General features: G+C 35.6%; 7 protein-coding genes across 7 annotated transcripts; 2 read left to right on the forward strand and 5 right to left on the reverse strand.

Annotated features, from left to right (window-relative positions):
* Nucleotides 1-8,126: 8,126 nt before the first annotated feature.
* LOC142169057 (secreted RxLR effector protein 161-like) lies at nt 8,127-8,883 on the reverse strand. The gene is made up of 2 exons (XM_075230257.1): nt 8,762-8,883; nt 8,127-8,634 (listed from the first exon to the last, which is right to left on the reverse strand). The coding sequence occupies exons 1-2, from the start codon at nt 8,881-8,883 to the stop codon at nt 8,127-8,129; spliced, it is 630 nt and encodes a 209-aa protein (XP_075086358.1).
* Nucleotides 8,884-19,650: 10,767 nt separating this feature from the next.
* Nucleotides 19,651-24,889, forward strand: LOC107825908 (uncharacterized). Its single transcript, XM_016652826.2, has 5 exons — nt 19,651-20,158; nt 21,484-21,562; nt 21,658-22,476; nt 23,561-23,812; nt 24,465-24,889. Exons 1-5 carry the CDS (start codon nt 19,744-19,746, stop codon nt 24,622-24,624), a joined length of 1,725 nt encoding a protein of 574 aa, XP_016508312.1. The 5' UTR covers nt 19,651-19,743; the 3' UTR covers nt 24,625-24,889.
* Nucleotides 24,890-37,975: 13,086 nt separating this feature from the next.
* Nucleotides 37,976-40,196, reverse strand: LOC107823597 (peroxidase 72-like). The gene is made up of 3 exons (XM_075230387.1): nt 39,951-40,196; nt 39,036-39,227; nt 37,976-38,711 (listed from the first exon to the last, which is right to left on the reverse strand). The coding sequence occupies exons 1-3, from the start codon at nt 40,176-40,178 to the stop codon at nt 38,517-38,519; spliced, it is 615 nt and encodes a 204-aa protein (XP_075086488.1). The 5' UTR covers nt 40,179-40,196; the 3' UTR covers nt 37,976-38,516.
* A 28,120-nt stretch (nt 40,197-68,316) lies between these two features.
* On the forward strand, nt 68,317-71,007 carry LOC107796640 (peroxidase 72-like). Its single transcript, XM_016619432.2, has 4 exons — nt 68,317-68,639; nt 69,376-69,567; nt 69,821-69,986; nt 70,425-71,007. Exons 1-4 carry the CDS (start codon nt 68,412-68,414, stop codon nt 70,835-70,837), a joined length of 999 nt encoding a protein of 332 aa, XP_016474918.1. The 5' UTR covers nt 68,317-68,411; the 3' UTR covers nt 70,838-71,007.
* Nucleotides 71,008-71,142: 135 nt separating this feature from the next.
* Nucleotides 71,143-79,594, reverse strand: LOC107796639 (putative ubiquitin-conjugating enzyme E2 18). The gene is made up of 6 exons (XM_075229786.1): nt 79,461-79,594; nt 79,268-79,371; nt 75,374-75,476; nt 75,186-75,249; nt 71,720-71,808; nt 71,143-71,542 (listed from the first exon to the last, which is right to left on the reverse strand). The coding sequence occupies exons 1-6, from the start codon at nt 79,509-79,511 to the stop codon at nt 71,447-71,449; spliced, it is 507 nt and encodes a 168-aa protein (XP_075085887.1). The 5' UTR covers nt 79,512-79,594; the 3' UTR covers nt 71,143-71,446.
* A 3,981-nt stretch (nt 79,595-83,575) lies between these two features.
* LOC107824358 (thioredoxin H-type 2-like) lies at nt 83,576-93,529 on the reverse strand. Its single transcript, XM_016651104.2, has 3 exons — nt 93,331-93,529; nt 84,077-84,199; nt 83,576-83,949 (listed from the first exon to the last, which is right to left on the reverse strand). Exons 1-3 carry the CDS (start codon nt 93,415-93,417, stop codon nt 83,806-83,808), a joined length of 354 nt encoding a protein of 117 aa, XP_016506590.1. The 5' UTR covers nt 93,418-93,529; the 3' UTR covers nt 83,576-83,805.
* Nucleotides 93,530-124,697: 31,168 nt separating this feature from the next.
* LOC107807266 (protein EXPRESSION OF TERPENOIDS 1-like) lies at nt 124,698-127,573 on the reverse strand. The gene is made up of 2 exons (XM_016631619.2): nt 126,269-127,573; nt 124,698-125,456 (listed from the first exon to the last, which is right to left on the reverse strand). Exons 1-2 carry the CDS (start codon nt 126,858-126,860, stop codon nt 125,044-125,046), a joined length of 1,005 nt encoding a protein of 334 aa, XP_016487105.2. The 5' UTR covers nt 126,861-127,573; the 3' UTR covers nt 124,698-125,043.
* Between the last annotated feature and the right edge of the window lie 16,606 nt (nt 127,574-144,179).

The following is a 144,179-nucleotide window of genomic DNA, read 5'->3' on the forward strand; positions in this document are numbered from 1 at the left end:
CAACATAATATGATGAAAATTCATACACAGGTGCTCCAATCTCCAATCTCCAATATATTATGTTGGAACTTTTCGTGTGCTGGAGTTCTAGCATAATGTGCTGGAGTTCCAGCATAATATGCTGAAAGTTCATACACAGGTACACCAATCTTCAGTATATTATGTTGCCACATATTCAGCTTATGCAGTAGAGAGATCCATAGAATTATGTTTCTTTATGCCCCATGAAATCAAGCATGACCCAAGAAAATATGACATCCCAGATATGCTCTTTTTATCCACCAGATAACTAGCATAATCAACATCAGCATACCTAATTAAGTCAAAATTATCTCCTAAGGGATAATAGAGTACCAAGTCCTGCGTTCCTTTGAGATACCTCATAATTCTTTTGGCAGCTTTCAAATGAGATTCTTTAGGACTTGATTAGAATCTAGCACACAACCCAATACTAAACACAATGTCACGTCTGCTAGCTATTAGGTACAAGAAATATTCAATGATACCCTAGATACATAGTTTCATTTATAGGGGAACCATGTTCGTCCATGTCTAGACGAGTGGCAGTAACAATGGGAGTATCAATGGTTTTTGAGCTTTCCATCTCAAACTTCTTCAGAAGCTCCTTAATTTATTTATGATGACTTATGTCACGATCCCAAATTTTCTCCGTAGGATGTCGTGATGGCACCTAGTCTCTAAGACTAGGTAAGCCTATCAATGCAGAATAATAATAAATATCTGAAATAAATAAACTACAATTCAAACAATTTCAACTCCCAACTCCCGATAGAAATAAGTCACAAGCTTCTAAGAATTTATTCTCTGTCTCTATACATCAGAGTCTAAAGCAAATAAGGAAGACAACATAGTAAGATAGAAGGGGACTCCGAAGTCTGCGGATGCTGGCAGATATACCTCGAAGTCTCCTCGTACAGCTAGTTTACCGATGCGTGGTCTGATAAGATGTACCTGGATCTGTACAAAAAGATGTGCAAAAGCGTAGTATGAGTACACTACAGTGGTACCCAGTAAGTGTCAAGCCTAACCTCGGTAGAGTAGTGACGAGGTCAGGTCAGGCCATACTGGAGAATAAATAATGGCATGGTAAAATGTTTAAATAATATTATAAGATAAAATGACAATGGAAATGAATCAAGTAGTATGTCACATTTAATTACATCAAATAATGGCAAATAAATACCTCGTGAAAACAAAAACAGAATTCTTTTCAACTTTAAGAAAATCACAACAATAATCAAAGGCAACTGCGGCCATAGATTAATATCAATAAGGGCACTCCCGAGGTACCGCATCGTAGTCCCAAATCATAAACAAATTCACAATATCTCATTTTCTTATCTCACCACGGGAGCCTTCACAATTTATTTGAAAGAAAATATTTTTTCCAAAATAGCATCCCGCATTTTAGCCATCCTTATCACACCGCATGACTTCTAGTAGTTCCCCCTACAAGCCACACGTATCAAGCCACCCTTATCTCACCGCATGCGTTTCAATACCTAGACCTTATACCACCGCATGCGTATTAATATCACAATATATCACAATTTGCACCTCAAGTGCTCAAATAATTTAACTTGCCAAAATAATTCAACAACAATATTTTTTCACAATAAAGAGCTCACGGCTCATGCCAAAATAAATCATCAATAATATTTTTTCACAATAAAGAGCTCACGGCTCATGTCAAAATAATTCAACAATAATATTTTTCCACAATAAAGAGCTCACGGCTCATGTCAAAATAATTCAACAATAATATTTTTCCAAAATAAAGAGCTCACTGCTCCATCACAATGAGTACGAAAATCTTATAAAAATATTCAGGAGTAAATAATTCAGGAAAATAATATTTTAAAATCTTTAATACGTTGCTTCAATATCAAGTTTAAAAATATCAAATACTACATATTAATAATATTTAATTTAAAAAAAATCATCCTTCAAATAATGCACAGAATAAAAGAAACCAAGTTCCAACTAAACAGATAAGACAATTAGCAGAAAAAGGTCAAGAAAATTTAAAAATATAAACATTAAATCAATAATGAAGAATATAACAAAATAAATTAATTTAATTAATGCGCAACAGTGATCTAAACAATTTAAAATATAATCTTTCACATTGAGCCCGTGTACACACTCGTCACCTCGTGTACACGACTTTCCACACATTACAATTATCAATCCTAGGGGAATTTCCCCCACACAATGCTAGACAAGTCATTTACCTCGACTTGCTCTAATTTAACCAAGTATTATGCTTTTTTCTCGATTTTTCCGACTCCGATTGACTCGTATCTAGTCATAATTAATTCGATATAGTCAACAAAAATTATAGTAATCAATTTCATAAGAAAATATTATATTTTTCAATAAAATCCGAAATTAGCTCAAAATTTGCTCGTGGGGCCCACATCTCGGAATCCGGCGAAACTTACAAAATCCGATAACCCATTCAATTATGAGTCCACCCATACCAATTTTATCAAATTCTGATAACAACTCGACCTCTAAATCTTAAATTTTCATTTTTAGAAGATTTTGCTAAAATCTTGATTTTTCTTCCATAAATTCACGGATTCATGATGTAAATGAGTATGGAATCATGAAATATAAACAATATAGGATAAGGAACACTTACCACAATGTTTTCCCGTGAAAATCGCCCAAAATCGCCCAAGAATCATGGTCCAAAAATCCAAAACGAAATGAAGGAAATGACCATTTTTGGTCCTTAACTTTCTGCCCATCCGTCACTAAAAGTCCATTTTCCGTCACTAAAAGTTCATTTTCCGTCACTAGAAGTCCACCAGAAACTGCTCTATCAGCCTTCCTTCAATCAAATATAACTTTATGTACAATTATCCAAATAATGAATGGTTTAATTTTCTGGAAACTAGAATCAAACAACTATAATTTTTATGTTTTGAAAATTTTCCAAATCCTTATGAATTACGAGATATAAGCTTCCAAAATCGGCTCCACGCATCAGAAATTTCTGGCGAAACTGTTCTACCAGCCTTTATTCAATCTGTCATAACTTTCTGTACAAATGTCCAAATAATGAATGGTTTAACTTTCTGGAAACTAGAATCAAACAACTACAACTTTCATGTTTTACAAATTTTTTGATTTCTTATGAAATGTGAGATATAAGCTTCTAATGTTGGCTCTATGCACCAGAAATTTCTGGCGAAATTTCTGCAACAGAAATTTCCAGCACTCTTTGTCCGAAATCCATTCCGTTTACCTTCCGAAATCCACCCGAGACCCTCGGGACCTTAATCAATTATTCCAACATATCCCAAAATACCATACGAACTTAGTCGAGGCTTCAAACCACATCAAACAACATCAAAACGACGAATCGCACCTCAAATCAAAATCTATGAACTTTGAACTTTTAAATTCTATATCTTGTGACGAAACACATCAAATAAATTCGGAATGACTTTAAATTTTGCACACAAGTCATAAATGACATAACAGACCTATTCCAATTTCCAGAATGGGATTCCGACCTCGATATCAAAAAGTCAATCCCCCGGTCAAACTTCCCAAAAAATCAACTTTTGGCATTTCAAGCCTAATTCCACTATATATTTTCAAATAAATTTCGATCACGCTCCTAAGTCTAAAATCACCATACGGAGCTGTTGGAATCATCAAAATTCTAATCCGGGGTCGTTTGTACATAATTTGATATCCGATCACTATTTGAACTTAAGCTTTTATTTTTTTTTATCAAAATTCCATATCTCGGGTTAGGGACCTCGGAATTTGATTTTGGGTATACGCCTAAGTCTCAAATCACGATATGGACCTACCGGAACTGTCAAAATACTGATCCGAGTCTGTTTGCTCAAAATATTGACCAAAATCAACTCAGTTGAGTTTTAAAGCTCTAATTCACATTTTAATCCATTTTTTACCTGAAAACTTTCCGGAAAATTTTACGGACTGCGCACTCAAGTTGAGGAATAATAAATAGTGTTTTTTGAGGTTTTAGAACAAAAAATTAATTATTAAATTTAAAGATTATATTTTGGGTCATCACAACTTATCATCGTTACCTTAGAGGTTTGCTTAACTTATAGTCCTAGGAAGAAGTTCCGTTCCCCCATCATACTTATATCAAACTTGCTTCCCATAAGCTTTGCAAACTCCTCACACAGAGAGTCATTTGTTGCACTAAAAATGATGTCATCGACATAAGTTTGCACAATCAGTAGGTTCTCCCTCTTTTCTTTAGAAAAAGAGTGTTGTCAATTTTCTCTCTAGTGAAGCCATTCTCCAGGAGGAACCTGTACAACCTTTCATACCATGCACGAGGGGCCTACTGCTTCAATCCATATAAAACCTTGTCAAGCTTGAAGACATATTCACGATGTTCATGGCATTCTAAATCGGGTAGTTATTTGACAAAAAATTCTTCCTTTAAATATTCATTTAGAAATGCACTCTTAACATCCATTTGAAACAATTTGAATTCCATATGAGATGCAAAAGCAATGAGAATTCTGATGGCTTCTGTTCTTGCAACTGGAGCAAAAGTTTCATCATAATCAATTCCTTCTTCTTGATTATAGCCTTGGACCACCAGCCTACCTTTATTTTTTGTTGTATTGCCAAACTCATCAATCTTGTTTCTGAACATCCACCTAGTTTCAATAATTATTCTATTTGAGGGTCGAGGAACCAGGTGCCACACGTTGTTCCTCTTAAATCATGTTTAGAGTTTGACAACAAAAACTTCTCTAAAAATCATAATGTGTTAGAGTTTCATGTTTTTATAATAGCGTAGATAGATAAATTTTTGAAAACATATTTTGCACTTGTTTCCCTTTTTCACTCATTTCGTAGCTTGCATACAAATTCTAAAATGTTTTGAGGTTAAAACAAAACTCGTAGTGTACAAAATAAAATTTGTGATTATATTTCTTCTATTAATATTTTATTAGGTACATAAATGCTATTGGTTGAATCCCATTTAATTATTTTTATACACTTTGTTATTAATTCATGAATTTAAAATGTGAAATCTAATCGCATTTATGAATAACTGTTATATTAATTTATGTTGCAACTTGCAAGTTTAGAATTAAGGCGTTTCGTTTGTAAATGAGCAAAAAGATTAGAAACAATTGAAAATGTCTTAAATGTTAAAGAAAAATGTAAGCTTCACTCAATTAGGTTGTCACTTTTACAATTTTAGAGTTTTATGATTAATTCTAGTTGAAATATAAGTCATTATTTTCTTATTAAAACCAGTGTATTATTGCTAGGAAGATTTTTAATCTTTTCGAATTAGCTATTTGTTCAAATAAGCAAAGGATATAAAAGGTAAAATTTGATTAACTTTAAAGTCCTAAATATTAGGACTTCCTACCTAATAATTCAAATAAAGAAAGATTTAAAGCAAAATTTTAGTTAATTTAAAAGTTATAATATTAGGAAAATAATTAAATGACTTTTTTTTCTAGTATGAACTCTACTTTTAAAGGATAAAAAAGCGAACAACATTTCGCTAAGGGCATATATATATATATATATATATATATATATATATATATATATATATATATATATAGAGAGAGAGAGAGAGAGAGAGAGAGAGAGAGAGAGAGAGAGAGAGAGAGAGAGAGAGAGAGAGAGAGAGAGAGAGAGAGAGAGAGAGAGAGAGAGATTTAGATATAGATTTATGGGTAGGATTCCTAATGGGCAGAGCAAGGATAATTTTTAGGGAAAAAATTTAGGAATACCTATGAAATCCAAATTATTTACCTACCAATACCCATTTCTTCTCATTTACAATTGTGCCCATCAAAATAATTACCCTTTATAACTATTTTAATCCTCAATGATAATATGTCACTTGATCCTTGTTTTTCCCTCTTCCTTTTCCTTTTCATTTATTTTTATTTTTATTTTTATTTCTTTTCTTTTCACTCCCTTTTCTATTTTTCTTCTTTCTATTTTTTTCCTTCTTTTTTCTCACTTTTTAATTTTATTCAAATATGTTTTTATTTATTTCTTTTTTCTTCATAATATGATTTATTCACTTTTTTATTTTTATTTTTATTTTTCTTCTTTTGTATAATTAAAAAAGATAACTGATATAGTAAAAAATTACTCTTTCTTTATTTTTTCTATATAACTGATAGGGTATACCTTATTTTTTCCCTCTATATTAGCTATTAGAAAATAACTTATACATTATACCTTTTTCTCTTTTTTTTTTATATTTTTAATATGTGTATTACTGCAAGTACTTTCGGTATACAGCATATCAAAATAGTATATTAGTATAACAAAAAAGATATATCAGTATAATAAAATGACATATTAGTATTTAATATTATTATAAAAATTTTACACAATAGTATACTAGAACGGCATATAAATATTATATTAAATCTGTATATTATTATTTTATGTCTATCCTTATACTTGCTTCTTATATAGTGAATAATATCTCCATAGAACTCCATTAAACACTTTATTTAAGAAAATATTTGAGAAAAACATAAGAGAACTTCGTCTAAAAATTGAAAAAGGATTTGAAAATTTCAAAAAACTAAAAAATTATCCAATTATAATAATATATTGTTGCAGTATGTTATATAATATTATAATATACTATTGCAGTTTATTGTATAATATCACAATATATTATTATAGTAAATTATATATTATTACATTATATTGTATCTACTATAGTATATCATTGAATTATATTGTAGTAAATTATATACCATAATAGTATACTTTTATAGTATATTATATATTGTAGCGATATACGGTAGGATAACTATGTTTCTTCTATAATTTTCAGTTGAAAATTTTGGTTTCAATCACCTCAAGTCTGCTCCAAATGCGGCCAACTTTCAATATGAACTTCATGAAGGAACTATAAGAAATATTTTGTAATTTTAAACACACAAAATTTCATATCTTAATTTTTTTTAAAACTCTTTAAACAAAAAATCTTTAAAATTTTAGTTTTAACAAACGAGAAAGAAAGTGAAAAATCTGAACAAACATAAGATTTGACAGAAAAGCTATGGGATTATATGAAAATAAAATAGATTACAAGCTCATATTTCCCAATCCCTAACAAACTCAAATCCCTATCCTGATGTGAATGTCTAATTCTTCCACATCAATCATTGCAGTTGTTATCAAAATGATCTAAACCCATCAGCCATCCACATCAAGATTTTCTTCTCCTTTGTTCGAATCTAAATCAATTTTCCTAATTCAGAGAATCAATAACCCAAATGTAGAAATCGAAACTCACAGTTAATAAGAGTGTTCAACTTCTTCACTATTCTTCAAGCCACCAAACATCTGAACGATTCGATTTTTGGAACTAGGAGTTAATTTCAAATTAGATTTTCAGTTAAAAAACCAACAAAAATTTCGACTTACACTGCACAATAAAATTTTCAGAAAACCAAATCAGATCACAAGTATAACGAACTAGTAATAAACCTAAAAAAATCCACTCCGAACTTTGAAAGCCAAAATGGGTTTTCGATGTTTTGCAACAATCCGCCCAAATCATGTGTTAAACCTCAAATCTAGACAAGATCTTAGGCAATGAAGCTAAAACTAGTCTGACATAGTGATACGAAGATATCAATAAAACAAAAACAACATAGGAAAGAAGAAATTACAGTCAAAGAAATTTAGGGAGAAATAAAAACACTGAAGAATGTTATTGCTTTCTCTGGAACTCTGGCTTACAGCATGATATGCAAAGCATATAAATAAGACTAAACCATTAACGTTCAACTCCTAAAAAATCTCTAACAACTAACACAGAATCCTATCCAAAATTAACAACTAAGCTGATATTATTCCTATAAAATAGAAACTAATTTATTTGACTTAGTAAACATAAGTAAAACAATAAATAAAACATGTAAGATGCACTAATTTTTAACACTCCCCCTTAGTGCAAGCTTACGATCAATAACTCCAAAAGCAGTTCTGAAATATTCAAACTTAGGCTTTACCAAGGACTTTGTAAGTATATCTGCTACTTGCTCATTTGTTGAAATTCCTTTCAAAACAACTTCTTGATCTAGCACTTTTTATCGAATGTAGTGATGACGAACATCAATATGCTTCGTCCGACCATGGAAAATGGGATTCGACACAAGCTTGACAACACTTTCATTATCACATCTAAGTTGAACAGCATAATCAACTTTGTGCAGCATCTCTCCTATTAATATTTTCAACCATATACATTCGTGCGCAGCCATAGTTGCTGCGACATACTCAACTTTGGTGCTAGATAATGCCACCACTGCTTGCTTTTTACTGCACCAAGATACCATGGCTGACCCGGTGCTGAAACAATATCCCGAAGTTGAATGTCTGTCATTCACATCTTCAGCCCAGTCCGCGTCGGTAAAGCCACTTAATACAAATTCTTCATGTCTTCCATACATCAGACCATGATCAAGTGAACTCTTCACATAACGAAGAATTCTTCTTGCTGCATCTAGGTGTGAACTTCTTGGACATTGCATGAACTGAGAAACAATTCCAACAGAATAAGCAATCTCATGTCTTATTATTGAGAGTATTGCATGACTGTGAGTTGTAGCTGTATTTATGTGTATAGCTATATGCATAGTTGAGGGTACTTTTGTAATTAGCTAACATAGTTGGTGAAATATTCTTTCCATGCGTGTATATGTATAACACAATATAGAAATACAGATCAGATTTCTCTTTACCAAATTCATTCTCTGTCCAGAAGCTTCCACTGGTCTCTCTTCTTCTCTCTCGTCTGTTCCTTGTAAGCTCAATCGCTACATCAATGGCAGCTTCTGCTTGCATCTAAACTCTTAATTTTGACATGGTATCAGAGCTAAGGCTCAGTGTTAACTCAATTCTCGTTCAGGCTCATCTATTTCATCACTAATCTCTGTTTGTTTTGAAGTTGCAAGTCAAAATTGGGAAACCCTAATTTTCACCCATAATTTTTCAGATTTGTCGATTAACTCATCTTATATCATGGCGGTAGATGGCGATACTTCGGATTCAACTAATTCACCAAATGTAAACAAAGATACATTGGATTCGACCAATCCTTTGTACATGCATCCTTCAGAGAGTGCCGGGTTGACACTAGTGCCAGTAGTATTTGACGGAACTGGTTATAGATCCTGGAGAAGAGGCGTCCTCAGAGCTCTCTCAGTGAAGAATAAGGTCGGTTTCATCACCGGAAAATGTAAGAAGCCAGATTCCGGCCATCCGACATTTGAGCAGTGGAAGAGATGCGACGACATGGTGACATCGTGGATTTTCAACTCACTTTCAAAAGATTTGGTAGATAACTTACAGTATATGGTCGATGCAAAAGAATTGTGACAGGAACTGGAGGATAGGTACGATCAGACGAATGGAGCGAAATTGTACCAGCTTGAAAGGGAAATTAACGACCTAAGTCAGGGAACACTAGACATTACGGGATATTATACAAAAATGAAGAAGCTTTGGGAAGAGTTAAACACATTAAATGAATTTTCTCAAAGTTATGGGCTGGATTATGAGGAGACTTCCAACCCAGTTACAAAAATGGTAACAATAAGAACCATTTTCTCTGTTGCAGCATCTAAGAATTGGAAGTTGTGGCAACTTAATGTAAAGAACGTTTTCTTTGCGGAGAATTAGATCGTGGTATTTTTATGGAACAACCTTAAGGTTATGTATCTACGCAATATCCTCATCATGTTTGCCGGTTAAAGAAGATGTTGTATGGTCTTAAACAAGAACCACGTGCTTGGTATGGTAAAGTTGCTCAATACTTTATCTTTTGTGGCTTTAAAGTTTATGAGGTAGATTCTAGTTTGTTTATTAAAATAGAATTAAATATGGACTTGACAGTCTTATTATATGTGGATGACATGATCATTACGGGAAATAATGAAGTTGGGATCTCTAAGTTGAAAAATAAACTCTCTGTTCGATTTGAGATGAAGAATTTGGGAGAAGTTAGCTGTTTTCTTGGTCTTGAAATTGAAAAAACAGATCAAGGATATTTTATTTCTCAAAAAGCATATGCAAGAAAGTTGCTACAGCGCTTTGGCATGAGAGAGTCAAAAAGAGAAATCCACTCCAATAGAGCCACATCTCAAATTGATTAAAGATGAAAGAACACTATTAAAAGATGCTAGAAGTTTTCAGCAGCTTGTTGGTAGTTTAATTATTTAACTATCATAAGTGTCAAAATTAAGAGTTTAGATGTAAGCAGAAGCTGCCATTGATGTAGCGATTGAGCTTACAAGGAACAGATGAGAGAGAAGAAGAGAGACCAGTGGAAGCTTCTGGAGAGAATGAATTTGGTAAAAAGAAATATGATTTGTATTTCTATATTGTGTTATACATATACACGTATGGAAAGAATACTTCACCAACTATGTTAGCTAATTATAAAAGTACCCTCAACTATGCATATAGCTATACACATAAATACAGCTACAACTCACTGCCATGCAATACTCGCAATACCCTCCCCCCTCCAAGTTGGAGGTGAGGAACTCACTGCCAACTTGCCAAGAATAGAAGTATGTTTGATCCCTGTTAAGGCCTTCGTAAATATGTCTGCTAGCTGAGCATCTGTGGGAATGTGATGCAAGGTGATGAGGCCATCATGTAACTTGTCTCGTACAAAATGACAATCAACCTCTATGTGCTTGGTACGCTCATGAAACACTGGGTTTCTTGCCATGTGTACTGCAGCTTGGCTGTCACAAAAAAATTGAGATAGATGTAAGCAAGGAACTGTCAGTTCTTCTAGCAATCTTTTAAGCCACACTAGTTCTCCAACCACTTTTCTTACTGATCTGTATTCTGCCTCTGCAGAGGAGAGGGAGACTATTTCCTGCTTCTTGGATTTCCAACTAATAGGACTATCACCTAACAAGACAATGTGTCCACTCACTGATCGTCGAGAATCAGGGCATGTAGCCCAGTCTGAGTCACAGAAAGCCTTCATAGTGCAATCTGGATTGTTGGAAAAGAAAATGCCTAAGGTTGGATCATTCTTAAGATACTTTAAGACATGGAGGGCAGCTTTAAGATGAGGTTCTCTTGGTGTTTGCATGAATTGACTTAAGTGTTGAACACTATAGGCAATGTCTAACCTTGTATTGATGAGGAAGTTAAGTTTCCCAACTAACTTTCTATAGTGAGTAGGATCTGCCAGCAGGGTTCCCTCTTCTGCCTTCAACTTGACAGTACAGTCAAGAGGAGAAGAGACTGTAGTATACTGATTGTCATACTCTCTCAACAGATCTGCAGTGAACTTCCTCTGTGAAATGAGGACCCCATCATCTTTGTAGAACACTTCCAGTCCCAGGAAATAGTGTAACTTCCCTAAATCCTTGATTTTGAACTGATCATGGAGGAAAAACTTTAGTGCCTTAATTTCTTCTACATCTGTACCTGTAAGAATCACATCATCAATATAGACAGCCACAAATACAATTGAAAAACCATCCTTTTTACAGAACAATGAGTGATCATTTTCTGAATGTCTAAAACCCCTGGTGCACAATGCTTCAGTCAGCTTAGCATACCACTATCTTCTTGCTTGTTTTAGTCCATACAAGGACTTGTTTAACTTGCAAACTAGACCAGGAACCTCAATCTGCAGTCCCTGTGGTACCTCCATATACACCTCTTCATGTAGATCTCCATGTAAGAATACGTTGTTCACATCTAGTTGGAATAGGTTCCAGCCCCTTTTAACTGCTATGCTAATCAGGGTCCTAACAGTTGTCATCTTGATAACTGGAGAAAATGTTTCAGTATAGTCTATTCATGCTTGTTGTGTGTATCCTTTCACCACAAGTCTTGCCTTGAATCTCTCAACAGTCCCATTTGCTTTGTGTTTGATTTTATACACCATCTGCATCCTATGGCTTTCTTACCTGCATGCAATGTCACTAAATCCCGTGTATGGTTAGCATACAAAGCCTCAAATTCGTGTGTCATGGCTGGTTGCCATGCAGGGTTTAAGGCTGCTTCCTCATAAGAACATGGCTTAGATTCATGAGTAATATTTCTCATCATATGCTGACTATCCTTGTTTAAAGCAGTAAAACAAGTATGTTGATGGTCTGAAAGGGGAAAATTGAGCAAGACAGTGTGTGAGGTATTGTTCTTTAGATTTGGAAGGGAATACACATATTCACTTAGGTAGCTTGGTGTTTTGACTGTTCTGGATGGTCTTGTAGGACTTGGGAATGAGGAAGTGTCAGTGGTATGTTGGTCTGAAGTATTTGAAAGGATAGGTGAATTTTCAGAAACACCTGCATCAACAGGTGAATGATTGCTTTGATCAACTAGTGAGGAAATATCTTGATCACCTGGTAAAGAAGTGTTGGTGACAGAATTTGGTGAAGTCCTAGTTAGTGACTGACTATTACTCAAAGCATCATTTCTATGACCTTCACACGCAAGATTATAATGAAAAGATGGCAAAACACAAGGAAGAGAAGTGTGATCAGAAGACACTACAAAAGGGAAAACATGTTCATGGAATTGTACATCTCTGGAAATGTGTATTTTTTTAGTGGCTAAGTTTAGTACCCTGTAACCTTTTATTCCAAAGGGGTAACCTACAAAAACATGAGGCTCAGTTCTGGGTTCAAATTTGTCTTTATGAGTTTTAAGAGTGGTAGGATAACATAGGCATCCAAAACTTTTAAGGTGTGAATAATTGGGTTTCTTCTTATAAAGCATTTCAAAAGGTGATTTGTTATTCAGGATTGTAGAGGGTAGTCTGTTAATCAAGTATGTGGCTATGAGGATGCATTCTCCCCAATATTTGATAGGTAACTTGGACTGATACAGTAAGGCTCTTGTAGTTTCCAATAAATATCTGTGTTTTCTTTCCACCACACCATTTTGTTGAGGTGTGTATGGACAGGTTTTCTGGTGTATAATTCCTTTGGAATGAAAAAATAATAAAGTTTCATTGTTGACAAACTCCAGTCCATTGTCAGACCTCATGGACTTAATGGAAGAATTAAACTGGTTTTCTATCATACACACAAAGGTTCTTAGAACTTGAAGTGTATTACTTTTACAACTCATAAAATATGTCCAGGTTGACCTACTAAAGTCATCAACTATGGTAAGAAAATATTTGTAATTGTCATGTGTGACTGTGTGGTATGGCCCCCAGAGGTCTATGTGTAATAGTTCAAAAACATTGGTAGATGATGTGTTTTTCTGTGGAAATGGTAGTCTTGTTTGTCTGGCCATAGGGAAAATTGAACATAAGAATGGTTGTTTGGGTGCAAAATTTACAGGTATGAATGATATTCCCCTCATTTTTACAAAAGGTACATGGCCCAATCTGTTGTGCCACAAATAGTCAACACAATTTTCATAAGACGAAGAATTAGAAAAGGATGCACACACATTAGTAGAACAAGAAGATGTACAAGAACCTTTCTTATTTCTTGAAAGTGGAACATTTACAGATGATGATAAAAGGCAATTAACAGGACAAGTTTCTAAGTTGTCATTATTTACAGTGAGTGATTTATGTGGTTGTGCATTGTTTGAATTGCTAGTAGAAGCAGAACATGAATTTGAAATGAGAGAAGTGGGGACAGTAGCTAAACCAAGGAACTGGCATTTTGAGCAGAGGAAGTACAGACCATTCCTTGCTCTACCAATCTCCTGAGGCCTCTTCATTGAAGAGGCCTATAAAATGCATGAAGTATCAGAAAATTGGACAGTTGACTTAAGGTATGATGTTAAACAATGAACTGAGATCAAATTGAACTTAAAACTAGGGACAAACAACACTTTGTGTAAAGTCAGCTTAGGGCTAAGGACTGCATCACCAATTTCTGTCACTCTAACTTTGTATCCATTTGGTAAGGTTATTAAGAAAGGATAAGGTAGAATTCTAATGTCGGTTAATAGGGCTTTGTTATAGGACATATGATTAGAAGCTCCGGAATCTAAAATCCAATATTCAACAGATGATTTGAAGCATTTACATGAAAGATTACCAATAATTTCTTTATGAGTAGAGCAAGCCAATATACCTGCAAAGTTTGCTGCCCCACTAGTGATGTTATTTGAGACTTCAATTGCATTTCCACCATGGAAGTTCTCCAGCAGATGCAGTAACCGATTATATTGCTCCTTTGTCAGGTTTTGAATCTCCACGCTTTGATTTCCAGCACCAACTTCACTGCATCCTCCAGGAACTATCCCTTCAGGTCCTCCGTACACACTTGCAGCAGATGCCCTACTTTTTCCTTTTTCTTGATTGCTTGTTTTCTCGGCAGAATAGTATGATGATACTTCATCAAACAAAACATCTCTGGAAGTGACAAACTTTTTTGTTTCAGGATCCATACACCTCCATCCTTTCCTATATGAATCATTGCCGACAAAGACACATTTTTTTTGGTTTCGGGTCAAGTTTAGTTTGGTTAGATGTTGGAATATGAACATAGCAAATTGAACCAAATACCCGAAAGTAATTTACATTTGGCTTTTCATCCTATAAAGTCTCAAAAGGAGATTTTTCTTTACCTGGCCATGGAGGTAAACGATTTATTACATGGCATGCACATTGAATAGCTTCAGCCTAAAGCTCTCGAGAAAGATTCTTATCGTGCAACTAGGAAAGGCTCATGGAAACAAGATGAGATAATTTCCTTTCCGAGACACTGTTCTGTTGGAGGGTACTTGGACATGTCATTTGTCTTGAAATACCGTTATCATCACAGTACTTAAAGAAATCATTTGACATATACTCGCCTCTGTTGTCGCTACGTAAACATTTAATCCTCATCCCAAATTCCTTTTTCACAGCAGTTTTAAGCTCAACAAATTTTGACAAATCTTCACTCTTCTCTTTCAAGAGCTTCACCCATGTATATCTTGAAAAGTCATCTACGAACACTATGGCGTAGCGAAAATCACTATAACTTGCTGTTTTTGTTGGTCCCATCAAGTCGGTATGAACCATCTCAAATATAGAGGATCTCCGATTCAATGATCTTTGAAATGGAAGATGATGTGATTTGCCAAATTGGCAGCCTTGACAAACTACATCTTCATGAATATTTTGTAGAGCTGGTATGTCATCCACTAATTTCTTTGAAGAAATTTGCAGCAACAATTGGTAGCCTAAGTGTACCAATCGAGCATGCCAAATTGCTGGACTATCTGTTTGACTTGTCTTCTTCATATAGGCTTCCCCTACTGCCATGACAAATAAGGAACCTTTCTTTTCACCAGCAAGAATAACATTAGCAGTTATATTCTTTACTTTATTAAGAACTTTTACATCATTTGGACCGAACAAAACATATTTTCCAGAATTAGTAATTTGAGAGACTGAAACTAAATTTCTCTTCAAACCTGGAACATGAAAGACATCGTTCAACTTGACATCACTTGTATCTCCAACATCAATCTTTAAAACTTCTTCTTTTGCTACTGGATATACCGAGTTATCGGCTGTAATAATAACTCATTCTCTGTTATGTTGACGCAGCTCTGAAAGTAGCGAATCATTGCCGGTTACATGATGAGAGCAACCAGAATCAATGATCCACTCTTGTCTGCAGCTATCGTGGTTGTAAAGAACTTGGGTTGGTACAGCACCATCGTTCCTCCCTTCAACTACTTCAACGGTGAAGCATTGCTCCCATTTGAGTTGCTCGTTTCCTTCATTTTCAGTGGTAACATTTGCCTTTCAGATCTTCACTCTACATGTTTTCTTGATGTGCCCGATTTTACCACATCTATGGCACTTTCTATTTTCTAAGTTGTCATCAGTAGCTTTTCCACTATTTGAGCCTTTCTCTTTGTTCTTGTTTCCTGTTGATGTGTTTTTCTTTTTATTTTTGTCCTTTGAGAAGAGAACGACATCAGATTCAAAACTTTTTGCCATTTGCTTTGCTAAAGCCTCTTAGTTGGAAAGCAAATTTTCTAATTCTTCAACTGAAGGTTGCTTTGACCAACCTTGAATGGAGGTGACGAAAGGATTGTACTCCTTCAATCCTCGAATAAGAAATCGTCGCAATCTTGCTTCGCCGATCTTCTCATCCGGATCTAATTCTGAAATTTCAGCACAAATGCTTTTAACTCATAAGAAATATTCAGAAATAGACATACCTCCCTGTGTTAGCACTGCCAATTCATTTTTCAACAGTTGTAATCTAACTGTATTCTTTTGAGAAAACAATCTCTCGACTGTCTCCTAAACTTCTTTTGTTGAACTAACATCACGTACATGATCGATGAATTCTTTTCCAATTGAAGTTCTTAAAGCAAAGAGAGCTTTACCACATTTGATCTTCCATTTCCTTCGTGGTTCCGCATTTTCTGGAGTATTTGTGGGAATATCTTCTTCGGCACCAACGATAAGATCCCACAGGTCTTGACCTTGAAGATAAGCCTCCATACACATTCTCTAGTACTTGTAGTTTGTCCCTACAATCTTTTCAACACCAAACTGTGCATTTGAACTACTTCCCCCATTTGCCAATTCCATACTGCACAAAGAATTTCTCCTCCAACAAGACAAAACGAACTTGATAGAAAAGAAGAAAGAAAGAACAACCAGAGGAAGGAAGAAATTGCAGTCAAAGAAATTGTAGGGAGAAATAAAAACACTAAAAAATGTTATTGCTTTCTCTGGAACTCTAGTTTACAGCAGGATATGCAAAGCATATAAATAAGACTAAACCACTAACGTTCAACTCCTAAAAAAGCTCTAACAACTAACAAAGAATCCTATCCAAAATTAACAACTAAGCTGATACTATTCGTATAAAATAGAAACTGAATTATTTTGATTCAGTAAACATAAGTAAAACAGCAAATAAAACATGTAAGATGCACTAATTTTTAACAATCAATTCTGGATCTTTGAAGGAGACGGACTTCTTCTTTGACGGGTTTACTGAAGCCGGCTAGAATTTTTAGGTCTATTTATATTGAATAAACGTTTAAGACTATGTAAGTGTAAGGCTGCATACAAACTCCACTTACGGGAGTTCATCGGGTTAATCAATAGCATATGGGCGGCTATTTATGTTTTTTCCCATTATCTTTTGTAGGCATACAATGTAGTTTTCTTTATTTTTTTTTAATTTCTATAGGTAGTTGTGTATTTATCCCTAATTTTAGGGACTTTTTCGTATATATACGAGATTTTAAACTACTTACCTGATTTGTATAAGTTTTCATATTTACAGAAAGTAACTAAAATTTTTTACAAAAATATATACAAATCTGGTCATAATCTACAATTTATATATAACTTAAATACAAATATTTTATACAAAATTCGGTCAAAAATCATAATTTAAATACAATTTATATACAACTTGTATACAATTATGTAAGTCATAAATATTTTGTATACCGTTTTTTACATTCGATATACAAAATATATACAATTTGTTTATGTCTTCTTTTTCGAGTTTCAATATGAAATCCAAACAAAACCTCGAATCTTTACCAAATTTTCTCAAAATTAAAATATAAACTTCAAAGGATATTCCCAATCAGTTGGACCAACACCCAATTCAAACAAAAAATAATTTACAAAATTCAATTTTCGAATTTAAAGTTTCTACGATTTCTAACGACTATCAATGGAGTTTAAGCTCATGTATACACAAAAAACTTTAGTTTAGTTTCAATTACATCGTCAATTAGTTTCAGTTTAGTTCCTAACACTAATTTTGTTGACAATTACTTGTTTATTTATCTAAAAAAAGTTATGGTAACCCATTTGTATTGGTGCTCCATGTGTGTATTCTATGGCTTTTAACCAGTTAAATCATTTTTCTTCACCATTCTTCAAAGCTTCGAGCATGTGTCATCTGCAAAATCCGAAGAGAAGAGGAACACAGAGAGAAATATCTATACGGAGAAGAAAAATAGAGAAGAACGATGCCTACAATGGGTAAGATTGGAGTTTAATATATTATTTTGTATATAAATGGCAAAATTATATATGCTAGTATAATTAAGTAATAACCTCTTTATGAAGGATAAATAAGTTTAGAGGAATTTTCAGAAACCAATATTATTTAGTGGCTATTAACTTTATATAGCTACCATATATATAATTACTTCATATAGCTACTATTAAGTTGTTACGGTACTGTATTCGTGTTGCTGTATTCATAAATGCAGCAGCAAAAAACGCCTAAAATCAGGGCAGTCTAACTGTACGCGCATGTATTCAAATGTATTCGTGCCATGTATTCATGATACAATAACGACAATCACCTTAAAAATTGGTATGTCCGGCTGTCTAATAACGGAAATAATATCAATTAGCATGATACACTCATAATATAACTCAACAAAATCAATTCTAACATGTCTCATTATCAACTCAATTAATTAGAATGATTTTTTAGTTGTATATAATTGTTGTATTTAACTTTTTTATTTAATGTGTTTCAATATTTTTTTTACTGTTGCATTCATTAGATTCAATATTTGTATTTACCGTATCCGTTATTTTATATTCAGTGTATTAAAATGTATTTGTATTAACAATATTTTGGTTATTCCTAATACATATTATTACTGATATATTCAGTATATTTCATTGGTTGTATTCACTGTATTTCTATTTGTATCTAGTGTATTTTTACTGTATTTTATTGTATTTTAAAATTAAATATATTCATTGTTTATATTATGTTCTATTTTAATATTTGTATTTAATGTATTTCAATGTTTATATCCTGTATTCATGCTTGAATATAGGTGTATTTAGCTGTATTAAAAAAAATACAAACCTTCGAAATATATAAATACAGACAAAAAATAATATGTTTATATAAAAATACAATGTATCTGAGCGAATTTGTACATAATACAATGTATTTGTATCATTGTATGTGACTAAAACTGGTAAAATTTGGCGCTTCTGAAACATAAAAACCGGAATTTTCTCTTGGAGTCATCGGAAAACCCTCAAAAGCTCAGTTCAGATGTGGTCCACTCCGTGCTTGATCGAAACAAATTGGTTGTTAACTCAAAACGCCTGATTGACATCTTCGACTAGTCAAATCACAAATTGGGTGTGACTCAACACATTGATTCTTTCTCTATTCTTGTTTGACTTTATGCAATTCAAAAAGTATTGCAGTATCCGTGTAGAGGAATCCATTATAATATCCAACATAGAAGAAAGCCGCAGTCTCTTTCTTTCTAATATAGCAGCAGTACAAACCCATTGTAAATATCCGGCATAGAAACTAAGCAGTGCAAATCCATTACAATATCTGGCGTAGTCGAAGAGAGAGAGAGAAAGAAGAAAATTTCTGTTGGGATTTTGAGAGAGAATTGTGTGTTAGTGAAAGAAAGAGAGAGAAAAAATATAAATTGCGTATTTCACGTCTCAATTGTAGTATATACCATAAATATCTATTTTGGTATAAAATATAAAAAGTAGCTATGGAAAATAATATTTTAAAATAATTTTGATTTATAATAAATATGGTGTATACCTTACTATAAGAAGTAAAATTTCCATAAGTTTATAATGTAGTCTAAGATGGGAAAAAATCCCCAATTTTTACGTTATTTATCCATTGGGCTAAATGAAATCCATACAAGACGGCCCAAAAAGACGCACAACAAAATTTCAATTTTCCGCCGAATCAAATCAATGTTCAAAGCATGTCTTCATCTGAACTCAACTTTCCCGCCTCTCAAAACCCTAGCAGCAAATGGCGATTCACATGGGAAGCTCAATCACACGTTTCAACTCTTCGATTAATCCTTTTCAATACCAAATTCAAGCCCTCTTCTCAATGCAACAATATCAGTATCAACTTATATGTGGAGCAATCTCTGCTCACTATCAGCTTTTTCGAACCGGAACAAAAACCCGCGACTTTAATTAGGGTTCCGCTTCCTCGGGTCTTAATTGACCCGGAATCTCCGGTTCATTCTAGAGCGTTTGATGATCATATTGAAGTTAAACTTTCTCTTCTTATTCCTGTTGATCATCCGCTCATGTCGGGCTTGGATTTATCTGAACCAGAAGGAAAACCGGCCTCAGATACGTTGTTTCCGTTCTCCGTGAATTATGGTTAGCCAGTTTTCTTTTTCCTTTAATTTTTATTTAAATTTGATTTGTTTAGTTTAATTTTGGTTTTATATGTGCGAATTTGGATGCTTAGTGGTGATTGGCTGATACATTGTGACGCATCTAAAGGTAGAGGCTTTTATCTTAAATGAAAATTTCGTCGATATTTAAAAGTCAAAAACAGCATATTTTGTCATATTTATGATATTGTATTCTCTTTATAGATTACTCTCTCGGTCCCAATTTATGTGATGGTGTTTGATTAGACACGAATTTTAAAAAAGAAAATTATCTCATTAAGGTAAAATATCATTTTTTAAGTTAAATTATTTCTAAACATAAAAAGTGCAATTCCTTTAGAATAGACTAATAGGCAAATATGCCACATAAGTTGGAAGCGAGGGGAGTATATGTACCATTTCTCTAAAAACATTGGGAGAGTGGGAGTACTCTTTATAATTAATATAATGTTTTTACGATGTACCAAGGATGTGGCCTAGTGGTATAGTTGGAATAACTACTAGGAGATCGAAGCATTGGGTGATTTCTTCTTGTACACCCATTCCTTGGTGGAAGGATAGAAGTGCTTAGTGGGACAATCCAGTTGCATGGAAGCTGCCCCCACAAAAAACAATTAGTTATATTTTTGTACTCTCACCATTTATATGATATTTTACACTCTTTTACATCTCTTAGCTACCGCTTTGATTTATTTCCAACATACTCGAGATAATACTAACAATTTATAGATTTTCTTACCTTCATGAAAATCCAGTCTATTTGTAGAAGAGGGAGCAGGAGTCTGCGTTGCGCCTTTGGATTAAATAGTATATTTTAGATGAATTTACTTTTTTATGTTTGTCAGGGATTTTAATAATTTGCAAGACTAAAATTTCAAAATTTGATCAATGTAATGTGTTAGTCTATTAAATCACTTTATGGAGTAGAAAATACAGCTTCAAAGTTCTAAAACATGTGCTAACCACTAGTTAAAATAATGTGAATGACTTAATTAGTTAATTCTCTTGGGATACCAAGACAAAAAGAAAAATGAATAGACAGTGATATTAGAGTAGTTTTATTATGGTTTATATATATTCTCTTTTACTGTGTTTATGTATACCTTCGTTGATGAACTTGCTGAATTGTCATGCTGAAACTGCCATATCAACTTGCTGTTGATTGGATGTTTTAGGCATATAAATGTGATCACTGCTTGACATACCCTATGATTACCCTATGACTACCACTATTTGCATTCTGGCACCTATTGAGCTTCTTTTCATTTATTTATCTTCCCTCTTAATAATTCTTCTTTGTTGGCTTAGAAATGAAGGAGTTATCTGCGATGGAGGAAGTCCACTTTTACTGCAGAAGTTGCTCGACTAAGTTAACCAGGGCTATCAGGTAGGACTCTTCTATCTCTCAGCCGGGCAGACAATTTCGTTACTTATTTTACTTGAATGCCGTTGCATGTCTCTAATATTTATTTCTTTAAGCAGATTATTTAATGAGATGCCATCAGTCGACTGGCAAGATGTTGCAGACAATTGGTTTGGGACATGTTGTTGCTCGTTTGGTGGTATAAGTGAAAAGCTGGTCAAGGAATTTGCAAAGTCATATTCTTGTACAACAGGTGTTTGCCTTATAACTGGCGCATCTGTTATTATATGCAAAGAGGACATTGTTGGATGTGAATTTCCTGAGCCGAATAGGGACCAAACTTATGATTCTCAGGTCAATTCAGCCGAGACGACTTGTTTAACCAGAGATGTACCCTGCAAAAGTGAACAATCAAGAAAGGTCTGCTTCAACTATCCAGGCGCAGGAGAGGTAGTTGATGAGATTAGCAGCGGTCGCCCTATAGAAGAAAATATTGGGGTGAAACAAAACAATGAAGTTGCTGAAATGGTGTTAAATGGTGATAGTTCAACATGCATGCCTTTAAAGTTGAAGGACGAAGACAATATGAAGTCATTGGCTGGAATTTCTTCAGAAGCAAACTGCCACACTAGAAACCAGAACGATGGCTGTTGTACAAGCAATATGTGTGAAATGGAGAAAGAATATGAATTGAATATTGAACTCCTAGATAAGCAGAAGATATTTCTTAAAGGCTGCCTTGGGGATGCTTTTATGTTGAGACCTTCCAATCTTTCCAATGATGTCAATTGGATTGAATTTCTCTGTCCTAAATGTTCATCTATTATAGGATCATATCCTTTCTCCAGTGATATTGCACCATTGGATGATGGAATTCGGCTATACAAATATAACATATCTACTTGTTTGCCTATTTGTGGGGTGAATGATCTGTTTAGGTAAGCCATCTTCCTTGTCCCTCTATATTTTGTTTATCTTGTAATTGGGGCACTCTTGTTTTCATCTGAACTCAAAGTTCTTTACCAACTAGTGGTTCCTGAAACCATGTGGATCCTGTAAAAGTGATGTGTCCTTTAGGCTATATGTTTCTTAACATTTTCTCCCATTATATTTCCCTGAAACCGTATGGATCCTGTAAAACCATACATGTCTTTTTCTCTTTCTTTGGAGAGCTGAAAAAGACATGAGAACAGTAACTTTGTCAATAATGTAGTAAATGCTAAATAGTTTTCTAGTTGTGCTATAAGTAAGATGTTGGTTTGTGTGAGAGACGACATAGGCTATACCCTGATAGAGAGACGTACTTAGGATAGAGCTTATTTCCTCTCTCTTTCATTTATATCCACTACTGATGTGCTATGTGTAAGGAGGATACCTAACAAGTGAAAGATAAGATCTATAGATTGAATGTTGGGCCTTTAAGGCTCAAAATATTCACAAGACGAGTGTGTAGAATTGTTGATGTTTAGAGCAATGCATGTAGTTTAAAATTGACAAGATTAAAAATGATCACATCCGACATAGGTGGAAGTAGGTAAAAGGAGTCTTGAGATGGTCTGGTCAGGTCAGGTCCTACTTTGACCTCCAAATGCATCAGTCTAAAGGCATGACATTGATGATTGAAGTTGTTATAGAGGACTAGTCAGACTTAAAATTACAGGGAGACTATTTCTGAGAAGCAAGATGAACTTAGCTAAGGACAGAATACAATGAATGCAAAAATCCATATAGGTGATGTAATTAGTTGGGATCGAGACTTCGTTGTGTTACATACTATGCATGGTGTTTATCATGAGTGTTTTTTAGTTTAGTTAGAGACCTTACGTTAAGACAACTCTTAGTTTTACTCAACCCCTGATTTACCTTAGAATAAGTATTATTTGTATTGGAATGGATTATGCCCAAATGGAGTGGATATAGAAAATTTTCGTATAGTCAATTCCAACTAGTTTGGAATTGAGGGACAATTGATTGATCGACTTTGATTTCGTGATGTATTAATACACTTGCTCTGGGAGACAGGAACTATACGTTGGAAAGGATGTTTACACGTCAACTGCTTGAAGCTGCACAAGATGAACTATCATTTCGGACTGTTGTCAGAGATATGCACACCAAAAGTCCACTTTCACAAATTGTTCTCCTAAACCCAAATGCATGGTGCTATAGTGGATGTTGCATGCATGACATGGAACCAGCTGCTAAGATCAATATGTACCCGATTGTCAAGCTATTATTCTCTGCGAACATTAAGGGCATGGAACTTGAACCCAGGTGATTGCTTCTCTACTCTAGCTGGTCTTTTCTTCTGCCTTTTCATGCCTTCTTGCATATATTTATATGTTATCTTCCCTCTATCTCTGCCTTTATGCTGGGCAGGGGAAGAAAAGGGGAAGTTGTTGGGGTGGGGAGGAGGTTGGTGTTCAAGCTTTTGGACCTTACAAGTTATATACTGTCATGTGCATCAACTGGGTTTCAGGAACTATATGATTAGTTGCCATATTTAAAGATAAGTTGGCATGAAATACTAAATTATTGACTTCCTGATGATTTTGGAAAAGATATACTATTGTCGAAAGTTTTAGATAGCATTAGATGTTGCTACCGATTTGAAAAGAAATTGTTTTTGAACACTCTCCAAGATGTTGTCGTGTTGCATATAAAAGGCAAAGTGGATCCTTAAGAAGCTAGGCACTGCATCTTATATTAGAAATCCAACTAAAGGTTATCTAGATAAATCTTGTAGGATTTACTGGAAATAAGACAATCATCGACAAGATTTGTTATTACTTCATCTGTTTTAACATTATCCTATTGCACATGTTCCTGTGGCTATTTTCTCTTCTTTCAGTTCACACACTCCTTACCAATGACTCCTGTTCCCATCCATTTCAAAGCTCCTTGGCTGAGATAAAACTTTTTGCAGGAAAGTAGAAGAATGGGTGACCAAGAATCAAACAGATGAAGTTTATATGTTGCCATCTCAAGTGACAGAACTAATTACAAACTTGGAGATGGCAAATAAAATGTGGCCACCGTCACATATGCTGTTGCAGGGTTTCTATATGTCATCCTTGAAGAGATAAACGGCAAGTCGTTTCAATTTCACTCTGACATTCCTTGTAATCGAGGAGGAACAACACTCTTCGTATGTAAAGTGCATGTTCCGTCATTACAAGCATTGGCCTGAAACAGTGATCTCACTAATTGAGCATGTTAACACCCTAGCCTTACTGGTAAGCTGTAAGTTTTGACAACCCCTCACCAAATTGTACCAATTTGTGTATTGTGATTGAATAATTAATAGATACTCCCTTGGTTTACATGAAGTAATAATTTTCGATTTTTAAATTACATACTTTCACATTGTTTAAAAATATTTCATAGTATGTTCTGTTTTGTCGAAAGCTATATGGGGAAATACTTAGCAAAGGACAAGAGGGCCTATCGTTCTCTCGTGGATCCACGTCCTCATAATTTTCCCAAATCAGCTTCCGCAGAAGAATTAAGGACAAAGCAACAATGTCGACTTTAAAGCAAGTTTCTTGGTTGGTATATGGATAGCTTAGATTTGTTTATAGTTGGAATTCTGGCTTGTCTGTCTATCTATCTATCCTATCTATCTATCTGTCTAGTAGAAAAATCAGCCAGCTGAAGGTGTATTGAGGGCAGTTCGCAGGGGAATGATCTTATTTAACTTATTGGTGCCTGAAATTCTTTCATCTATGACTAGCATAATTCAGTGAGTAATAGCAGGACGTGGATCATAATACTGAAGTTCCAAGCAAATAATATGTATTAGTGGAAGAGTCGTGAAAATCTGGTTGTGGAGGGAAGATGATGCTTCATTTTCGGAGTCGGGTATGGTATTTAAGTGGAAAAAGGTAGAGGGACGCATGTATAGAGGGACAAGCTTATTATCTAGAGTTTCGAATCTGTAATAGCCAATTTCCTTGTTATCAGAAAAAATAGAGGATGCTTCATTTAGTTCCAGACGCGGGTTGTCAATAATAATGAGAGTGTTGTATTAGCAATGGGGACAACTTGCTATTGTTGGATTCTTTCAGCTAAGTTTTGTTCCAGAAATAACGCCAAGCCTTTTTTCACAAGTCAAATATATCTGCCATGGATTTTATTCTGCCTTTTATGAGATCGAGGTCAAAGCCGAAAGGTACGATTTAAAAACTCTGGGAATATCACAAGCATTCCCTATCATTAGGGCCAGGTGTCGGCTTTTAAGTCCACTATTTAAAATATATTTACAATGTATTTAAAGATTAGCTAATTCATCCAAACTCTTGAATTTTTGAGCTGTTAATTTAAAATTCAGGACTAAGTGTCTTGAATTTCTGAATTACTAATTTAATATTCTGGACATAAAATTCAAACTTTAGGACATAATTTTCGAATTTTAGGATATATTTTAAACATGGCCCAAAAATGAGTAAGCCATCTTATCACAATCCTTGCACTATCCAGTGAAAAGATTTGAGAAAGCATGTAGTAATTGATTTGATCATTCAGAGAATTTGTGCCAATTCTTTTTAGTCTTTGACCCCAAGAAACATATAGTACAAATTGATAGACAAATTCTAAAATTGTTGTCGTCGTTGAAATTCTGTCTCCTTCAAATATCATAAAGCAAATAAGGCTGTGTCTTCATGTTCTCAAGATCCTGGGAACATATTCCCCTTTATGGCATAAAATAATTGACAGTTCATGCATGCATGCTGTAGTCTGATAATTAGGTTTCAAATAAATAAATAGAAGGGCAAAGTTACCTGAGGAGATTAGAGAAAAGTAGAATTAAAGAATCAGATTTCCATTCTCACTTTGGCTATAAATAGTATCTTGGAAATGGAGCTCTCACAGCTCATTAGTTTGAGCAAATTAGCATTAGTATAACATGCAGAAATATTGAGAAAAGAAGAGAGGTCTTACATGAAGGTAAGAATCCCTTTGATAGCCAAGGATGACTTGCCTGCTTCATTCTTACATGCTAATATTGTATTATGTGCCAATTATCAGCATTCTTGTTTGATCACCAGGCAGTCTCCTTGGCTAGTCTAATGGGTTCGTATCTTTCATGTTAGACTCTTCTCTTCTTCTTCAGCCACTAAAAGTCATAACTTATTTTGTCTCTCTATTTAGAGAGAGACTGACTGTTGTTTCTCTCGTTTTGGTCATCTTACTATCTGGTTGTTATATTTATGTTGCTTTACATGGCTTCTCGTTGTTGCGCTTCTTTTTTCTCTTCATTAATGTGATGCTTATGCTTCCCTGAGCCGAGAGTCTATTGGAAACACCCTCTCTATCTCAACAAGGTAGGGGTAAGGGTACACACTACCCTCCCCAGACCCCGCTATGTGGGATTATACTGGGTTTGTTGTTGTTGTTATTTAGAGGCAAATTCAAGATTTTAAATCAGTAGTTGTGAAGCAGCACTGCACCGATAATTCTTTCGATAATGGTTGAGGATATTTTTAAACAAAATTTCAAAATTATCGATCACCTTCTTAGTTAACTGTGTAATCTGCCCTTTAGCCATCTATCTTTAGATACGAAGGGCTAATGAGTCATAAAATTTTAAGCCCAAAAAATAAGGTAAGAAATGAGGGAAACAACAGCCTCACACCAAGATTTGCTTTATGCACTTGATGATGTGATGATATTATGATAATTCAGATGTCTTTTTTTTTTTGCAAATAAGAAGGGCCTCGTTCCTATCGGTAGAAAAACTTCTCTCGAGCAATTCAAGAATCACTTGGGTGGTAGTAATATAGTCTGCCAATATATATTCCTGTCTTTTTTTTTGACAAAAAATTCATATCTATTATTTTATACCAGTAAATTAGATGAAGCGAAAAAATTTACATTAACAATGAATGTGTGTGCAATGTCGTTGTTTGAAAATATGTTGTTAATAAGAAAGAGAAGGTAAAGCTTAGCAGAATGCTGATATTGCCATCATTTGTTAGGTATATGGTGGGCTATAGTTAGTTTTTACAAAATAATGATAGGTACTTCATACTTGAAAGATGAACATGAACTTAATATGTTGTGATAAAGTTTATGAAGCAAAATATTTGTTAGATTGTCTTATATCGGTTGAGAGAATAAGTTATTTTTTTTCGTTATATGATTTTGGACAATGTCTTTTTCTTTTCATTGTATTACAGTTAAACCCATCTCTAACCCAGTGTTAAACTCTCATGTTATGAATATCCACGCTCCAATAAACTTGATTGAAGAAGTTATCTTCTTATATAGTTTTGAATAATACTTACTTTGTGAGCTTGAATTGAGTTAGACACCCGTCCATTTCTAATCAAATCGAGAAAGAACTATGAAGAACAAGCTTTAGGAGGTTCATGTTGACCAATTAGAGTAGGTTTTCTATGTTTTATTTGGGTCTTATTTATTTTATGTGGTCCAAGAATATAAAATGTCGATGTGGATTGCCACGTCAGCTGAAAAAATTTAAAAAATCTCGTTGAGTGATTATCGGAGTGCAATAGGGATAGTTGAGTGTCTTTCTTGTTATAAATGAAAGAAAAGTGATTTTACTCCATAATTTGAGATAGTTTACTGAGTAATAGACTCTAGAGTTTGAAGTTAAATGTTACTGAGATAGCCTGTAGTTTTAACAACTTTGAGCCGAGTGTTTTTACACTTAAAAAGCATTTAAATACATAACGTAGAGGCACAATAATATATCAATTTCTCTTGCTGAGATATTAAATGTTGTAATTCTTAAGCATTCATCATCCTGCAATTCTTCCGAATCTCACCCCTGTATCACTACAACAAATTTGGTTATCGGTTACAAATTATTTCGTCGCTTAAAAATCATATTTCGTCACAACAAACCTTTTGTGACGAAAAATAAATTGTCAATCACTCGTCCTTAAAAGTGGGTCACTAAAAGTATACAAAGACAACTTAGTATTTTGTCGCTAAATAAAGATAGATTAACTACGAAACTCTTTTTTCGTCCCCAAATGCATAGTATTTACGACGAATTTGTTTGTCAGAAAAAGTATTGAAAATTTGTAGGTGATATTGTGTTTTCGTCACTAAAAAATTATTAATACCAACGAAACTACCTTGTCACTAATTATTTAGTTCAATTACTGACAATGTTAATTGTCTCTAAAGTTACATGTATTTAGTAGCTGAAAAAACGTGATTTCGTCACTAAAGATGACATTTTATATACAAAAAAATGTTACGTCCCTAAATGATTAAATTAGTGACGACTTTGCTTTTACAAAAATGATTTACAATTTTTGTAGTTAAAAACTATCATGTCGTCGCTAAAAGTATTGCTTTTACCGATAAAACAAAATTGTCACCATAAAGTGTCATAATTAGTGACACTTACAATTGTCATAAAATACAATGTTAATTCGTATTCAAATAATGAAATATATTATTAAAAGAAGGCTGTTCTACGACAAATATTATATTTAACAACTTTTTTATTGGCAATAAAAATGAATAAGGGACTTTCCCAATATTTCTAAAGCAGTTATGCCTATTTACATTCAAAAATAATACTAATACATTTCATTAAATGTATCAACAACAAAAAAATTAAACTATTCTGATCTAATAGTTACTAGTGTCACTTTGTGTCCAACAACTAATAATAGCTACTACGATACTAGACGATACATTACACATAATAGTTTCTCTAACTCTTTATCATAGTGAAGTCTTTCACAATGTCAAATTTCTGAACATCATAGCATATGACCTGAAATGACAATAAAATTGAATATCAACATGATATGAACTTTGTTTTAAAAAAAAGAAAGATGAATGAATCAAATAGAAAAAGAGTTTAGTTGTATTGAAGACAAATTCTATTAGTCTATCTTTTCACAGAAAAGAATATAAGGAATAATTGACTTACAATATAGGTGAATCACTGGCTATTTTTTTTTAACTGCCCATGAACTATGAAGGCATAAACCAGAGGTGGAACAAAGCGGGAATATGGGCCTCTCATACTAGTTGAATATTTTTCTTTTAACAAACTTGTAAAATCCTATCTATCTTGATTTCATTATATAAAATCCTCCAAGCACCCTCTTTATCTTGGAATGGAAAGACTTGCAATGGCAACATTAGCAGTAAGACCACCTCTGAATTTAACAAAGCTATAACTTGTAGCCTACTCTAGTATGAGAAATATGGCCTACAACCTAAGGATAAACTTCCTAGACCTTGTTGGTCCATAGAATCATCTGCATAGAATATCTCCTTTACAGTTGAGATTATGGAATGATGTTCCAACTAACTACCATGTCATTTTAATGTTCTACATTATTCGCACTCTAACTTCATCAGCCAAACCAACAAGCAAAAGATCACTCAAATTTTTCTCCAAATAGAGTACGTATGATTAACAGTAGTATAGGTGAGAAATTTTAATAAAACTGCTAAAAAGATCAATTGAGTCAAATAGAAGGAGAAGCTATAGAAAGAACTAGCAAAGAGGAGTATTGTAATAGAGGAAAGTGTATAAGCGAATATTGAAAAGGGAAAAGGAGTTACCCAACATGCTAGATGGAACAACAAGTCCACCTCAAGTTATTTATCCCTAGATTTAGATTTAGGATTATAGCTTAATGTTCTCCATTTGCTTGTTCCTACACACAACTTTAACAACAGATTTCACAACTTCGCTCTCCAGAAAGATATATAAGACCATATCTAAATTACAAGCCATATTAAAAAGATGACTTTTTCCACATTGTGGCTCAAAATCATAAGCCTAAATTTGGATATTCAAAGTCATACTAACTTCTGAACAAGCCGTCATTCCATCTAGTTAAGAAATGTCAGAAAATTTTAGTCATACTTGGTTGCTGGAAACTCAATTATTGAAAAGTAGATTTCAAATTGACATTAACTATCTTCAACAAATGTACTATAACAGAGAGCATGATCTAGTTCTAGGAAATCCTTTAGAATTTTTCTTGTTAAAGATATTCCATGAATCATTATATGTGAAGAATGAGAGTCATGTTACCTTACATGCCAAAGCAGGGTCGGAGCTCCGTAAAGCACCAAAAAGCTAAATTAAAGAGTCTAGCACAAGAAAAGTAAATGATATTTTATTATCTTATAGTGGTGAGCAGTAGTGGAGCTAAAGGGAGCCAAGGGCATTCAAATTAATCCCCTTTGCCGAAAAATTATAATACGTGAATAGGGTAAAAAAAGTTTAGGTATATATGAATTGCTGAATTCGCTTGATATAAGAAAAGATTCTAGTGTAGTGGTAATGAGATTATAGCAAAGAAAAGGAAAACAAAGAGGAAAAAAATTAAAATAATTCTGTGCATTCTAACAGAGAAATAAAGATGAAATTTCGGGAGAAAATCTAGAATACAAGTATAAGCACCCGTTGGAGAAACTACATCCAGATTTTACTTTATACAGGAAAAAAATGCCATTCAAAAAGATCTCGAAATAAACCCAAAATTATAAATTGAACTCATCTATAGAAATTATATCATCAAAGTAAACAAGTGTTGGAAATTTGCTTCACCTAGACAAATATAAGACCTATCTGTTTGCCACCATCTTGACCTGTGCAAGTGATAAGATACAAGAGATTCAACGATATTTTAAAATTAAGAATTAGGAATTATGAAATTGTATGTAAATGAAGTGAAACCCCTATAAACTTTTTCTAATAAGTAAAAAGGTTCTCAGCCTCAGACCTCGGGACTGTTCAATTATTGTATAATCGAAACCATAATCCATCTGTTCGTTGACAAATTGGAAACAAAACAGAACTGTTTCAGGATTTAGAACCAGATTAAGATGACGAATTAGTGTATGAAAATCTCTTTGTACCCAAACAAAACCAAGCATCATAAAAAAGGAAAGGGGAATGTATGATGAAGAACATACCTTTGTTGTTCGGATTGTGGCGACTTGCCCTGTAGAGAAGATGATGAAGAAAGGGCGTCCGCAACTTGCTCTACTGAAAGATTTCGTGAGTTAAGAGGCACGGGAATTGAGCCCTAATTGATATTCATAACTTCTGAACGTGGGTAAATAAACGGGGATCTGAAAAATTTAATCGAATTACCTAATTACTCCCTGGTGTGTGAAGTAAAGTTGGGGATGATGTGTCCAATATTGTCATTTAACTTTCTTTTATTTTTATTTATTTTTTACTATTTGAGAAATAGAACTAATTTACTTCAAATTGATAAAGTGATTTTTTTGGTCTTTTAAAATTGGGAATGAGAAGTTGGTCTTGTAGCTCCTAGAATAAAAATGATAAGTAACAACATAAAGTTCTAAAATGACTCATGTTGAAATAATTTAAACGAAGGCAAAAAGAAGTAAAAAGAAAACTGATTTACGATACGTTTTATTTTCTACTATTTCATCAATATTGCTTCATATTAGCACCATTATCAATATGTGTCGTAATATTATATTAAGAGTTCGTTAAGTTAAAAATAATCCTATTTATATGATGAATTTAGAAAAGAATCCAATTGAATTTTTTACCTAATAAGTTATTTCAAAGACTTAATTATTTGTTCTCAACATTATTTTTGTTGATTCAAATTTTTAGTATTATCTCATCCCAAGTTTTAAATATTAAGTAATTTTAATTATATGATAAATTTGAAAAACTGAATTGTATTCTTTTGCTAATTAGTTAATTTCTCAAGTTATAAAAAAAATCTTTGAAGGAGAAAATTACAAATTAAATTGCATTCATAATCAAGGATAATTAATATTGCTAATAAATAATAAATTTTAAGAGCTTTTGAGTTGGTGATTGTGAACTCTATTTTTCTGAAGAGGGAGGAGCATTTTATTACTTCCCGGAGTATGGTGGCTAAGACTCAGATTGATTATCTCCTCCTCAGAAGGTGTGATAAGGGTTTGTGCGAGGATTGTAAGGTAATCCCGAGGGAGAACCTCGCGACACAACGTAGACTCCTGGTGATGGACGTCGGTATCTTGATAAAGAGGAAATAGAGGTCTGTACGGGGTCAACCGAGGATTAGATGGGGAGTTTTGACTAAGGACAATGCGCAGGAGTTAGAGAGGCGGTTAACGGCTTTGGGGGCCCTGGAAGAGTGGTGAGGATGCTAGCGTTATATGGACGGCGATGACGGACTGTATAAGGGAGGTGTTAGAGATCTCGAAGGGCTACTCTGGCGGGCACCGAGGCAACTGGTGGTGGAATGACGTGGTCCAAGGTAAAGTGGAAGCAAAGAAAGCAGCATACCATAAGTTAGTGGAGAGCACCGACGAGGAGTAGAGGAGAGCGAACAGAGAGAGATATAAGGAAGCTAGGAGGGAGGCAAAATTAGCGGTGACGGAGGCTAAGACTGCTGCGTTTGATCGATTGTATGAGGAATTGGGGCCAAAGGTGGGGACAAAAAGCTATTTCGGCTAGCCAGAGCGAGAGAGAGGAAGGCTCGTGACCTGGAACAAGTTAGGTGCATCAAAGACGAAGAAGGTCATGTATTGATGGAAGAGGCCTAGATTAAGCAAAGATGGCAGGCGTACTTTCATAAACTGTTGAACAAAGAGGGGGACATAAACATCGTGTTAGGGGGATTGGGGTACTTTGAGAGTCACCGAGACTTTAGGTACTGTAGGCGTATTAAGGTTGAGGAGATCGTGGGAGCGATGCGTAAGATGAGTCGGGGCAAAGCGACCGGACTAGACGAGATCCCAGTAGAATTTTGGAGGTATGTGGATAGAGCAAGCTTAGCTTGGAGTGGCTGACTGGGTTGTTTAATATTATTTTTGGGACGAAGAGGATGCCAGATGAGTGGAGGTGGAGTACATGATTCCGCTGTACAAGAACAAAGGTGATATCCATAATTGTAACAACTATAGGGGTATCAAGTTACTGAGTCATACCATGAAAGTTTGGGAGAGGTTGGTGGAATGGAGGGTAAGGAGGGCGATGTCTATATCAGAGAATCAGTTCGGGTTCATGCCGGGTCGTTCTACTACGGAAGCTATCCACCTAATTAGGAGGTTGGTAGAACAGTATAGATATAGGAAGAGGGACTTGCACATGGTGTTTATTGACCTAGAGAAGACGTATGACAAGGTCCCTCGGGACGTTCTTTGGAGATGCCTGAAAGTGAAAGGTATACCAGTAGCTTATATTACGGTGATTAAAGATATGTATGATGGAGCTAAGACTCGGGTTAGGACTGTGGGAGGTGACTCCGAGCCTTTTTCGGTGGTTATGGGGTTACACTAAGGATCTGCGCTCAGCCCATTCTTATTTGCCCCTGGCGATAGACGCGCTGACACACCATATTCAAAGGGAGGTGCCTTAGTGTATGCTGTTCGCGGAAGATATAGTTTTGATTTATGAGACGCAAGTCGATGTTAACGAGAGACTGGAGGTTTTGAGGCAGGCCCTGGAGTCTAAAGGTTTCAAGTTGAGTATAACCAAAATGGAATATTTGGAGTGTAAGTCCATCGACGTGTCGGGGGAAGCGGATGTGGAAGTGAGGCTTGACTTACAAGTTATCCCTAAGAGAGAGAGTTTCAAGTACCTAGGGTCTATTATCCAGGGAGATGGGGAGATCGACGGAGATGTCACACACCGTATTGGGGTGGGGTGGATAAAATGAAGGTTAGCGTCTGGAGTCCTGTGTGATAAGAATGTGCCATCGAAACTTAAAGGTAGGTTCTATATGCGGTGGTTAGACCGTCAATATTGTATGGGGCTGAGTGTTGGCCAGTCAAGATTTCACATACCAGAAGATAAAAGTAGCAGAAATGAGGATGTTGAGATAGAAGTGCGGGCATACTAGGATGGATAAGATTAGGAATGAGGATATTCGGGAGAGGGTGGGCGTGACTCCCATGGATGACAAGATGCAGGAAGCGAGGCTTAGATTGTTCGGGCACGTGCGTAAGAGGAGCCTAGATGCTCCGGTTATGAGGTATGAGTGGTTGGCTTTGGCAGGTACGAGAAGAGGTAGAGGGCGTCCTAAGAAGTATTGGGGAGAGGTGATAAGGCAGGACATGGCGGGGCTTCAGATTTCTGAGGACATGACCTTTGATAGGAAGGTGTGGAGGTCGAGCATTAGGGTTGTAGGTTAGGGGTAGTCGAGCGTTTCTCCTCGCTGCGCCGGCTAGTCTCATAGTGTTTTGTCTAGGACTGTTAGCGGTTTTTATTGTGTTTCATATTTTTTTTCTATCTTTCACATTTTGGCCTTTTTATTTATTTGCTGTATTTTACGATGCTGATACTATTTTTTGGGTTTCTGTTGTTGTTACGGATCTATTGTCTCTGAGCCGAGGGTCTCCCGGAAACAGCCTTTGTAGGGGTAAGGTCTGTGTATACTTTATCCTCCTCATACCCCACTAGTGGATTCTATTAGGTTATTGTTATTATTGATAAATAATAAATTTTAAATAGATAATATTAAACAGAAAATTACTTGAATAAGTTTATCACGACTTATTATTAGAGTTAATCAATTCTTTAATTAGGTATTTAGTATTGCGTAATAATTTGGAATCACAATTTGTTAATGATCACATATCACAATTATTTAAATTTTGGTATATAAATTTAGTAAAAGTAGTGATTGACTAAAGGGTAATGTACATACTATTATATATACCAGAGGATCGAAATATTTTTTCACAAAAAAAATCTCTATTTTTTTTTGCTAAAATAATTAAATCATCTAGAATTAATTGCTTTTAGTTTTATGGCCGGTTATAAATCTACATTTTAGAATAAGGAGAATCAAGGAAGTGTTGGTCAATATTATCGATTTTAGTTATAATTTCGTACTTATTCTTTCTCTATATTTTTATTTTTATTTTTACTAAGATACTAAATTATAGGAATTAAAATATTAGCTCATTGAAAATTTAGAAAATCAATTGTAATATCTAGCATACGTTATAAAATAAATACTATAAAGTAAATAAAATGAAGACAAGTATAGAGAGAGATTGATATATTATTCAACTTCAAACTGATGTACATAATGAACTGAAAACTCCTCTATTTAGAGAAGAAAGGAAGCAGCTGCGAGGCTTTTCTTGAGTTGCTTGTAAGTTGCCTGCATGAGCTGCTTGCAACTTGCCTGTTTAATAAGAAGCTGCTGCAAATCATTTCATTGATTTGCTTGCAATCTGGCTGCATCGGCTGTTTGTAGATAAACTTCAATAGAGTACCAAATGGATAATCTTCTTCAGGAAGATTATCTATAGCGGAGCAATAAATAGACATCCACAATATAATTATTTTCATAACAACATATAAATTATTGATGGCAGTTTATATCTAACATAGAATGTTGCTGATATATTTGTTTCTCATAATTTTATAAATATTTACCAGTAATAAATTTATTCAAATCTAATTTAAATGATAAATTATATTTAAGGAAAAAATAAAAGAAATATACAAACCTAACGTGCACATATGGAGAAAATTTGAAAAGAAATTATCATCACTCTATTCCCAACATGTACCATAAATTGATATAGTAACATTATTTTTTTGTTAATTGAAAAGGTCATAAAATTTAGGAAAGGTTTAGGACTTTTTACCTATTCAAACAATGAACGATTTAATAAACAAAATTTGACTTGATTTTGAAGCCCTAAATATAGGAGAGTAATATAAATTATAATTTTATCCAATATAAAATAGATTTTTAAAGGGTAAAAAAGGCGAACGATATTTCATTAAAGACGTTCGTGCTTTTATATATATATATATATATATATATATATATATATATATATATATATATATATATATATATATATATATATATATATATATATATGAGAGAGAGAGAGAGAGAGAGAGAGAGAGAGAGAGAGAGAGAGAGAGAGAGAGATAAGAGACTCCTTAACCTCAATTGTATTACATTCTTGAGAATAATATCCTATAATTCTTGTTCTATATATCTTGTTCTCTTATCTATAATTATATGGTAGAAAATGTATTTTCCTTTTTAATGTATGTTAGATTTAGGAATTAAAGACAATTTGATTCCTTCTAGAATAGGTATTTTCCTCTTTTAGTTTGTGCTAGGAATATTAATAACTTATTATATATATTTTTATCTATGTTAGGAATTTCAGGACTTTTTTTTATAACTTTGAACACATTTTAATCTTTATTGAAAAGTGTCAAGTTCATTTAATTTCATATAGGAAATTAACTAGCATAAAAACTTTCTTCCATGAAATTGCCTCTAAATTTCAAATTAAATATAATCCCATCTTACTTGAATATCAATATTTTAGAACGATTGCACTTTTTTTTTAAATATACGAAACTAAGAATGTACATACATAGTAACTAGTTAAATTTATAAATTAGACCTGATTAACTAATCCAATTATAAACAATAATTGAACTTATGATGCAAAAGGAAAAGCATTCGCAGTGAAATTAATGAATATCCATGATACATTTATTGTCCCTACAAAAATTATACTTAATTACTGAATTACATGTGACTAGTGCATTTTTAAATATATAATGTGATTTGCCACTGAAAATTGAATAATTTGTGACGAATATATTTCGTAGCCTTTTTAAACATTGTATTATTTTAAGACAAAAACTTTGCGGTAGTTAAATTGCAGATTACATAGAGATAATTTAAAGATTGTCACTGATGTTTTAGATTATTAGTGACAAAAATAATGGTCACAGTTAAGTACAAAAATTCGTAGCCAAAGTTCACTTTATTTTACTACAAATTCAATTTGTCGTTATTTAATCATCTATTTTTGGTGGCGAAACATTTTCGTATCTAAATGTAACTATTGTTCAAGACGAATAATTTTTTGTCACTAATAATTTGGTGGATCAGTGACAAATATAATTCGTCTCTAATAATTTTACTTCGTAGCTAAAGATTGCCTAAAAAAATGGCGCCACCATATTTTTGGAGGGAAACTTTTGTAGACAAAACTTTGCTACAAAATTCACGTTTCGTCACTAAAACTATGTGGCTCGTGTATTTGTATACGAAATGTAACTTTTGTCACAGAAAATAAATAATTAGTGACGAATTTTTCGTCGTAGCTAATAATTTCGTGGATAAAAATCATATTTGTTGTAGTGTATCCAGTTAAAGGTGAGATATTTCCCATCTTAACTATAGACTTCGCGAACTGCTCGAAGAAAATCTCATTGTTTTCTGCATATAATTTCACCAATTTTAATGTTGCCTGATTTTTTGTCACAAGAACTTGATCTGAATTAAACAAGCCTCTTGAAGCCAACAAATTCTTGAAATAGTTGTTATCAAATTTTGTAGGGGAGACAAAGTCCATTACAAATAAGTTTTGGTCACCACCAGATTTTGGGCACCTAGTCCTCAATTGAGCAGCATATGATTGATCCAATGTATAGTCTGGTAAATTGTTGCCTGATTGATTGTAGAGCCTTTGCTTGAAGCTAGTACATCTTGCATTTCCAATTGTGTGGCTCCCTGTAGAAAAATTTCTTCTCGTATATTAACCACAGTCTTATCGAGAGGTGGCAAAATTAACCCATTTTTTAGTTATTTGTCCAACTTGTCTAACTTAACGAGTTGGATAATAACATGTTTGTTAACTTGACTTAACAATGGTTGAATCAGACATGAGTCATCTAATTATTGGTTCGAAAGATTCAAATTAGTGTAACTCGACAAGTCAAAATGCGATTCAAACTCAAACATACAAAATCAAAGTTGAAGACGGGGAATTTTGTAGATTGGGAAGAATTTAAAGTAATAATTTTAAAATACATTAACTTTTTTTCCCCACAAAAAAGGTAAAAAAGAAGAAGAAGAAGAATGAGAGGTTGTATCATATTGGACAGGTTCGATTATAAGTTACCTATTTTAATTCAACGATTTTGACTCAAGCAAATTTTGGCAAGTGGGGTCGTGAATTTGTCACCTCTACTCTTTTGTGTAATAAAAGTCTAGGTAAAAGTTGAGCAATGGTTTTTACCGGATAAAGCGACAAGGTCAACAAGATCAAGTCCTTTTAGCTTGAATTTTGTAAGAATGGTATTAAAAGTGTTATTTGGAGCAGGAATGTTATTGTTGGAGCCACTTAAACTAGCATCTCTTGAGTCTCTTCTTCCCAATGGAACCTCCCAATTTGGTCCACCAGCCTGTATAATAAACAAATAAATTTAGGTTTTACGCATCAACAATATAAAAATAAAAATAAATTATGCATCATGTTATTTGTAAGGTAATTATCGATAAATCCCCATGATAAATGTTACTAATTGTTAATCTTGTAAAGCGATAGCTAAACTACTATCAAGGTTTAACAACACTGATAGTGTAAAAAATTTGCTATGTCGATATATATAACTTAAACCCTAATTAAACAATAGTGGAGTATAAGATATATAACGTCAAAATGTATTAATATTCCTAGTAGGCTACTTTGATCAGACTTTACTTGTTAGGTTTGTGATTATACTTACTAAAACTGTAGAATCCCTTGCAGCAAGTGCCAAGATATCAGCACAAGAGACAGTTTGAGGGCACTCTTTTTCAAGTGCAGATTTAATCTCATCAATTACTTCAAATCCACGAGCTGAATTCCTGTTGGTGTTTGATATTTTTTCACTTATTAGGGTTCCACTGCTGTCCAGTAATAGTGATGCATCACACCCCTACATGATCATAGTATGAAATAGCAAAATAAATTAGCTTTATTTTAGATACACCGCGCCAACGTACAGAATATTGTCTTAACTATTCCCGCGCCCAAAGGTTTTGGCCTAGTGGTCAATGAGTTAGGTGAAAATTAAACCATCATAAATCAGGATTCAAATACCAATAGAGACTAAAAAAGTTAATTGATATCTTCTCGTATGTCTAAGTCTTGGTGAGTAGTAGAGTTACACTATGTGCTTCAATCGAGTCCAATATTTTCGACATAGAACATAGATGTAAATGTGTACAATCACTAAAATATCAATAAATATTAAATTTAGAACTAATTATTTCGAAAGTACTATAGCAAGTATAGCAAGTTCAATACTAAGAACTTTAAAGATTGAATTCATCAAGTTTACCAATTGAATAGACGAGGTGCGCGCAAGTTGACATGGATATCACCGTTATTAAAAAAAAGAACTCTTACGTGTTTGCTACTTAATAATATTCTACATGAACTCAATTTTACTTTTCTCCGAAAATGTCATCGGGTGCGTGTCAGATCCTTCAAAAGTAGTGTATTTTTGGAGGATTGACATGGATACTAACAACATTTTGGAGAGTCCGCGCAACATAGCTTAAATCCGGTTCAAATGTTAGCTTCATGGATTCACATGCTTACAATAAGCACCAAAAGTCATTAATCTTTAGTCTCAGGAATATATGAATATACGTACCTTAACAAAACAATCGTGGAAATGGAGCCTGAGCAAAGAGGCAGCCATTCGGGCTTCTCTGGCTACGGCTTTAGCAACAACAGACTTGACTATTTCTTTAGCTTGTGGGCATGACCAGTCGTAAAATTGTGGATATAAGTAACCATAATAATTGGACTTGCTACAGAAACATATTGGTGCAAAAGCAAGAAGAGATATGACCATAAAGAAGCTCACGGATTTGGCCATTTCTTGCCAAAATTATAGAAGAAATTTTAATATGTAAGAAGAATGGATTTTTTTGATGAAATATTTGAGATAGTATTCATGAGTATATATAGTGTTCAATGACAAATAGATGGAGTTGATAGCTTTTTAGTTAGGATTATCAATATTACCACTAGTGAAGCAAATAAACTTTGCACTATGAGTATATGGAGTACTATATAACTTGGTCTTTTAATTAAAGCATTAAACAAAGCATGAAAATATAAGTTGATTTGGTCAACCATACTATATTGCTTTTGGTTCAAGGGATGAAGCTACGACAAAAATAAAGAAAATTAAATAAAAATATGTATATGTAAAAAAGGGTCGTACCACCTGCTCTACTTTTGTCCTCCTTTTGGGTAAAAAGAGTTGAACTAGAACTCATTAATAAAAAAGAACTGGAAATAAAACAGCTTGCTAAGTAGCCAAAACCAATGCTGATTTATTTAATAGTGCAGAATTGCTCATTCAAGGCGACTGTTACGGTCAAGCTGAATGGGATAGAAGAATATTTTATCTCTCTCTCTATATATATATATATATATATATATATATATTTTTTTTACAGTTTGGTCTATGTTTAGTAAATAAGTTGTATAGTTATAAGTAAGCCCTTGAAGTCTAGAGTTTTACACCTGAGTCCAACACCTACATAGCATGTAGAGAGGAGTGAGAATGTTATCGAATACAACAATATCTTATTTTTCTTCTTTAGTTAGCTTGTTTCTTCTTCTTTTCCTTCTTAGCTAATTCACTCAATTACAACTCGTATCAGTGGTAACAGAGCTCGATTCTCCCACAGTGGGAATGGGTAATGGCATCAGAAATGCAGGAAGTACTGACGAGGTTGGACCGCATAGCCATTGATTTGGCCAACAACACCATACGACAGAATCAATTGGAATCGACCCATGAGAAATCGTTTAACGAAATTAAAGAACTGTTAGTGGCTGACCGGCGAATAGAGAAACTCAAGGGCGTAACAGTCATCGATGACACAGTTGGCGAAATCTACTCTCCCACAGAGGGGCCGACAAACTTAGCAGGTAATCCAAGCTTGAATTCACTACCCCAGAAATCATTACCCATATTCCTAAATCCCCTAAACCACCGGCTCAACCCAGTTAATACACAGAATTCCCCGTCCCTAATTCAAAACCCTAGCTAGTCAGCAATGCAAAATTTAGCTAACATGAGCTCAGCCCCTCAAAACCAAACGCCATATAACTCAGCTCCTTAATACCATAACCAAACTCATACCACTTATAATCCTGTCGCGCAATATCATAACCCATATAATTTCTCATATCATAGTTATCTACAATATAATCCCTTGCCTCAGTACCAAACACCATATAATCGGATGTCCTAAAATTCAGCTCCTCAAGTAATGATTATGCCAAATTCAACTCCTTATGGTGGTTGATCGCAACACTTGGGCCACCGTTTATTTACTCGTTATTCTAAACTCGAGTTCCCTCGGTTCAGTAGGTCAGGGTTTAAATATTGGTGGTATAAGGCAGACCAATATTTTTTAGCAGATGGAGTAGATACTTATCAGAAGGTGGTCATAACTGCCCTTCATTTAGATGATATAGCCATTCAATGGCAGCATGATTATATAAGAAGTTGGCAACACATTCCCTTCCCTACTTGGAAAGAGTATATTTATTCACTATCTGATAGTTTTGGGGCTATGTATGAGGATCCCATGGGTGAACTGGTGAACTTAAAGCAAACAGGATCTGTGATTGAATTTCAAGAGGATTTTAACAGGATTATGACTCAATTGAACTTATTAGTGGACAATGCTATCAGTGTATTTCTTGCCAAGTTGAAACTAGAACTCGGGGATGCAGTTAGGATTCATAAACCTTACTCACTATCCCAAGCTTACCACTTAGCTAGGCTATATGAGTCCATTTTTAAAAAACAATCCAAGGCCATGAAGAGTTCTTCCACTAGTTTTTTATACTCTTACCAGAAAACACACCTAAATTCACCACCTTATACCATTCCCAAAACCAATATCACACCTGCCATATGATGTCACCCAAACTTATACCACTAATTGGGATTGTGAGGCGGTCGATGCAATTATAAATACCCAACCGAGTCAGGGTCGATTCCACAGAGAGCTTTATATTGGATTAGGTATATATCTAGTCTAAGTATATGACGTGCCCAAGATTGTACTTCCACATATTCGGTTGTTTCTTTTCTACTCCTAAATATTATGCTAATGTTGTAATTGTAAAGCTAAGAGATAATGTTTTTTTGGTATTGTTGTTTTTCAGGTTATAAAAGATCTAGGGTTGTAACTTCCACCTAATTAGTTATCTTACGGATTGAGAGCTTTAGGGAATGTTTGGTTGGTCAGGATACAATATAGCAATCACACACGATTACTCACTCTATACCTCTCGGTAGTTTGAGTGATTTTTTCTAATTTGGCTTTCTTAAGTCCAAATGGGTATTTAACAAAACAAGTGATAGATGCTCAAGTTGGATCTTACTATCTCTAGATTCGACCCTTTAATTGGGGTTATCAATTTTCTTGAGTTTACCCCAATTTCCTGTTAGCCAAGTTTTTTTAGACTTAGTCTCTCTTTCTCAAGTAGAGACTAAGTCAATTAGGCATGAATCAATATTTGCAACCATCAATTTTTAAATTCAAGCAAGAACTAGGCTAAATATCATATACCCAATCATAAATAGGCACTAAATCAACCACCCATTAAGTACCCATACTAGGGTTGGGTCACAACCCTAGCTAAGGGTTTAGATACTCATAGAAAATGAAGAAATTAAAGAAGAAACTAAGATAAAACTCATAATAGATGATTAAGGGAAGCAAATCTAATGTTAAAATGATAAACTATTACAAAGTTATCCAAAACAGTAAAGAAAAATCGGCTATCTATTTTCAGGTGCTCTTCTTAACGTAAATTTGACAAAAAAACTATTTATACCTAGCTAAAATTATAGGACAAAATTGCCCCTGCAGAGATTCTGCGGCCGCACAATTATGTGTGTGGTCCGCACTTTGATATTAGCTTGACAAGATGGACTTTTGCGTCCGCACAATTCTGGGGTGCGGCCGCACTTCTTCAAATTCTGCGGTCCGCACATTTCTGAGTGCGGCCGCACTCTCGAATTTTAGCTTTGACATGCAAGACTTCTGTGGACCGCACATTTTTGAGTGCGACCGCACTTTTGATTCTGTGGCCGCACAATAATGGTGCGGTCCACACTTCTTCATGACCCTAGAATCTATCTCTCTGAACCTCATCTTCTGCAGCCTCACAATAATTGTGCGGTCCGCACTTTGCATAGAAATTTTGTCAGAGGCTTCCTCATGTTCTGCTGCCGCACTCAATATTGTGCGATCCACATTTTGCCCTTTTAGCTTTGTTTTGGTTCTTGTCCAAAATTACTCCTTCTTGAGTTGATTTTTATCTCTTTAACTCATATTCCAACACTCCTGCAAGAAAGCACATTTCATCAGTTTTCGAGAATACCTTTAAGCAGTTTTGAGCTAAAACGAAAGTAAAAGAGTACAAATAAGTAGCCAAAATCCCTACTTATCAACTCCCCCAAACTTAAGCTTTTGCTTGTCCTCAAGCAAATAAGGTAATTACCACCTCCACAAGAAAAGATCTATTTCATATGGCCTAAGGTGAATCAAACACACATCAATTGGGACCAACAATTACCCACAACACTTATGAATTATCAACAATGCAATGATTTGACTTTTTAAGTACAATAGTTCTAATGTGACACTAGAGCATCAAGAGTTGACTTTATTTATCAAAGAAGCTCGCTCTTTCATGTAGGTCATTGTGGATCCCAAACTCCTCCTCCTCTACTCTCCATTAGCATATCTTACTTTAGAATGTAACACTCAATTCAAGGATTGTGAAAAGTTCGTTCATCTCTCTCAAAAGAATGTCACAAGTACGGCTCTAAGTACCATATGCTTGCCCCTCATGTAAATCACCACTAATGTAAGCTCACTCGACTTGAAATCATGTAGGGATTTTTCGGGATGTAATGAAGGCTTTTGGACTAAGGTAGGATTTGTTGGAATATCATCTTTCCTTAAGCACTCCATTTTCTCTTTTTGGCTCATACTTTGTCGACTCTTTGAGTCGTTTTCTTTTTTTCTCGGGGGAACTAGAGGGACTTAACGTCACTCTTTCTTGGTCATGATATTCATTTTCTCCTTCTTTGTTTACTCCATGTCTTTCATCCTTGTTTTGTTTTCTTTGAATCCCTTCAACTCTTTACTTTATTCACTTTGTTTTTGGCATTCTTCATTTTGTTCTTTCCTTTTTTCTTTGCCTTCCCTTTTCTTCATTTCTTTCCTCTTCTTTGTACCTTTATATTACTTTCAAACTCCTCGTCTCTCCCCCAAAGTTATGTTTTAGCCAATTGTTTCTCAAGAATGCCAAGGAAAGATCGGGTGCCAAGAGAGGTTCATTACAAATGAGTACATGCTTATAACATAGTTATTAAATGAAAAAAGGATTAGGCTCAAATGGGTTGACTAGGGATATCACATTGGTAAGCTATGAAAGATTTCAATTTGGATCAAGGAGAGCCTACAATTATTTCTCAAGCCAAGCCAAACTTAGAATTTTGCCTAGAAAAACATTCGGGGCAAGGTCTAGACTATTAGCACGGGTACTTTGGACTTGCAACTAAATATCTCATCTCTCACGCTGCTGGATTGCTAAAGAGAACGGAATCAAGGGCCCACAATAACCCTATTTAAGATTGAAAATCACAAATGGCTTGACTGAACCACTCGATGAATGCTTAAGTTAACACAAGAGTCAAAATGTCATAACTAGAGCTATTTTCTGCCAAAAACTTGTTTTTAACCATAAGGCTGTAGGTAAATGTGTTGGTACCAAGTGAAGCATGCTTGAGACCCTTTTATTCATTACTATTGTTTTCACCTAAACATAAAAAAAACCGGACTCAATCCCTTAAGAAAACCAAAGTCTTATTGCTCACTTAAACATAACAAGAAGCTACCAAATCAAAAAGAAGCTATTAAAGTAAATAAAAGTTATACTACTAAGAAAAACAAACTACAGAAACTATAAAATAAACTAATAAAAGTAAGACAAATGAATATACAAACCGAGGGAAATGAATATATACATCAAGAGAAAGGGAGAAATATATACATAACGAAAGAGAGAATAAATATAAAAGAAAAAGAGTATTAAAGTTATTACAGGCCAATGTCAATGTCATAATAAACTATCCAAAATAGACCACCCCCTAAAAAAGCATTGTCCTCAATGCTTAACAAAAATAAGGATAGAGAGTGAAGAGAACTCCCTATATGGTCTCACTGTGCATGGCATCATCAGCACCCTCTGGATCCTCCAACTGGATTTCATCGTCCTCCGGTCGGGGAATAATGGGGTGGCTGAACATCTAGAGCATCTCCGCACCGGTGTGGGCAGTGGGGTCCGGCTCCTCAGACTGGCCAGCTGCTATCACTGATGCCTCAGGTACTGGTGGAACTGCTGGTGCTACTGGTGTTGTCTCTATCAGAAGGTCAAGGGGAATATCCCCAGCTAATACAAGCTTGGCCACCTCGGTGCTCAATCTTTCCACTGATTTCTTTGATTCCTGAGATTTCCACATTTTCTTCACCTGTTTTGCCCAACTCCTCAATAGCTCTCCCGTGTGCCACCACTGCATCCATGATAGTCTTATGATTTTCCAGGATCTTCTTCAAAGTTTCCTCCACTATCGGTAGTACCTGAGGTGCTGCTAGGGTAGAGGACTGTGATGCAACAACACTGGATATGTCAAACAGCTTTGAAGTAGTTGTTTACATCCAGTTGTTGAGACTCGCCAATGTCTGGGAGACTCGCAGCGCAGTGAGTGGATATGTGGAAGAGGCAGGCACTGACATTGATGTAGATGGTCTAGAAGGTGGAGGTGGTGGCATGTTAGCAGTCTCGGTGGAAGGACCGGCTGCTGTGGAAGGTGTCACACCTCCTTTTTCCCGAAGGGGGGGATAGGGGAGTTTTTCCAATTTAAGTGACATTAATCGAAATGGGATTATTTATTTATCAGAGTCGCCACTTGGAATAATTTATGGTGTCCCAAGTCACCGGTTTATTTTAAATCCCAAATCAAGGAAATTTAACTCTATTTATGGTCCGCGAGCACAGAAAATCGGGTAAGGAATTCTGTTAACCCGGGAGAAGGTGTGAGGCACTCCCGAGTTCCGTGGTTTTAGCACGGTCACTCAACTATTAATAATTTGGCCTAATTATCTGATTTATTACATATTTAAAACTTACGGTACATTGTTTATCTTCTAACCGCTTTTAATTATTTATGAAATTATTTTTGGAACAAGTCGCGATGTCGTACACTTGTCATTTTGGCACACATTGCAAACCGCGCCACATGAAATGTACCCGCGATTTACGACATGCTTGTTTTTATTATTGTTTGAAGTTGTGGTCGAGTCACGTGAAACGCACACTCGAATTGGGGTTACGTATCATAACTATGCCACGGGAACCGTACCCATAGTCACGATGATTTATTATTAATCGCGCCTAAAGCAAAACTATGCATATTCATGGTTTGATTATCCTAAAGTTCGAGATTGCATGTGAGGTACAAACGTTATGGAGATATACTGTAGGAGCCAGATCATTCTTTCCTGAGGGTTTTAGACTATTCAAGATGACATTTAATTTCCAGAAGCAAACATTATATGGAATTATAAACTAACATGTTATCAACTCAATTTAATTTATGAGATAATCGACAGCCAACCAAGAGAATGATCGAACTTGATTCAAATTTACAGCACAAGTACATTTTGAATTTGCAACACTAGTATAATAACACTTCGGCTACACCAGCTCTGAACAAATACACGATCAGGCCCTATTACTGGGCTCCATACCCCAGGCCCAACGGCCTAAGGTCCAGACTCGTTCAAAGGACTCCCAACTGGCCCAAGTTACAAGTCTGGCCCATTTATGAAGTCCCTGTTAAGACGAAATCTGGAGAAGAACATCATTCACCCAAATTTCGAAACCATGTGTAAAGCTAAATTAGAGGTTAAATTTACAAAGATAGCCTACTCCATAGCTACTGATTACAGTAGCTGAATTCATGAATTATTACAAACCTTTTCAAAACAAATCTTGTACAAATCATTCATCAGCAGGCAACCCTCAAACTTAATGTTACAGAAGACTTAACTATTGCTATCAAGGGCACTTTGCTTATGAAGCCCTTTATTACACAACATAATGCCTAACGTGACCCTGAGCTTCCTACCTGAGGACTTCTGCTTCCAATTACTCTCCCAAACTTATGAAGATATAGCCATTGGGCTATTCTTCATAAACTGTTTGGCGAATCAAATGGCCCACATGTTCAGGTTTGACTAAGGTACTGCTGGCAGTCTCATCCAAACAAAGTCATTTTTTCTTGAGAATGTATATTAACAGCAATAGGAAGAAAAGAAAAAGCAATACAAATAGTCAATCCAAGCAAAACAACTTAAACAACATTTAGAACTAACAAACCAGACATACAAGGCTGAAACACGCAACATGTCACTATGAACGAACTAAATCTGCCCTTAAAAAATATTAGCAATAAGAAACTATTTAAATACATTAGGATTTAAGTCAATATATCGAAAACACAGTGATAAGTCAACAAAGAGAAAATTAGCAATCCCTTTTGAAGCATAACCAATGTATAGAATTGTGATAAATACCTAACAACAGATAGACCAGCTGAAGAGCCAAATAAAGGCCAAGAGAGAAATAAACAACCAGCAGAACTGAGTAGCAACCAAGAAAACCAAGCAAAAATCCTAGCCTTAAAGCTGAGCCTCAAACACAGCTAGTCAACAACAGCAGCAAACCAGAGAAAAACAGCCTTAAATCTGGGAATTTCCAGTGTTCTCTAGAAGAAATCCATCTCAGAAAATGAGAAGAAGATTCAATTTCAAAGAATTCTCCCTAAAATATGTCTAGTCCCGATTGTATTTGAGAGGAATAAAACTCAGTCTAAAAAAAATTCACCCTTCGTCTCTGTGTAAAGGGTGTATATATAGGCTATCTAAAATCAGAGAAGGTCTGTTGGGAGGAAGGAATATGTCAGCGTGAATTCAGGGAAGAATAGACGAGGGGAGGGAATCTTTTTTCAACTGAAAAATGCCAACTGTCCCTTCTAGAAACAGACTATCTGCTTAGGCTTGTTCCAAATGTTGTGACCTAAATGGCCCAAAACCAAGCCCAGATTCGACCTTAAAGAAAAATAGCCTACAAATGAAATAACACATGCCATATTGAAATTTCAAATAAAATCAGAGATTTTACTAAATACTTAACTTTTGATTAATCTAAATCAGTTTATCAGTTGAACTAATTGAGCATGCGATTAACGGCGGAGTTTAATTAACCGACTGACAGAAAAGAAGAAAGAAGGAAAAACAACAAAACAAAAACAAACAAGAAAAACACAGAGCCGGAACAAATGAGGAAAAAGAATACTAATTTAAACGCTAAAGAAATGAGTAAACGAAACAACCCGATGAGCAGTGAAAATGATGAACTCTAACCGCGAATCGATGAAAGGACCGAATTCCAGTAACTTCGAAATGGGTCGAGACTAGCCTAAAATAAATGCTCTCAACAAGATTACTCGATGCATGTGAGTCTTGAACTAAAATAAACAGAAACACCAAAGTAATTTAGAAATAAACCAGACTAGGGTTTTTCTGGAATTTTAGATCTAAGACTCGCTAATTTTGGTGGGGTTTTTGATGAAATTGATGGGGGATTAGGGATTAGGAGGGTATGAGGGTTATAGGGTGCGAGTTTGAGAGGATTTGGAGTGGCGCCGCCGGCGTGGGGATTCTGGGCGGCTAGGGTTTGAGTGAGTTTGAGGGAGAGAGACGAGGGGTTTGGGGGGAGGCTAGGGTTTGGTGAGTAAAAGAGAAGGAGAGGAAAATGAGAGGGGTCTCTAGGGTTTGGGGGAGGGAATCCGACAGATATAAGGGTTAGAGAGGGGGAGTTACGGGCCGTTCGATCGAAGGAGATCAACGGCTGAGATCGCTGTTAACGAAACGACGTCGTTTCGGTTAAGTGACGAGGCTGGGCCGGGTGAGGGGGTTTGTAGGTGTTGGGTTGGGCGGATTTCGGGTAATTGTTGGGCCAAAATTGTTTTGGCCCAAATTTGAGACCAAAACGGGTTTTCTTTCTTTCTTTTCTTTTTTCTTGATTTTAAATCCTAATAAAATTAATTAAAACCTAAATTAAGTCTTAAATCAATCTAATTTATAGAAATAAACCTAGTTATCTATTTTACCATAATTAATTAATTTAGACTAATGAAGGAAGAATTACTAATTTGCAATTTAAAGCTAAAAATGTAAAAATGACTCATATGTATATATATTTTTTGATTTTCGTTTAATAATGCAATTAACTCATGCAATTAAATCCTAAATGCAACTAGACCTAAAATATTATGCACGAAATACTTTAGCCATTTTGATATTTTTCTTATGATTTTAGAATGTTAAATATGTAACTAAATGCAAGCAACAATTAACCAAAAATCCTACGAATTCTACAAAAACTAAAAACAATTAAGAAAAAATCTATTTGTGAATTTCTATAGGAATATTTTAGTCGGGCAAAAATCACGTGCTCACAGAAGGCATGGCAGCTGTAGAAGGCTCAACAGCTGAATCTGTAACCACCATTGTTGGCTCATCAGACTGGCCACCGGTGTACCCTTGAACTTTGGGTTTTCCGGACCTTGCAAAGAGTACCATGAGAAGGGCTGTTTAGCCCGCACCTTTTGATCAAAACTCCTCGGCCCCACCCTTGCATTCGTGAGGTATGTTGTGAGTGTGTTAGGATATGGATAGGAACTTTCATCTCTTTGGACCACTAACGACATATTGGCCGACATGATAACATTCACATTTATTGGGTACCCGGCCATGATGGATGCCACCAAAACTACTCGGGGGAGGGGAAGATTATTTTCATTCCGGCTCGGGTCTAAGTGGTTGCACACAAAGGTTTGCCACCCTTTTGCTTCAAAATTGAGGGTGGCCCAAGCAATGGGAACTCCCGCTGTGATACACAGTGGTGGTGATCCTGAAGCTGCCAATATCTATGCTAGCCAAGGGCGAACTGCATCACCCCTAGAGAGCTTTTCCAAGTATTGGACTGGTTCTAACTCCTCGAATCCCAAGTACTGGTTTAGAGTGCACTGATCGAATCTAACTTTTAAATTCCGCACTTTGGTAACTTTGGTACCCTTCTTGATGTGTGCCACATTGGCATAGAATTCTCGTACCAAGTGCTCCTTGGCATCCTTGACATTCTGGGTGAACCACATCCACCCCTGGCGCTCCCGGAACTGTCTAAGGACATTTGGATTGTGAATATCCAAATCCTTAATTAAGAATTGTCGCTCAAGTGTGAGCAATCTCTAGGGCCACCACTCTCTGAACCTTGAGAAGGCCTTCAAACTCACAAACCAATCCTCCCATGCTTCCTTCTTCTTCGACCTCTCTAGGACGCCCACTCGAGTGTCACCTCCTCTACCATCACCTAAGACATCATCATCATCATCATAATCTTTTGCCACTATTATCGGAGCAGTAGGTGTAGAGGAGGGCTCTGAACCCCGGCTACCAACATCGGAACCCTCAGAAGAACTTGCTGAGGTAGAGGGTTCGTCCCGGAGTTGGTATCTCCCTGGGAAGTGTGATGGTTGAGACTGGGCCTCAGGCTATTCTCCCATTGAGTGACCTTCGGAGGCTTCCCTATACGGGACATATGAGCTTGATTCAGAAGGCTCTGTAGCCCTGCCTCTCCCGGGGTTTTTTTTTGTCAAAGTTTTCTTTTGCACCCCTAAAGTTTGAGTGCCTTTGCCCCGGCCTCGGGAGGGTTTACCTCTCCCTTTAGATGTATCTCCTCTACCTCATGAACGAACCATTGTCTGCAATATGAGGTACATAAGTCAGTTAGAGCTCAAAACAGTGTACACAGATGCATAACAGTTGTAGGAAAACAGACTGCAGAAGAGGCAGTGCGGACTGCACAATTTTGAGTGCGGCCGCAGACTGCCATGTGCGGACCGCACAATTTTGAAGTACGGTCGGACATTCTAAAGTGCGGACCGCACAATTTCAAGTGCGGTCACACAATCCTAATTGCAGAACACTGGTTCTCTGAAGTTCCAAAGTGCGGTCGCACACATTTTTCTGCGGCCGCACAATTTTGAGTGCGGTCCGCACTTTTCATGCAACATTTTAGCCCTAAGTTTAAGATATGCGGACCTCACAAATTTGTGTACGGCCGCACAATTTGAAATTACGCGGCACTGACTCTGTGTTTTGCAAGTTTTGTACAATTTAGACATGGTCTTTACAATTAAACATGATTAATGATCTACCTAGGCCCCAATGAACATATATGAAATTACCCACATGATTTTAAGCACACATGACTAACAATTGACATTTTAGGTATAAAAATAACTCTACCACAAAAGAACAAAAACTAAAAGAAATTGAAAAATCTAAAGAAGTAATAAACATACCAGTTATGAAGGATGCATGTAAGAATCTACAATGATGAAATGAAGGAAGATTGTAAACTAATTAAACGTGCAGTATGTTTGCTTAGGGTTCAAGAACTCAGAGTTTGTAAACTGTAAATAGTGCGTTGAGGTTCTATTTATAGGTTGACCAAGTCACCCCAAACCTAAGGTGAGTGCGGCCGCATAATTTTGAGTGCAAACCGCACTCTTTACCTAGACCTTGATGCAACTCTGCGGTCCGCACAAAAGTGAGTGTGGCTACAGAATTTGTGCGGACCGCACAATTGTGTGCGCGACCGCAGATTGTCTATGAATTTTGATAGGCCAACTTCAGAGAACTTGCAATTTTGGTCTTCCAGTTGTGCGACCGCACACAGAATTGTGCGGCCGCATATTGATTTATATTGCTGCCATTAGAATTGTGCGGTCCGCACAATTAATGTGCGGTCCACACTTTTTCAACACTTAGCCAATTATGACACAGTCCCTGAAGTACACATCCATTCCTGTATAAATTTTAAAACTAGTTAGCACAAAATAAAGCCTATCTAATAAAAAAGAAAAAGAAAAAAGAAAAAGACACATGGGTTGCCTCCCAAGAAGCACCTGATTTAATGTCACGACACGATGCAGATTACCAATCATTTGACATGAAGAACCGCCACGATGTGGCCATCATCAATCTTGCCAAGATAATATTTTACCCGGTGCCCATTAACTCTAAATACCTCATCATTTTTTCTTTAAGTCCAAAGAACCACAGGGGGTTACATTCACCACTTCAAATGGGCCACTCCATTTAGACTTTAACTTGCCCAAAAACATCCATAATCGGGTATTGAACAATAACACAAGATCACCTTCTTTAAACTCCTTGTTTCGGATATACTTGTCATGGAGGTACTTCATCTTGTCCTTGTATAATGACGAACTTGAATATGCATGGTACCAGAATTCATCAAGCTCATTCAATTGTGCCATCCTTAAGTTGGCGGCGACATCCCATTCAAGATTAAGCTTCTTCAATGCCCACATAGCCTTGTGCTCAAGTTCCACCAGTAGGTGACAAGCTTTCTCGAACACTAACCGATACGGAGACATACCAATCGGTGTTTTATAAGGCCGTCCTATAAGCCCAAAGAGCACCATCAAGTTTCTTTGACCAATCCATCCGGTTGGCATTCACAGTCTTTGACAAAATACTCTTGATCTCCCAGTTGGAGACTTCAACTTGGACACTTGCTTGAGGATGATAGGGAGTAAACACTTTGTGACTGACACCATACTTCGTGAGTAAGGTATCAAAAGCTTTGTTATAAAAGTGCGATCCCCCATCACTAATAATGGCCCTTGGAGTACCAAATCTCGTGAAGATGTTCTTTTTTAAAAATGCTACCACACTTCGAGCTTCATTGTTAGGTAAAGCCACGGCTTCAACCCACTTTGACACATAATCCACAACTATCAATATGTAAGTATTCCCACAAGATCTCAGGAACGAACCCATGAAATCAATGCCCCACACATCAAAAATGTCAATCTCCAAGAAGGTAGTGAGGGGCATCTCATTCTTCTTAGAAATCCCACCGGCCCTTTGACATTCATCACAACGCTTGATGAGATCGCTAGCGTCCTTGTAAAGAGTAGGCCAATAGAATCCACAACTCAACACTTTTGTTGTCATTCTAGCTCCACCATGGTGACCACCATATGGTGAAGAGTGGCAAGCCTCAAGAATTTCCCTTTGTTCCTCCTCCGACACACATCGTCGAATCACACCATCGGTACAAATCCGGAAGAGATACGTCTCATCCCAATAATAGTCAAGGCAATCCCGTTTAAGATTCTTCCTTTGGTTTGAAGAGAACTCATTCGGTACAATACCACTCACAAGATAATTGGCTAAGTCGATGAACCATGGCATCCCAGTCATTGAAATGGCTAGAAGTTGCTCGTCAAAGAAGGAATCATTTATCTCAAGGCCGTTATGTGTCCTCCCCTCCTCCTCCAAACGAGACAAGTGGTCCGCCACTTGGTTTTCACTACCCTTGCGGTCTTGAATATCTATATCAAACTCTTGCAATAGAAACACCCACCGCATTAATCTTGCTTTAGAATCTTTCTTGCTCATCAACTATCAAAGCGCCATATGGTCGGTATGTACAATCACCTTTGTACCCATCAAACACGGGCAGAACTTCTCCATAGCAAAGGCAATAGGAAGGAGCTCTTTTTCGGTAACTATGTAGTTGACTTAGGCATCATTCATGGTCTTACTAGCATAGTAGACCGGATGGAAGATTTTGTTAATACGTTACCCCAAAACTGCTCTGACCGCCACATCACTTTCGTCACACATGAGCTCAAAAGGCAAGCTCCAATTTGGTGTGGTGATAATAGGAGTAGTAGTCAACTTGAATTTAAGCAATTCGAATGCCTTCATACAATCCTCGTTGAAATAGAACTTGGCATTCTTCTCCAAAAGTTTACACAAGGGGTTCACCACCTTAGAAAAGTCCTTGATGAACCGGCGATAGAATCCCGCATGACCCAAGAAGCTCCTCACTCCCTTCACGGATGTCGGGGGAGGGATTTTTGATATCACCTCAATTTTGGCCTTGCCGACCTCAATACCATGCTTTGAAATTTTGTGGCCGAGGACTATGCCTTCTTCGACCATGAAGTGATATTTCTCCCAATTCAAAACTAAGCTTGTCTCCTTACATCTTGCCAAGACCTTATCCAAGTTGTTCAAGCAATAATTGAAGGAATTCCCAACCACGGATAAATCATCCATAAAGACCTCAAGAAAATCCTCCACAATGTCGGTGAAGATGGCCATCATACACCGTTGAAAAGTCGCTGGTACATTGCATAACCCAAATGGCATCCGCAAGAATGCGAAAGTACCATAGGTACAAGTGAAAGTAGTCTTCTCTTGGTCCTCAGGAGCATTAAGAATTTGATTGTAGCCGGAATATCCATCAAGGAAATAATAAAAAGCTCGTCCGACCAACCTATCAAGCATTTGATCAAGAAATGGAAGCGGAAAATAAACTTTACGAGTGACTTTGTTGAGCTTCCTATAGTCAATAAAAACTCTCCACCCGGTGACCGTTCTTATGGGGATATACTCGTTCTTGTCATTTGTTACCACAGTCATGCCCCCTTTCTTTGGGACACATTGCACCGGAGAGTTCCACGAGCTATTGGAAATGGGGTAAACAACCCTGGCATCCAACCATTTTATGATCTCCTTCTTCACCACCTCTTGCATTGCTTCATTTAATCTTCTTTGATGTTCAATTGAGGTTTTGGCATCCTCCTCCAAAATAATCTTGTGCATACAAAAGGCAGGGCTTATACCCCGAATCCGCCAGTGTCCATCCTATAACTTTCTTCCTCTTTTGAAGCACCGCCAAAGTAGAATCTACCTGCACGTTAGTCAAGCAAGAGGAAAGAATAACAGGTAAAGTAGAATATGGGCCAAGAAACTCATACATGAGATGTGAAGGCAATGGCTTTAACTCCAAAGTGGGAGGCTCCTCGATTGAGGACTTTGTTGGAGGAGTCTTCCGGTTCTCAAGATCTAAGGACAATTTTCGGGGTTCATAAGTATACGACCCCATTCCTTGTAATGCATTTACACATTCCACAAAGCCTTCCTTCTCATCATCATCATCATGATTAAGCAATACGGCTTCCAAAGTGTCATCAACATTCATCATGGCACTAGCATCATCAACAATCACCTCGGTCACTAAGTCCACAAACGAACAAACTTCATTGCTATTCGGTTGCCTCATAGATTTGTATACATGGAAAACCATATTTTCATCACCCACCCAGAAGGTGAGCTCACCGGCTTCCACATCAACAAGAGCCTTCCCCGTAGCAAGAAAAGGTCTACCCAAGATAATAGGCACCTCATAGTCCACTTCGCAATCAAGAATCAAAAAGTCCGCCGGGAGGATGAACTTATCAACATGAACTAACACATCATCAATAATACCCAATGGTCTCTTCATAGTACGATTCGCCATTTGTAACCTCATAGATGTGGGTCTTGGTTGCTCAATTCCTAAAGTTTTAAACACCGAGTAGGGCATCAAGTTGATATTCGCCCCTAGATCACATAGAGCTTTGGCAAAGTTGGCGCTTCCAATAGTGCAAGAGATTGTGAAAGCGCCAGGATCTTCCAATTTCGGAGCCATTGAGTGCACAATAGCACACACTTGATGTGTCATCTTGATAGTCTCACAATTCATTGATCTTTTCTTTGTCACCAAATCCTTCATGAACTTTGCATAACCAGGTATTTGTTCCAACGCCTCAACCAATGGAACATTAATGGATAAGCTCTTCATCATGTCAATAAACTTATTGAATTAGTTCTCACTATTTTGCTTGGCGAGCCTTTGAGGGTATGAAGGAGGAGGCCTTGGCATTGGTGCCTTGGCCTTTGGTACTACCGGTTCTGGTATGTCAATCTCGTGTTCCCTAGACGGGTTCAGTTCTTCTTGGGTCTCCTCCACACTCTCATCAATATCAATTCTCACTTCTTCATTAGCTTGAACCACATTCCTTGGAATCCCATCTTCTTGAACCACTATATCATCATCTACAATTCATCTTTGATTTGAGGTAGCTGCATCTCCACCTTATCCACTCCTTGTTGTTACAGCCATGGAATGTCCCGTGTTATTCCCACCCTTCGGGTTCACCATCGTATCACTAGGTAGTGCCCCCTTAGGACGAGTGTTTAAAGCTTGCGATATTTTCCCCAATTGAACTTCCAAATTGCGGATTGAAGTGTTGTGAGAGGCTAATTGAGCATCAGAGTCGGCATTTTTCTCTATTATTTGTTTGAAAATATTTTCAAACCGTCCCATCTCATTGTTGGAAAAACTAGAACCTTGAGACGGATAAAGAGGCGGGTTGTTTGGTTGTTGATACATCAGGGGCCTTTGAAAGCCCGACCCCCGATTCCCTTGGTTGTTGCCTCTCCAATATCCTTGATTGTTGCCACCCCAATTGCCTTGGTTGCCTTGATTGTTCCAATTGCCTTGATTATTATTATTATTGTTCCAATTACCTTGATTGTTGGTACCACCACTCCAATTGCCTTGGTGGTTCTGATTGTTCTAATTTCCTTGATTTCCTTGAGATCGCCATTATTGTTGATTCGAGCCTTGAGAGTTGTTCCTTTGTCTTTTGTAGTTATTCACATATTGCACTTCTTCCTCTTGCTCATTGTATGATTCGTCTTGGTCAAACCCACTATCATCTTGCACAAATTGTTCCACACGATTTTGCACTTGTTGACCCTTTTGCCTTCGCTTGTTCACCATAATATTGATACCTTCCATTGCATTTACTTGCTTAGGACTTTGAACCTATTGAAGTTGAGCTTTGGCCAATTGATTCATTGTAGTGGTCAACTCGGCAATTGCTTGCCCATGATCATGCAATTCTTTATGTTGGTGAATCACATTTAGATCACCTTGAGGAACGTTTGCTCTACTTTGCCACGCCGATAAAGTATCCACCATTTCATCTAAGATTTCACAAGCTTCGGTATATGGTGTTGTCATGAAATTTCCACCGGCAAGTTAATTGAGCACGCATTGATTGGTAGTATTGATCCCCCTGTAGAAGGTTTGTTGAATCATAGCCTCAGTCATGTCATTATTCGGGCACTCTTTCACCATAGTGCGGTAACTCTCCCATATCTCGTGCAAAGGCTCATTGGATTCTTGTTTGAATGCTAGAATCTCGTCTCTAAGAGTAGCCATATGCCCAGGAGAAAAGAACTTGGGAATAAATTTCTCCGCCAATTCATCCCATGCATAGATAGAATGGTTTGGCAATCTTTCCAACCAGTCCAAGGCTTTCCCCCTTAGAGAGAAGGGAAATAGCCTCAACCTTAGAGCATCCTCGGAGACGTTGGTGTTTTTACTCTCCCAGAAAGTATCCACAAATCCTTTCAAGTGTTTGTACGCATTTTGGTTCGGAGCCCCGGTGAAAAATCCCTGTTTCTCAAGCAATGTGAGCATAACATTTGTGATTTGAAAGTTGCCCGCTCTAATACGGGGCAGGACTATGGCACTTGCGTACCCTTCATTCGGCAACACCCGGTGTGGAGCCGCTCTTGGTGGATTTGGGGGTGGAACGGGAATGTTATCTTGAGGCAGTTGGCCTCGTCTATTTGCTTGAGGCTCAATAGGAACCTCCTCAACTGGGTCATCTTCCACGTCCACATCCCCCAAAGGCATGTTTCCGAGAGGATTATTGTTGAGAGATATTTTTGTACCTACAATTGATTCACAAAAAGGTTAGTAACCGGAAGGAAAAGAAGACAAATCACACACAAAACCAAATATATAGCTAAATCCGTTTTTAGCTCCCCGACAACGGTGCCAAAAATTGATGTCGCCCAAACTCACACCACTAATTGGGATTGTGAGGCGGTCGATGCAATTATAAATACCCAACGCGAGTCAAGGTCGATTCCACGGAGAGCTTTATGTTGTATTAGGTATATATCTAGTCTAAGTCTATGACATGCCCAAGATTGTACTTTCACATATTCAGTTGTTTCTTTTCTACTCTTAAATCTTATGCTAATGTTGTAATTGTAAAGCTAAGAGACAATATTTTTTTGGTATTGTTATTTTTCAGGTTATAAAAGATCTAGGGTTGTAACTTTCACCTAGTTGGTTACCTAACAGATTGAGAGCTTTAGGGCATGTTTGGTTGGTCGGGATACAATATAGCAATCACACACGATTACTCACTCTATACCTCTCGTTAGTTTGAGTGATTTTGCCCAATTTGGATTTCTCAAGTCCAAATGGATATTTCACAAAACAAGTGATAGATGCTCAAGTCGGGTCTTACTATCTCTAGATTTGACCCTTTAACTGGGGCTATTAATTTTCTTAAGTTCACCCCAATTTCTTGTTAGACAAGTATTCCTTAGACTTAGTCTCTCTTTCTCAAGTAGAGATTAAGTCAACTAGGCATGAATAAATATTTGCAACCATCAATTCTCAAATTCAAGCAAGAACTAGGCTAAACATCATATACCCAATCATAAATAAGTCCTAAATCAGTCACCCATTAAGTACTCATACTAGGGTTGGGTCACAACCCTAGCTAAGGGTTTAGCTACTCATAGAAAATGAAGAAATTAAAGAAGAAACTAAGATAAAACTCATAATAGATGATTAAGGGAAGAAAATCTAATATTAAAATGATAAACTATTACAAAGTTACCCAAAACAATAAAGAAAAATTGGCTATATATTTTCAGGTGTTCTCTTCTTAACCTAAATTTGACAAAAAGAGCTATTTATACCCATCTGAAATTATCGGACAAACTTGCCCCTGCAGAGATCCTGCAGCCGTACAATTATGTGTGTGGTCCGCACTTTGATATTATCTTGACAAGATGGACTTCTGCGGCCGCACAATTCTGGGGTGTGGCCGCACTTCTTTAAATTCCGCGATCTGCACATTTCTGAGTGCGGCCGCACTCTTGAATTTTAACTTTGACATGCAAGACTTCTGCGGACCGCATATTTTTGAGTGCGGCCGCACTTTTGATTCTACGACCGCACAATAATGGTGCAGTCCACACTTCTTCATGACCCCAGAATCCATCTCTCTGAACTTCATCTTCTGCGGCCGCACAATAATTCTGCGGTCCTCACTTTGCATAGAAATATTGTCAGAGGCTTCCTCATGTTCTGTGGCTGCACTCAATATTGTGTTGTCCGTATTTTGCCCTTTTAGCTTTGTTTTGGTCCTTGTCCAAAATTATTCTTTCTTGAGTTAATTTTCATCTCTTTGACTCATATTCCAACACGCCCGCAAGAAAGCACATTTTATCAGTTTTCAGGAATACCTTTAAGCAATTTTGAGCTAAAACGAAAGTAAAAGAGTGCAAATAAGTAATCAAAATCCCTACTTATCACCATACATCTGCCAAAAGCCAATACAATTGTATTTGATGAAAAGCATAAAATAAGAAGGTTGACTCCAGCAGAATTAAGTGAGAAAAGAGCTAAATGATTGTGTTATTTGTGTAATGACAAATATTTGCCTGGGCATGTGCGCAAGGCCAAGATACAGTCGTTTCTACTGGAACTAGATGGGGATGAGGGAGTAGAACAAGAAGTGGTATGGTAAGGGAGGATTTTGGTGGAGTAGAACATTGTGAGATACCCTTACAGACCCTCAATGGCACTAAAGGTTATCACACCAGATATTGTCACAAAAGAGCACTTAACATTCTCATTGACACTGGATCCACACACAACTTTATTGATTGTGATGTGGTGGCTAAAATGGACTGGAAGGTTGATACCTCCAATCCACCATTAAGTGTGAAATTAGTTGATGGTAATGCGATGTTGGTGTACCAATACTATAAAGGATTAGATTGATTGTTACCAGGAACAATTTTCAAAGATGATTTTCTAATTCTTCCCTTAGGTACTAGTGACATGGTGTTAGGGGTTCAATGGTTGTGCACATTAGGGGGCAATACTGGAGATATTAAATTCAACTTTAGAAGATTAACTATGGAGTTTGAGTATGAGGACAAGATGATAATGTTACAGGGAATTGAGCCCAAGCTGAAGGTGATAGATGTTGCTCCATTACATATTGCTAGTAAAAAGAGTGCACATTTTTTTATGATCGCAATTAGCTCAGTGGATAGGGCAAAGAGCAGCTAACAGATAGAGGACTTAGAAAGGCAAGAGCCAGCTGAGATCTAGGCACTTCTTGGTGAATATAACAAGGTATTTGATTAACCAAAGGCGCTGCCTCCTTCCAGAGGCATATTTGACCACCACATTCCACTGCAATAGGGGTCTAAAGCAGTCAATACCAGACCTATAGACATTTCCCCTTACAAAAAGATATCATGGAGAAAATGGCTCAATAATTATTGGATCAAAGGTGGTGAAACCTAGTTGCAACCCTTTTGCTTCTCCAGTGGTGTTGGTAAGAAATAAGAACGGAAGTTGGAGAATGTGTGTACACTATAGAGCTTTGAACACGATCACAATTAAAGATAAGTTTCCAATTCCCATTATTGAGGAACTGCTAGAAGAATTGAGAGGCTCTCATGTGTATTTTAAGATTGACTTGAGGGCCGGTTACCATCATATTAGAATGGCTCATGTAAATATACACAAAATCGCATTCAGAACTCATTCTGGACAGTATGAGTATTTATTGATGCCATTTGGACTAACGAATGCTCCTTCTAACTTCCAAAGGTTTATGAATTCGATTTTTCATGAGTACCTTAGAAAGTTCATTTTAGTATTCTTCGATGATATTTTGTTTTATAGTAGAAATATGGGAGAGCATGTGCAACACATGAGGATCACATTTAAGTTACTGATTCAACATCAGTTATATGCCAAGAAAAGCAAATGTGTTTCTGCTGCTGCTAAGGTGGAGAATCTTGGTCATTATGTATCAGTACAAGGAGTGGCAACTGATCCAAAGAAGGTATAAGCAGTGCAAGAGTGGCTTGTTCCTGTTACCTTAACGCAATTAAGAGGGTTCCTAGGTCTAGTAGGGTATTACAAAAGATTCATCAGGGTATATGGTGTTATTAGCAGACCATTAACTGACTTGTTGGAGAAGGATAGTTTTAAATGGTCAGAAGTAGCTTCCATAACTTTTTACAAATTGAAGACAAACCTTACTACTACCCCTGTGTTAGCACTCCCTGACTTTTTACTACCTTTTTGTGGTTGAAACAAATGCTTGTAATGTAGGCATAGGAGATGTCTTGATGTAACATGGACAACATATACCTGAATAAAGGGTTATCCCTCCAGAACCAAGCTCTTTCAGTATACGACAAAGAATTGTTGGCTTTGGTAGTTGTAATTACCAAGTGGCGGCAGTATCTGCTAGGAAGGCATTTTATAGTAAGGACATATCAAAGGGCTCTTAAATTCCTACTTGAGCAAAAGTTACATACTGGTTCGCAGCTGAAGTGGATCACTAGACTAATGCAATTTGATTTTGATATCGAGTATAAAAAGGGGAAGGATAATAAGGCTGCAGATGCCTTATCAAGGGTTCCTGCAGCACAGTTGGCTGCCTTAACTCTGTCCATAGTTAAAACTGACTTGTTCCAAATTATTGTAAATAGCTGGGAAGAATGTCGAGAATTATAACAACTGATCCAACAATTACAAACACAGAAGGGAGATATTAAGGGGAATATCTATGTGAATCAGCATCTTAGGAAACATGGTAAATTAGTTATTGGGCCTAATATTAAACTTAGGAAGGAAATGTTGCAACTCTGGCACGAGTCCCTTACAGGTGGACATCCTGGCATTGACAACACCTATAGAAGAATGCCATCTCTATTCTATTATAAGGGACTCAAGGAAGATGTTACAACTCTTATTAAAAGTTGCAACATTTGTCAGAAGAAAAAGTATGATACTTCTGCTTATCCGGGATTGTTGCAGCCTCTAAATATACCTTCCACAGCTTGGAGTCATATTCGCATGTACTTCATTGAAGGCTTGCCTAAATCTTTGGGTAAAACTGTCATTTGGGTGGTAGTAGATAGGCTTAACAAGTATGCCCACTTCATAACATTGTCACATCCATACTCAGCTTTTGATATTGCCAAGTACTTTATGGAAAATATATTCAAACTACATGGGATGCTGGAGGACATAGTCAGTGATAGAGACCCAGTGTTTACTAGTAAGCTTTGGCAGGAGTTATTTTTTATGCATGGTGTGACCTTGAGTACCTCTACTGCTTACCACCCTCAACCGGATGGACAAACAGAGGTGCTTAATAGATGCTTGAAAACCAATTTGAGGTGCTTTTGTTCTGACTCACCAGCATATTGGGCCAACTATTTGGTGTTTGCGGAATGGTGGTATAGTACCACCTTCCATTCTTCTATTAACACTACTCCCTATGAAGCCCTCTATGGACAGCCCCTTCCGCTTCACTTGTGGTATATGGTTGGGGATTATGAGTTTCAAGAAGTGGAAAGAAGCCTAGTTGCTAGGGAGCTCCAATTACAACTCTTAAAGTACCACCTTGGAAGAGCACAACAGAGGATGATCTCGCAAACTAATAAGCATAGAACTGATAGGCAATAACAGGTGAGGGATTGGGTTTATCTTAAAATACAGCCTTACAGACAGCTCACCTTGTCCAATCATCACTTTTACAAGTTGTCCTCCAAATATTATGGCCCTTACGTGATCCTGGAGAGGGTGGGGTCAGTTGCATATAAGTTATCCCTTCCTCCTGAACTTTTATTGCATCCCAAGTTCCATGTCTCTTTGCTTATGCTATGCCACTCTATTCTAAAGAAGATAAGTCACACACATGTTTTGGACATTTCTAATCCTTATTGTCCTACGCCCTTGGAGATATTGCAACACAGAATAGTTCAGAAGGGGAACAGAGTCGTGGTGCAATGGTTAATCAAATGGGATCAGATACCTGTGGAGAATTCCACGTGGGAAGATGCAAATGTTTTGAAGACTCGATTTCCATATTTCAGTTCCTTTCCTTGAGGACAAGGAAAATTATGAGGTGGGAGTACTTTTACAATCAAGCTGAATGAGATAGAAGAATACCCTTATAGTCACCTATAATTCTCTTTTTGTTTTACAGTTTGGTCTATGTTTAGTAAATAAGTTGTATAGTTATAAGTAATCCCTTGAAGTCTAGAGTTTTACACTTGACTCGAGCTATACCTGTTAATCGGGCCGGACTGACCCGTTTACAGCCCGGTTCAGCCCGATTCAGCCTGGTACTGTAGCGTGGGGGGCGGACTGGGATGGGTTTGGCGGGGAACGGGTTTCAAACGAACAGTTTTTTGATACCGGTGCACCGGAACCCGCTAGACCCGTTAACCCGTTAACGGGTTATTAACGGGATACATCCCGGTTCAGCCCGTTAACCCGTTAACGGGTTATTAACGGGCTACAGCCCGGTTCAGCTCGTTTTTTAAATTTGTTTTTTTTTAATTTTTTTTAATGGACCAACTGAAACTCCTGATATTGACACTTGTATTTCTGATCTACACAAACATTTAGAAACATTATATAATTATTATGCTAATATTGTTGATGCTTCTTCTGCTGTAGATGCAAATATTCCTTCAAGTTTAATTTCAACATCTGGGACCAGTGCTTTGGATGATAATGATGGTGTTGAAGATTATTTGATTTGGTTTACACTAGGGGAGCATCAACAAACCAGTAGCAGAAATATTGATGAACTTCAATTCTACTTGCAAAAGTCAGCAGAGCCCCGCACAAAGAAATTTCTACCACTGGGTTGGTAGAGGAGCAACTCAAATAAATTTTCTGTTCTTTCGACCATGGCTTGAGACGTGTTAAATGTGCCGATTTCAATAGTCGCATCAGAGAGCGCATTTAGCCAAGCAAGGCACCAACTAGGAGATACCCGTCATTCATTGGGTAGCAAGGCTTTGAAAATTCTAGTGTGCTTCAGAGATTGGATAAGATCATAACGTCGAAATCAAGGGCGTGACGAGGTAGATGAAGCGGAGGACCAAGAAATTCGAGATATAATAGTTTATGTTGCTGATTCAACCAATGCCGGAAACCAAGAATCTCATGTTGACATGAATGAACTTACAAAAATGATGCAAAGCATGTGATGTACTATTTCTTTTCTTTTTTTTTTGTAATTGTTGTAAACTTTTAATTTGCAAGTTCAAAAATAACAAAATCAAAAAAGAACTTGCAACTTAATTTGAAGTATTATATATTATTCAATAAAAATATCAAATGAAAGTCTTCGGAACTTGATCCTTACATATTGCCTATTGGCCTTATTAAATAATTTTTTGTAGCCACTTACTTTCAAATTTTAATTTTAAAATTATAAAATTCAAATTTCAAATTTAAAACTTTAAACTTCAAAGTTTAATTCTAAGCCTTAAAGCTTTCAAACACTTAAGTATCAATAACATTGAATAAGAAAAATAAAATTTACTTAAAAAAAAAAAAAAATTCCACGGCCCGCTAACAACCCGCTAAGCCCGAACCCGGACGGAAAAAAAAAAACCCGAAAAAGTACAGCCCGCTAACTCAGCCCGCTAACAGCCCGCAACGTTAAACGGATGGGCTATTTTTTTTATGTCCAGCCCGTCCCAACCCGCTCATTAAACACCCATAACTCCAGCACCTATATAGCCTGTAGAGAGGAGTGAGAATGTTATCCAATACAACAATATCTTATTTTACTTTTTCAATTAGCTTGTTTCTTCTTCGTTTCCTTCTTAGCTAATTCAGTCAATTACAACTCGTATCAGACATTTACCTTTTGTAATTTACGATCACGAGAAGTAAATATTCGTTCAACTGATCGCCACATAAAGCTATTAGACATATTAAAGTTAGATCTTGCAAATTGATAATTTTAGTGTGGTTAATTCATGTGCGGTGATCTGAAGGGTATGTGTCGTATTGGAATGGTGATGTTGTCAATCACATCCGTCACCTCTTAACTAGGACCTGGGTAGTCTTTATCATGGGCGGATCTATGTAGAAGGTTTGGGGTGGTACGCCACCCGGACGCTCGGGTAAAATTTTGAGCGTGTATATATATATATATATTTTTTTTTTGGTATTTTACAAACAGGTCGTTATATATTATATGGATGGCACCCAGACTTGTATGTTGGCTCTAGGTGCCATGGTTGAAAGCCAACATTCCATATTCTACATTCAGGATAATCATATTGTTATTCCTTTTTCTTTCTTTACTTTCTGTTCTTTTTCTTAGTTTCTTGTATTTCTTCATCTTTTGATTTCCTTTCTTAGTACTACCACTTTGTTATTTATTCAATAATATATTTGCTTCTTTTTCTTTGCATAGATCTTCAATATTTTATTTGAATGTGATTTTAATATTTTCTCTTTTTATCCATATAATTTTATTATTTCTATGATTTCAAAAATCTTTTATAATGATGGCATCAATAGACATATAAGGAGTGCATTTGATAATTTAAAATTTTATTTGAATTTTGTGCATCTAATTGCATCATTCCATAGAGCCAGAGAATTAGATTGAATTGGACAAAATTTATTCGGTTTAATGATCATACATTTATTTATGTACCAAAAATCTTGTAAATCGAACAGAATTAATTCAAAATAGATCGAGCCAAATCGAAGTGAACCGAATTAGTTCAAAATGGATCAAACCAACAAAATGTACACCCTAATTCAATCTCTTTTCCTAATGGTAGGTTTGCATTAAAAAGTGGCACCCGTAGAAATCAAATCATGGATCCTCCTCTGATCTTTATTGCACATATCTATAGGGAGGCTAATTTCGGTAGCTGATGTTTTAACCAATTTGGCCTTTTTTCAAGAGTCTAGTATTGAACGGCGTGTGCTTGTGCCTTCTAGCATTTCTTTGTGTATTACGGGAGATGTTGAAATTTGATTCCCTTACTTGATTTCTAGCTAGTTTTGTTGCTTTGTTTCTCATTCGAAAGGAAAAAAAAAAAAAAAAGTTAGACCATAGATGAGCTAGTCAAAATAGCTGGTATAAGAAATTACACTATTTTTTTCTTTTTTTCTATTTTGTGATCAAGGATCAAATTTGCCTATGTATTATTCAAAATTGAGTGACTTTGTCAATCGTTAAATTTTTTTGTTAAATATTATCCTTCCGTTAAGAGAAGTGTCATTTTTTCCTTGATATATAACAGACCTCCAATCTTAGAGTGATTCTAAATCATAGTCAATAAAGCCAAAGGGTACATTGGAATATTTTTCCTTGAAGAATTTGAACATAGTTTGTTTTTTATAGTTTTCTTAAAAAAAAAATGAAAATTTTGTTTGTTAATGGAATTTGATCAGTTTATGAAAAAAAATTAAAGAAAATCTTCAAGTCCAAAAACAGGTTTGGGCTAGTTTTTGGGTGAAAATCTTTGTAGAAATAACACCAGGTACTAATCTTGAAATCGTATCCCTGAGAATAGTTATCTGTGCATTTGTCCCAAGAAATATTTTTCTTCCACTTACAAAACTTTAACTTTAAAAAAAAATGCATGTTTAAACACAACTTTAACTTCCAAATTTTATTTTTCAACACAACTTTTAATTTATTTTTTTTTAAGTTTCAACCAAATCTATGTCCAATAGCTAGCGAAATCCATCCATTTCATTTTGTAGCTGAATTAATGGCAAGAAAAAAATACAAAGGATTTGCTAAAAGAAAAAATATAAATGGGATGAAAAAGTGTAACAGAGGACAAAAGTGAGTAATTTCGAATAGTACTAGAATAATTTTGGTCCTTTTCTTTTCAATAAACTTCAAGCTTGAGAGGTTTCTTATCCAACAAAGAATAAAAGAGAAAGAGAGAAAAGAAGAAGCCAATCTGCTTTACCAAAATATAACCCTATAATTTGGTGTGTAATTAACTGATCTAATGCGTTAGCAAAGGAGAGAAAGGTGGTCGATAATGGATAACCAGAAAGGGAATATTAGGTGAATTTGATTGGTTGTCGTCTCCGACTCCCTTCAACCAAATGCAATATATTATGGTTATTTGGTTGACCAAATCAACTTAAATTCTCATGCTTTTTAAATATTTTAATTTAAAAAATTCCTAGGTATTATGATACAAAAGATCAAGAAAAAGAAAAAAAAAAAGATCAAGACAAGGCCTATTCATGCATATTATTATCTAATCGATCATTTAATCAAGAACTTTGCCATTTGTCTCCCATGAATCATTTGATTAAGAATTAAACCTCATTTCTTTTTATTCTTCTTTTCATATTTTCTGTCTAGAAGTGGACTTAGTAACATTGATCAACTCTCTATAGGCTAAAAAATTGCTAAGTTATCTCATACTAAGATAAGGAGTCATAATATATTAATCATTTGGGATGCATTAAAAAAAGAGTTTAATTATATGTGCTAAGTGTGTAAAAGAAATTTAACATTTCAGATCATCTAAACAATAGCTACAAGTAACTCTCCATATTCAGCGTGGAACTAATTATCTAGAAAATAGTAGAGACAACTTGCAATAAGTTAAAATTTTATTAATAGTATAAAAATTAGTTTACGCTATCAGTGTAAATAAGTTATATCTTTTGAAAAATGAGTTAATATTTGACAACTTGCAATAATATAGATTAAATTAAAAATTGATTACGCTATCAGGATACAAAAATTAAATCCTTTAAAAAATGAGTTAACGTTTGAGAATTAAATAGCTGAATAAAGACCGAATCAAACATCATTACTTGTAAAGCACAAGTTCTACTTCACTAGATCAAAAAAGGTAAAAATATTAATATTTATTATAATCCAAACTAAAAAGCTACCCACTCCATCTAGTTGCATTGAACACTATATATAAAAATGTACACCATCTCAAATATTTCATCAAAACAAAATCGATTCTTCTTACATATATTAAACTTTCTTCTATATAACAAGTCTTTAGAACTTGACTCACTTTACAGAATACTATAGCTAAAATTTTGGCAAGAAATGGCTAAAGCAGTGAGCTTTTTCATGGTCATATCTCTTATTGCTTTTGCACCAATATGTTTCTGTAGCAAGAGCAATTATTATGGTTACTTATATCCACAATTTTACGACTGGTCATGCCCACAAGCTAAAGAAATAGTCAAGTCTGTTGTTGCTAAAGCCGTAGCCAGAGAAGCCCGAATGGCTGCCTCTTTGCTCAGGCTCCATTTCCACGATTGTTTTGTTAAGGTACGTATATTCATATATTCCTGAGACTAAAGATTAATGACTTTTGGTGCTTATTGTAAGCATGTGAATCCATGAAGCTAACATTTGAACCGGATTTAAGCTATGTTGCGCGGACTTTCCAAAATATTGTTAGTATCCATGTCAATCCTCCAAAAATACACTACTTTTGAAGGATCTGACACGCGTCCGATGACATTTTCGGAGAGTCCGAGCAACATAGGATTTAAGTAGAATTGAGTTCATGTAGAATATTATTAAGTAGCAACCACGTAAGAGTTCTTTTTTTAATAACGGTGATATCCATGTCAACTTGCGCGCACCTCGTCTATTCAATTGGTAAACTTGATGAATTCAATATTTAAAGTTCTTAGTATTGAACTTGCTATAGTACTTTTGAAATAATTAGTTCTGAATTTAATATTTGTTGATATTTTAGTGATTGTACACATTTACATCTATGTTCCATGTCCAAAATATTGGACTCGATGGAAGCACATAGTCTTGGTAACTTTACTACTCACCAAGACTTAAACAGACAAAAAAATATCAATTAACTTTTTTAGTCTCTATTGGTTTTTGAATCCTGATTTATGATTGTTTAATTTTCACCTAACTCATTGACCACTAGGCTATAACCTTTGGGCGCGGGAATAGTTAAGACAATAATTTGTGCGTTGGCGCGGTGTATCTAAAATAAAGCTAATTTATTTTGCTATTTCATACTATGATCATGTAGGGGTGTGATGCATCACTATTACTGGACAGCAGTGGAACCCTAGTAAGTGAAAAAATATCAAACACCAACAGGAATTCAGCTCGTGGATTTGAAGTAATTGATGAGATTAAATCTGCACTTGAAAAAGAGTGCCCTCAAACCGTCTCTTGTGCTGATATCTTGGCACTTGCTGCAAGGGATTCTACAGTTTTAGTAAGTACAATACTCCACTATTGTCTAGGGTTTAATTAAATCATATACTAATATTGATATATTGCAAAAATACGTATACTGTCAGTGTAGTTAAACCTTATTTATAGGTCAGCTATCGTTTTTATAAGATTACCATTTAGCAATATTGTCATAGAGATTTATCGATAATTACCTTACAAATTACTTGATGCATAAATATTTTTTATATTATCAATGCATACAACTTAAATTTATTTATTTATTATTTATACAGGTTGGCGGACCAAATTGGGAGGTTCCATTGGGAAGAAGAGACTCAAGAGATGCTAGTTTAAGTGGCTCCAACAATAACATTCCTGCTCCAAACAACACATTTAATACCATTCTTACAAAATTCAAGCTAAAGGGACTTGATCTTGTTGACCTTGTTGCTTTATCCGGTAAAAAGACATTGCTTAACTTTTAACTAGATTATCTATTAACATAGAGGTAGCAAATGGGCAGGTTGGATCAAATTTGGACTAGTCAAAACGGTTCAAATTATTAAAGAGGTCATGACGGATTATAACACAACCTGCCCAACTTTATATTGCTTTTAGGAGGGAAAAAAGTAAAAATTAATGTATTTTTAAATAATTAGCTTAGTTTCTTCCAAATTTACATAATCCTCGATTTTCCAATTCTCATGTTGTATGTTTCATTTCAAATTGCATTTTGAAATGTTTGACCTAATAGTTTGATGAAACATTTAGAGTTCAACATGTCCGATCAACTCAACAAACGAGTCATAACCTAACCAATTTTTAAACTTAAAATCGATTGATTTTGCTACCTCTAAGTATCACATGAAGTTAATACTAGAAGAAATTTTTCTACAGGGAGCCACACAATTGGAAATGCAAGATGTACCAGCTTTAGGCAAAGGCTATACAATCAATCAGGCAACAATTTACCAGACTATACATTGGATCAATCATATGCTGCTCAATTGCGGACTAGGTGCCCAAAATCTGGTGGTGACCAAAACTTATTTGTAATGGACTTTGTCTCCCCTACAAAATTTGATAACAACTATTTCAAGAATTTGTTGGCTTCAAGAGGCTTGTTTAATTCAGATCAAGTTCTTGTGACCAAAAATCAGGCAACATTAGAATTGGTGAAATTATATGCAGAAAACAATGAGATTTTCTTCGAGCAGTTCGCGAAGTCTATAGTTAAGATGGGAAATATCTCACCTTTAACTGGATACAGGGGCGAGATTCGGAAGAATTGCAGGATGATGAACTATTAAATATCACAACATTCAACATCAGACTTGCTGTATTATTATGCTTTTCTTTTAACATTATTTCCAGATGTTCCTTTCTGTTTAGCTTGGATTGTCCTTTTAATGAATGGTTTCATATTTGTTTGAAACACTCACTATCTTTGCAATTTGTGAATAACATCAATTTTATCATTTATCAGCCATCACACTTCATCTTAATTATTGGATAAAAGTGAATCAAGACATGGAAAAGAGACTGCTGAAGATCATATTTAATATAGTTAGATGGACATAATAACTAGATAAGGTCAATAACAAAAAATAAGAAGGGAATAAATGAGGCAAACTTATTCCTCAGTACGTAAGAAAAACAACCAGAAACAATACATTATTCTGAGTGCTAACTTATTGCTGTTACCAGAAGGATTCTTGGTGAGGTATAATTGAGACTGCAGTATATGCAGTATAAGTCAGTTAGGTTCACTTACAACTAATGGACAGGAAAGGCCAATTTTGCACACATGTACATGTGCTGGCATTGATCCTGGATATTCAGAAAATGTTCTTCTATAGCATTTGATATCAAGTATGTAATCGAGTTATAATGTTGCCGTAAGTGTCGAATTACACTTGTTACACCTTATCATCATGGAACCACCACCTGGTTTCCTTTGGTGATCTGCCATTTCTACAGTTCTTTACATACCGATCATTATCGTCAGGGAGTTGCTGCACGAGTAATTGGAATGTTAAACTAGCAAGAGAAGCTCAAAGAAAGAATTCTGTGGATTACACAGTGTTTAAGTCTTTCAGAGAACAAAATATAAACAGGATCTGAATACTTGGTAAGGATAAGAGACCATTAAAAGAAGCTCAATTTGATTTAACAGACGCAACAAAAGGTACCTTCGCAGTTGAACTTGACAGCATGGAGAGAAGGCTAATGCATATAGAACTAACAGTCATGGCAGGCGACCACGAGTCATACAAAATATCTGCAAGATAGAAAGTAGTTATCAACTGCTGCTTTTACAGACACAACTGTAACTTAGTCCCAAACAAGGTGCGGTAGAATCCTCACTTGACCATGATTCTCTATTTAAATTCATCTCAGCCTCTTAGGCCAACATTATGCAGAATAAAAAGTACTAGAAGTTCCTACTACTAGTATAAGAATCTCTGATACGGCTAAAAGACTCCTAGAAAACATAGGACATAAAGTAAACAAACTAACGTGACTAAAATATATTCCCAACTAATTGATATCGCCTATGTAGATCTTTTTCTTTCATTATCCCTATCTTTCTGTAGATGATGCTTTTTGCAAAGGAAACACCTAGTCAACTGACCACGGCCTTTCTACTTTTACTTCCACAAATTAAAGAAAACAAGACTGCTATATAAAGGCATGAAACAAGATAACTCGAAAGATGGCATTCCTCTTCTATGTCTTATGAATCCAGAGGTCATGTATTGATAAAGTAGTCTGCTGACAACACCTGTGATGAGCCCAGTGTATCTCTCGCATCATCCAAAAATGAGGAAGCAAGTAAGAACTGGATCAAACATGACCCAGAAGACAATTAAACGACTCGATAGTACATTTCATTGCACCCCAACACCAACCCTGACTCTATCCCGTCAATGCTCATAAAACCTTCCAGATCTCGAATTCAATTTCTTAAATAATAATTTCATCCGCAGAACACCAGTAATCTTGAACTAATTGATTCATTTCAGTAAGCTCTCATAATAAATTCTGAAACCTAATTTGGTGCCATGTGATAATAAAAAATGCTGGAATTGGCTCACAAACCACTTAAAACAAAGTCCATCTGTAAAAGAAATATTTGGGACTGCGCTGAACCTAAGTTGTAGGATCAATATTAACTCTAATTTGCTACTTAGCATTATTAGAAATGAAAATTAGTAGAATAAGGTCTTTAAGAGATATTGTAGGATCTTAGTTAATAAAATAATATGTTGTAGGGAAGTTATTTGGGAGGCTGCATAATGCTAACATAACAAAATTCAGATATGGGAAGAATGAGTGAAGTAAATTTAGTTGTTTTCATCGGGATTCTGTTCCAGCCAAATGAGAAGTTAAAAGAGGACCAACTTTTGCCAGTCCTAAATGGAATATGTTTGTGACAGTTGGATAGAAAAAATTATCCTGGTCTTTTCTAATTTACAGAAACCGTTTGTCACAAATGACATTAGTCAGCTCCCAAATAGATTAAGAAGGCTATCAGTACTTCGTATGACTCTTCCAAGATACAATGATACAAGAAAGTAAAAGTAGATACATACCCCTACACAGTATCCTTGTATTATAGTCCGAAGGAAACAGTGACAAAATTTAACAACTCATTTCTCTCCATCAATCTGTAAATCTTATGCCATGCTTGATGCCAACAGTTATCTCTAAGTTTCACACACTTATTTAATTAACTTTTGACAATTGAAAGATGTATCTTACGGAAACTTATCATGTTGCTATATCACTAAATATCTTATGCCTAACGTCAACAACAACATACCCAGTATTAGACCCTCGGCTCAGGAAAGCATAAGTACCACATTAATGAAAATATAGACAAGAAGCGACAGTACCAAAAAGCCATATAAAAGCAGAATAAAAACAACAAGATAGTAAGGTGATCAACAATGAAAGAAAACAACGGTTAGTCATAAAAAACTACTACCAACAGAAAGCGAGACTGCGTGCCAATACTACTGTTGCTATATCACTAAATATCTTATGCCTAACGTTAACTACAATAGCGCCTTCGAAATTTGCACAGGAATGAATAGACTTACAAACCACAGCAAAAATGTTCCTTTCACAGGCCAAACAATAAGCTGGTCACTCATCTTGGAATGCAATTTAACCCAAGAGAAAACAAGGAAGGTGGGGGACAAACTAGCAGTCACATGGTAAATAAGAATTAACTAAAGTATTCTTTTAAACATCATTCCCACCCATTATTTCTGGTCTAATTGGTAGGCGTTTGGTTTTAATCTTAAAGGGTATACATCACAGTGACAACAACTTGAATAGCTGTCTTAGTATGAATATTTTTGTCTTTTTTAAATATACAGTACTAAAACATTATACAAGGATACAGACCTAGCTTTAAATTAATACTTGAATAGCTATCTTAGTATGAATATTGTTGTCTTTTTTAAATATACAGTACTTAAACATCATACAAAGATACAGACCTAGCGTTAAGTTAATACAGACCGCCCCAAGTTTATTGATCAAAGAATAAATTATAGCTGTCTTTCTCTCAACATGGTTATAGGGAAAAAAAGGCTACATGAGATAAAGATCACAGCTAACTTTAGATGCTAATCAGAAGATAAAAAAGAAAGAAGAAAATCAAGCTTATTCATGAACTTATAAGTGAACTTTGTCCTGTTGGTGGAGGCATGACTATAACATTGTTCCAAGGATAAAGCTCCTGGAGAACAACTTCCATGAGACAGGGAGTGATTAAAGGCAAAATCAAAGATTTCAACTAAATTATGCCTCCTAAAAGATAAGCACCAAGTGTATGGTGTAGCAGTTAATGATACTAGGTGATTTCTTCTCATATGTTTAAACCTTGGTGGTAAAGTCACTTGGTACCTATGTTGGTGGAAGACAGCAGGTACCTGATGAAATATTCAAGGCGTACACAAGTTGGGTCCGACACCACCATTATCCCAAAAAAAGGTGGAAAGTGGTAAGGTACATTTATTAAATTAAAGAGAACCTTATTTTGGAATATGAGAGGGATAGCTGCTACTAAGAGTTGGTGTTTTGTATTCGCCTTCTTAAGACAGATAACTCTAGAAAGTTAAAGAGATTAATAAGGCAAAGACGTAGAGCAAAAACCAATATTATGCCTGAAAAGAAACTATAGACTTCTCTGCAATTCTTAGTTGCTTATTCTACTTGGGCTAAGAGTCCTCTCAAAAAGTAAATAGGTCCATGTTTTTATTATCCGTCAAACATCATTAACTATTACTCTATAGCTGGAAATGAATCAACAAATATTACTGGGACATAAATGGGGAAGCGAACTCAATAACAAAAGCACCCAACCTAAGTAAAAACGCTGATTGACATTGCGCAACAATCTACCATTCGTACCAATATCCGCCAAGTTATTTTAGAGCATTGAGAAACCTATAATTCTTGGTGTCTATTCTTTAAGTTTCAACAGTCATATCAAGAATCATTCACTATATGATTGCCAAGGATTTTCATTAGAAGCTTCATCTCATGCATTCCAAATTAAGCCCTTAGGCTCGACCAGTGACCAAATCAATAAATTTCTTGGTGATAAGAAATAGAGGAGACTTGAGCCGAGTGAATAAATACCTAAACAAATGTGCCCGTTGCTATAGATATGAGGGTGCATGGGAGCTGGAGGCACAAATATCACCTGCATCAATGTAGTCGGCCATAATTAGTAGGATAGGAGTTCCAATCAAGCACATTAACAAGAAACAACATCTTTCATCCAATATGAGAATATCACTGAAATGTGTCGACCATTAAATATGCACCTGGGGAGCTTCCATAGGATAATGTTCTGGGAAATCAACTTGAAGCTGATAAATTTCATTAGCATACAGCGTTCCAGGAGCACCATTCACATCGATCACCCACCTTCTCACAAAGAACCGACATCAATCAAAAGTTATTGCAACCAAACGCCCTCATCTTCTAATAATAAAATTAAGAGCGAAACTTGGTATCTTTGGTATGATATAAAATTTTGTCCTTGATGAAATTAATGTTCCATTATTTTGTTAACCTGAATTGCAGAAAATGTTACTGATGAAGGAACTCGTTTTTTTGGTGATTCTCCACCAAAAAGGGAAAATAAATTTCGTCCCTTGTGGGTGAAAGTCATCTACTTTTAACAAATATCTCAACTGTTAATTCGACCAGCACAAATTCTTTGTTATTAATCTTTCATACTCAAAAATATCACCAAAACACTATGGGGTCTTTTTGTCTAGAAACAAGTTATGCAGGAATTATAATACATGGACTAGTAATACAGGAATGGTAATGCAGTATTTATTTTTTATCAGGCATTTGGTTCTTTATACTTAAAAAGGGATATATAGGGTGTTGAAACAAATGTTTTGAACATCACATACGATGTATCTCAAAGGATGTGTACTCTATTTTTATCTCTTGCTATATAATATGTTTCGCGCAGTACATATGATATAACGCGCATAATACGGTATCGCACATAAATATATACTGTTGTATATACTAATAGCTCCAAACTGGTGTAGTTAATAATTTTTATAATGTCTCTCGATTTATTTTAGTGTAAAGAATATCATTGTATGTGCAAAAGTTTTGCGACGATGCAAAATTTCCACGAGAAATAAATTTATTTTCCATATTACACTTAAAAAATCAGATTACGTGTTCCGCCTTAATACTATATGTTGAATCCCCTTAGCTTCTTCTTTACTTGTTTATATTTTGATACCTATGACGACCTGGCCGGTCGTCTTGAGAGTTATAACCCCGATCCCATATTAACTGTTTTCCCCGTATCCTTTTCTGCTATTGTGACTTGTCGGGAGGTTTCGTTTTGATTTTTGGAGTGTTTTGGGACACTTAGTCCCTAAACGGAAGCTTAAGTCTTAGGATTTGAACCGCAGTCGGAACTGTGAGAAGACGACTCCGGAATGGAGTTTCGTCGGTTCCGTTAGCTCCGTTAGGTGATTTTGGACTTAGGGACGTGTCCGGATTGTGTTTTGGAGGTCTGTAGCTCATTTAGGCTTGAAATGGCAAAAGTCGAAGTTTTGGAGATTTTGGCCGATAGTGAAATTTCTTATGTCGGGATCGGATCCCAATTTCGGAAGTTGGGGTATGTCGGTTGGGTTGAATATGACCTGTGTGCAAAATTTGGGGTCAATCGGACGTGGTTTGGTTGGTTTCGGCATCGGTTGTCGAATTTGGAAATTTCAAGCTCTTTAAGTTTGAATCGGAGGATTGATAAGTGATTTTAGCGTTGTTTGATGTGGTTTGAGGGCTCGACTAAGTCCGTATGGTGTTTTATGACTGGTTGGTATGTTTGGTTGAGGTCCCGGGGGCCTCGAGTGTGTTTCGAATGCTTAACGGATTGAGTTTGGGACTTATGCAATTGCTGAAGCTGCTGCACCTGGTGTAATCGCACCTGCGCACTATGGGCTGCAGGTGCGGCGCCGCAGAAGCGACCATGGAGCCGCAGAAGCGGTTTTGGCCCTGTCAAGCTGGGGCCGCAGGTGCGGCGATGGATCCGCAGAAGCGGACACGCAGAAGCGTAAGAGGAGCGCAGGTGCGGCCCTTGTTCGCAGATGCGGACCCAGTTCCCATTAAGTGATTTTCGCACCTGCGATGGTATTTTCGCAGATGCAGTTGAAGGCTCGCAGAAGCGAGATCTCTAGCAGAAAAAGGGCTAAGTGCGAGGGTTTGATTTCATTCTTCATTTTTGGACTTGAGAGCTCGAGATTTGGCGATTTTTCGAGGGATTTTCAGAGGAAGCTTTGGGGTAATGATTCCTAACTCGTTTTTGGTTGTATCCCGTTAATCTATAGTTGTCTTCTCCATTTAATTTTGGATTTGGGGTTGAAAATTTAGGGAAAAGTTGAGAAAAGTTCTTAGGCCGAATTTTGGGATTTTGATCGAGATTTTGGTATCGGATTTGAGTAATTTTGGTATGAGTGAACTCATGAGTGAATTGGTGTTCATATTTTTGTGACTTTTACCCGATTCCAAGACGTGGGCCCGGGGAAACATTTTAGGGCGATTTTCTAATTTCTTGCTTTAGCTTTGATTTCATTAATTAGATTGATTTCTTAAAGTTGTATTTATTGTATGTAATTGATTTTGGCTAGATTTGGGCCATTCGGAGCCGGATATTCGTGGAAAAGGCATTGTTACCTATTGATTGAGCTTGGTTCGAGGTAAGTGGTTTGCCTAACCTTGTGGGGGGGAAATCCCCTTAGGATTTGGTGTTGTTATGATATGTGAGTGTCGTGTACGCGAGGTGACGAGTGCGTACACGGGCTATTTTTGGAAAAAACTGATTTTTACCGAGTAATAGCATGTTTTCATCTTATCTTAGTATACTAGCATGTGTAGTTATCCTGTTTGCCTAGAATAGCATGTCTACGTGTCCTAATTGCCTATTCAAACTCTTTGCAGCATGTTTAGTAAATCCCACTTCTTTCTTGACTTGTACTTAGTCTAAATTATAGGTTTCTTAGTGTAACTGTTATATTTATTTGTTTGAGCAGCGTATTTACTTTGGGACTACGGGACGGTATCCCGGGAGATCCCCTGCATATTTACTTTTGAGACTACAAGGCAATTCCTCGGGAGTTCTCCCTGCATATTTACTTTTGAGACTACGAGGCGGTACCTCGGGAGATCTCCTTGCACTTTTATTTTGGGACTACGAGACGGTATCTCGGGAGATCCCCTGCTGTTTATCCTTGTGTTCTGCGTTGCTACTTTGCTATGTTCTCCTTGTTTAAATTCCAGTCTTTTATTATATTGTTATACTCTCCTGCTTATTTATTATAATACCAGTAGAGCTTTGACCTGACCTCGTCACTACTCGGCCTAGGTTAGGCTCGGCACTTACTGGGTACCGCTGTGGTGCACTCACGCCCTTTTCTGTACATGTTTTTCGTGTGCAGATCCAAATTCTTTTTTCCAGCCTCGTCCTTAGTTGCAGTTGTTGCTGTTTCGTAGAACTTCAAGGTACATCTGTCACCGCCCGTAGATCCTCGGAGTCCCCCATCTATCCCCCTATGTTGATTCTTCTCTTATTTCTATAGACACTGATGTATAGAACAGTTAGAACTTCGTAGAAGCTTGTGACTTACGGTGTTCCGGGTCTTGGGAGTGTCATGTATATTTCGAGAGTTGATTATTGTATATGTCGAGCGGCATCTCAATTGCTTATTAAAATATCTATTACTGTTTGTTAATTTTCATGTTTTTCATTTCATTTCCGAAGTATTAGGCTTACCTAGTCGTAGAGACTAGGTACCGTCACGACGATTCACGGAGAATTTGGGTCGTGACAATACCCCTTAGTGAAATTACTCGCTCCGCCACTAATATTAGGTATAAACTAATACATGAAGTGTTGTATTAAATTATAACAGGATTTCAAAAAATACAAGCCAAACACTGGAAAAAGCAATCCCAAATTTTACACCCTATCCTCCACCTTTACAAAATACCATATGTCAGCTAGCTTTATACAGAACTAGACACTGACAAAATCTGTGAATTCCAAAGTAAACCATTTCTCAAAATACTTAAAAAACAATAATGAATTAATTTAATCTTAAGTTCATCCAGTTCCATGGAAAAAAGAAATTTCAGTGACAAAGATTAGAAAATAGTAATAATAAACAGGAAAAAGGAAAGACCTTTGAAGATTATCGGAGGGTTTAAGGTTGAAACCAGCAGGGGGATTAACTTGCCACTCCACTAACTCTTTTTGGAGTCGATTGCATGCTATCTTGCTTAATGGCTGATAATTGAATTAATTAGTATAAATATCAAAATTACATGAAATAGAGAGAAATTATGAAAGAGAAAGAGAAGGAGAAGGAGAAGAACCTTGGGAGAGGAGTGGGAGGCGCTGGTCATGGCTTGCCGCGTTATGTCCATGAAACGAAAGAGAGGAATATGAATAGCTTGATTTTCAAGGTTCAAGAGTTGCTTTTGTAGTGTATTGTGTCTTTCAATTTGAATGTATTTTAAATTTTAAATATATTATAATATTTATTTAGTTATAAAGCATTTGGATTTTATAACCTTTAATATATCATATGTTAACTTTTAGCCCAAACTGTCCCTTATGTTTGGGATTAAGTTTAACTTTATTCTTTATCTATTGCCCTGAGCACTTATTGTCCTTTAAGTTTGCTAAATTTGAGCAGGTTTAGTTCACTTAAGAGTTTTTAGCCAAAATTGTCCCTTATGTTTGGGGGCAAGTCTAACTTTGTCCTTTATCTATTGTCATGAGCACTTATTGTACTTTAAGTTTGCTAAACTTGAGGAGGTTTAATCCACTTAGCAAAAGACTCAAACTGGTGGGTAAAAAAACTTTCAGTACTTAAATTTTGCAGAACCGATGTAGTGAACCTAAATCTGTTTAACGGGTCGGGTTGACCCGGTTTCGGACCGGCCGGTGGAAGGGGGCTGATAATTGAACTTAATATTTTATTCTTTCTTTATACGAAAAAAAAAAAGCATGTTAGATGGAGTAATTATTATAATTAAATGAATTTACTCCTTTTTATTACAAAATTGGAGGAAAAGAAATCTCTCTTTTGTCACATTTTATGTAAGAGTAAGTTTAAACATGTTTGATTGAGATTGAGTTTAAAGAAAAAACATGTCCCCTTTCTGGTTTTTTCTTTAAAAACAAATTGCTCGTATGTTGTAAAGTGCTTTTCTTTAATGTTTAATTAATTTTTAAATTCTTTAATGTTTAAAATATTCAAAAGCAGTTGTACTAAAGTAAGTTGTGCCGCCACCGCCAGCTCCTTTGACGCAGCAGCAAATGTTTTTTTAATCCAAATGAATACAAACTTAAATAATTCCAATTAGGGGTTTACATATTAAACCGACAAATCGCACAAATCCGATAATTCGAGTCAAACTGAGAAAAAAAACTGATTATGGTTTGATTTGATTTGGTTTGGTATTGGAAAAAAAAACCCGATCATATTTGGTTTGGTTTGGTTTTAACTAAAAAAAATAAACCGAAATCAAACCAACCCGACATGATATGTATAAAAGTTTTAAATATATTTAATACATAAAAACATTTATGGTAGTGTAGTTTATAAACATTTATTAAGTTTTTTCATAATTTTATCTTTTAACGTATTATTTCAAGCTTGGACTTATATTTTTTTGGATGTTCCAATAAGTTTTATAGTCCATAAATGTTAGTAACTCAAATAAATCCGAAACCAAAATCAAATCAATATTAATGCTAATAAAATATACTCAATTCAATTGTACTATGAATGAAAATAGTGTTGGATATCTATTTTTTAGTTTTTCATGATTTAGATAAAATGTATAACTTATTTTTCTTTTAGTGGTTAGTCATGTAAATAATAGTACTTATTAGTCATAATTTTAAATTATGTTTGTTTTCATTATGGCTTATTAATAATATTTATTTTATGCGATTTTATTATCTTTATTGTTGAATATTTTAGTACAATGCCATGACTCATCTCATATTTATGTTATTTTATTGAAAAAATACCTTATATAGTTCTGTCGTACTAGGATTAAAGAAATATTTGGAGAACAAATTTTATGTTTTGTGCTATGAAAATTTTATGGAAAAAAAAACCGAAAAAACTCGAAAATTCGAAAAACTCGAAAAAAAATCGAGATTAAAAAATCCGACTTTTATGTGGCCACACCAACCCTTTCGTTCTTATCGCTCCGGATTCCGATCTATATGACCTCCGGGCGGTACAAAGTAAACCTCTTCCGTAGAAGCGGGTTATTGGTTTGATTTAGTATTTAAATTTAATAACCCGATACAATTAATTTGATTTGGTAATTAAAAAATCCGAACCAATCCGACTCAAGCACACCCCTAATTCCAACTATAACATAGATGTCATAGACACCAAACCTAGCCAATAGGCAATGAATGAAGAAATCCCAACCAAATATTTTTCATTTACACACCCCTCTGCCCAACTTTGTTTTGCTAGTAAATTCGATCTTCTCTAGAAAGATCATCTTGTTGCAAATTCAAGATATTAGTAGTAATTTGTTCATTTACATGCAGTGGCGAATTCATAACATGGAGTCAATGGATTCTGCTCTTTATTTATTATGTCAATTAATTTCATAATCACATATGATATATGTAGTTTAAGACGGTATTTTAAAAGGTGTGGGCGTAAGTCGAAATGTTTTATATATGCCTCAAAGAGGCGTAAACCCCAAGGTACGGGGACAGATATTTAATTTTTAATATTTCATAAAAGAATATAATTACAGTAAATATTCTTAAATAGGTAAAATTGCATAAGAATTGCAGAAAATTATAAATAAGTAAAAATTATATATAGATGTGCTTCATCCCCAAAAAAAATAATAAAAACAATCCATTATACGCTTTTTACAAGTACAAGTAACTTGAGTTGAAAAAAATAAAATTTTCAACATGAAAAAACAAAAAGGATGACTAGCCTTCAATTCGAATTTTGAACTTGCTACTACGGAGGAGAATTGAGTTTTTTTGTATTTGCAAAAGAAAATTGACTTTTTAGGAGATAGTAGCAAACTAGCTGACAAGATAAAAATTTGGGAAAGAAATTTTGAGTAACTAGAAGCTGACTTTTGAGAGTTTGAGTATTATATTAAGGATTTACTCAGCAAATTTTATTTTAATTTGAAAAAGTCCCTTGGGCTTACGCCTCACTAGAAAAAACGTGCCTCAACGTCCGGACGTACGCACCGAATTGTTAGACGTACGCCTCTTGAGACTTTCGCCCCCACCATCGCCTCGGGCCATTTTCGGTACGCTTCGCCCCAGAGCTCGCCCCGAAAACATCTTTTAAAATACTGATTCAAGATAAAAATAGTAACTTTTTGTTGAACTAGCCCGTCTAGTCTAAAACCGTCACTCCTAGATATTCTTTTTATAAAGACCATTAATAGGAAAGGATGGTGTTGTTTGGCTGGGTACGTCATCAAGAGTGCTCAAAATTTAGGGCATCATCTTAACGTTCGGCTTTAGGCCACCAATTTCGTTGAGCCGCTCCTGTCTAGTATCAACTCAATTAAGGCACGAAAAGAACAGAAGTGAATGAAAGTAATGTACTGTTGGCTAGCTCAAATGGAAGGAAAGGAATCTGATTACCTGCAGATACTAAGATAAAAAAATTCAATTTTCAAATGATAGATTCTGCGAGTCTCTGTTCTTTTCTTTTTAGAACTGTGCCTCCCTTAGAAAAAAAAAAGAAGACATGTATCTTGAAACTAATCACTGTTTCACTTTGTTTGATACTATTTACTTATTAGATTGTTTTAAAAAGAATGATACACTTTCATATCTCCTTAATAAGAAGCTTACCACACAAACACAATGATATATTTATGATCACAAATTTTAAAAGTTTAATAGTCATACAAATGTTATAGCCACAAGTTTCAAAAGTCTTCTTTTATTTATTAAATTTCGTGTCAAATCAGACTATGTAAAATAGAGTGAAAAAGAGAGTATGTAAACAATAAAAAATTGGATACATAATTATGAAGCTTAAAATTGGAAATGCAACAATAGAACACATGAGAAAGCATGAGAATTGCAAGGGACTGAAGGATTCCTCCACGGGAGTACTTATTGTTGCACCAATAAGTACTTTAGAAGATTGTAATAAAAGTATTTACAATATTGAAATTTGGTTGTACAATACAAATAATCAGACAAACTTTAGTTGTCTTACTTTCACCATTGATGAATTATGGCAAACGTTTTCCCCCTCGAGATCTTTGTTTGCACAACAATATGTACTCATAGGAATGAGATTTACCTTGCAAAATTAACTGGATAAAACTACAACCTTGACTTCTTAAACAAAATCATTCCTTAGCAGCATAACCAATAATCCCTATGTCATTGGCTGATTTATTGGTTAGAAGGGCACAATGAACAGGATGCAAGAAATTGATTTTTGACAAAGAGAAACAAGCCAAATATCATACTTTATAACAAGAACTTGATAAATCCAAAGCCCATTACAACAACATAACCAATATAATCTGACATAGTAGGGTTTGGGGAGGATAGTATGTATGCAAATTTTACCAATTAGATCAGTTCTTGCTGATACACACAGATAAAACTGTCACAAGATATGTATATTAGGATGTACTATGCACGCGTACGTATACGTCTGTGTAGAAATAAAGCATATTAGACTGATGCACTACCAATGTGCTTGGCAATTGCCTGCTGCAGCTCCTCTTTTTTAGCTCCTACAACCTTATCGACGATATCACCCTCCTTGAGGAACATGAAAGTTGGCATTGCCTCCACAGCCCAATCAGTAGCAACCGACTGTAACAAGGAAATAAGACATAAACACAAGTTGTCACTCATCTCAATTGAATATCGTAATTCCTATAGGAATCATTAATAGGTTAAGCAACCCAAGCTTCTAACTATACTGTGACGTTAAATTTACCTTCAATTCATCCACATCCACCTTCAAGAAGGTAACATTGGGTAGTTTGTTGGCCAATTCTGACAAGAATGGGGCAATGAACCGACAGGGACCACACCAAGAAGCAGTGAAGTCCACGACTATCTGCGACAACAGTAATCTGAATAAATGAAGTGAAGAGACCGAAGGAAATAGCTAGAAAAGGACTATACATACTATCAGCTCTTAATTTGCATTCAAAATGGTAAATATCTTTATCACAATATACACGTCTATCTTCCTAATTTAGTAAAACTAATAGTGAAACAAACAAACAACAAACAACGATCTCAAGAATAATTGATGCTTTATGCTCATATCCATTAATTTGCTAGCGTCTATAACCAAGTGAGGGGTAGCCCTGCAGCCTCAAGGCAGCCTTTCCACTGATGTGGTATAGACGCTAGCAGCAATAAATCTGCAATTCATTCACTTGGTCCTCCATACTTTCAGAGTTTTTAAAATATATACATATAGAAACAGACAAATGAGATTCTCACGAACAACATAGTTTTTTTCCCTTTTTAATATCACCATGCCAAGAGGTTGTGAGTGGTAAGCACCCTCCACTTCCAACCAAGAGGTTGTAAGTTCGAGTCACCCCAAGAGCAAGGTGGGGAGTTCTTGGAGGGAAAGAGCTGAGGGTCTATCGGAAAAAGCCTCTCTACCCCAGGGTAGGGGTAAGATATGCGTACACACTACCCTCCCCAGACCCCACTAGTGGGATTATACTGGGTTGTTGTTGTTGTTGTTGTTCTTCTCCAGGTTTTTGCGGGTAATAACAATCTAGAGGATTTTTAGTCTTAGTCTTACCAGTAGATCTACAACTTGAAGACATTGTTTGTACCCTTCCCCGCTTTTGTAATTTTAATGGAAGCGACAAATCATCGTCACCTTCTTCTATTTCATCATCGTCATCATGCGGCAGAACATTAGGAGCATTTGAGTCTTTAACATTTTTTTTTTGCAAGTATGCTTTCATTTCTTCCTTCGCATGCGGCGGAACATTAGGATAAGATGCAACGTTTGAGTCACCACCGATGAGATGAAATTTTTGACGATAAATTCCCTCATTAGAAATCTTGTTACAGAAAAGACATCTAATTGCATGTTTGTTGGTCTCGCTAGCTTTTTCAGAATAAGCCTAAGCAGGATCTTTCTTATCCTTCTTTTTTGGTGCCATTTAAAATCTATTAAGAGCAAATGAACATCCAAAATTAGCTAATTATGAATAAAAAATTTGGCAACAAGCAGCATTTCGCTGCAATTTTAAGCACGGAAACGAAAAGAAGAAGGGGAAAGAAGAAATCATACCTGACCCTTTGAACTTGAAGAACCTTGAAGAGTGCTGAAAACCCTAGTCGTTATGTCGCAACTCTGCTGCTCTGCTGATTTTGTGATAAAAGAACTGTTTTTTTCCCCTCAAGTTGATTAAACACAAAAGTGAGCGCTTCTGTCGCTTCTCGCTTTTTTGGCAGAAGCGCTCACATCCAACTGCGTAATACGCTTCACATAATTGAAGCGCTACACTTGACGCCTCACTTCGTTTCGCGCTTAAAGCACTGAAGCGAGCGTTTTTCACAACATTGTTTCAAGGTAATTGAATTAAGTATTTTTTCAAGGCAATTGAATTAATCAATGTCATAATGGTTTCACATCTCTAATACTATCCCATCGTGTCTTATTGTAGCATAAATTTCATTTCATCTCTTATTGTAAATTTATTTTTCGAGACTATTCTCTCTTCTTTTTCCTAAGACTACACCACCCCCATCAAGAGCCAAGCTTCCCGCGTCCAAACCCCAGTGAAGTTCTCCGGCAACCGAGCCCTCACGCGCCCTCACGCGCGGCCATCTCGCATGCTTTCCGGTGAGATCTCAGCCACGCACCGGCGCGTGTGGCTTTTTCCGGCGACTTTTCAAACTTTTTTCTTCAGACAACCTCTTCTCGAGGCTTTTTCGAGCCATCCCGTTTCAGTTTCACCAAAATCCGACAACTTTTTCTTTTTTTGGCCATTAAACACCAGATTCCGGCGACTGCTTCCTTTATTTCATCTAATGTGATCTTCTTTAACACATCCGTTATTATGGGTAGCGACAGGATTTATTATAATGCAGGTTTTAAATCCTTTGACATCACAAAAAATTGTTCTAGGTCTGAAGTATGGTTCGAACGGGTTGAACGTAGCAGGAAACTGATGAGGACAGCAACTGTTAGTCTCAAAGTTATGAAATGGGTGACAGAAGTATTTAATGCGGTGTCAAAGGAACACAACAGGGCAATAAGGAGATGGAATATGAAAGACCACTATGCAGAATTTTATTGCAATCTTAAATACAATGAATATGGTAGGTACATCAGTTTCATTGTCGTACAAGGGGAGAACAAGTCTGTCATTATTACACCGGAAATCTCACTAAATGCAGGGTGGGGAGACATAGCTCAAAAAATACAAAGGCTCATAAATGTCCCAGAAAAAGAAAGGAATATTCAGATTGTGAGAAACCCCCAGCTAGAGTCATCCTATACTGAAGCAGTCAGAACTAACAGATAGTCATCAAAAGGAACGAAATCATCCCCAATCAAATTCAACAGGTCCAAAGTTATAATCCCTGGAGGCTCTGAATTATCGGACAAAGATGTGTTGCGTAGGTGCATAGTAGAAAAAGTTATGACTTCTATGAAGGAGACTCCAACTCTGAACTATATTATGACTTCTATTAAGGAGACGCCAACTCTGAACGATATCGGGAGATGGGCTTGCAACACATGGAAATCCACCATTAGTGTCAACGTGCATGAGATAAATGATTCTCAATTTTTGTTTGAACTTCCTTCAAGGAAGGATGCAGAACATGTTCTTATGGGAGAATGGCGTTGGAAGAAGTCCAAAGTAATCCTTGATTGGTGGAAACCTACTACTAGGTGCTGGTCAGGAGAGATGGAGCGTGATTGGGTTTGGATTAGGCTTTAGGCTTTAGGGACTTCCTGTTAATCTATGGTCTGAGAAAGTGTTCAAAGCAATAGGTAACTAATGTGGGGGATGGATCGAAACGGAGGAGGAGACAACACTCAAAAATCATCTACGATGGGCAAGAATTAAAGTGAAGGGAGATGGAAGCAAGGTACCAAGAGATATACAGGTGGAAGGCGATGGGTTTTTGTACAAAATTCCCATCTGGTGCGAAGTTCCGGCGACGGTGATGGCGGTCTTGCGGGATGACGATGAAGGAAGGCAAGGTCAGATGGCTAATAGGGGAAATCTTCTGGGAGATGGGACTTATTCGGCACAAAAGTCCTCTAGTCACGTGGGTACATCGAAGGAAGGGGAGAAGTTTAAAAAAATTGGCACGTGTGCCAGAGTCACGTGAGGTCATCACTGTTTCTTTTAATGAAGTTTTGGGCCACAAACAATTAATTAGTTTCGGCCCAAAATTGCCAGATCCCTCAGTTGATATTTGTTGCAAAGGCCCAACTCAAATAGCCCAATCTGAGGACCCTCTTTTAAAAGATCATCTGCTAATTGAGATACAGGCTATTGTAACGGACTCTTCAATGGAAAATCACGTTAATAAACTAACGCTGGCAACAGAGGTCGACCGTCTTGAGGGAACTAACAAGGAGAACCATCTGATCCAAGCTGACAAAGAAAAGGCCATGGTGATAATCACATAAAAGGAACACCTATCGACAGAGAACCAGGAAATTGACAACATGCAGATTGGGGAGGGGAGTACAATTGGGGATTGCGCCAAAGAGAAGCTCTACCTCTAAATTCACTAGCCAATGAAGAATAGAAGGATCCAGATTTTGATACACCAATTTGGGTGCATCAAAATATCATCAGATTAAGCAAAGAGTTTGGGGTGAAATTTCAAGGGTGTGAGAAAGAAGCACTTCAGTTATTTATGAAGATTGATGGTAAGAGGCGAGCTTCAATGGAGCCATCAATGACGACAATGTAGGCAGTCACCCCAAAAAAGAAAGAAAGCAAAGAAGTGAGAAACTTAGATATTGGGAGCAAGTTCAAAAGCAATGGTACTAGAAGCAGGGAGAATATCTTGCCATTGATAGTAAATGATGATCAGAATTATATCCTGGAATGTTAGGAGATTAAATAGATTTGGAAAGAGGGAGTCGATTAAAAATATGATTCATAGTTGGAAGGCAGATGTTTATTGCTTCCATGAGACCAAGATAGAAGGGGAAATCAGGGAATTAGTTAGAGAACTATGGGCATACAGGTGGGTAAAATTTGCTCAGTTAAAAGCAAGTGGAACTAGGGGGTATCCTTATCATGTGGGACGGTAGGGTATGGGAAGGGGAGATTAGTAGCTTGGGTATGTATTCCATCACATGTAAGTTCAGTGGCAAATCATAAGAGTTTGATTGGCACTTATCTAGTGTATATGCTCCTAATGACAGAGTTGAAAGAAAAGAAGTATGGTGGGAGTTAGATGCTGCTAGGGGTTTATTAACTGGGCCTTTGGTAGTGTGTGGGGACTTCAATACTGTTAGGTTTCCATCAGAGAGGAAGAATTGTAATAATTTCACCAGATCAATGGCTGAATTTACAGAATTCATTGAGGATATGGGGTTAGTAGACTTGAAACTGCTAGGAGGGAAGTTTACTTGGAAGAAAAAGGGTAAATCACAATATTGCTGCTAGGTTGGATAGGTTCTTGGTTTCTGAAGAATGGGATGAAGGCTTTAGAAATATTAAGCAGTCAATCATGCACAGAGTCATTTCAGATCACTCACCTCTGATGCTACAATGTGGGAATTGGGAACCAGTGAAATCTTATTTCAAATTCGAGAATTGGTGGCTGCTGACTGAAGGCTTCAAGGACAGAATTAAAAACTGGTGGGATTCTTTCTCTTGTGTTGGTAGATCTGATTATGTTCTTGCTCTCAAACTGAAAGCTTTGAAAGAGAAACTCAAAGAGTGGAGCAAATCAATACAAGGTAACTTGGATATGCAGAAATTGAACATCCTTGGCCAACTTGCTGAACTTGAGGAGATTCAAGAGCTGAGGATCTTGAATGATGAAGAAATACATAAAAAAGCTACCCTACTGTTGGAGTTTGAGGAAACTGCTAGAAAGGAGGAGATAGCATAGAGGCAAAGGTCCAGAGCTATTTGGTTGAAAGAAGGAGATGGAAATACTAAGTTTTTCCATAGAACTGCTAATGCTCATAAAAGGTACAATAACATTGATAAGTTACTAGTTAATGGGGAAACTGTGGAGAATCCTGAAGACATCAAGAAGGAGATAGTCACTTTTTACCAAAACTTATACACAGAGGCTGAGGAGTGGAGACCGCAATGTAATCTATAGGAATGCCCAACCATTAGTCTAGAGGATAACCAGATGTTACTGAGCAGCTCTGAACCATAGGAAATCTAGGAGAGTGTTAAAGCATGTGCAGGGGACAAGGCTCCTGGCCCCGATGGTTATACTATGGCTTTCTACATGCAATGTTGGGAAGTGATTAGTCCATATGTGGTTGCTGCTGTCTAGAATTTTCAAGAAAATGGAGTTTTCGAAAAAAGTTTCAATGCCACCTTCGTGGCTTTGATTCCTAAGAAAGTGCGAGCTAAGGAATTGAAAGACTTTAGACCTATCAGTCTGATAGGTAGTATCTATAAAATAATTTCAAAGATTTTGACAAAGAGACTCAAAAAAGTGATGTGCAAACTGGCGGACACTCAGCAGATGGCTTTTATCAAAGGCAGGCAAATTATGAATGCTATTCTCATTGCTAATGAGTGTGTAGATGCTAGAATGAAAAGCAAAAATCGTGGCATTTTGTGTAAGCTGGACATAGAAAAGACATATGATCATCAGAATTGGGAGTTCTTGCTGGAAATTTTATTGAAGATGAGCTTTGCTGAAAGGTGGATCAGGTGGATCAAATTCTACATTAACACTGTAAAATTCTCCATTTTGATTAATGGTTCACCTGTTGGGTTCTTCTCATCTCAAAGAGGATTGAGACAAGGGGACCCTATTTCACCTTTCTTATTTATTCTTACAATGGAAGGCTTAAACAATTTGTTTAGAACTGCTAAAGCTAATAACAGGATCAGGGGTTTCATGGTGAATTTTAGGGAATCAGATCACCTGAAAATCACACATTTACAATATGCAGATGATACATTGGTGTTTTGTGATGCTGGTAGAGATCAACTACTATTATTGAGATTGGTCTTCATTCTTTTTGAAGCTATATCTGGATTACACATTAACTGGAATAAAAGTTTCATTTATTCAGTTAATGAAGTAATGGAGATACATAGCTTGGTAAGAATCTTTGAAGGTAGAATATGAGTCTTGCCAATAGTTTATACGGGAATGTCACTTTGGGCAAAAAGTAAATCAAAGGGGATTTGGAATAGAGTAGTAAAGAAATGTGAAAAGAAGTTAGTTAGCTGGAAGAGTCAATATTTATCCTTGGGAGGAAGACTAATTCTTATTAACAGTGTTCTTGATGCCATGCCTACTTACATGATGTCCTTATTTCCAATGCATGCAAGTGTAGTGAAAAGACTTGATGTTCTGAGAAAAAACTTTATGTGGCAAGGCAACAATGAAAAGAACAAAATCCATCTGGTCAGGTGGGATATCCTTACAACCAGCAAAAAGGAAGGGGGAATGGGGATCAGGAATTTAAAAATTCAGAACCAAGGCTTGATGATGAAGTGGTTATGGAGGTTTTCTACAACAGAGCAATCTTTGTGGAAGAATGTAATCAAGGCAAGGTATGGGATGGGAGGAAGTTGGACAACTAACTCTATAAATAGTCCTTATGGGGTAAGTTTGTGGAGGTCTATCAGAAAGCTATGGCCAAAGTTCAGTAACAAATCCAATCTCAAAGTTGGAAATTGAATGAAAATATCTTTTTGGGAAGATAAATGGCTTGGGCAAAGAACACTGAAGCAACTTTTTCCGGACATTTACAATATGAACCAACAACAAGGATCATCTGTTGGAGAGATGTGGATAGGCCTAGGGTGGAACCTCACTTATAGAAGACTACTAAACGATTGGGAAATTCAGAGGTTGACAGCTTTCTATAACACACTAGAACAATTCACAGGGACATCAAAAACTGAGGATTGTGTGATCTGGCAAAGGGGTAGAAAAGGCAAGTTCTATGTTAGATCGGCTTACAAGGAGTACAATCACTCTAACAACCAGATTGGTTGTTGGCCTTGGAAGCTGATATGGAAAGTCAAAATCTCATACAAAGTTGCATGTTTTACTTGGCATTTAGCAAGAGAGGCAATTTTGACACAAGATAATCTCATCAAGAGAGGATATCAGTTGGGCTCCAGATGTTATCTATGTGAAGATCATGCGGAGACAGTCAACCATCATTTTTTGCACTGCAGAGTTACTGACCAAGTATGGAAGATATTCATAAACCTGAGGGGGATTCGATGGGTCATGCCTGGGAGAATTCGGGAAGTTCTAGCAAGCTGGAAAAGAGACAGTGAACAATCCAGTCAGAAAGAGAGATGAAAGACTGTCCTTGCTTGTATATGGTGGATAATTTGGAAAGAAAGGAATCAAAGGTGTTTTGAAGACAACCATAGTCCTATACAAAAGTTGAAGATGAGATGTCTAGTGCTCTATTATTTTTGGTGTAAACATGAGTATTTAGAAGAATGTGAATGTATTTTTGATGTTTTAGATTATTTATGAGATTTTACAGAGAACTAGAATCTCTTCTGGTACTCCCTCTAGTAATTATGGATGGTTACACTGGTTTGGTGTAGTCCACCTTCTAATTAATACAAATATATTACCTTTTCAAAAAAAAAATTGAGATGAAATAAAATTTATGCTATAATAGGAGATGTTGTGACATAATAGGAAGAGTATTAAAGATGTGAAAACACTAATATTGTCCCTTTAGGGACATCCGATAAAGAAAAATCATTAACATTGATAAATTCAATTGCCTTGAAAAAAGACCTCTTTGATCACTTAATTTAATTGTGTTGAAAAGACACTAAATTTCTTAGACATAGGTAATTTGGGAAAAAATAAATAATTTTTTGGCTTTTTTGTAAATCACTTATTTTGGACCAAATATAAAAAAGCTAAAAAATCATTTTAAATGGACCGGAGGGAGTATATACATTGAAAAGCCTAATTCAATTTTTAATAGTTGAGTAATTGGAAAGATTAAAAAAATGAGAGAAAAGATAAATGTAAGAAGAAACAGGGAGGGCAATTAATAAAATTAATGAAGTAGCTTTTAAATTTTCTTAGTAGAGCACTAAATAGTAGGGAAGTTGATAAAAAGGTAAACAAAAACTAGCAAAAAGATAAATAGCAAACCTAGCGAATGAGATGTGCCACCTCATCTCCTCTTAGACCAACTTTTTATAATATATAGATAGATTCTTTCATGCAAACATGTAATAGCCAACAAATGCTAACAGTTAAACTCAAAGAGGGTACACTCTGAAGCTTTCCTTGCGCAAAATCCACATTAGAATGGAAAAGAAAAATTAGGAACCTTATAAGGTTGAGTCCATGATTCAACTATCGATGCGCCTTTTGGATTAAAACCTAAGGGGACAAAACTGTGAGACTCCAAAAGTTGAGCCAGAGCGGACAATACCTAGGCAATTGAGCTTGGGTCGTTACAAATGATACCAAAGCTAGTACCTCTCCTACTACAGTGGTAGAGCAAATCTCAGGAGGACGCTAAAAAGCCCATGGACCACGATAAGTTAAACTCGAAAGGGAGTTCTCTATGAAGCTTGCACTTCGGCAAATCCAATATCAGAATGAGATGGGAAATTATTTTCAAATATGAAAAGTGATCATTCTTTTTGGCATGGACTAAAAAGAAATAGGTTCACATAAATTGAAACAGAGAGATTAATAGTTAAATTAAAGTGCTTATGCATGCATCCCCAAAAAGTGTAGTTAAAAAAAATCCAACAGCGATACAATTTAGTAAAGTCTAATATTTTGAAGCACAGGGGTTGCTATGATGGTATGCAACCTTCACTTTGACTTCCAACAATTAACTGAGATAAACCCATGTCAGATCCAATCTGTAGCATATGAAATGCACGATAATAGAAAACTAAAGGAACCATTAATTAGCAAAAAGTAAAACAAAACAATAATAAAGAAAAAAGACTCCTAAACATCGGGATTGAATAAGCAAATTACAATTATAAAAGATATAAGGAAAACGGAAAAACATACCAATTTTTTGGTTTCAATTCCTTTCTGAAGCTGCTCGTTCCAAGCATCAACGGTGTGACAACCGATCACTTGTCCCTCCTCTGCCATTTTTTTTTCTCTCTTTTTCCCCCAATGTTTTTATGATTTTTATTTTCTCCTAAATTCGTTGAAAACAGAAAGCTTATGCTCCTACGCCTGTTCTTGTTTTGCGGAGCGATTTTTGCCTTTTATATATATATATATATATATATATATATATATATATATATATATATATATATATATATATATACACGGAAAAGGATCAAAACTGTCCTGAAGTATTGTAATTGGTACAAAATTGTCTTCCGTCCACCTATTTGAATAAAAATGTCCTCTGCCTAGATATTGACCCGTCCCAATTTTAAAACATAACTCTCTCTCTTCGCTATTTCATATTAGTGAGCATTTACTTACGAGTGTATGTCTACTATTATTAATGAGGTATACTCAAAATTGAGTTCTCTATTAGAATTATTTTTATGGAAGATGGAAGAAATTGTCATATTCTTCTTAATGCAAAAAGTTTAGATTCTTTTTGTTTATGCAATGGGTATTCTTTGTTATATAATTTTATTTATTTGAAATTTGTGGGAGGGTTTCTTCACTATTTTTTTGTCATTCCTCCGTGAAAATTTGAGAATTTGTTTATCAATTTTTTTTATTATTTATGTGATGTGTATTTTTATTTTTTATTTATTTCACTATTTATTCAATTAATATGTAAGTTTTTCTACTCAATGTAACGTGTATTGTGCAATTGTCACATTTCATACACATTGGGTTCATATGATGTACTAATAATAATTAACAATTTTTTTAGATAATTTCTTCAGTATTTATTTTCTTATTTTGATTGTTATCATGGATTCAATTTTCTCGATTAGATTATTGTGTTAAGTCTAGTAAAAAAGAATTTTGTACTCATAATTTGCAAATGAGATAGGCTATTGTGTACGTTGCTATTTCCGGCGGATCCGCCAGTGAATTCCGCTCAAGTAGTAACAAGGCGGAGAGAGAGAGAGAGAGAGAGAGAGAGAGTTGGGTTTTAAAATCGGAGCGGGTCAATATTTGGACGGGTTAAGGGTGGTTTAGTTATATTTTAGTTGAAGTTTAAGTTAGGCCAATGGAACGGTGACACGTGGATATTAATTAAATATTTTTTTCTTTCCATAATTTTCTGTTAGTAATAAGGGCAATGTTGAGCCAAAAAATAACTGTATAGGCATTTTTATTCAAATAGATGGACAGATGATATTTTTGTACCAATTTTGATATTTTATGGACAGTTTTGGCCCTTTTTCATTTTTTATATAGGAGTAGTGGAATGTCAATTACAAATATATCGTGAAGTTTTTATTAAATTCAATTTCTATCATTTGACCATCATTTTGAAGGTTTCACGTGACCATTATTTGTTAAACTTTTACATTAACAATTATTTATTAATGCTTTAACATTTAGGAAAATCTGTCTATCTATATCTATGTTTATCTACCAATCTAGACTATATTAAAAATACAACGATCATTAGTGAAATATTGTTTGCCTTTTTTGCTTTAAAATTATGATTTCACACTAGACAATATAGTCATTTATTTATTTTCTTAATTTTTAAGACTCGGTAATCAAATAAAATTTGTCTTATTAAATCATTCATGATTTGAGTTTGGTTCATCCACTACTATTGCACATAGGATATTCAATTTATTATATTAATTATTTTCCTTATCAAATTTTACTTCGCCAAGAACTTGGTCCTACTCATTATGAGGTAAACTAGGTTTATATTGGAACAATATTTGAAATTAGGGGCACATCTATATAGTAGATTTGGGGTGTCACGCCACCCGGTCGCTCGGATCTATATGAAGATTGAAGGGGTGTACTTGCTAATTTAAAATTTTATTTTTATTTTATGTTTTTAATCATATTTTTAATGAAATTTGAATGGAGAGAATTAGATCGAATTAGACTAAACTTATTTAATTTGGTGATCATATATATTTTTTATGCACCAAAAATCTTGCCCTAATCCAATCTCCTTCACTAATGATCGAAACAACCGAACCAAACCGAATCAATTCAAAACGGATCAAACCTACTAAATACTTACCCTAATCCAATCTCCTTCACTAATGATAGACAATGGCACTCGTAGTCATCAAATCCTACATTCGCCTCTGTTGAAAACAAATTCTTAAAACTTCTTTGCATATCTAAAAAAACATATAATAATTTTGCAACATAAAAATGTTAGTCTTAAGATACAAAGGCTAAATTGTAATGACCCGATCGGTCGTTTTGAGCTCTAACGCATCGTTTGCGGTTTGAGGCATTGGGTAGCTTCACTTTAAGTATTATGACTTGTACATGTGGTCGGAATTGAATTTCGAGAAGTTCGGAGTTGATTCGGATGGAAAATTCAAATTTCGGAAGCTTTAAGTTGAAAGAGTTGACTATGGTTTGACTTTTGAGTAAACGACCTCGGAATTGGGATTTGAAGGTTCCAATAGGTTTGTATGATGATTTCGGACTTGGGCGTATGTTTGGGTTGAGTATCGGGTCGCTGGGGAGTATTTCGGCGCTTATTATGGAAAGTTGGCATTTTGAAGGTTTTAGAATTTCCTAAATTTGGTTTGAGGTAGACTTTGGTGTTATCGATGCCTGTTTGGGGTTCCGAGTCTTGGAATAGGTTCGTATCGTGATTTATGACTTGTGCGTAAAGTTTGGCATCATTCCGGAATGTTTAAGTATGAATCGGACGTGTTCGTTGAAGTTTGAAAGTTTGAAAGTTTAAAGAAAGATTTTAATCGTCGATTCGTAGTTTTGATGATGTTTAGTGTGATTTGAGGCCTCGATCACATTTGTGTCATGTATTGGAACTTGTTGGTGTGATTGGACGGGGTCCCGGGGGCCTCAGGTGTGTTTCGGAGGGTCTACGTGTCACTTTGCCATGTTGAGATGCTGTTTTCTGAGGTCTGGTGCGCCCTTCTTCGCGTTCGCCAGGAAAGGGTCACGTTCACAGAGGAAAATGGGAGAATGGAGTCTGTGAATCACGTTCGCGGAGGTAGATTCGCGTTCGCGTACATAGGGCTGACTTTGGAACCTTATATCTTGCCATCTATAGGGAATTTGGAGATAATCCAAAAATAAAAGTTGTAGCCTTTAGTGTCTAGTTTTCAGAGAGTTAAACCATTTGTCATTTGGAGTTTTGTACAAAAAGTTATGACCATTATACTATAGATTGTCTGGAGGAGTTGGGCAGCTTGCTCTTAACGATCACGATTGGTTTTCCGTGATCGCGAAAGGGAATTTTAAACTGAGAAAAGTTGTGTTTCGCGATCACAAAGTATTTTCTGCAATTGCGAAGGGTTAATACCTAGGCAGAAGCTATATTTCGGAGCTTTGGCTCATTTTCACCTCATTCCTTCCATGGGAGCCGACTTTAGGACGATTTTGGAGTGCCATTTTCATCATCAAACTTTAGGTAAGTGATTTTTACACCATGTGAGTTACATACATGGTTTATATGTGAATTAAAACATGAATAATTTATGGGAATTGTGGGATTTTAAGAGAAAAACCTATAATTTGATATTTTGAATTTTTACCACGAAATTGGACATGGAATTGGGAATAAATCATATATTTGAGTTCGTAGTGTTATGGGTAAAGTTTATCTTCGAAAATTTTTGGAATCCGGGCACATGGTTCAGAGGGTTGACTTTATTGACTTTTCGAGCAAAGTTGAGAATTGTTATGAATTGATTTATTATGAGTATTAGAGTATATTTGTATTGGTTTGCATATTGTTTGACTAGTTTTGGAGCAACATGTATTAGTTTGAGGTGTTAGAGTGGGGTTGGAGTCGGTTATTGAACTTTGGAGCGAGATAAGTCTTTTTTCTAACTCTGTGAGGGGAAACTACCCCTAGGTGATGTATTTGATGTGCTACTTGTTGCGAGGGTTACCTATGCACGAGGTGACGAGAGTCCGTCTGTATCTAGATTCATGTTATATCCGGGTAGACTTAGGTTCCCCCCATGTTATAACTGTACTATTTGAGCTGTCATTTGCCTATTAAATTCCTTTATTTTACGTTACAACTTGAGACTAGACTTGCGTAGAGTGATAGACTTGCTATTGTAGAGATTTAACGGGCCTCATGATTAGCCGCAGAATAATTACACTCCTCTTACGAATTTCTCATGTGTTATGCGTTTTCCTCGAAATGTTTTCCTTAAATTTTATAACTCACGCGTTTATTCGTGAGTGGGTTAAGGACCCATTAAATCTTCTTATTCTAATGGGATCGGGTCGTTCGCCTCGGCAACATAATAGATACATCTATGATTTGTGTCGTTCGACCCTCGGCAGTGCGCATATTATGATGGGATTGGGTCGTTCGCCTCGGCATGATTATGTATCACACTCTCATGGGAGCGGTTCATTCGCCTCGGCAATATAATGGATGTATCTATGATTCGTGTCATTCGACCCTCAGCAGTGCACATATTATGATGGGATCGGGCCGTACGCCTCGGCATTTTTATAAAATACTCTTATGGAATCGTGCGTAAATATTTGACAAAAAGCCAGTGTATCTGTGAGTTTTTCCTGATTTGAACTGTGACGACCTATCTGGTGAGGCCCATTTATATATATATATATATATATATATATATATATATATATATATATATATATATATATATATATATATATATATATATATATATATATATATATATATATATATATATATATATATATATATATATATATATATATATATATATATATATATATATATATCAGAGGAGGATTGTACCTCGTATTTACATTTGTTCATACCGTTTAATTGCTCTGCCCCATATTTATTTACTTCTTACTGTACCTGTCTTATTGGACCACTAGTAAGCGTCGATGTCGACCCCTCTTCACTACTTCTTTGGGGATAGGCTAGATACTTACTGGGTACGCGTTGATTTACGTACTCATGCTACACTTGTTGCACTTATTGTGCAGGTATATATATGTTTCTAGTGGTCCTCTGGGTGCAGAGATGCGACATTTGCGGGGGCTTTACGGTGAGCTGCATTCCATGTTATGATCCACAACATACAGAGTCTCCATCAGAGTTATTCATATTCTCTTGTCTAACTTGTATTCCAGACAGATGTTGTATTTTATTATATTTCCTAGTTAATGCTCATGCACTTGTGACACCGAGTTTTGGGGGTTCCTACGAGTTGTTCATTATTGTAGTTCATATAAATATTATCATTTACCCTGTAAATTATATTTTATATTATTTAATAAATGGAAATTATGATTTCAAAGTAATAAAATGAGTAAACAAGTCGAGCAATCACTATTGGTTAGCCTGATGACGGTGTTAGGCGCTATCACGACCTATAATGGATTTTGGGTCGTGACAACTTGGTATCAAAGCGTTAGGTTCACTTGGGTCTCACGAGTCATGGACAAGGCTAGCAGAGTCTTGTGGATCGGTACGAAGACGTCTGTACTTATCTTCGAGAGGCTACGAGGTTGTTAGGAGCATTTCCCTTCTTGATTCATCAACGTGCGATTTGATTCCTTTGAGGCTTATGCTTTTATTTCCCTCATACTCAATCTCGTGCGACATGAAGCACTTGTTATCAATGGGTCATCGAGGAGTTTTAGTGGTACTACAAAAGTGGTGCATGGTGTTTTTTTTTTTACCTTTGTATTCGTGCATGCTATCATTGTCGCCTTGTGGAAGGATGTTTTGTCATTCGGCTCAGTATCTGTATTTCCTGTGGTTTTGAGGCTATGCACAGATTGCTATGATGTTCATGCATTGTTATCGCATAGTGTTGGTGTTATGGTAGAGTGGTTGTTTATGTGTCGAGGCAGTGAATGACTTGAAATTAGGATTTCTCATTGCATGATTTAGAGGTTCGGCATTTAATTCCACCTCCGCAATTGGACTATAGATGTTCAAGCTTTGGTTGATGGAGTAACGAGACTTGATATTTTCGAGCGCGGTGGAATTCTCATTCATGATGTGGTGTCATTGTCCTTGTTGAACTCGCCGGTGTTATGGTCTTCTTGATTTGCCTTAGGGGCAGGGTGTTGTGAAATGGTGCCTGAGAAGCGGTTGTCAAATATGGCAGCGTGTAGCGATTTCAGAATCGAATCAGTGTTTCTAATGATGATGGCTCGAGAAAGATGATCTGTGACGAGGCTTAGAGTTGGTAGCAATTTATTAGTCAAGGTACTACAAAGATGGATTTCGATTTAAGGCGGTATTGGGGTAGTGAAGGATAAGGAAGGACATGGTGGGAGGTGTCTCGCGGTGATTGAATTGCTAGCAGGTCAAGTACGCACATCAGAGGTCGAGAATTTGCTTAAGGAGATGGGTTAATGAAGTGGGAGTGGCAGAGTAGCGTATGGATTATGTGGTAGGATAGCCACGTGCCTTGAGAAAGTTTAGGATGATTTGGGAAATCGTGATAGGAGGTGATTTGATCTACGTATTTTATTTAGGATGGTGGCTACTGTACCGAGGGAGATGGAATATGTCGAAGAGGAGTTTGCTTGAAATGAAGAGGGGTGTGAAGACTTGATTATCGTTTTTGGATGAAACGTGACTCCGGGTTTGGAATGTATTGTCAAATTTTTAGTTGATGTCGATGGGGAGTGAACAGACTTCTACAGCTGGTGGATGAGCATAGGCTCGGTAGGGTTTATTGAATTCGTACTAGTTGTACCCAATGCAACGTCGTTAGAAGTTGTCGGTATGGAATTTCCACATATGGGTTATCTCCTGTGAACAGGTTGGCGGTTGCGTGATGTTGATGAACTTTCTACAAGATAATTGGGAATGTTCATGAAAAGTTTAATAAGAAACTGCAAGAAATTTGGCGGGTTGACGGTGCCAGATCGTGGTAATTGAGAAGGAGAAATCCTTGCGGGTTCTAGGTTTATATAATTGTAGCTTAAAGCTAAGTAGGGGAGCCCCACCGTCTACGATTGGATCACGTGGTTGTCTGCTTGTGCTATTTTCTAGTTATCGGTGTATTGGTGGGTTATTATGACTAAGGAAAGAAAATATCAGGGGTAATTCGAGCAAAGAAATTGATAAATATGCACTATATTCCGCCTTATCGATTCATGTGCAAGTTTTGGGAAGATTCAGAGTTTATGCTTCTTGTGGATGTGATGTACAAGGGAAAGAGTTCAGTCGATTGCTTTTTTGAGAGGGTGTTCATGTTCTAGTAGAGCATTGAAGTTTGGTTATACTGTCAAACCTCTCTATAACAACCTCGTTTGTTCTGGATATTTTTTGATGTTATAGCGAATTGTTGTTATAGAAAATATTTTATAATAGAACATGAAGTTTGGTTTCGGAATAGCTTAGCTTTTTATAGTAAAGTGTTGTTATGTAAGGATGTTGTTACAGAGAGGCCTGGCTATATTCGGGATCAGGTCAGAGTGGGTGACTCTCAACAACGGTCCTAGCGGGTCCGTTGTATGGTTAAGGATCGAGTTTTTACAGTGGATTACGAACAAGACTTGGAATTTTCTATGTTATCACTGGGTATGCAGTGCAGTATTTGAGGAAAGGAAGAAATAGCTTCGGATTCGTGGAAGGTCTTGCAGAATAGGTGTACTAGTTGAAGATGTTATTATGCGCATAAGGAGAGTATGAGATGGTTCATGGGTATTGAGACGATATGGTCTCGTGATGCGGGTCACTCGAGATGAGTGCATATTTGGTCATTACGTTTTTTAATGGAGCTATTATTATTTCTAAGGCAAGTCGAGAGTAAATTGGAAGAAGTTGGGTCGGTTAGTAATGGTTGAATCGGCATGATTGTGGTAAAGATCAATTCCTTCAGCGTGTGAAGTTATACATGTGGTTTGTGGTTGTACGCATGGGCTTGACATCCACCACAACTTGATTGATTTTGGTGATATTTGATTCAAATGGCCTTGTGGTGTAAATGGATTCCAGAAGAGCCATGGCGGTTTAGATCACGACTTGAGATTTGTATTTTCTGTGGTTTGGGAATTCAGTTGCGTGTTGCATTGGCTCTTCTGAAATGATCCAAGTGAAAGTTTCTAGCCAATGAAGTGTTTATTGTACTGGTAGTTCAGGGTTTATGATGAATTCGTGTATTCTCGCGTAGCGACATGATGACTTTTATTCTCGCGTAACTCAGAATCTTTGGTTCAAGGTTCAGAATTCGAGCTTAGATGACTTTTATACTTGGTTTTTGTTTATTATCTGATTTTTTTTTACGTGTTTGAGCCTAATGTGCTAATTGTTGCTCTTTACCGCTTTGATATTGCCGTGAATTGTATATAAAATGTTACGAAAACCCTTATTCTCTCCGAGTTTTCTAAATCTTCTTGGAAGCGTGCGCTTCGCGTGGCTTCTTTTCTGTTAGAGTCATACCCTAATTTTAGAACGAGGATCGGACAAGTTGCAAAGCCGGTGAAGCTTCTGTATTCCCGGTACGCTGCCCCACTTCGGCTCGAGTTGTCCGCTCGGGTAATCCAGGTCTAGAACAATACACCTAGGATTTAAACTTAGAATGACATAACCTCATGCCGGATCCCTAGTAGGTACGTTTGTTTGCATCACGTGCATTTGACTTTGGGACTCAACACACGGGTTGTGTCTGTCTAGGATAGGTGTAACCAATATAAAAGACCATCCTGATGCATTTTTACGTGCTACTTGTGCATATGTTTGTTTCGGCTTGCATGTTGACCGGTTTCTAGAATAGGAAAAGAAAATAAAAAAAACCAAAAAATCAAAAAAAAAAAAAAACAAGAGTGAAAGGTAGGTATTTGAAAAATTCCGAAACTCTAACGATTTTGTTTTTAAAAAAAGAAAGAAAATAAGCCAATGTTTGCAAAAGTCATGTTTTCTTGTTGTGTCAAAATTGACCGAACTACGCGGGTCTGATTCTCAGCGGACGTGAAATACGTAGGCAAACCTCATCGGTTCCGGCCCTAATTTTCAAAAGTTCAAAAATATTTTCCTTTGATTCCTTCTTTATAAGTTTTTCTTTGACACATAAAATCCAAAACTTTTCCTTCTTTTGTAGAAGTTTTTCTTTTGGAAATTTTAAAAAAAGAGTCAAAATCCAAAAATATTTTTCTTTAATTCATTCTTTAGAAGTTTTTCCTTAGAAAATCCCAAATAAAAAAAATTTAAAACCAAAAAAATATATATATTTCTTTATAGAAGTCTTTCATTTGAAAAAAAAATAAATCAATTCAAAATCCAAAAATATTTTCTACCTTTTCTTTTTAGAAGTCTTTCTCCCAAAATATTAAAAACAAAATCCAAAATAATATTTTCTTTCTTTTCAAAAATTCTCAAAAAAAACAAACAAAGAAATCGAAATCAAAAAAAAAATCTTTCTTCTTTATAAGTCTTTCAAAAATTAAAAAAAAATCAAAATCGAGAAAAAAAAAAGAGTTAGTTTATTTACTTTATTCCTAATCTTTCTGAACTACGCAAGATCTGATTCATGCGGCGTCATGATACATAGGCAATCCCCATCGGATTCGATCATTGACATCAAATAAGCTGAGTGAAAAAGAAAAAAAGAAAAAGAAAGAAAAGAGTGACAAAAATAACCACAAAAAAAAGCAAAAAAAAAGAGCAAAAAAAAAAGAAAGAAAAAAAGCAAGAGTAAAAAATCCAAAAAGAGAACTTTGTGTCCAGATTGACAAAGAAAACCGCGGAATATTTTTATGAATATGCTGTCATATGGCGCGAGCAAGCCGCCAAGGGAAAGCCTCCAATGGACGAAACATAAATGGTTACGGTCTTCCTACAGGCCCAAGAGGCGAACTACTTCCAGAACATGATGTCTGCAATGGGTAATCCGTTCGTCGAGGCTATCAAAATTGGGGAGATGGTCGAAAATGGTTTAAAAACGGGCCAAATCTTGAGTCATGCTACCTTTAAGACCACATCACATGCCGTTCAGAGTGGTTCGGAGGGTTTGATAAAGAGAAATTGGAGAGATGAGGAATTTGATACGGCACTGAAGGCCCTTACAGCCCTTGCCGAGACAGAGGAAAAGCCAAAAACGGTCGCCAAGCCTGAAAGTTCCCTATCAGACGGGAGTCTCAGTAGCCAGTCTTGCTTTTCTTTCTGCGTCCGGATTATCTCAGGGTGTGATCCGGATGTTTTACTTTATTGTCTTACTTTCCGGTGTAAACCCATCTATCTTTAAAATTCAAAAACAAAATCAATCGAAATCAAAAAAAAAAAAAAGAATCAAATGAAATTAATATTTCATTGTCCAGGAATGTCACTTTTGTCACTTCTCTTATTCTTTTTTCAGTCCTGTTAAATGCAGATTTCAATAACCTGGCTGCTTGCGGACTTCATGCCCCGATCCTAAAACGCTATCAGACTTCGAAATAATGAATCAAGAATCAGAATGTAATGAAGATAGGTTTAAGGAAATAAAATAAAGAATCGGAACAGCTAAAGAAAAATTGGCATCGGGTTGGAAAGGTCCATACATTGTATAAGAGTATTGCCAAAAGAGAGCGGTGTACTTGGGACACATCGAAGAAAATATCCCTGAAATAACTGTCAATGCAGGTGCAGTCAAAAGGTACTATGTTGGGTCCTTTATATAGCATTAATGTTCTCCGGTTGGGATGAAGAAGGCTTTCTTTCTCACTATCCAAATATTTAATCCTTTGCAAACCCTTTTGAACCGGCTCCCATTCTTTGATTACCCTTATTGGAAGCCGGAAGTCATTATTGAAAAATAAAATGAATGAAAAACAAAATGAAAAGAGAAGAAAAAGAAATATACAAAAAAAAGGAAGAAAAGAAAAAGAAAAAGAAATGAAAAATAAAAAAGAAAAGAGAAAAAAAGGAAAGGAAAAAGAAAGAGAAGAAACTAAAACAGAAAAGAAAACCAAAACAAAAGAGAATCAAAAACAAAGTTCTCGTCCTTGAACTACGTTTGACTTGATTCCGAAAGGATACGTAGGCAGCCTCTCTCTGGGGTTCAGTCACACCAAAACAAAAACCCAAATTCCCTCAAAAGTGAAACTGGGGCAGATGTTATAATGATTTGGCGATGGTTTTGTCTGAAAGGTTCCAAAGTTGTAATTCAATCCAAATCCTTTTTACCCAAATCCTTTTCAAGTCCTTCCGATCAATCGGCAAAGAGATTCAAAATGGGAGGATACATTTACTCGGATTTGATACAACAAAATGAGAGAAATAAAATGAGAGAGTCTTATTGGTGAAAACCTCACGAGCACCATAAGGCGAAGTAAGCAGAGAAATTCGAAAATAAGAGAGTCTTGTTAGTGAAAACTCACAAAGAGCACTATAAGGCGATGGTGAGAAGAGAAATAAGAGGGGCCAGCTGGTGAAAACCCGCAAAGGGCGTCACTGATCGAAAAGAGGATCCTCATAGTCACTGGCATCGACACAGTCCTGGGCAAAGTTTCTTAGTCTGAGAGTTGGACGGTTTACACAGATCATGCATCTAGTCCAAGAGGCATGTCATGTTCATTGAAGTCTGTATACACTCTAGATAAGTCCTTCTTTATTTTCCCTGAAAGGGATACCTGTTGTCTAAATTCATTTGTCCATTTCATTGTTTGCTTTTCTTTGAATCCTTTTCGGTTTAACTCTGTTCTGAAACTAAGACAAAGAAGGGAAGGCATGACTGATTTACAAGGTTCTCACTTGATACAAGCCAATATGCAAAAGAAAAGGCACCCAATCTCGGCAAGGGCATCAAGTTGACTCCAACTGGCCATGTTAGCCAATGTTTCGAAATCAAAAACTGTTGAAAGAGGAAATTCAAAGTTAAATGCCCACAAAGGCAAAATAAAAGTTGAAAAGGTTAAGTCCCATGTGACTAACCATCATGGCAAAGTCCGAAAAATCCAGAGGTTCTCCGAGGTTAGAAATGCAATTGATATTCAGTATACAACCAGTTGCAACTGAAAGGACCGAGACCAAGTGACTGAAACAATCAAGGCCACAAAACCAACCACCGTTTCAAACTAACAAATTGTTCTTTGTTTGAAAAAAAAAAAAGGTAAACAAGTGCAATCCAAAAGCAACCTTGCAAGAATCAGGTGCAACCAAAACGAAATTACGCAAAGGCTAGAAACAGTTTTGCAGCAACTACTGCAAAAGGGAAGTCTTCTCCAAACTCTTTCCTGCATTTTATTCATTATCTTAAAAAATATATGAAATTAAAAAGAAAAAAAAAATCATGGTAGTATAGGGCTTCCACTCCCTAGTCTGCTTTTGCAACATAGGGTCTCCACTCCCTAGTTGATAATTATTTTAGACATAGGGTCTCCACTCCCTAGTCTCTTTTCCAACATAGGGTCTCCACTCTCTAGTTGATTTTATTTTTAGACATAGGGTCTCCACTCCCTAGTCGCCTTTTCCAACATAGGGTCTCCACTCCCTAGTTGATTTTATTTTAGACATAGGGTCTCCACTCCCTAGTCATTTTCCAACATAGGGTCTCCACTCCCTAGTTGATTTTATTTTGGACATAGGGTCTCCACTCCCTAGTTGATGTTCTTAGACATAGGGTCTCCACTCCCTAGTTGATGATTTTTTAGACATAGGGTCTCTACTCCCTAGTCGCTTTTCCAACATAGGGTCTCCACTCCCTAGTTGATGTTTTTAAACATAGGGTCTCCACTCCCTAGTTGATGATTTTCCAACATAGGGTCTCCACTCCCTAGTTGATGTTTTTAGATATAGGGTCTCCACTCCCTAGTTGATGATTTTCCAACATAGGGTCTCCACTCCCTAGTTGATAATTTTTAGACATAGGGTCTCCACTCCCTAGTTGATGTTTTTAGACATAGGGTCTCCATTCCCTAGTCTGCTTTTCCAACATAGGGTATCCACTCCCTAGTTGATATTTTTAGACATAGGGTCTCCACTCCCTAGTCACTTTTCCAACATAGGGTCTCCACTCCCTAGTTGATGATTTTTAGACATAGGGTCTCCACTCCCTAGTCGCTTTTCCAACATAGGGTCTCCACTCCCTAGTTGATTTTATTTTAGACATAGGGTCTCCACTCCCTACTCGCCTTTTCCAACATAGGGTCTCCACTCCCTAGTTGATTTTATTTTAGACATAGGGTCTCCACTCCCTAGTCTCTTTTCCAACATAGGGTCTCCACTCCCTAATTGATATTATTTTAGACACAGGGTCTCCATTCCCTAGTCTGCTTTTCCAACATAGGGTCTCCACTCCCTAGTCTGCTTTTCCAACATAGGGTCTCCACTCTCTAGTCTCTTTTCCAACATAGGGTCTCCATTCCCTAGTCTGCTTTTTCAACATAGGGTCTCCACTTCCTAGTTGATGTTTTTAGACATAGGGTATCCACTCCCTAGTCTGCTTTTCCAACATAGGGTCTCCACTCCCTAGTTGATGTTTTTAGACATAGGGTCTTCACTCCCTAGTCGCTTTTCCAACATAGGGTCTCCACTCCCTAGTTGAAGTTATTTTAGACATAGGGTCTCCACTCCCTAGTCGCTTTTCCAACATAGGGTCTCCACTCCCTAGTTGATTTTATTTTTAGATATAGGGTCTCCACTCCCTAGTCGTATTTTCCAATATAGGGTCTCCACTCCCTAGTTGATTTTATTTTAGACATAGGGTCTCCACTCTCTAGTCGCTTTTCCAACATAGGGTATCCACTCCCTAGTTGATTGATATTTTAGACATAGGGTCTCCACTCCCTAGTCTCTTTTCCAACATAGGGTCTCCACTCCCTAGTTGATAATTTTCCAACATAGGGTATCCACTCCCTAGTTGATGTTTTTCCAACATAGGGTCTCCACTCCCTAGTTGATAATTTTTAGACATAGGGTCTCCACTCCCTAGTCACTTTTCCAACATAGGGTCTCCACTCCCTAGTTGATTTTATTTTTAGACATAGGGTCTCCACTCCCTAGTCGCCTTTTCCAATATAGGGTCTCCACTCCCTAGTTGATTTTATTTTAGACATAGGGTCTCCACTCCCTAGTCGCTTTTCCAACATAGGGTATCCACTCCCTAGTTGATTGATATTTTAGACATAGGGTCTCCACTCCCTAGTCTCTTTTCAAACATAGGGTCTCCACTCCCTAGTTGATGATTTTCCAACATAGGGTCCCCACTCCCTACTTGATGTTTTTTAGACATAGGGTCTCCACTCCCTAGTTTCTTTTCCAACATAGGGTCTCCTCTCCCTAGTTGATGTTTTTAGACATAGGATCTCCACTCCCTAGTCGCTTTTGAAACATAGGGTCTTCACTCCCTAGTTGATGTTATTGTAGACATAGGGTCTCCACTCCCTAGTCGTCTTTTCCAACATAGGGTCTCCACTCCCTAGTTGATTTTATTTTCGACATAGGGTCTCCACTACCTAGTCGCTTTTTCCAACATAGGATCTCCACTCTCTAGTTGATTTGATCTTAAATGGAGGGTACACCATTCCCCGATATCTTTGCCAATATAGGTATCCCATTCCCTGGCCACATTTTCCCAACATAAGGTACACCAATTCTTAGTTGAGACATCCTTTTGACAATAAAAGAACAAAATTCAAAAAAAAAAATGACATTTTAAGGGTACACCACTCCCGACCTTTTATTGCTTTCAATAAAGAAGTAGTTTAGAATTTTGTTACAATAACTCATGAAATTTTTCTAGTACAAACCAAGGCAGAAAAATTTTGTTCGATTGTTTGTTTTGGTGTCTGAGTAGGTTTTACCTCGACGCACAGGGTTCGAGATGACGAAAAGAAGAAGTCTCAATTCAGAATAAAAAAAATAAAAATAAGTGAATCCAAAATGCGAAGGCAATTGAAAATATGTGGAATGCTAAGACATGATTGAAGCCACGAGCATTGGAGTCCCGTTTTGATTAGAAGAAGCTATAGAACAATGAACTAGAACCTACAGCTAGCGAGCATCAAGGTTTAGATCAGAGTCTGCATGAAGAACTAGTCAAGACTCAAGATCAAGTTTCTGAAGACTCATAGATAGGAATCTTGTAACTCATAATTGATAGGCTTGTTTAGTTTCTTTTTTATTTTGAAATAATAGCAGGACCGCAGACCAGAGCCTCGACGGAACCTCACTCGACTCCTCAACTCATTCTCCTTGAACTACACGTGACCTGATTCACCTATAACCTGGGATATGTAGGCTGTCCAAAACCAGGACTCGGTTGCACCCTATCTTTTATTTCTTTTCCTTTTGAATAATGGTTTGGTCAAATATTAGTCACGTGGCTTACCTAGTCTTTGCCTGAAAATTTTTCATGTTTTCAAGCAAAGACGGGCAGCTGTGAGCACCTAATTTTTGACTATATTTGAACACACACACACACACACACACACACACACACACACACACACACACACACACACACACACACACACACACACACACACACACACACACACACACACACACATATATATATATATATATATATATATATATATATATATATATATATATATATTATTAATAATTTAAAAGGTCAATTATTACTATTAGTATTATTTTTATTATTATTTTTATCTTTATTTTTAAATAAAATGAATTAAAAACCAAAAATAAATAAAAATTAATTATTATTTTTAAAAAAAAACAAATTTCGGATGAGAATTAAAAAATAGGAAAAGTAGAAATATAAAATTAAAAAGTAAAAGTAAAAGTAGGTAGAAATTATTTAATAAAAAAAAGTAAAAGAAAGTGGAAAATTAAAAAAATAAAAGTAAAAGAATGTGAAAATTTTAAAAAATAAAAAGTAAATAAAGTTGGAATTAAAAAATAAAAGTAAGGGTATCTGATTTTGTTTTTAAAAAAGTAAAAGTAAGTGGAAAATAAAAAAAAAAGTAAAATAAGTACGAAATAAAAAAAAAGTAAGTAAGTGGGATTTTAAATATATTAAAAGTAAAAAAGTGAGAAATTAAAAAATAAAAGTAAATGAAAGTGGGTAATTATTTTTTTAAAAAAATAAGAAAAATGGGAAGTGGAAATTCTTTTTAATTAAAAATAAAAAATAATTTTTTTTTTTTTGAAAATTCCGAAATTTTTTTCTATAAATAGAAGAGAAATATGATGAAAAAAAGGGGGAGAGGAGAAAAAAAAAAGGGAGGAGGGAATTGAAAGAAATTTATTTTCTTCTTCTAGGATAAATGAATTTCTACTTGTGTCATTCTTTCTTCGTCTTTCTTTCGAAAATCCAGCCTAAAATTCTAGCAAAAAAACCAACACCTAACACCTCATCTTCCTCCATGAACCACCAGCTGAAACTTACCCAAACACTAAAACAAAAGAGTTTCAGTCGAGGTTAGAAGCTCTGTCGAGGTTCTCAATACCGTTTCCGGTTGTGGTTAGTTCGTACAAAAGTCCATCAGAGCTTTGTCCATGTTATACCAAAGAATATTTAGCTATTGAAAGGTCCATTTCTTATTCTCCAGTTTTCGGATTCCAATTCATATTATGTTTGCTATAAGTTTGAATGTTTTTTTTTTCTGTTTTGCTTAAAGATTGATTCGCGATTGGTTTACTATTTCACTTGTTATTTTTTAAGGATATTTTGGTCTAATTGCTTACTGTTTTTAGTTTTAGTTAATTAGCATGCTTTGAAGTCCTTGGTTAATTCTTTTGGTGTTAAGACGTGATTTTTGCTTCACTGGTGTCGTTATTTTGGAATGATTGTTAGTGCTAAGAATATGGGCTTAAAGCTTAATTAGTAAATAAATTATTTCCTAATTAGGCCATACACTAATATCTTGAAAGATGAGTTGGACACTCACATGAAATGATTGGGCTTTAGGAATTACTTTTTAATGATAAGAATGATTGGATTAATTAATATATTACTATCACTTGGGGCATATTCTATAGATTATAAGATGAATTGAAAGAGCCTTTTAATCATCAAGTACTAAATGATCCATTAACAATTAAGATATGTCATCCACAAATAAATTCCATAATAGCCTTCACAATAATCTCAAATTAGTTTAGGAAGATAGACTCATAAACATTCGTAGCTTGCTTTAGGCGCGATTAATAAATCATCGTGACTATGGGTACTGTTCCCGTGGCATAGTCACGATATGTAAACCCCAACTCAAGTGCGCGTTTCACGCGACTTGACTTCAACTTCGAATAATAATAAAAATAAGCGTGTTGTAAATCGCGAGTGCGTTTCACGTGACGCAATATGTACAAAAACAAATAAGTGTGCGACATCGCGACTTGTTCAAATAAGTTCTATAAATAATTAAAAGCGGTTAAAAGTTAAAAATGCACAATAGGTTATAAGAATGTATTAAATCGGATAATTAGGCCAATCATTAATAGTTGAGCGACCGTGCTAAAATCACGAAACTCGGGAGTGCCTCACACCTTCTCCTGGGTTAACAGAATTCCTTACCCGGTCTTCTGTGTTCGCAGACCATAAAAATAGAGTCAAATTTCCTCGATTTGGGATTTAAAATAAACCGGTGACTTGGGACACCATAAATTATTCCAAGTGGCGACTCTGACTGAAATAAATAATCCCATTTTGAATAATGTCACTTTAATTGAAAAAACTCTCTATCCCTACCCCTCGAGAAAAAGGAGGTGTGACACACGGAAAACAAAAATAATCAATCAAATAAATGAATAGAATTTCTGTAGGCGATATAGAGAATATGAATTGAATTAAGTCGATCAAAGATTCCGAATTAAAATTAGTTCCAATATTCCAGATACACTACTATCTATATTTGCAGTGTAAATAAAAAATCATAAATTATAAAATACCACAACAAATAAAGTTTTAACCTTGGACCTCAAACTGAAATTGGACCCTGAGTGGGTAGTGGGCTTCTTTCTCCGTTGGTATCAGCATATTGGGCTTGGGCTGCATTATCAACTCTAACACCGCCAGCCACAACCACAATAAATGGTTGGCAATGAGGCGGGTGCGGCACGGGTTGAGCCTAAACCCGCAAAATTTTCAATTCGTGTCTCGCATAACTTTTTGGAATTTTTACCTCATATATCAAACCTTTACACCTTATTTATTATAAATAAATATCCTTTTAAAATATTATTTTCTATAACTACCTTTTAGGTTTTATAGCAAAATATGTATTTATGGTCACTTCTTACTGTTTAGCCATTAAATACGCTGGGTAATATTTTTCTGACTCCTACTTTCTGTATACAACTTAATCACGATCTCTCTCTCCACCCTCTCTTTCTCTCTTAACGCCAGTCTCTTCTCCATGAATACAACCACGATTCTCCACTGATTCATCTCCATTGTCTCGCGAAATTTTTAATTTTTTGGCTCCAAAAAGCTGTGGTAAGTGTTAAAATTGATAGATTTTTGCTGGTATCGGAATTGAATGAAAAAGACAAGACAAAACGAAACAGCAAAAGATAAAGGAGAAACGAAGATCTGGAGAAATACAAGTGCATATCTCAAAATTTTCAAAGCAGTAATGAAAGATTCACTACTTGGACGACCCGGAGGGCGTCGGTACTAGCGGCGACGCCTCACATGGCGGCGACCTGGATATCGGTGGATTGAGGACGAAGTTTGGGGCTGAGGAACTTGAAGAGTCAGTTACCTTTATTTTTATTGTATTCAATGTCTCTCGCTGTATTTCATGTATTTCATTGTATTCACGAATTTAGTTTTTTCTACTTTTTAAATATATTCACTGTATTTAACTGTATTCAAGTTAATTATATAATTTCAAAGTTTCACTTTGTTTCACTGTTTTGTCTAGCAGTATATATTCAGCAATATGTATTCAATGTATTGTAGAATGTATTAATATATTTTTTAATTAATATATATGTATTCGGATGTATATATATATATTCAAATGTATCTGTAGTATGTATTCATATATTTTTGCACTATAGATGACCTGCTATACTTTATGTATTCAATCTATTGTATGTATTTAACTGTATTCAATATAGTTATATAATTTCAATATATAAATCTATTTGTAAAAGATACCACTAAAAAAAGAAAGGATGGATTGAATCTCTGAAAATTGCTATGTTTTTGGGGTGTTTTTCGGCTGAGAATCTTTTCTATAACTGAAAATATAAATTTTGCGTGTTATAATTGAGTTTGTTGAGTTATATTAGGAGTCTATCGCGTTAATTGATTCACTTACCATTTTTAAACAGCTGAAGACCTTTTTTTTCGCAGATTTTCATTACTGTATTTACGAATACAGTTCGCGAATACATATGAATGTAGTCTATGTTTAGCTGGACTTCCTTGTTTTTCGCTGAATTTTGCTACTGTATTCATGAATACAGTAACTTGAATACATCGAATATACTCTATAATAAGTGAAAACATAGCTATAAAAAGTAATTAAGTAAATAGTAGCTATAGCAAATTAATAGCCATTCAACAATAGTCGTTTCTGAAAATTTCTCTAATATATTTATGTTTTTAACCTGCCTCGCAAATTATTTTTGTTTTTTTTTCCTCTGTAAGGCTGCCGCCGCACTTTATAGTTAAAGATTATGAAACTGTGACTATATCTTTTCAGTTAAAGATAAAAATGATAATAGTTTGAAAGGAAAAGAAAAATATCACTATTCTATGATTTTTCAATAGAACTTCGCCTTCCAATACTGTCGAGTTAAGACAATTTAATGACATTGTCTAGAAATGCTAGTACTATATATTTAATTAATAGAAATACTGTGCTTGAAATAAAAATCGTTAAAGGCATTCAAAATGCGTCCACCTATATATAGTAGATAGGATATTGTGGATAGAATTCAATTATCCATCTAGATGATCTGATATATTTTTAAATAATATAATTCTAAACTAGTGAATTGATTAATAAATTTGAAAACACCTTCAGGTGTAAATAAACGTATAATGTCATTTCTTTTCTGGGTTAAGAAACACATAATACTTAAAAGTAGAAATGGAAGCACATAGTACATATAGAAGATACACGCATTTGAAGGATATTGAGGGAAAGAGATTAAGATAAATGATACTACAACAACAACAACCAAGTATAATCTATTAGTGGGGTCTGGGGAGGGTAGTGTGTATGCAGATCTTACCCCTACCATGAGGTGGAGAGACTGTTTCCAATAGACCATCGGCATCATTCCCTCCAAGAACTCCCCACCTTACTTTTGGGGTGACTCGAACTCACAACCTCTTGGTTGAAAGTGCATGTTGTTTACGAGCAACCCCACTTGTCAAGATAAATGATAAAAGATTGAAAAAAGAAAGCTGTCTGACCTCTATATATTATTTAACCTCTACATATTATTTGACCTCTTTATATAATATATAAGGTTAAATTTTGGGATAATATATAATTACCCATTAGAGTAGCAAATTGTGAGATGCACCTTTTAACTTTGCATGATCCTATGACCGCTTGTGTTTGTTAAAAGTGTAATAAATAACACATTTATGACTTAGCACAATCTCAACTAAAATAATGTATGACACGCACCAACTATATTTTGACACGTGTTTTTTTAAAAAACTAAATAATTTCCTTTCTATTGTTATTTATTTTATTTATCTTTTGTTTTTCTTTTTTCATTTTATTCTTTTCCCCATCTCTCCTTCTCTGGTTAATCCCTTTCCCGGTTTCCCCAGCTGATTCTTTCTGCATCTTCTTATTTTCACTTCCATTTCTTTCTTTCTTCTTCATTTCTTCTTTTTAATTTCCACTTTCAGTTTTCTCTCGTTTGTTTCTTCATCTTCTTTTTTGTTCTATCCCTCCATTACTTTTGAAGAATCGCCGACGGCGAAGAAAGAATGATGGACAAAAAGTTCTCTGTCATCAAAAAATTTATGGGATAAAAGCTATGGGAGAAAGATGTAGGAGAAAGAAAGAAAATTAAAGAATATGTGGAGGAGATGGTGAGAAGAGTCACCGGAGCAAGATTTTTCCATCCAAAGTTTTGGTAATTTCAATTGAAAGTGCAAAAAGAATATTGCAGGGGTTATGATTTGAAATGAATTAAAAAGAAAGCTAAAAGTGGTAATCTTCAAATTCAAAGCTTGCGGCAATGGAGGATTTCGATCCAAGTTGCAAAGAGATATGAAGATGATGAAATGGGTACAGAGTTATAGAGAAAAAGAAAACAAGAAAGAGAAAAAAAAAAGGAAAAAAGCTATTTTGGAACTCTTCATAACCTTAAAAGCTATTTTGGAGCTATTTTGCCACGTAAACTTAAAAGCTACGGCCTCTTTTTTAATTTATGTTAGTCTATATTTTTTTTATCCGTTTAAAAAAAAATTATTCCTTTTTAAATTTGAAAATAATTTAGCATAAACTTCGCATTCTATCCTTGATGGGAAACTTTTATAACCTAACAAATACTCTGGACCCCTTTTTGACTTGTTCAAAATCACAAATTCAAAAAGTCTTTTATTTTTTCTTAAACTCCATACCCAATCAAACAAGCTCACACTATTATTTATTATACTTTTAACAAATATAAGGACGTCATAGGAGGATCCCACAAAATTAAAGGGTTCATCTGACAATTTGCTACAACCCTAACGGGTAATTATGTACTATCTCTTCAATTTTTGTTAAACCCTTTTATTCCCTTTTCCTCTTCTTGGATCATGGCCCTTGTGTAAATTTAAAAAGGACGGGTAAGAATGAACAATTAACTTACGAACTCTTTTTGGCCAAACTTCTAAAATTAACTTATTTTTATTTTTCTCAAAAATACTTTAAAAAGGTATTTTAATTGTATTTTTCTCAAAAATATTTATTAAAAAGTATTTTTGGAGAGAAATAATATTTTTTATTTTTCCTATTTCTACTCAAAAGCACTTTTTTCTTCTAAAAGTTTGGCCAAACACCCTAATTTTTAAAAAAAAGCTATTTTGGCAAAAAATAAAACATTTTTAACCCAAATATAAGTTTGGCCTAACAGGCTAAAATTATTTACTCGCTCAGTGATAATTATTCAACGTATGGCCTCATCAAGAAAACCATGGGCGGAGTACAGCATGCCCCAAAAGTAAGGCATCTCTCTTTCATATGTCTACTTAAACACCCCCACACTCAGCCACCAAAAGTAAATGAAAGGAAATTAAAATGAAAAGAGGTACAATTATGTGTAATAATTGTCAATTAAAGATGCACTAAAGTCAGTGATAATGTAAATACATTTAGGTATGTAGCATGTGAATGAAGAAACCCTACAATTAAAGTTAGGTGCTAATACATAGGGTCATGTGCTGAACTGTAGACTACAGGATTAAATTGCTCTTTTATCACCTTATAATCCAGTTTACAGAAATAGACTACTCCCTTGGTATAATTTTATGTTATCCAGTTTAATTGGACACGAAATTTAATAAATAATTTTAAAGATTTTATGTTCAAATGCATAGTAAAAATTTAAAAGTTTATTATATATATATTTTTTTTGGATAGACTAAAAAGAAATTTATAATACTAAATTGGGATAGAAGGGGTAATAATTTTCATGTATTTTGTAGCCATTAGTCCAGAATGGTCTTTCTGACACCGTCGTTTGGAACTTTCTTTATTTTTAGGCATCAACCTTTACTTCCTAGAATCACCACCTACAGAATTAAACTCCATGATAGAATGCAGCCTAAGAAAAATAATAACTCCCAAAATAACTGTAGAATTTTTGTGTTATATATGAATCTTCTTTTTCATTCTTGAAGATAGGTAAGTGGTATACACTTTTATGCATAGACACTCTTTAGTAAAAAGTGTTATTCAATGTAGCTTCTAAAATACTTTTCATGTATATGACTTAGAACTTAGAAATAATGTTTTTTCAAAAAAAAAAAAAAGGTACTCCAGATTAAACCGACATGCTTAATAATAGTAATATTAAATAAATATCAATTTGATGCAAGAACTAAATTTTAAACTCACAATAAAGTCTTAGGCCCAAATTTGCTTATCAATTGAGACTACAGAACGACACCACTTAGAGCAAAATTCTGCCTATATATGCTACTGGAGTACTGGTTGTAGTTGAATTAAACTTAGGGGTGGAGCCGCCTTATAGTTATGAGTAGGGGTGTACATGGACCGGGTTAAAACCGAACCAAATCAACTATGTCGGTTTGGATTGGTTTGGTTTTGTTGGATTTTTCGGGTTTTTTCGATTTTTTTGTTACATGAATAATATGTCAATCTTACTTTATTAAATTTTTGATAAGTAAATATATGTTTAATAAAAATTTAAAAAACTGACAATATACAATCTATTAAAATATTCTTATGGGATAATTTTCTTAGTAGCACATAACATTTATTTTTTTAGTTGTCTGACAATAACTTTTCGCTGATGTACACTTTCAAGGTTAACCGAATTTAATAATTAAATATAAAAATCAATATGATACCTAAATAATGATATATACTATTTAATTTTCAATTATCGAAATACCACTCCAAATTCGAAAAAACTATAAGAATTTATTAGATTTTGATATATGAATATGAAAGAACAAAGAGATTGACGCATTTTAATAACACTCGATAAGAAAGTGATCATACAATACATTATTTAAAGTTAATAAAAATGGAGTACTTCATTTTCTATTAAATATTACATCCCATAAGAGAATCTCAAATATTTCTAGACATTCTTTTTAAAGAAAATTCTATATAAAGTCTTAAAAAGTATATATAAAAATTATATATTTATATGTCGGTTTGGTTCGATTTTTTTTATTCAATACCAAACCAAATCAAACCGAATCTCATCGAATTTTTTTATCGATTTGGTTTGACTTTTCGATTTGGTGCGAATTTTCGGTTCAGTTTGTACGCCCCTAGTTATGAGTACAATAAAATCCAGTCGCTTTGGCTCAAATTATATGGGCCGTTGACAGCAATGACCCCGCAATTGTTGGGTCTTAGACGAATGTTTCCAAAATTGGTGATATTTGAAAAATAGTTCCGAATCCGCATACAACTCTTCATGGATTTTTCTACCTGATTAAATTGTTCATCCCGATTGTCATACTTTTCTCTTCAAGACTTTTTTACCAGATTGGTTGAGTTGATGCTATTATTACTCTACCTACCTATTAAGTTATTCATCAAAGTCTACTCAATTGCCATGATTTTGCTCTTTAGGGATTTCTCTTTCGGGTTGGTAGAGTTGATACAATATTTTCTCTACATATCTTTTAAGTTGTTTATCAAAATCTACCCGATTGATATATCTTTTCTGGGTTGTTTTAACAAAGTGTTCTTCGAATTTGCAATTTTAATTTCGATCAAACCATCCCAAATTTGCTCTAAAGGATCTCAAATCTGAAACAAAACTTCTAAACACCAATACAAATAATTTCCAATTTAGTCAAATAATAAATACCAAATAAAAAAGAACAATTTTGTTTTCAACCCTTTCTAAGGTCCAACAATGAAGTTTTGAGATTTTTACGGTGAATTACCAAAATAGTATTTGAACTAAAAATTTAAACTCAAATTATCGACATTCAAATGATTTTAAGAATAATCGATCGTTAACTTCTATTTTCCACCGTCAAACAAGATTTTCAAACTTTAAAAATTGAAGAACTATGGTGTTCAAATAAAAAAAGGGACATTTCTTTAAGATCGTAAAAAACGGAGACATTCCGCCAAGATCAGTCCCTTTAGGGGACACGCTGTGCAGATTTTTGAAATTATAAATTTGTGTTTAGAATATATTTAATATTTGTAATTAATTTTCTAAAACCCATAAAGTAAAAATCATCAATCCACCTTTTGATCAAACCCACGGTTCGTTCTTGCACTCAAGTGTTGAGACACTTTTAAGTTGACCGAGTGAAGCTGCGGGACCATTCCATCAGCTTTCTTTGGGTTGCAGTCGCAGACGATTCCTATTTATTTTTGCTTTATTTAAGCTTTACAACTGAGCACTACAAACCCTAATATCCCCTCGTATTCCTATTCCTATTTTGTTACCTTTCCTTAGTTTCTTTTTCTTAGCTCAATGTAAAAATGGTTGGCATTAGGGATTTATGACGCCGAGCCATCTCTATCGTCTAAAACTGAGAATTCCATATATCAGAATTTATAAAAATTCATTAAGTTAAAAATAATTATTCTCTCCGATTCGGTCTATATGTATGACTGACACTGTTTTTCTTATTAGTTTGTTAAAACTAATAATAATGGGAGAAGCTACAAATTGATGCTTCTTTCAAAAAGCAGAACCAGAAAATTTATTCTTTTAAGACAAAGATATCCCAACTAAAAATTTTATTTGTATATCTACAAAAACTTCTTTAAAGCATAAATAGAAAGTGTAGAATTTAACTTGAAGATTTAACCTAAATAGCAGCCTACTCAATTAATTAAACTAAAAATAACTCATTTTCGGAGCATCTTGAAACCCAATACCAGGAGACAATTGGTTCCAAATGTTTAAGCACTTAATTAACCAAATAACTAATGACATCTTTTGTTTGTATGAAGTGAGCAATGGTTCATGATGTCTCTGTTGAGGTTTTATTTTTTAAGATGTAATATTCTTAAAATAAGGGTGAATGGGAAATGGAGGGAAAATGAAATTTTGAGTAAAATTTTAAGTTTTCCCCTGTTAACAATGAGACATTGTCCCATATTGGAAGTGGAAGACATTTTTGGTGGGTATATATATAATTGCTCTTCTTGTAGCTCTTAAAGAGTTAAGAAGAAAGCAAGCCTCGCGCCGTCGTCGTCGTCGCTCGCTCGGCTCGGCTTCGGCTTCGGCTTCGGCTTCGGCTTCGGCTTCGGATTTGGTCAAATGATGAAGTGCTTGCTCCACAAATATGTAAACAATTCGCTCAACAAATTGGCTATACATTGCATTCCTTCCTCTCAGAACTTCCATACGTTTTTCTGAGTATATACTCCTTCGTTCTGCATTGTTTTTAACTTCAAACAAAGCAACTGTAAGTGTGATTTGCTACCGAACTTTGTGTTCGCCGAAACACTGGGGTTTGAAGTACCGCTACACCAGTGTGTTATTCGTTCTATCCTGGGAGGAAATAATCCATAACCTTGGGTACTAGGAGGGGATTAAATTCCTTAAGGAAACACTGTGAATTCAGTGGGCTCGAATTTATTATTATTGTTTCATTACGTTAACTTATATTTTGCAGAATTAATATTTACAAATACAGCAATATTGACCGGGAATAACAGTCTCTTCACCGGCATAAATGCGAGCACTTCCATCTTTCCACATATATATATATATATATTTAATTTGAGATGAAGTTTAAGATTTTTTTTTTTGTTTAAAACAAAAATTGTGATTTTAAACGTGTCAGAATAATTATGTGGCTAGAATAGTCTAAGTTAAATTGGATCTTTACACAAATAGCCGGCATGTTTCACTGTTTACTTTTCATAGCCGTTATACATAGATTATATAATAATTATATATGCTTATACACATACTATACATGGTTATTCATATATTATATATAGATTATACATATAATATACATTCACTGGCTATTTTTAGTTTAATTAATTAATTGAGTGGGCTGCTAGTTAGGTTAAATCTTCTTTTACGGGAGTGAGCCCGCTATACCAATTTGGGCCTTCACTTTTGGTTATTAATTAATTCCCAAAAATAGAAATTTACTCGAACTTATTTACTAATTTGGTTAATTTAGGCAAATACAATCTAATCCAACTATTGGTACCAGGAGCGGATTTAGGTGGCGGAAGGGGTTCACTCGAACCTCTTCGTCGAAAAATTATAATGTATATATATATATGTACGACAAAATCTATTTTTTACTTCTTTATATTATGTTTTGAATCCCCTTGACTTAGCCCCAAAGCATAACTTAGTGGTCATGATGGTTCAAAACCTTTGTGAGGTCATTGGTTCAATTTCCCTTAGCTACAACCTTTTTTAATTTTTTAATTTTTTCCTTTTTTGAACTCATTTAGCGAAAATTCTGCCTCCGCCACTGATTGATACGTAAAACAATGTAATCGTAAAATACAATTCAAGAAAAGTACTAACGAAACATTCCAAAGCCAATTATTGACTAAGGTCATGTTTTGCACATATTTCCTTTTTGTTTTAAAAAAATTAATTTGGTATTCAGGTCAGCTACATCTGTATATCGATTATCTGCTACTTTCTACTTATCAAGCTTAAACAAAATTAAATGTGAAGAAATCATCAAATATTTTTGTCTTTACTGAAATTTGAATCTTGATTTCCCATTGTATTTATTTATTTTATTGACAACTAGACCATAACATAGTGCACGTGTTCTTATGCTGTTCTTCCTCGTAAATACTTAAGGAAATTATAATTTACTTTGTTAGGCCTTTAGAATTTAGCATTTGTCGTTGTTCGTGTATCTTAACCATGTGGAAGCAACACATTAAGGAGTCGTTAGGTACATGAGATAAGAATAATAACTACGAAATAAAGTTTGTGATTAACTTTATCTCATATTTGGTTTGAGGTTTTAGCTAATTCAGGGATAACACTAAAATGATGGTATTAGCTATCACATATAGAAAGTGGAATAACTAATCTAATGAAATATCACGTCATTGTCAGTATCGAAGCCACATGATCATAAGGATGATCATTGTACTTTTTTAAATTTAAATACTTTTGGAGAAATTTCTAATTTCGGCCGTGGTCATTGTACCAAACGACCCTTAATAATTCTATTGTCTGGGAAGCTAACGACAAAGGACGGGTAACATAATTCATACATTATTGTCCCCAATAACTGAAAGTAGGAGTATAAGCTAATAAAAGAGACTCATTATATCAAACATCTGTAGAAAATTCAAACAAGGAAATAACTGGACAATAGGGGAAATCTGCTTTTTGGTTGCTCGAGGATTTCTTGAATCTGAAAAAAGTGGTGATTTGTTTTAAATTTATTTTCTTTTCCCCCGAAAAAAAAGAAGATGAGATTCTCATCATTCATAGTTTTCTGGGAAAGTAAAACTTGAAATAGTAATTGACAGCATTGGGAATAGGAAAATATTGTAAGCTTATATATGATCGTCTTCTTTCGGCTGGTGTGTTTGCCAAAATTGCAAATCTGACATTTTGGACGATTACATGTTCCCTATGTATTATGTTTCATTATTGGTAATGGAATAAAAACTTTCTGAAATTCTTCCTCATACAAGTTTATTCCCTGCATATGAAAAAATAGATATGGAAATTTAGGGTAGTAATATAAAGACTAGCTAGTACACTCAACGGCCAACAAATTAAAATTTAAATGTATCATTATAAGGGTTTGTTGTATCAAAAAAATAAATAAAATGCAAGCATGTTTAATTTTTGTATACTAGTAATGTAATAAAATTTTATAAGGATTACTATAATACATCCATACAGGTGGTTTAAAAACCAGTAAAAGGAAGAAACTTAATTATTATAACCGACTAAAATACATTAATAGTGTAAAAAAAAAGGATTTATATTATCAGAACAAAAAAAGCACAACATAGCGATAATGTTCTGGTAGTAATTTAAGTTAATTACATGCATGTAAACCTGGTAGTAAGAATTAATTAATTGGAAACTTGCTAGTAAAAATGGTACTAATTAATAACCTGTTTTCAAACTGATCTAACAGGCAGTATAAAATTCTTTTACACTAGGTTCCATTTAAATATAACTTAAATGGAGTATATAACTCCATACTGGTATTAAATTCAGAAGGTTTGTTTTGCCTGTAAGATAGCTGGCCATACAAATACTTATCAGGGAAGGAAACAAACTATTTGCAAGTAATAATTTCACATCCACCAAAGTATTTAAGGCCTCCCCTTCACAAAATGTTATACAATATGAAGTTGATTACTTCCTCCGGTCTACAATAAGTGATTTTTGATATCTTTTTGTGGTCTAAAATATTTGATTTTTCCAGATTTCAAGAATGAATTAATTATCTTTTTCTTACATTGCCCTTGGAGTAAATAGTGTTGGAGTATGTGTTAGGAGTGTTTATGTGAAGAGATAGTAAAAGTTAATATGGTTAATTTCATTGCTAATTAATGTTAAAAGGTGAATTTCTTAATCTGTGTGAAAACAATAAAAAAATCACTTATTAGGGACCAAATAGAGTAATTTATGTATTATTACTTGTCTAACATGCTTCACCACTTCCTAGCTAGTTTCCAAAAACTCTCCTCAATTATATATATATATATATATATATATATATGCAGACTTTTCATATGCATGTAAACATCAACCAGTTAATTACCAATTCTTTCCAATGTGTTCTCTGAGATTTTTCTTCATTAGCAGAATTGCCTAATTGGTCGAGGGAATAAATTGTTGTCTGCTTATATACTAATTTGTGGAACTGAGTTAGACCCAATGTGCACTAATAGAAGAAGAGAGCATGAAATAGAAGAAAAAACTATAAGTATCTCGACATCTATTCACAGTCCGGCAGAGGCGGATTACGGTATTGAGTTCATCTAAACTCAGTACTTTCGATCATGAGATATTAATTTATGTGTTAAAATTCAATAAAATTGCAACAAATAATAGATATGAAAATTCAATACTAAAAACCTTATAGGTTGTTGAACTCATAAATTTTGAATCCTACATCCACCTCTACGGTCCAGCTAGAAGACATTATTTTTCACTTATCATCAACTACACTTATAATCAACATTTCCATCATTCGAGTCTTTTATTTCTCTACACATAGAGCTCAAAATCTAAACTTTCCTAGTTAGTTTAAAGATTACTTACACAATTTGCTAGTCCTACCAAAAAAATGAATAAAAATGTGTCAAATAAGATAGTAGTAACTATTAATTAGCCCACAATTAATCAGCACATTATAAGGACTTGGAGAATAATACTCAATATCTTAAACTTATGGACTATATATATGTTCAACCAAATCTAAATTACCTTCATGCACATTAAAAAAGTGAAAAATGGCATATAAAAAGTTGAAGCAATAACTACGGAGGTACTGCTGGAAAATATCGAACAACAAATCTGGAAAGATGATATTTTCAGAACAAAAGAGCCCTTAATTCGTACGAGAGAGTAACATGTATTAGGTCAGAAAATTTGCAAGTAAAGGAAAAACTGAACTCAAAGTTTCAGTTTCCTACAGTTACTAACACTGTAACACAAGTAGACAGGTAAACAAAAAACGGAAAACACCTTGATGAATCTACTTTATATGCTCTTAAATGTTACTTATAGGTATATTTTCAGCTCGTGAAGACAAAAATAATTCCAATGTGTATTATGCCGCTCAAAGGGAGTTTTGGCGTAACGGTCAAGTTGTCTCCGTATGATCTATAGGCCACATGTTCGAACCGTGGAATTAGCCATTGATACTTGCATTAGGATAGACTGTGCGCCTACATAACACCCCCTAAGGATATGACCCTTTCCCAAACTTTGCGTAAACACGAAATGTTTGTAACTTCTATAGGCTGATGAGTATAAATTCTTTTTAAAGATAATTATGTTAATTATCGATAATAAATGAAAATAGTTACTTGAAAAATAAAATAATTACCTCCTATAACATTATTAAATAACACTGGTAATGTAAAAATTTCTTATACTGAGCTCATCCAAGAAAAAATGGACATAACTTTTGAGGAAAATTGCTATCCAAAATTTCAAACGTGAATATTCATGCATTTGAGACCGACATATTGAAAATAAGGAGGAAAAAGATGTTTGTCATTGTAGATTGTCCTAAGAAAGAAGCAATCAAGCAACATATATATTAGGTATAGTCAACCCATGATTTCAACCTTGTGGGGGTGGGAGGGTGGGGGGCTGTTGTAGTAACTAAGAAGTTGTTTGGCATTTGATTGCTACTTTTCTTTCCATCATAAATCTATCTAGCTATTTATGTAGAACAAGAATACAGGTATTAGTAATATACAGTAAGATGATAAAAGTAACTCTCATAACAGTAAACACACTCTTAGTCTGTTTAAATTTAGTAAGTACTCCTGCATATTCTAAATTATACATTACATACTACTATAATAATTACGTCTTAATGTCAACAGGTTGAATAAACAATAGTATTAGATTATGCAATACATATAATACAACAACATATCTAATGTAATTTCACAAGTGAGATTTTGGGATCAGAGTAGTGTATACCCTGAACTTATCCTTATCTTGTGAAAATAGAGAGACTATTTCCGATAGACTTTCGACTCAAGAAAAATATGATTATGCAATGCATACTAACTTAAAATAATATATCAAATTAAATATCTAACCAAAAATAATGATCTCTACATTAAAAAATGTATCGCAACTAATCTCAGCATAACTTGTGACTCAATCAAACAACTTATAAGTAAACTTAATAAACAAACTCCAACATTTCAGCCAAAAAGTCGACTTTTTATGGTATTATTTCAAAGAGAATTGAAGAAATTAACTCAACTTCGTAGAGAAATTAGAACAAAAAACGAGGCCTCTTATCCTCATTTTTCTCCTCCTTTTTTCTATCTTGGTTCTAAACAAGTAGTACTACTAATACTAATTAACTTCACTGGATTGCATTACAGGAAAAAAAAAAAAAGTCAAATGTCAATTTCGTAATTTGTCGAAGAATCTCAAGATCTCGCAGGAGGTGGAAAGAAATGCGTACCAGCTGCCATGAAAGTGTTAATTAGAGGAGCAGAGTATATAGAATGTTCTAGAAAATGTGACCCTTCCCCGGCCGCCACCGCAGCACCGCCACCCGCGGCCGCGTTGGACGTGGCCGCTGACGTGACGGTGCCGATAAGTTTATGCTGATGTGGCACTACTGGTTCACCACCAGATGAGCTGTCACCAGTAGTAGCATTCATATTATACTGACTCTCAAGGCCTTGATCATATAAAATTCCCTTGAAAATATGCCCACCAATATTAACTGCTGTCTGATATGCTATTTGATCTTCATTTTCTTCAATCGAGCTCATTCGAACACGGTGAAACACAGCCGTTGAATTTACTTTTGATGGAAAATTTCCCACTTCTAACCCTAAAAACATCAAAATACTAACATCAGATAAGCAAACAAGATTCAACAAGTAAGCATTAAAATATTATAACATTTAAATTTATGAGCTAAATATACAATTATCCTAGGTTTAGGGACGTGTATGAGTTCTAAATTTTAGAATTCCGACATCAGGTTTAGTATATATAGTTAATTTCTTAATAAAATTACAAGATTTGCATTGAAGCTACTGGATCCAGCTGAACCCTAAGTCGACTTCCAACTCAAGGCCATGTTGGTATGAAACAGTTAAAGCTAAGCTTCTCTAACTTTAACAGAGGTTTGGGATTCGAGCCATGGAAGTAAGGAGGCTAAAACCCTATATTAATGGACTTGAATCCGAATTAATCAGAGTTTTTTGGATTTTGAACAAAAAGAAAAGAAGAGAGAACGCGCATAGAGAGAGAGAGAGAGAATAGGGCCTTCTTTGACAATCTTTTGTCAGGAATACCAAGAAACAGTGATGAGAAAGAGAAAGACAATGAAAAAGGAAAAGCTGATGGATTTTACTGTTACTACAAAGGGGAGGTTCATTTCTTTCAGTTTTCGTCATAGGCAATGGTTACGGATCTTCTGTTTCTTCAGAATCTCGAGAATGTATGTTTATCTGTGTATGTAGTGAGGCAGTTGTAGAATCACAAGCATGGGAGGGGATTCAATCTACTTCATCGAAAAGTTATACTGCAGAAATACAAATTTGAACACCCTTAGAAAAATTTCTGGTTTCGCCACGGACCGCAATGAATGATAATCGGGAAAAAAAAGTTTGGAATTGAGAAAGAGAAAATCTTTACCAGCTGTATTTGAAGGTAAACGAGTGCAAACAAGAGAAGAACCACTTGGATCATCTTTTTGCCTTTTGGGGTTATTATTATCTCTATGTTCTTGTTGTTGCAAAGAAGCAATTTGTTGTTGTTTTTCTCTTCTTTTAGCTGCTGGAACCCAAGTACTTCTCACATGTGTTTGACACTGTAAACCTCTGCTCTTACAACAAGTCCTACATCTCATATGTTGACAATCTTTCTTAGCTTGGTTCCCACAATCTTGACAACTAATTCCAGCTCCACTACTTCTCATCATTATAAAAGCAGCAGATCTTGACGCCCCATGATCTGTTGCTGTAGGACCAACACCTAATCCAATAGCTGAAGTGGGATAAAGATCTTGTAATGGATTAATGATTGGGTTTCGGATTTGGTAATTTTGCTGCTCGTCTTGTTGTTGTTGTTGTTGCCATAGTTCGAAGCCTTTGTATGCGGGTAATTCTTGATCATGATTTCTGTAGAAGAACCAATTGCTCTCTGGGTTGTGATGATTAGTGGTTTCTTGATGATGTTGCTCTTGACTTGTTTCTCTTCCTCCTCCTAGTGAAAAGAACCCAGCCATTTTTTTTGGTGGAAATAAAAATTTATTATTCAATCATTTATACAATTCAGCTTATCACCATATCCTTCCCTTCCCAGCAATTTTTCTACCTTTATGCTTTTTTCTATATTCAATTGTGAGTACTCACAATCCATAGCATGACCCAAGAATGATATGCTCACTTGTACTATCAACAAACAGCTCCTTACTATGTTTAGATCTCTTAAATTCCATGTTGAGTCGAATTAAGCCGCAAGCTACACTTCACCCTTCCGTCAATTCCCTTAAGTTTCGTAACGATACTCACTCAGATCCTAAAAACTTTGATTTCTGCCTTAACTTTTTTGGTGTCTTGATTTGTGTGTTTAAGGAAAAAAATTAAAAAAGAGTGGTGGTTTTTTTCCCCGCTCTCCCTTAATTTTCCTTTCTTAAAAGAGAGGAGGAAGTAGGAAGATAAATTAGTAACTAGAAATTGTGGAAGACAAATTGCACTTTTTTATATTTTTAGAGATGAGACAATTGTAAAAAAGACTTTTGGTGATAGAGATTAATCAAAGGGGAAGCTAAATAAGACAAGCTTTTGTTTTGCTTCTATGTGATAGGAGCATTAAAGAGGTAGAATTACTGTACTGCAACAACGCCGCCATGGCCTAATTAAAAACAGCAGACTCTCTCTCTCTCTCTCTCTCTCTCTTTCTGCACTTTTCTGTTGTTAACTTTCCGTTTGCTGCAACTACACCAATTTAAGTCTCTTGTTGCTTGTTCTGTGTGTCTAAATTCTAACCGGAAGTGCTTTTACGCGCATTCAATATTTATATTTAATTAATATAGTTTAATACTTTATTCATTTCATTTTATGTGTCGTGGCAAAATGGATAAAAAAAACAGTTATCCATCTATATAATTCATTAAAATATGAGTTGTATAATAAACTTTTTAAAAATAGGTTATGGATAAGAACCATATCATCCACTTACAAAAATGGATAATCAATGGATAACTAATGAGTTTAATATATTTATAAAGATTCAAATTGGAGTTCCTCAAGTTTGGAAGACAAGAAATTCTCTAAAAAATATCATATTCAAGAAGCTATGGATAATATGGATATCCATATTATTCGCTAGTTAATCTATTTTCTATCCGTATTAAATATGGGTCGGGTTGAATAATTTATCCATTTTTACATTCCCCGTTTCTGGCACGCTCATATCCGACCTACACCACCCTTTTACCACCCCTAATCATAGACTTAGACACTGAATTTTACATACATGAAAAAGATCTTAAGTTGTGTATGACATACTAAAACTGAATATCATTTAGGATAAACGGAATATCATTTAGGATAAAATGAGAATATAAAGAATTAAAAAGGTGATATTCTGTTTAAATTAGATAGAAATAATATAAGACACATGAGATGAAATATATGAAGTATTAATTAACTAGAGTATGATAGTTTATTAAAATGTTTATTTTTTCCTTCGTCTAATTTTATGTAAAGACACTTAACTAAGCATATAATTTAAGAAATTAAATACGTAAATCTTTTGACATATAAGCCAAATATATACAAAGTATCAAAATTATCTTTTCAAAATGATGAGAGTTCCACACATGTCCTTTTATTTTTTTTTATATCATTAAAGAAGAATAAACTAAGTGGATCCGAATAAATCATATATTAACTTAGTACAAATATCATGTATTTAAACATCAAGTGCAGGTAGTTTTTTTTACTTAATCTTTTTCCTATCACCACACGCTCTATCCCATCTACTCATTCGCTCCTCATCACAAATTATTGATCTTTAGAAAAAGCTAATCGAAATCGTATGTGCGCTAAATAAATAATAGTATGATTCTTATATTTAATTATGATACTTTAACACGATTTTGTAGAATGCTTTCACCGGTATTCAGAATCAAAAGGTTCCAGACGATTGCATGCCATCAACGGATTAGTCTTTGCCACGTGTCAAGAACTCGGCTTTTGCTTCTTTCTCCTTTCTACTTTATGTCTCCTTCCATTTAATTGCGTAATGAATCGAATTCATTTGTTTAGTTTGCTCTCTAATTTTATTTCACTTAAAATTTTAATTTTAATATAGCATAATTGATTATAATACTCAATATATTCTATTTTATGTTACAAGTTATAACCTCCCTTCTTAATAATATTTTTATATTAAACCTATCGCCTTACCGTAAGTCCTTGATGATAAACTTTTACCTCACCAGCTTTACACCATATATAAGTTCAAATTTTTTTAAACATTTTCGTGTCTTTTCTAATTTAGTACTCTTATGTGCCTAGTCAAATACCCCATATACAGTAAAAGAAGTAATATATACTTCTATTTAATAAAAAAAGGTCCAAATTTACCCATATTGTTTGTCTTAATGAATACCTTCAGTTAACCTATTAGATCATAAAATCTCTCACTATTATTTTTCGTCTTAAATTTGTCCATGCCTCAAACGGTCTTGCAAGGTGATTTGAGGAGTCTTTTACTTTAAAGGAAAAGGTCCAAAGTTTTCATCGGATTATGCAAAATGATCTACCTTTGCCATCCATTAATTGTTGGGCCAGATGATCAATAAAGCCGCAAAGGATTTTCAAAAAGTCAACAAAAAGTTAATCCAGGTCCCGTGTACCCGAAATTAATATCAAAATTCGATGACCCATAATTTATCGAGTCCAAATATATAATTAGATTCTAAAACTGAGTCCAAATCGGTACTAAAATCCTCAAAATACACTTTCTCAAAATGTAGCCAAAACCTCAAAATTTTATCTCAAAATTTCATGTTTTTGGCGTTAATAATTTACCTAGATTCTTTAGATTATACCAAAAATTAGTCGAAATCATTTACCCCAAAGTCTTTGTGTGAAAATATTCATGAAAAATCGCTCATCTCCAACTGCAGATGTCGCATTTTCGACCTGAGACACGTAAATGCGCCCTTGCAAAAGCGACCTCAGGCTCGCAAATGCGAACCCCGTCTGACCCAGCCAATGTCACAAATGTGACCAAAAACTTTGCAAATGCGAAGCCCCCCAAGATGTCAATCGCAAAAGCGAACAAAAATCCTCGAAGCCCACAGTCGCAATGCAACTCTCATCCTCAAAAATGCGAACAAATTCCTCAGAAGTCTCAGTCGTAGAAGCGACTCACATCCTCGAAGGACCTGGTCCTTCCAGTTAGACCAGGTCGCAAAAGTGACAATAACCTCGCGAATGCGATGGTTGCATTTGCGACCCACTCGCAATAACCTCCAAAGACTTGAAATACTATAAATAATATCAAAACCAAGAGTCGAAGACCAAATCATTTTTTTAAACCTTCAAACCATCAAAAATATGTTGAACGCGTCCGAATCACATTTAAACAATCCAGATCACAACCAAATTTTACACACAAGTTCCAATCAACAAAAATGAACCTATACAAGGTCTTAAAATTACAATAGGAGCCCGATAATATCGACTCAACTCCCCGTCAAATCTATGAACTCTCCAATTCTTCAAATTGCCAACTTTCTTCAAACATAGCCAAAACCTTCTAGGAACATCCAAATTCAAATTCGAACATACGCGTAGGTCCAAAATCATCAATCGAACTTATAGAAACCATCAAATCCCGATACCTAAGTCGTTTACTCAAAAGTTAAATCTTGATAAATTCTTCCAACTTAAAGCTTCCAAATTGAAAATCACTCTACCAAATCAATCCTGAATTTTTCGAAAATCAAAACCAACCATACAAACAAGTCACACGCATCATGTGAAACTACTCAAAGTCTCAACCGAATGAAATACTCATGCTCAAAATGGCTGGTCGGGTCGTTACACAAAAATAAGAATGCTTACCATTTCACAATTTTCATTCAAATATGCCATGTAAAAAAAGAATAAAACAATATTAAACTAAACTAAAAAAATAAAAATTTGAGTAGATAAAAAGTAAAAGTCTACTCTTAATAAATAGTTAATTCTAAGTTCCCCGACAACGGTGTCAAAAACTTATTGCAGTCAAACACACACACAAGTATATGTGATCGTTGAGTAATAAAGTGATAAGTAGAGTATCATTCTTACGAGGACTTGTTATCAATTATTAACTAAATTAGACTATCCTAATTATCTACAAGAATTAAACCTAAAAGTGTATGATTCTAAATTAACTAAAATATAAAAAGATAACTAATAAAGTCTAAACAAAAGAAGAACAGATTTTTATGTTATCAATCTGATGAAAATAATCAATGGTTATGGGATATCCAACAATCCTATTATATTCTTTATTTAAATTGACATATTAATTTAAGTGATTTATTGATTGACATAGTTAATATTGCTCATAAAAATTTATCGAGTTCTTACTCGTCTATTCAAGCTAACCCAACGCCAATATATCTATGGAGTTAGAATCAATAAGAATGCATCATAATTCCTGTATAATATCTAAGCAAGACGATTATGTATGTCTATGCTGACCGTGAATCCGTTTCTCGAAGCCTAGGTTTAAGAACTTTCTCCACTCAAGTTTATGTGCAATCTAAAAATTTTAGTTACCGGTTCAATAACTAAATTTGTAGATAGTATCAGTTGGAGACCAAGAAATCAAATAATTAACGGCATGATTAAATAAATAAACTAAGAAGATAAATTAAGAAATCAAAATTAATATCCAATTAACAATAGTCATAAAAGAACCATGATCCTAGAACATGAAGTTTAGCTCCACATAGACATGATAGCCAAATGACAAATTATCCAAAGAAATATAAAAATTACTAAGTTTGATGGGAAAAAGATGAAATTCGGCCTCCACGGCGGCTCCTTGCTCTCCAAAGTTGAAAACCCCCTTCAAAAACATGTTTAAGAACTATTTATAGGTGTAGCAAAAGTTTTGAATAAAATTAATCAAGTCCAAAATCGAAAAGGAGATGAAACTGCATCGGACATGCCCAACGCCGCCTCACGGCGCATAAGGTGCCAAATATGGGCTGCCTGACGAGCTTGAAACACATACTTAAATTATGCTTGCTAGTCAAAGATAGTATAGTATAATATTGCATCCACATGGATTGGAGTTAAACAATTTTTTCTTTTTTTCTAGTTTGATTGCTATCGAGGAGAATCAACAATTGAGTTTTATATGATTTCTAACTAAATTTAACTAAGAATCTAAAGCTATTGACTAACGACTGTCGCAACAAAAGTAAGCAAGGAAGTTATCAGTGGGAGAAAATGGGGATTGATAGGATATGTGCAAGATAATTGTTTGGGATCTAACTCTAGGTAATTCACTTCTAATGTTAAGTGAGTCTCTCGAATTCACTCAATTATTAGTTCAAACGTTCAGCAAAAACTCCTCTCTCGATTAAGTGTTAACCTCATAAGATGAACCAATTTAAGCACGCGAAGATATGCAAGAATGCGTAGTGGATTGGTCTTTAGGAGAACCTCTCTCGATTATTATCCTAACTAGGTTTAATCAATGATTCAACTAGCCTCTTCTAATTACTAAGAAGAATTAATGAACTCAACCAACAATATAATACAAAGATATCACAAGTTATGACTCTCTCGATTACATGAACAAGTGAATAGATGCAATGATTAAATCATCCAAAAATGATTCAATACATAAAACTAGAGTTATAATTCACAAACAATCATCAATACACCAAATCCATCAAACCCTAAAGAGAACTACTCCATATATATGGAGCAATTCATCACAAATATAATTAAAGTATAGAAAAATATAAATTCAATCCAGACTCGGGTCTTGAGTGAGGAAGGAATGATAAAATCCTTGTGCTTTTGATCCTCCAACTCCTCCTTGGCCTCCTTAGGTCTAAAGTATGTCGAAAGTCTATAAAATTACGTTTTTACATGTATTTATACCAAGTAGGGTCGGGCCCAGACGAAATCACCTTCTCCTATCCGAAATAGGATTGCCACTTTGTAAATGTTGCACAGGTGCGCCGCATGGGGTGACACGCCATGTGGGGAATTAGTGGGGAAATCTAGAGAGCTAGTTCTGACAGGCATCAAGAAATTTGCACAGCCGCGGCATGCCACGCGCCGCACTAGTGCACCTTTCTCAGAAACGACTTAAATCTCAATTTTTGACGTCCAGACTTGGTCCTCGACTCCCGAACACGATCTCGCTTAATCCCTTGGGATTTTACTCAGACTTCAAAGCTCCAAATGACTCGAATTCATTCCATAACATCTACAGAGCTCGAAATCACTCCTACAAGGCATACAACACACAATTAGTGCAAAACACTATCCATTAAAGCTCCAAACGAATAAAGTGCAGTAAATTGGAGTGCAATAAGCGACTAAAATATGAGATTATAGCCTACCATCAACACCACACACTGAAATAATTGCTCGTCCTCGAGCAATCAAACTACACTTCATATAGACACGACCTTTGTCAACAACTCTCATAACTCATCACACCAAGAATATTTAAAACAGATTAAGCACAATACCGTAACATCCCTACCTCAAGATTTGACTCAAAAGCACCACACATTATTTATACCTCGTTCACTTACTCTAACACATAGGTCAACAATATTACCTTTCCTTCATGAATCAAGTGCCCTCAAACAATAATAGAGAGTAGTTCTGTACACAATCAAATTTAAGAACAATTAGGAACTCAAGATAGAAAAAATTTACTCACTCTCAGAAACAACATTCATATGCCACAAAAGACGTACCATAGGCTTGACCGTAGTGTACTACTCTACTAATTGAGCTCATTCAGTCAAGGATCAAGTAGGACTTTATTTGGTTATAATGCAGGCTGCGGGATGGGTATGATACATTTAGATATATGAGTGACTACATCTCCCTAAGCACTTTAATACATACAATTAACCATTCAAAATCCCACACTTATGTCAAACCATAACTCCACCCTTAAATCAACATATATCAACTCCCAACTTCTTTAAGCACAATTACATCAAGAGTCACCACTATCAAAGAATATTTTGCACAACAATACATCGATTTTTTTTCTTTTTCTTTTTCAATTCAAGTGGCTCTTACTTTTTTAAAATAGTGCACCTTTCTCCTTATTTCATTAATTCCACCCAAACGCCAAACCAACCACCCCACACTTCAACTTTTACAAAGTTCATGACAAATTCAAGTACTCACGAGAGGTATAAGGTTCAAATAGATGGTCAATTTAAACAAATGGGTAGGGCTTGTAATGTGGTTGCCAATGAAAGAAGATTACATGATCAACGGGAAAAACTAAGACACATAACAATTAAGTGGGTAAAAGCATATATCTGGCTTAACTTAGAAACGCCTAAATCACTACCAAGACTGAACAAAACTACTATTTCGCTTTGCAAACACACATGGCAAGTTATAGACATCAAATACAATGCAGAAACTAACACAAAATCTCACACACATGGCATATAACTCACTCAGGATCGGACTCATCACGATACTCTAGTCAAAGTAGTTAAGCAGAGTTAAGATCATATTAAGGTACTTATACAAGAGTAAAAAACTGAGCCTAAGTGTCACAACTAAAGTACTCACTATTCTCAAGGCATACTAAAGTTAGGAGATATTGCCTTCAATTCAAATCATAGCACAAGGCATCCTACTCCTAAAAATAAATAAAAACTAACTACATCCGGTTCAAATACAATCCTTGAAAAAGAACTTCGGCACAAAGAAAAACCAAGGGAGAATTGTTACACTACCTAACAAAATAAAATATTCTTGTCTTTTTCTTTCGACTTTATTCCCTCAAGAAACCCGTCGAATGATATCCATCGTCGGGAAAAAATGATTTTTTTTCAATTTTCCAACTACTACAACTAACAAAACTAACACATATACATAAAACATACAATTATCCCCCACCCCACACTTTAAGTCGGGGCATGTCCCCATGAAAAACAATTAAAAAGCATAAGGTAAAGGAAATATCCCAGAATATCTAGTCGGGGTCTGAGTCGAAGTCGGGCTCCATTCCTCGTGCACAAACTAATGCACACATCCATGCATACATCTTCTTCTCAGCCTTTTTGGGGTACATACCACACTTATCATTCTCACTCAATGCAGCCTTATCTTTTGAGCCCTTCACTTTCCACTCAACACTCAAAGCTGGTTTTTCTTTTTGTGTCCCCTTTTCTACATTCATATCATATGTCACCGTCTCCTCACCCACTCTAAGCATGAGTTTTCTCTCGTGTATATCTAGTATAGCTCTACCCTTCTCTAAGAATGGTCTTCCTAGGATGAGGGGGACCTTCTTGTTCTCCTCCATATTCACTACTATAAAATCTACAGGAAATATGAACTTATCCACCCGAACTAACACATCTTCCACTATACCCTCGGGAATTAAGGTCGTTTGGTCTGCCAGCTGCAAAGATATTAGCACCGACCTTATCTCTCCAATCTCCTTCTCCAGTTTCATGTAAATAGATAGAGGCATTAAATTAATTGATGCACCAGAATCACATAAGGACTTATCAAAATTTATAGTCCCTAATGATCAAGGTATAGTAAAACTCCCTGGATCTCCATACTTTTGTGGGAGTTTATTTATCAATATAGCATTGCAATGCTCTGTAAGCTTGACCACTAAGGTCTCCTCTCTTTTCCTCTTCTTTGTCAGGACCTCCTTCATAAATTTGGCATAAGTAGGAATTTGTGAGAGCACTTATGTAAATGGTAAGTTTACATGGACTTGTTTTAGCACATCCAGAAATCTCCCAAACTACTTGTCCAACTTTTCTCTATATAGCTTTTGAGGGAAAGGTAAAGCAGGCATATGCTCGCTCTTCTCAGGTTCCTCCCTTCTCGATTTTTCTTCCATCTTATTCTTCTTAGTTTTCATTGGGCCTTTCTTCTTCTTGCCAATATCATTATTCAGTTGCTCCCCACTTTCTTTTGCAATTATCACATCTTTTTGGATTGGGGTGGGATCCTTCAACACTTGCCCACTTCTCAATGTCACAACATTCACTATTTCTTTGGGATTTCTCTCAGTATCAGCGGGGAACTAAGAGTTCCTGGAATCCTCTCAGACAATAGAGTGACTAGCTGCCCAACCTATCTTTCCAAAAACTAGTACCTATTTATTTAATAGCTGCTCCATGTTCCCATATAGCTGCGCTATGAGTTTCAAGCCTCTCATCAGTTTTCAGAATGAAGGCCTTCATGAGATCTTCTATACTAGACTGAATGGGTTATTGAGGCTGAAATTGCTGCCTCTGCTAATTTTGGAATGCTGGAGCTCCTTGTCCCTGGGGTCTAGAGTAATTTTGTTGCCATGCATGCGCGGTACCCCCAGGTGAACTCCATGAAAAACCGGGGTGCCTCAGACCCATTGCATTGAAATTATTATTTCCCATAACATTCACTTCCTCAGTTGAGGCTTGACACTCATGAGTAGGGTGTCCTCTTCCATATATATCCCAAGCTGCGTGAGGCTCACTCTGTATTGTAGCCAAGGTCAGCTTCCTTATTTCTTTAGCCATAGAATCAAGCTGTACCTGCACAAATGTGTTAGCATCAACCTGGTGAACACTAGTTGATCTTCTTCTTTTAGCACTCTCAGACGGCCACTGATTAGCATCTTCAGATAACTCATCAAGAATTGTAACTATCTCCTCTGGAGTCTTCTTCATCAACGGGACTCCAACTATATTGCTCAATGTTCTACGTGAGGCCGATGTCAATCCATCCCAAAAGTCCTGGAGTTGCATCCAGAGTTCAATTCCACTATATTGACACTTTCTAAATATCTCCTTAAACCTCTACCATGTTTCAAAAACAATTTCATTCTCTTTCTGGCAGAAGTTATGGATTTCTCTTCTAAACTTGCCCGTCTTAGCTGAGGAGAAATATTTATCAAGGAATTTTCTTGTCATCTCCTCCCATGTTCTAATTGATCCCGTGGATAAGCTTCAAATCCATTGCTTTGCATCATTTTAAGAGAAAAGGGGAATGCCCTTAGATACACTGTATCTTGTGACATACCATTGTATTGAAGGTGTTCATAATCTCCTCGAAGTCCTTTAGATGTGTGTTTGGATCTTAGTTTGGCTTCCCTCTGAAGACATATCAATTCTGAAGGGTTTGAAGCAACCCTTGCTTTAACTCAAAATTGTTTGCAGCAATTGGAGGTGGTCTAACACTTGATAAACCTTGATTGTAGACCGGTCTAGCATAATTGCTAAGTGGTTTCCCAGGCAAGGGTTGATGTTGATTAAGTCTGAGACCCCTAGTTTCTTCATAGATGTTCTGTGCATCTCTAATAGCTGCTTCCTCAACATCCCGTGCAGCTTGTTCTCTTCTTGGGCTGCTTCTCTCGCAGCCAAATCCACATTATCTTCACTGTTTCCAGCCATAAGTTCTTTGGTTGAGGATTGCCCAACCTTTTTTGTTGTCTCAGTGAGATTTCTTTCCTTCTTCAGCTGTCGCAATTGTTTTTTAATTCCTAGCTCGTATGGTAGCACTTCCATCGCAGAAGTTCGAGTCATGCCCCAATCTAACTTGTAACCTGCGCACAGTCAAAGAACACCAAACATAAAAACGAAAAAAAAAACAAAAAAAAAAGAGAAAATTTCCTGAATTAGAACTACAAACTATTTCAAACACTATTGATTGCCAATCCTCGACAACGGTGGCAAAATTTGACGAGTTCGAAACATACACTTAAATTATGCTCGCTAGTCAAAGATAGTATAGTATAATATCGTATCCACATGGATTGGAGTTAAACACTATTTAATTAGTTTCTAGTTGATTGCTATCTAGGAGAATCAACAATTGAGATTTATATGATTTTTATCTAAATTTAACTAATAATCTAAAGTTATTGACTAATGAATGTCGCAACAAAAGTAAGCAAGCAAGTTATCAGTGGTAGAAAATAGGGAATGATAGGATAGGTGCAAGATAATTATATGGAGCAATTCGTCACAAATATAATTAAAGTATAGGAAAACATAAATTCAATCCAAACTCGGGTCTTGAGTGAGGAAGGAATGATGAAATCCTTGTGCTTTTGCTCCTCCAACTCCTCCTTGGCCTCCTTAGGTCTAAAGTATGTCAAAAGTCCAGAAAATAACGTTTTCCCATGAAATCACCTTCTCCTAGCCAAAATAGGATTGTCACTCTGTAAACATTACAAAGGCATGCCGCATGGGGCGATGCGCCATGTGGGGCATTAATGGGGAAATCTAGAGAGCTATATCTGACAGGCAGCAGGAAATTTGCACAGCCGCGACACGCCACATGCCGCCCCATACGCCGCACTAGTGCACTTTTCTCAGAGTACGGCTCAAATATCAATTTTTGACGTCCAGACTTGGTCTTCGATCCCCGAATACAATCTCGGCTTAATCCCTTAGGCTTTTACTCTGACTTCAAAGCTCCAAATCACTCGAATTCATTTCATAACATCTACATAGCTCGAAATCACTCCTACAAGGCATACAACACACAATTAGTGCAAATCACTATCCTTTAAAGCTCCAAACGAATAAAGTGCAGTATATTGGAGTGCAATAAGCGACTAAAATACGAGATTATAGACTACCATCAATACCCCACACTTAAACAATTGCTCGTCTTCGAGCAATCAAACTACACTTCATATAGATACGACCTTTTTCAACAACTCTCATAACTCATCACACCATGATTATTTAAAACAAATTAAGCACAATACCGTAACATCCCTGCCTCAAGATTTGACTCAAAAGAAACACACATTATTTATACCTCGCTCACTCACTCTATCACAGAGGTCGACGACATTACCTTTCCTTCATAAATTAAGTGCCCTCACACAACAATGGAGAGTAGTTCCACACACAATAAAATTTAAGAACAATTAGGAACTCAAGATAGAAAAAATTCACTCACTCTCAGAAACAACATTCATATGCCACAAAAGACGTACCATAGGCTTGCCCGTAGTGTACTACTCTACTAATTGAGCTCATTCAGTCAAGGATCAAGTAGGACTTTATTTGGTTGTAATGCAGGCTGCGGGACGGGTATGATACATTTAGATATATGAGTGACTACACCTCCCTAAGCACTTTAATACATACAATTAACCATTCAAAACCCTACACTTATGTCAAACCATAACTCCACCCTTAAATCAACATATATCAACTCCCAACTTCTTTAAGCACAATTACATCAAGAGTCACCACTATCAAAGAATATTTTGCACAACAATACATCGATTTTTTTTCTTTTTCTTTTTCAATTCAAGTGGCTCTTACTTTTTTAAAATAGTGAACCTTTCTCCTTATTTCATTAATTCCACCCAAACGCCAAACCAACCACCCCACACTTCAACTTTTACAAAGTTCATGACAAATTCAAGTACTCACGAGAGGTACAAGGTTCAAATAGATGGTCAATTTAAACAAATGGGTAGGGCTTGTAATGTGGTTGCCAATGAAAGAAGATTACATGATCAACAGGGCAAACTAAGATACATAACAATTAAGTGGGTAAAAGCATATATCTGGCTTAACCTAGAAACGCCTAAATCACTACCAAGACTGAACAAAACTACTATTTCGCTTTGCAAATACACAGGGCAAGTTCTAGACATCAAATTCAATGCACAAAATAACACAAAACCTCACACAAACATGGCATATAACTCACTCAGGATCGGACTTATCACGACACTCTAGTCAAAGTAGTTAAGCATGGTTAAGATAATACAATTTAAGATACTTATACAAGAGTCAAAATGTGAACCTAAGCATCATAACTAAAGTACTCACTATTATCAAGTCATACTAAACTTAAGAGATATTGCCTTCAATTCAAATCATAGCATAAGGCTTCCTAATTCTTAAAAAAATAAAAACTAACTATACCCGGTTCGAACAAAATCCTTGGAAAAAAACTACGGTACAAATTAAAAATCAAGGGGGAATTGTTACACTACCTAACAAAAGAAAATCTTTTTGTCTTTTTCTTTCGACTTTATTCCCTCAAGAAACTCGTCGAATGATATCCATCGTCGGGAGAAATTGTTTTTTTTTCAATTTTTATGGTTTTTTAATTTTCCAACTACTAGAACTAACAAAACTAACACATATACATACAACATATAATTATCCCCCACACCACACTTTAAGTTGTGGCATGTCCCCATGACATATAATTAAAAAGCATAAGGTAAAGGAAATTTCCCTGAACATCTAGTCGGGGTCTGAGTCGAAATCGGGCTCCATTCCTCGTGCCCGAACTAATACACACATCCATGCAGATAACTTCTTCTCAGACATTTTGGGGTACACCCCACACTTATCTTTCTCACTCAATGCAACCTTCTGTTTTGAGCCCTTCACTTTTCACTTAACACTCGCAGCTGATTTTTCTTTTTGTGTTCCCTTGTCTACATCCATATCAAACATCACCGTATCTTCACCCATTCTAAGCATAAGTTTACTCTCGTTTATATCTAGTATAGCTCTACCCTTCTCTAAGAATGGTCTTCCTAGGATGAGAGGGACCTCCTTGTTCTCCTCCATATTCACCACTATAAAATTTACAGGAAATATGAACTTATCCACCTGAACTAACACATCTTCCACTATCTCCTCGGGTATTAAGGTCATTTGGTCTGCCAGCTACAAAGATAATAGCACCAATCTTATCTTTCAAATATCATTCTCCAGTTTCCTATAAATAGATAGAGGCATTAAATTAATTGATGCACCAGAATCACATAAAGGCTGATAAAACCAGGGTGCCTCTGACCCATTGTATTAAAATTGTAGTTTCCCACAACATTCACTTCTCAGTTGAGGCTTGACACTCATGAGTAGGGTGTCCTCTTCCACATATATCACAAGCTGTATGAGGCTCACTCTGTATTGTAGCCAAGGTTAGCTTCCTTATTTCTTTAGAGATAGTATCAAGCTATACATGCATAGATGTGTTAGCATCAACCTGGTGAACACTAGTTGATCTTCTTCTTTCAGCACTCTCAGAGGGCTACTGATTAGTATCTTCAGATAATTCATCAAGAATTATAACTATCTTCTTTGGAGTCTTCTTCATCAACGGGCCTCCAGCTACATTGCTCAATGTTCTACGTGAGGCCGATGTCAATCCAGCTGCATCCAGAGTTCAATTCCACTATATTTACACTTTCTAACAATCTCCTTAAACCTCTACCATGCTTCAAAAACAATTTCATTCTCTTTTTGGCAGAATTTATGGATTTCTCTTCTAAACTTACCCGTCTTAGCTGAGGAAAAATATTTATCAAGGAATTTTTTTGTCATTTCCTCCCATGTTCTAATTGATCCCGTGGATAAGATTCAAAGCCATTGCTTTGCATCATTTTTAGAGAAAAGGGGAATGCCATTAGATACACTGCATCTTGTGACATACCATTGTATTGAAAGGTGTTCATAATCTCCTCAAAGTTCTTTAGATGTGTGTTTGGATCTTAGTTTGTCTTCCCTTTGAAGACACATCAATTCTGAAGGGTTTGAAACAACCCTTGCTTTAACTCAAAATTATTTGCTGCAACTGGAGGTGGTCTAACACTTGATAAACCTTGATTGTAGACCTTTCTAGCATAATCGCCAAGTGGTCTCCCAGGGAAGGGTTGATGTTGATTAAGTCTGAGACCTCTATTTTCTTCATAGATGTTCTATGCATCTCTACTAGCTGCTTCCTTACATCCCATGCCGCTTGTTCTCTTCGTTGGGCTGCTTCTCTCGCACCCAAATCCACATTATCTTTACCGTTTCCAGCCATCAGTTCTTTGGTTGAGGATTGTCCAACCTTTTCTGTTGTCTTAGTGAGATTTCTTTCCTTCTTCAGCTATCACAGTTGTTTTGTATTTCCTGGCTCGTATGGTAGCACTTCATTCACAAAAGTTTGAGTCATGCACCAATCTAACTTATAACCTGCGCACAGTCAAAGAACACTAAACGTAAAAAGAGAAAACTAAAATAAAAATAAAAGAAAATTTCTTGAATTAGAACTACAAACTATTTCAAACACTATTGATTGCCAATCCCTGGCAACGATGCCAAAATTTGACGAGTTCTAAACACACACTTAAATTATGCTCGCTAGTCAAAGATAGTATAGTATAATATCATATCCACAAGGATTGGAGTTAAACAATATTTTCTTAGTTTCTAGTTTGATTGCTATCTAGGAGAATTAACAATTGAGATTTATATGATTTCTATCTAAATTTAACTAAGAATCTAAAGCTATTTACTAATGACTGTCGCAACAAAAGTAAGAAAGAAAGTTATCAGTGGGAGAAAATAGGGATCTATAGGATAGGTGCACGATAATTATTTGGGATCTAACTCTAGGTAATTTACTTCTAATGTTAAGTGAGTCTCTCGAATTCACTCAATTATTAGTTCAAACTTTCAGCAAAAACTCCTCTCTCGATTAAGTCTTAACCTTACAAGATGAACCAATTTAAGCACGTGAAGATGTACAAGAATGCGTAGTGAATTGGTCTTTACGAGAACCTCTCTCGATTATCCTCCTAACTAGGTTTATTCAATTATTCAACTAGCCTATTCTGATTACTAAGAAGAATTAATGAACTCAACCTATAATACAATGCAAAGATATCACAAGTTATGCCTCTCTCGATTACATGAACAAGCGAATATAGATGCAACAATTAAATCATCCAAAAATGATTCAATACATAAAACTAGAGTTATAATCCACAAACAATTATCAATACACCAAATCCATCAAACCCTAAAGAGAACTACTCCATATATATGGAGCAATTTATTACAAATATAATTAAAGTATAGGAAAACATAAATTCAATCCAAACTCGGGTCTTGAGTGAGGAAGGAATGATGAAATCCTTGTGCTTTTGATCCTCCAACTCCTCCTTGGCCTCCTTAGGTCTAAAGCATGTCAAAAGTCGAGAAAATAGCATTTTTTCATGTATTTATACCAAGTAGGGTCGGGCCCAGACGAAATCACCTTCTCCTAGCCGAAATAGGATTGTCACTCTGTAAAGATTTCACAGGCACGCCGCATGGAAATTTACACAGCCGCGGCATGCCATGCGCCGCCCCACACGCCAGACTAGTGCACTTTTCTCAGAGTACAGCTCAAATCTCAATTTTTGACGTCCAGACTTGGTCCTCGACCCCCGAACCCGATCCTGGCTTAATCCCTTTTGCTTTTACTCAGACTTCTAATCTCCAAATCACTCGAATTCATTCCATAACATCTACATAGCTCAAAAATCACTCCTACAAGGCATACAACACACAATTAGTGCAAAACACTATCCATTAAAGCTCAAAACAAATAAAGTGCAGTAAATTGGAGTGCAATAAGCGACTAAAATACGAGATTATAGCCTACCATCACTGCCTCACGACACTAAACACGAAGGAGTTGCATCCACAAGTATACTCCATGATGCTGACATCTTCTCCCAATATCTTTAAATATTTCCCATGCTTCAAATACCATCTTTATATCTTTCTTCCTAAAGTTGTGGATCTCTCTTCGAATTTTCCCTATTTTTGTCATTGAAAAATATTTTTCAAGGAACTTCTTTGTCATGTCTTCCCAAATTTGAATTGACCTAGTCGGCAAACCCGCAACCAGTGCTTAGCAGCTTCCCTTAGTGAAAAAGGAAAAGTCCTAAAGTAGATATCATCTTTCAATACCCCATTGTGCTAGAAGGTATTCATAATCTCATCGAAATCCATCAAATGAGTATTTGGATCTTAGTAGGGTTTGCCTCGGAAGACACAATTATTCTGAATGATCTGAAGTAGCACTTGCTTGATCTCAAAATTATTGGTCACGATTGAAGGAGGTCGCACACTAGATACTCTTTGGTTGTAGACTGTCCTGGCGTAGTCTCCCAGTGATTGTCCAGGCCTGGAAATATTATTTTCAAATTTATCTTCAAATAGAGGTCGGTTCAAGTTGAATCGTCGTCCTCCGTTCCCGTCAATCCGTTTCATCAGCTCTGAGAGCTACTTCAGTAGTTGCCCGTGCGGTTGCCCTATTGGGATTCTTCCCGTGCAGCAAAATCAACTACCTCCTCACCGTTTTTAGCCATGTTCTCTTGGGTTAAAGATTGCCCCAAGAATTTCCCAGTGAGCTCTTTCTCTTTCCTCAACTGTCGCAGACGCTTTTCCACTTCTGGTTCGTATAGGATCACTTATTTTAGAGAAGATCGAGTCATACACCAAAGAACTTAACCTGTTTCCTTAACACGGAAGATAAAATCGTGAATAATAAAG

This window comes from Nicotiana tabacum, chromosome 14 (genome assembly GCF_000715075.1).
Source record: "Nicotiana tabacum cultivar K326 chromosome 14, ASM71507v2, whole genome shotgun sequence".
In the NCBI taxonomy this organism is placed as follows: domain Eukaryota; kingdom Viridiplantae; phylum Streptophyta; class Magnoliopsida; order Solanales; family Solanaceae; genus Nicotiana; species Nicotiana tabacum.

What these genes read in the sequence shown, in the direction of transcription:
- LOC107824358 (XM_016651104.2), bottom strand. Translation starts at nt 93,417, where the DNA reads ATGGCAGAGGAGGGACAAGTGATCGGTTGTCACACCGTTGATGCTTGG. An exon ending in GAATTGAAACCAAAAAATTG is followed by an intron (nt 84,200 to 93,330) that starts GTATGTTTTTCC and finishes CTGTTGTCGCAG; the next exon opens with ATAGTCGTGGACTTCACTGC. An exon ending in TGGATGTGGATGAATTGAAG is followed by an intron (nt 83,950 to 84,076) that starts GTAAATTTAACG and finishes TCCTTGTTACAG; the next exon opens with TCGGTTGCTACTGATTGGGC.
- LOC107825908 (XM_016652826.2), top strand. Translation starts at nt 19,744, where the DNA reads ATGTCTTCATCTGAACTCAACTTTCCCGCCTCTCAAAACCCTAGCAGC. An exon ending in TCCGTTCTCCGTGAATTATG is followed by an intron (nt 20,159 to 21,483) that starts GTTAGCCAGTTT and finishes TTGTTGGCTTAG; the next exon opens with AAATGAAGGAGTTATCTGCG. An exon ending in AAGTTAACCAGGGCTATCAG is followed by an intron (nt 21,563 to 21,657) that starts GTAGGACTCTTC and finishes TTCTTTAAGCAG; the next exon opens with ATTATTTAATGAGATGCCAT.
- LOC142169057 (XM_075230257.1), bottom strand. Translation starts at nt 8,883, where the DNA reads ATGCAAGCAGAAGCTGCCATTGATGTAGCGATTGAGCTTACAAGGAAC. An exon ending in GGTAAAGAGAAATCTGATCT is followed by an intron (nt 8,635 to 8,761) that starts GTATTTCTATAT and finishes TACAACTCACAG; the next exon opens with TCATGCAATACTCTCAATAA.
- LOC107796639 (XM_075229786.1), bottom strand. Translation starts at nt 79,511, where the DNA reads ATGGACATAACGCGGCAAGCCATGACCAGCGCCTCCCACTCCTCTCCC. An exon ending in CCTCCCACTCCTCTCCCAAG is followed by an intron (nt 79,372 to 79,460) that starts GTTCTTCTCCTT and finishes TTCAATTATCAG; the next exon opens with CCATTAAGCAAGATAGCATG. An exon ending in TGTCAAGTTCAACTGCGAAG is followed by an intron (nt 71,543 to 71,719) that starts GTACCTTTTGTT and finishes TTACTCGTGCAG; the next exon opens with CAACTCCCTGACGATAATGA.
- LOC107796640 (XM_016619432.2), top strand. Translation starts at nt 68,412, where the DNA reads ATGGCTAAAGCAGTGAGCTTTTTCATGGTCATATCTCTTATTGCTTTT. An exon ending in TCCACGATTGTTTTGTTAAG is followed by an intron (nt 68,640 to 69,375) that starts GTACGTATATTC and finishes ATGATCATGTAG; the next exon opens with GGGTGTGATGCATCACTATT. An exon ending in CAAGGGATTCTACAGTTTTA is followed by an intron (nt 69,568 to 69,820) that starts GTAAGTACAATA and finishes TTATTTATACAG; the next exon opens with GTTGGCGGACCAAATTGGGA.
- LOC107807266 (XM_016631619.2), bottom strand. Translation starts at nt 126,860, where the DNA reads ATGGCTGGGTTCTTTTCACTAGGAGGAGGAAGAGAAACAAGTCAAGAG. An exon ending in TTTACCTTCAAATACAGCTG is followed by an intron (nt 125,457 to 126,268) that starts GTAAAGATTTTC and finishes TGATGTTTTTAG; the next exon opens with GGTTAGAAGTGGGAAATTTT.
- LOC107823597 (XM_075230387.1), bottom strand. Translation starts at nt 40,178, where the DNA reads ATGGCCAAATCCGTGAGCTTCTTTATGGTCATATCTCTTCTTGCTTTT. An exon ending in TCCACGATTGTTTTGTTAAG is followed by an intron (nt 39,228 to 39,950) that starts GTACGTATATTC and finishes ATGATCATGTAG; the next exon opens with GGGTGTGATGCATCACTATT. An exon ending in CAAGGGATTCTACAGTTTTA is followed by an intron (nt 38,712 to 39,035) that starts GTAAGTATAATC and finishes TTTATTATACAG; the next exon opens with GCTGGTGGACCAAATTGGGA.